The sequence below is a fragment of the Phodopus roborovskii genome, unplaced genomic scaffold (genome assembly GCF_943737965.1).
Source record: "Phodopus roborovskii unplaced genomic scaffold, PHOROB, whole genome shotgun sequence".
Lineage (NCBI taxonomy): Eukaryota > Metazoa > Chordata > Mammalia > Rodentia > Cricetidae > Phodopus > Phodopus roborovskii.
In genome coordinates this window covers 10143986-10268328 of record NW_026126599.1, presented here as the reverse complement: position 1 = coordinate 10268328, position 124343 = coordinate 10143986, and the positions used below count along the sequence as shown (strand labels likewise).

The 124343-nt window shown below is 45.6% G+C and overlaps 1 protein-coding gene across 3 annotated transcripts; it reads right to left on the bottom strand.

Moving 5' to 3' along the window:
• Positions 1-3751: 3751 nt before the first annotated feature.
• Positions 3752-70474, bottom strand: Slc7a1 (solute carrier family 7 member 1). 3 transcript variants are annotated; one of them, XM_051205166.1, is made up of 13 exons: positions 70347-70474; positions 36756-36845; positions 23876-24259; positions 20303-20461; positions 18142-18316; positions 15262-15380; positions 14490-14712; positions 13298-13437; positions 9741-9843; positions 7309-7526; positions 6934-7100; positions 6363-6471; positions 3752-4890 (listed from the first exon to the last, which is right to left on the bottom strand). In XM_051205166.1, the coding sequence occupies exons 3-13, from the start codon at positions 24243-24245 to the stop codon at positions 4796-4798; spliced, it is 1878 nt and encodes a 625-aa protein (XP_051061123.1). In that variant the 5' UTR covers positions 24246-24259; positions 36756-36845; positions 70347-70474; the 3' UTR covers positions 3752-4795. The 3 variants fall into 3 exon arrangements, with proteins under 3 accessions (XP_051061123.1, XP_051061125.1, XP_051061122.1); XM_051205168.1 differs by lacking the exons at positions 36756-36845; positions 70347-70474 and adding exons at positions 26068-26188; positions 30987-31072; XM_051205165.1 differs by lacking the exons at positions 36756-36845; positions 70347-70474 and adding an exon at positions 30987-31080.
• Between the last annotated feature and the right edge of the window lie 53869 nt (positions 70475-124343).

Genomic DNA, 124343 nt, shown 5'->3' with positions numbered 1-124343 from the left:
AATGTACCACAAAATAGCTTTGAGTTTACGACACAGGCGCATAGGAGGGGGGTTGCCAGTGTACAATGCATTTAGCAATGAGGGGAAACATAAGGTTCACATTTTTTAAAAAGGTGATGGATGAACCTGTGCTTGGCCTTAAAATAAACTATAATTAAACCACGGGAATCCAGTAGAGACCACCTTGATTTACAGTTAACATCAGTCTTAATCTAATGTCACCATTATAAGAAACTGCAAGAAGACTATTAGAAAAATAGAACCTCAAACAAGCAAAAAAATATATACAATTTACATAATGGAAAAAAACCACATAATTCTTTTAACAATGGCTCCATGTTCAGTAGAAGGAAAAAAATTGTCCCGGAGAAACCACGACTATTCAGGTTTGATAATAAACCAACCCTCATCAGTATCATGACCCTTTGTGATCCTTAATCCATCGAAGCTGCAAGGCACAAATGAAGCAGGAAATCTCTTAAATACATACACACATATATATTATAACTTCTCAAATGGGAAAATAAGTCCCAAACTCAAAAAGCTTGGCAAGGAACACAAAGGTAACCCTTGTCAATAAATTAGTCCATATATGTCTTCCTAAACCTTGCTTCCTGGCCCTGCTGGACATGCCAGCGCCCTGAGAATACGTCTGGATGTGGTCTTTCATCTCCCCTGGGCTTTTTAGCCAGCCATTCAGCACATGTAACAGAATGGTTCAGGAGGGCTCCTTGGTCACTGTGTCCCAAGACCCTTGGTCACACCATATTCCCCAGCTCAATGGATCAGTGGGGGGAAAGACCAGATTAAAATGAGGGAGGTGAGCAGTTGGTAAAAATTGTTTTGCCTTAAAAAAAAAAAAAAAAGTCCATCACCACCAAATTGGCCTAAGGAGTGTAGCAATTTGTACCTGAACCACTGTGTCACCGTGACCCAAAAACAAGCCTAACAAAATGCACAGCTTGCTCTCCACAAGGAGCCTCGCATACAATCTTCTCATTACGATAGCAAACATAACGTTTGAATTACATAAAATAACTGTACATAACATACATTCAGCTCTGAATTTGAATTCTGTAACAGTTCCATGTGTTGTGTATTATTCTGTCCCATGACTCCCTTTGCTTAGGAGCTCAGCCAGACATGGACTCAAACTTCCTTTGCCCACACCCCCCCCCAACACCCCAAGGGATGGGCACCCTGGCACTTAGATCCCCACTAAGATCTCTTAGTGCTCAGGTGCCAACAGAACAGTTAGCTCTTATTAGAAAGATGTGTCTGTGGGGACATGGGGCATTCAAGTCAGAGGATGGGCCCCGGTGAGAGCCAGGCATGTTTTCAGTGTAGGTAGGTACACAGGCCAGCAGTGCCTGCAACTTTGCCTACAGGTATGGGTGGGCCTGTGGGACATGTCCTCGTATCCCAGGAACCAGTTTCTCACACTGTTGTTTCCAAACTTCATCTATAGAGGGGACTGTAAACACTGACCAATTCAGAATGTCTGTCAGGGGGCAAGGAACAAGCATGCCCACTAGTTTTCTTAGCCCTATGCATGGAAAGTAGCAGGTGGTAGACAGGGTGGGGTGGGCTACATGTTCTCTTGGTGCGCACAAACTGGCTGAGCCATATGTGCAGGAGGAAGTGTATCCAACACTTGGCCACCACTAAGGGCAGGCGGAGAAGCCTAATGTCTCCCACAGTCCTGCAGTCACTTCTGGCCACCAAGCCTGAGTCACATGGATGGCTCCATGTGTCCAAACCACCTCGTCAGCACAGGGGACTGGATGGCTATCAGATGAAGGTATGAGATGATGGGGCGTTTGCCACTGTAAAAACCAAACTGTGAGCAATGAAGAACAGTATAAACCCAGTAATTTCCCAGAGAACTGTCTGGGACATGACTCTACTTTTTCTTTGTTTGCAAAGTAGACCCACAATGTGGGCAGAGATGGGGTATGGGCGTGGGAGTGTACGCATGCTTCCATGCATTACACGGTGGGTGAGGCAGTGTCTCTATAAACAGCACCCCCTCCCCACTAGGCAACCTTCTGGAAGGTGGAAACATCTTGTACCCCACTCCTAAGCAGAGTTCCCTGGGTATTGGCTTCTTCGTGGGCTTAGACCCAGAGACAGGAAGGGCACACACTCAATGTGAATACTCTAGCGGGAGATAAACAAGGCATGGGAATGTGTCTTTAGAACACCTGTGTCCCAACTAGGTAGGAGATACTACTAGCCAAGCTGGGCAATAGAATAAGACCCTTCTCTGGGTAGGAGGCTAAGAGATGGGACACTGCCTACTAGGTTCTGAGAGATTTTTGTTAGTGTCTTGGGTTTTGGCTCGTGTATTTTCCTTTCAGGAGAAGGAACTGCCAGTGTGAGAAAAAGCTATTAGAGGTTCACTCCAGGAAGGACTCCGTGTGTCCTCCCTCCCTGTTCTTGTGCCTCCCTCCCAAAAAACCTCTCCTGGCAACTGTCCACTTTAGCAAAAGCATGATGGCCAATCACCTTACTATGCAAGTCACCCTTGAGCATCTTTTCCTGACTAGGAAGTGGGTGCTTGGTGGGTTATAGGCTGTTAGCTGAAATGGCAACTGTAAACACACTGTTAGACTGCCTTAGACAGAAGGTCTCATCCAGAAAGCAATGAGTTAAGCAGGAGTGCTGGCTCATACCTATAATCTTAGCACTCAGGAGGCTGAGGCTATAATCAAGAGGCTAGCCTGGGCTACAATAACCCAAGTCCAGACCAGCTACAGAGTGAAATCTTATCTCATGAAAGAAACCAAAGGAAAAAAAAAAAAAACTAAAGTTTAAAAAAAGAGAGAGAGAGAGAGCTCCCAATACCTCACTGGGCACCCCCTCTTCCTCTCTGTCTACTTAGAAAAATTACAAGGAAAAAAAATAGACTACTATTTAACAGGCCCTAAGAAGACAACAGATAGTCAAGACCTGAACAAAATAAGTTAATATTTATCAAAATATTTTACAGCACCAATCTACATAAATTTAAATACCTTTCTTTGGAAACTCAACCTTTAGGGCCTTACAATACTTCCATTGAAATATTCTCAGCCTGTGAGGCAAAGCACCAGGAAGGTGGTCAGGGTCCCAGCACAAAGGTCTGGATTGGCCGCGCCCAGCTGCCCTCCACTAGCTGATCCAGCCTCCAGGCTGTTTCACCAATTCCCTAATTTTCTGTAGTCTGCAGCTGGAACCTGAGGCCCTTGCATATGCTAGGCAAGTGCCATGCCTACAGCATGTAGTAAGTAGGCTACACACTAGCTTGTATTTCCAAGAACCTTCTAGAGCAGAGAGGAAGACAGTACAATCAGGTTATCCCGCCTATTTCCATTAGACTTGTGTCAAAGGCCAGACAGAAAAAAAAAGCTAGGCCTTAACATCATTTACATTAGTCTAAGACACGGGCCTCCCTCACCCCAGTATGGGGACTGGAGGCTGGCTCTGAATGGCTCTAAAATGACACTCCACTAGCATGCTCATCACCCTTGCTTTGTCTACACAGAGTAAGTGAAACAGTGCAGGCCCCAATGCCCCACCCGGAGAGTTGAGGGGTGTGGGGGAGGGGAAATGCAGGCATACACAGGGATCATATGGTCCAGGCCAGGGTGGGAATTTCACCCGCAGCAGGCAAAGCCGCCACAGCACTTGAAAGACAGAGAACACAGGAGGAATAGCAATAGGACCCCAAGCCATGTCATGTGCAGACTGTACACCTTGAGCCACAAGCTGACGGCATTCGGCAATTATTTGGCCATTGTCCAAGGTAACATGAAGCCCCAACTTAATCTGGTGGAGTGATTCATGGCAAGCAATGGGAGGGCTTCATAGCACTCCTTAGATGTAAGAGGCCACATGGATCGTGTCAGTGGCCACAAAAGCATCACAACCCCACATTAAGCTACCACCTGTCTGAAGAACCTTAGAAGACCCAAAGAGCCTGACTTAATCCTGCTATTACGACCTCATGTTCCAGTGACTCAGGACAGTGAGAACAGATGCCAAGAGCAGCAGGAGCCGATCCAGGCCCTGCCAGGAATAGGACTAGAGAATGTCCCCCAGTCCATGTGAGCAGAGGTAGCCTTCCCACCTTGACACCACTGATCCCTCAAGGGACCTCCCACCCTCTGTGCCCATGATGAATGGCTCACACCACGCTGGGGTCTGTCATAGTGTCACCGAGGCTGGGAAAGGATATGTGGACCAAGGCCCCGACCTACCACCCCAGCCCAGAAGCAGTAAGATGGGAGTCAGTTCCTCCTCTTTAGGTCCTCTACAGTTGATTGGCAGCTGGACAGCACTGCTGGGGACATGCCATCTCATAGGACTAGTCTTGCATCTTGTGGCTGGGAGTCTGTCCTGACTGGGCTGACAGAGAGATGCCCACTAAGGGTCTGGAGTGGGCACATGAGCAATACCAGGGTGGTCCCAGGGAAGGAGGCCTGCTTCCCAAGGAAGAGGAGAAGGGGGCCTTCCTTTTGCTGGGGTTGCTGCAGCAAAGCGCCCAGCTGGCAAGGAGAAGGGCTGCTTTCTTGGTTCAGAGGGAAATAAGACCAAGGAGCTGTCCAGAAGTGACCAGGACCTCATGAGCTGGCTGCAGGGTTGTCTGGCCAGGCTATGTCAGTTACGGCAGAGGCTACAGTCCAGCTCACAGCACCTTTGGTGATGTTGGGGATGTGAGCGGATCCTGCGGTATGGGTGGAGAGAGTGTGAGGGTCCCAGGCCTCTATGGGCACCCCGCAACGGCTGCCACCTTGGTGGGTGGGACTTCACATCATTTGCACTGGTCCAAGTTGCTGTCAGGAGTCCTTGCCTGGCCAGCAGCCTCCTCACTGTGCCACAGCCCGTAACCGAAGTAGATGGTGAAGCCTGTGGGTAGAGGAGATCAGAGGTTAAAGAAAGTAGGCAGGACTGCCAGACCCAGACTGGCTTAGGAGCCACAAGGGGCTGCCCAGGCAGACTCCAACACCCTGAAACGCAACACAGGGCTCCAGATATGAAGTAGCCAAAGTCATTGTCCTGCTTCCACTGTGTCAAAGCTATGTGGAGTGGCCACATGCTGTCCTCCCTGAGCAGCAGGATGCCAGGCTGTTGTCTGCCACTAGGTGGCCTCAGAGTACCAGAGACGCTTCCTTCCCAGAGGGCAGGTAGGTACTCTGCCTACATTGGCCTACTGGTTTGGGGGGAGTTTGTTTTGTTTTGTTTTAGTTTAGTTTTGTTTTGTTTTGTTTTTTTCTTTTAGACATAAGAAACCTTTAGACTGAAGACAGTCAACACCAGGAAATGTAGTGAGCATAGGCTGCAGAGGACTGAGCTGGCATCCAGGGCTCCCACATCTGCAGTGGTATTTGTTTGGAGCCGCCCACAAGTCTCAGGGCCACCTGAGCAACCTACACAGGAATGCAGTCCCGAAGGACTCCACTGCCTGGAGTCCAGGAAATGACTTCACACTCTACCACACAGGCATCTCTGTAGGGATGTCGGGAATACGCATCCACACACCAAGCAATGGACCCTAGTGGGCTGTGGGCAGCTCTTAGATTTTAAAGCAAATGAGGAACTTTTCCTAGAATGACAAAGAAAAGGCAGAAGGTGCTACTCAGAGGTCCCAGTGTCCTAGGGTTGAAATGCTTGTCAAGGGCATGGCACCAATACACATCAAGGCTAGTCCCCCAGGCTGTCAGCATCACAACCCAGGAAATGAATGCAAAGGACTAAAACCAGCTCCTACAGCCCCAAGGTTAGATGCCTGGAGTGGGGGGATGGGGTGAGGCTCACATCATCAGCCCTAGTAAAGGCTGGCCAGCACCCAAGTAGGCAACCCCAGACTAAAATGTACCTAGACCCCCAAGTAGTGTCAAGCACTCATTTTCTGTCAGGAACAAGCATTCTGTCAGCCCATCAAAAGCCTCCCATCACATGATGCCCTGCTAGTAGAAGTACTCTGAAGAGCCCAGAGCCCACAAAGACCAGGTGCTGGCCAAGCAGATATAGCCTAGACTTTCTGTCTAGGTAACTGGTGCTTTATGAATAACTAGCCTTCATACCTCACACTTTCTAAACGTCAAGATCAAACCTGGTGAGATACTGTCTTGGGCAAGAGCCCATTGAAAGTTTCTAAAGAGGAAGGCGGTCTTACAACATACCAAGAGTTCAGTGCTGTTTTAGAACAAGCCACTGACTACTTGTGTTTCTTTATGTTAGCATAGGTGAAGGAGGCAGGTTCTGCACCATTAACTATCCAGCTAAGAAGCAGGAGGGAGAATTAGTGACCCTACATAAGAGATTCCAAGAGCAGATCCTGAGCGTGTGCCATTCAGCGAGACCCATGCCTCACATACCTATCAGCATCCACACTGCAAACCGGACCCATGTGCCCTGATCCAGCTGCATCATGAGATAGACGTTCACGAAGATGCTCAAGATAGGCAGTACGGGGACAAAGGGTACCTGCAGAGACACAAGGCAGTTTCAGATCTAATGAGGGTGGCAAACTCAACAGTCTTCTCCAAACAGAATTGCCCACACATCCTAGGATATTTGTCCTAGAAGACAAATATCCATTTTATTCCCAAGGTTAAACTGTGTTACTATTATTTGACAACTGCAAATGCCTTGGTCACCTTCAACACTAAGCAGTACCATGACATCAGGACATTTAATAAGAGGCCCTTGGAGACACACTAACTGAGGACCAGGGACACAGAGAGGCTCCTGTTTCTAGAGACAAGCCCTGACTTAGCAAGACATTCTGTGCTCCAAGGGTCCCTGAGCTTAGCTGGCAAGAGCTACCTCCAACCCCTGTCATTCCCAGGTCTGGCCCAGCAAAAAAAAAAAGACTCAGCTTCCCAGCAGAAAAGCAATGCCTGTGACCCATCAGTATATTCTCTACAGGTCTGCCAAGCTGCTCACCTTAAATGAGAGCTTGGTCTTGCTCTCAGGCTGCCTCCAGATGATGCCTGTCACCAGCATGCAAAGGAGGACTGACCCTGTCATCACAAAGACTGCCCACAGTGTCCCTTCAGCCAGAGCCTCTCTTGCGAGCACAGCCAAAATGCACACGATGATGATAAGAACAGCTAAAAGAGAGAAAAACAAGAGTGGGGTAGAATCCCCATATATATCACATATCTCCCCAAATCCCCTGTGCCTGAGTCATAAATTAAATGACAATGAAAAGCTGGTGTCACTCATCTACTCCCCCACCCCAACCCTGCTCTCATCCCTATGGACCAGAAACCACACAACATCAAGAAGCCAGACTCCAAGGAAAAAGGGACGTCTTACCTAGAAGGCTCGCTGAAACATTCACAATTAGCCCTGAGAATTTGGATGGCTCCATATTCTTGGGTAAGAGAATGGTTTTCAGAGAAAACTTCTCAGCAACTGGCAAAAAGCCTGTCTGGGAGTCACTGGCACTGACCAGCTCATTCTGGTCTACTTGATCTAACTCATCGGTGGTTCTGGCCATCTGGTATACCAGATTAGGTTGTTCTGGCTGGTACCTGTAAAGACATGCCCACAGCATGAGTGCTGTTATCTGCTCCTGTTTCCATTCCCATCCCCACATGAAGGTTTGCCACCTTCTCAAGCACCAGTACACACAGTGAATAGACATATATGCAGGCAAAATACTCATGCACATAAAATATAATAATAAACAATAAAATGAAATAATAAAAGCAAATCTAAATAAAATTGCAGGTGGGTATCAATGAGTTCAAGGCCAGCATGCTCTACAGAGCTAGTTCTAGGACAGCCAGGATTATACAGAGAAACCCTGCCTCAAAAACCCAAGAAAAAAGATAAAAAAAAGACATACACACACACCTTTAATCCTAGCACTTAGGAGGAAGAGGCAGGCAGATCTCTTATGAATTTGAGGCCAGCCTGGTCTACAAGTGAGTTTCAGACAGCCAAGGCTGTTACACAGATTAACACTGCCCATGCCCCACCCCAAAAAGAAAAATCAGTTTAAGTTCTCAATGAGCCTTCATTGAGGGGACATGGGACATAAATGAGTAGAATAGTGCAGTATCTACCAATACAAGAACAAAGGACAGATCAAGTTCTTCCTTCTCAGGGCCAATATTCAACCTTGGTGCCTTCACTTCGGGTAGAACAATAATAGGGAAACCATTGGAAAGTGGTCCAATGAAATGTTCCAGAGAGCTTCTCTTGATCAAGGAAGTAGCAGTGGCCCTTGAATGTGCCAATGTTAGGGCACTTCTCACCAAATAATTGTTGCCCATAGTTCAAAGTGAAGACAAAGACAAGAAGCAGTAACACTGGCATCCCACTTGCTGTAGGAAGCTGGAGAGTCATGGACTACAGGCTGATGGATGGGTGGGCTCTGTCTGCATGACCAAACTGGATGAAGTTATTCTAAAACTCTTAAGTGCCTTAGAGTAACTACAGAGCCAGTCATACCTGTGGCATGACTTCCAAGACACAAGCTACCCACAGATGAAGCACGCATTCACATGACGTGGTTTTTTTGCCTTCCCAACCAACCTTACTGGTTCTCACTAGCTTTTTAAAAGCAGAATATCTTTTAAATTGTTTTGCAGATGATCAGTTCCAAGCACAAGCAGAGTGTGCAATGAGATAGCTACCTGTTCTTCCCATATGCCCACAAATACATGGTGATTTGACCAATTAAGAAAGTAGGTGGAGCTCAAAGAACATGTTGATGTTGAGCCCCTAGAATTGAATAGGGGTCCATGAACTTGCTTGAACTGAGCCTGAAAAGTCACTAATAGGAACCAGTCCAAGTTTTATGGAAACTGGGTGCTGGGAAAATGAAGCTATTTGCCTTGTAAGGAGAAATACCTGAAAAGAAGGACACTCTGGCTGGGTGACTGTTGTAGAATATTATTTTGGGACATGTTACATTTGTCTTTATGCTGTGGAACAATTGTTTAGTGATGCAAAGATGTGTTGCATTCCTTTATGTTGCATTTGTTTGACTCTGTGAGCTTTACTTTGCCTGTCTGAAACACCTGATTGGTGGACAAACAACAGTCATTGTGAACACATGTTCTCATGACAAAGGCCACCTCATCCTTAGACCTCCCTGTTCCTCCACATCCAAGGAAAAATGAAGCCCAGGCATGTGCTCTGGGAGCTCTGGGTGGGTGAGACACCACAGGGCCAAGCTCCTGTAACTCTAAAGCCTTCAAAAGATACATAATTAGAACCCAGTGTTCCTGAAAACTACACCACACCATGTCATGAGGTTCACTCCCAAGCGACAGTACAAGCAGGCTACAGAAGCACCATACAGACCTGGTTTCATAGGCCTGAGATTCTTCTGATGTAATCTAGGGATAGCCCCCAGGATCAACAACTGGGTCATCTGAAGTCATTGCCCTAAGCCTTCTAAATTTCAGATCCCAGACTCAGATTGCTGTTGCGAACTTGTCTTTGACCTTCTGATATTTAGCCAGAGAAACAGAGGACATGATAGGAGGAAGTAGCTCATGAGCCAGGAGGGGGCCTGGCACATGGATGAGACAAGATGACAAAACAGGGGAGGAGGGTTGTACCATTGACCACATCCCACCTTCTACTCAGCAGCCTTCCAACTGAGCTAATACGACCTGAAAATTATACCTTATAAACTTATCAACCATTTGTCAGAACTGTTAAAAAAACAGCCATAATAGGACTGTTTAATATTTAACATTTGTCGTGAAACCCAGGAAAGCCATACATACCTTAAGACCAACACACAGGCAGCCACCAAAGAGTAAGCCAGGAGAGTGCCAATAGACATGAGGTCTACCAGGTCCTTCAGTTCAAAGAGGAAGGCCATCACAGCTGGGAAAAAGACAGACATTAGGGTTATAAGTGGTCCTCTGCCCACTCCTATAGTTAAAACCACCACACATCTGTAATTTGGGATACTCCCAGCCCCACCCCCACACAACCTGTCCAGGAGAAAGACATTGCTCAGTTGAAGACAGGCTCAAGGTTGAAAGCATTCTCAAGAAATAATAGAGATAGTTAACACTGAAATTTGCATAAAGGGCACTGGAGAGATGGCTCAGTGGTTAAGAACACTAACTGGCCTGCCAGAGGTCCTGAATTCAATTCCCAGCAACCACATGGTGGCTCACAACCATCTGTAATGAGATCTGGTGCCTTCTTCTGGCCTGCAGAGATACATGCAAACAGAACACTGTATACATAACAAATAAATATTTAAAATATTTAAAAAGAATACTTTTTTTAAAGATAATCTTTCAAGCCAACCCAGCACTACAGATGAATACTGTAAGTAGCAAGTTCAGCTAAGGTTATATAGCTAGGGGATGGAAGAACCAGGATCTGCATTCTTACAACTCTGACCCCACTGTGACTTCTTCCACATGTTGGTGACTCATAGACAGCCACATCCACATGTCCATCTGTACATCTATCTTCCACCCATTCATCTTCCTACATCTATAGCCATCCACCCACCCACCCATCCACCCAGCCTTCCTCCATCCATCTATCCATCTTCCATCTGCTCATGTCTTTCTTCCATCTCTGCAGCTTGCACCATCCATTCTTCCACCCACCATTTTTTTCTCCACCCACTCATCCTTCCTTCTTCCACCTATCTGTACTCTATTCACACATGCGTGTATGGCCATACCACCCCGAACGTGCCTGGTCTTGTCCATTCACACATGTGTCTATCCATCCTTGTTCCACACACACTCTAGTTATCCATCCAGGCAGCCATCCATCCTTCCTCCCCCATCCACCATTCATCCAGCCATTCATCCTCCTCCATCCTCCATCCAGCCATCTAGCACTGATGTGCCAATCACTAAAGTTCTAGGTACCCAGCCTTGAAGAGGACAGACCACAGTGTCTGCCCTCCTAAAGTATCATCTAAAGATACATGTCTCAGGAGATGATGGTGATGGGAGGCCTGCTCTAGGAAGACTCACAGGAGATCCTACTCTAGACAGGTAAGTAGAGAAAACAGTTAGAAGTTCAAAGTTATCCCTAAATGGTACTATCCCTGTCACCAAACAAACCTTGCCACCCTGCTACCCAACTTCAGCCTTTAGAAGAATGGAACATACATTCTTGAGGTCTGGGCCTGTGGTAGAGCACTGGTCTAGTATATACAAGATCTGGTGGTATGATAAACATGTGTTTATTTAAAAATCCCCTGTGTCTATTTATGTCAGTGGATAATGTCAATTTTCCCATTTAAAAAATAATGTGGCAAGCTCTACTTTGGGATATTTTTCAAATCACATGCAAATCAATACAAATTAAAGCAGGACTATGAAACTATCCATTTCCCACACACATCTTTTGAAGCCCCACCAGATCAATGCAAGCCAAGCAAATTTAAATTGATGATAAATGATTAGATTAGAGAAGCGGTGGAGGCCTTCCATATAATTGGAATACCTTCCAACAGCACATGCCACCCTCGTCTCCATTCTTGCGCACAGGAAAACCCAAACTGCTATTATGCCAGGTGATTCTAGAATACCAAATGTTAATCCCACCAAAGGGGGGAAATGACAAACCCTTGGTTTGGCAAGTGGTGTGTCCTTTACAGCCACCTGAAAGATCATAGTTTGACCTCCATTTGTGAGTACAGCAAGGAAACTACATCAAATTATGTGGGAATTGAACAAAGTCCTGGGGTCAGTCACTGGGGTCTATGGGTCACATTGTGACCTGGTGATTACACTACTATTGTGATTACACACAGAACTATTGGTAAACAATTTTAAATTTGTTTTCTTTTTTTTTAATACAATAATAGTCACAAAACTAAAACACTTTACTTAAGGTATAAATACTAATAAAACTAGTAACACTAGTTCATTTAAGATGGCCAGTTGTCAGCCGGGTGATGGTGCCTTTAATCTCAGCACTAGGGGGTGGGGGTGGGGCAGAAACAGGCAGATCTCTGTGAGTTGGAGGGCAGCCTGGTCTACATAGTGAGTTCCAGTGAGTCAAGGCTACACAGAGAAACCTTGTCTCAAAACAAAAAACAAAACAAAATAAAAACAACAACAGCAACAAAAAAAAAAAGGCAGACAGATAGATAACTAGATAGATAGATGGATAGATAGACAGACAGACAGATAGATATGGTTGATTGTCTTACTTGTAGTCATTTGACAAGACACTGAGATACCAATTGTATGGTATCCTGGGTCCTTCTGGATCAAAAACAGACCCAGTGCTAGTCGGATCCTGCAAGGAACTGCTGCTAGCATGAACACAAACAGAAATCAAGAGCAGCTCTGCCCTCCCGGGTAGGACCCTGGGCCTCTCCAGGCCACCACTTCTCTAGCTGGACAATAGACTCTAACTTCAGTCATGAAAGGAATAACAGACTGCAGGACACATGGCAGCATTCACGTGGTCTTCCTCCAGGTCCCCCACACAATCATATGGCTCAAAGGTCCTTTAGTTTACCTAGTTCATCTATCACAGCTGCACTCTCGAGGATGAACATGATGGCAGAAGAAAACTTCCTGGGTCTACCACTATTTGAGGGCAAAGAGCAAACCTCTACATGTGCCCCCTGGGAAAGAGAAGGTGAAGGTTGACAAAACGACTGTGAGGGACATTCATGCTCCAGGGAATCAATAAGCTAAGATGCATGGACACAAGACTTGCTGATGTTTACCCAAAAGTGCTTTTGGCTTGGATTATGCAAGAGGCCAGCCTCCCAAATTCTACATAAGGAAACACTAGCCAGGGACCATGGGTGGGTTTGAAGGAATGATTGTGTGTGTGTGTGAGCTCGACCACAGTAAGAGTTAAACTCTTAAGAATAATTCCACCCCATCCTCTATAAACCTGCCTTCTTTGTCTTTCATCAAATGTACAGCTATCTAGGACTGGAGAGACAGCTCAGCAGTTAAGAGAATTGGTTGCTATTTTAGAGGACACAAGTTCAGATCCCAGTACCCACATGTTGGCTCACAATCATCTGTAGCTCCAGTTCTGGGGGATCTGATGCCCTCTTCTGGCTTCCACGGGCACCAGTCACACACTGGGTGCACATATATACAAGCAAGACACCCATACGTGTACATTAAATTTAAAAAGAATTTTTAAAAATGCAGTTATCTTTCAATGAACCCAGTTCTGAGTGTAAAAAGCTACAGTTTCAAAAGCTCTAATGGATGAGTTGTGGCTTTTCACAATTTACACAGACAGGTAAACTTCAAGACGCCTCCCTAGGAATGCTGACTTAGTTGTTCAAACAGCAACACCAGAAGTAAATTCCAATCTTTACCAGCAATGGCGCCTGAGGTCAGTGTAGCAATTACTGGTGTTTTAGTCCTCTCATTGACTCTGGCCAAATATTTAAACAGTAGTCCGTCTTCGGCCATGGCGTAGATAACTCGGGGCATGGGAAACATGGAGCCTAGAAGACTGGGTAAGAAAAGGGCAAAACATATGAGTAGAAACATGTCACTGGCAAGCAAGGCCTCAGAAGACCCAGGCATGACCAAGGAGATGTGAGTGCCCTCAGCAAAATCTCCTCCCGCCACAATGCTTGGCATCCAGTGGCACCCAGGGCTCTATGACTCAGTGCCTCACAAAGCTCACAGTGTCGGTGTGAGACCAATGGACAGACGAGGGGCACCTAACAGAAAGGATCGTGCAATCCTAGGGCAACATCCATGCGGGAGCTCTTACATTTATGTCTTCAGTCATTTCTGGCTAAAGCCAAGCATTAGCAAACACTTCCTGTTTATACAGGCTAGTGGGGAAGCAGTGTGTGTGTGTGTGTGTGTGTGTGTGTGTGTGTGTGTGTATGCACACATATGTGTGTGCTTGTGTGTATGTGCATGCACAAGTGCCTGTATGTGCATATGCACATGTGTGCATATGCTCGAGGGTATGCCTATGTGCACATATTTGTATGCATGCATGTGTGTGCGTGTGTGTTGGGGTCTCATTAAAAAGGCACCCACTCCTTTACTCAAAGGAGCTTCTGCATTACAGCCAAATCCAAGGCCAACGCCACAGCCATCAAAAAGGGGACGTGGTTGAGAGGCAGAGTCAGGAGCAAGAAGCTAGTTCCTTGCCAAATATCACCTACAAAATTAGGTCCTGTTTCTTTTCAAAAGTACCTAGTTTCGCTTTCTGTAAATTGTTTACCTGTGTCAACTACAGTATGAAAATACTAATGGAAAGTTCCAGAAATATGCGATTGATAGTTTTATCTTTTTAAAATATCAGTACATAATGTATCCATTAAACCCTTACCTACTGGTGTCAAGCTTACTGTGAGAAATTTATATAGGGTTTGGAACGATCTATTGTTTCAGGAATCCAATGTAGGTCCCAGAATGTAGTACCCCATGGATAAAGGGGAACACCCGTATTAATAGCACAAATAACTGATAGCAACAAAATGTACAAGCCACACCATCGGTGTTGGAGTGCTGCGGTTGGAAGGACCAGGAAGCTGTTCTCACCTAGCAGAGAGTGCGCAGAGGGAGCCGACAGCCACTGCATACTTAGCTCCTTCCCAGCCACTGTACTTGAAGGCACCAGGCAGTGGGCTATCGGTGTCCAGGCAGGAGTAAGGCATCATGAGCGTGAGGGCTGCGGACACACCGAAGTAAGCTACGAAGCAAATGAGGAGGGACGCCACGATGCCCACGGGAATGGCCTTCTGGGGGTTCTTGACTTCTTCACCTGGAAGCAACAGGTGTCAGTCAGTGAGGGAAAGAGCAAGAGGCATCACATCCTCAACATAACCGCAGTGAAGCTCATGCCCCACAGGGCTCAGCCTGCAGGAACCGGGGTCTTCTGACCTTCCCATGACCCACCACACAACCGCAGCCTGGGCGGGTGTTCCTGACATTTCTATCACCGGTCAGCTAAGTAAGGGAGAGGCTTGTTTCCTTTGGCTGAGAAGCTGCGAGGCTCAAGGGAACACAATCTGCCAGGATGTTGTCATTACAATGTCCTGGATGTACAGATATGAAATCAGGCTGCAGCCACACTGTCATTGTCCCACTCTAATGACAGAGCCCTGCTTATGCTAATGATGTAATTTCCTGTCAGGGCATGCTCCTAGGGGATAAAGGAAGGCGACAGAGAGAGTGAGATCAGCAGGAAACAACAAATCTACAGTTACTCCCGTGGGACCAGCACAGCAAGTGGAACGTGCCAATAGGGAAGGAATCACTGGTAGTGTCTGCAAAGGGGCAGCCCCCCCCCCCCGGAGGAAAGCCCTCATACCTGTGGTGGCAATGCAGTCAAAGCCCACAAAGGCATAAAAGCAGGTCGCTGCCCCTGACAGGACGCCAGAGAATCCAAAGGGCATGAACCCTCCCTCGCCATGCTTCACATTTGTGTCACTACAGAAAAGAAAACGCAAAGATTAAAACACCTGCTGCACAGTTTCAGTTTGGGGACAGCGCTGCTCCCAAGAAAACACACAGCGGTAAAGTCTCTCTCTGGGTCCCAGGCCCCAGGCCTCCAGTGAGAGCACTCAGTGGGTAGCAGGCCTCTTCTCCCCCTCCCCTCCCCCCCCCCCCGCCCCCGTCAGGCTGGGAGCCCCAAGGGCACACACTATTAACCCTTCCAGAAGCATTTTCTATGTCTAGACTTTGACAGGGAGAGGCAGGAGTCTGATGGGACACAGACACGCTTTAACACTGTGTCTGCTGCCTTCCCATTCTCTTCCCCAGAAAGCTGTCAGCTGGGGACACCATCTGTGACCCAGGCCCTGTATGCACCAGGAGCTTAAGTCTAAAACCGGGTATTTCTTTTAATTAATTATTAAAAAACAATGATTTTTCATTTTACATACCAAGCCCAGTTCCCCCTACCTCTCCTTCTCCCATCCCCCCCACATCCACTCCTCAGAGGGGGTGAGGTCTTCCTTAGGGAGTCAACAAAGTCTGGCATACCAAGTTGAGGCAGGACCAAGCCCCTCCCCTCTTAAAACAGATATTTCTAAAGGAGTAAAAGTTTTACACAAGCAAACTGATTTTCATTCAACCGAAGCATTCCTGAAGCACTCATGTGTGTGTGTGTGGGGGGGGGGTGGTGGCTGCAGGTAAAGAGTGGGTGTCGCCACTAAAGGCTTGCTTTGAAAAAGAATCAGGCAGGAGCCCCTGGGGAGAGCCTGTACATAAGAAGAAGTGCCACATCCAACTATTAAATGAGAGGGGAGAAGACTGGACCCCAGAGAAGAGCAAAGGGGTACTCATGTGGACCGAGCAGATAAATAACCAAAAACAGAGGAAAGGGCTTGCTGAAGAGGAGACAAAGGGAAGCACTTGACAGGCCGTCCTGACGTGTAACAAGGGCTCACAGCCTTCCCCAACTGATGGAGTGAGCGCAAAACCATGGGTGAGGATAAACCACTCCACAGAGTCTGTGCCACACTTTTCCTTAGACCCCACCCAACACAGAAGTCAGGCCTCCAGGCTCCTGTTCTGACTTCCCTCATGGATGAACTGTGACCTGGAAGTGTAAACCAAACAAATCCTCTGCTGGAGGGCCTCTGTGTGGTGATGGGGTAGGGAGGGGGATGTAGGGCTGTCACCAAGGGACAAGCAAATTCACACATGACTACACAAGGCTAATGTGAGAAATGTAAACCTATAGCTGGCAAAAGGAAAATGAATAAGCACATTAAACAAGGCCATTTGGAGACTTCAATAAAATGGAAGAGCCAGCTAGGCTCCAGGCCTGTAGACCTCTGCTCCTAAAGTGGCGGGTTCCCTGTGGCCTGGCAGTCCCTCTGGTCTTCAAATGGACTTAAAGCCCCACCCAGACAACAAATGCTACCTTGTCTGGGAGGTCAGTGCTGCTGTATAAACCATCCCTAAGGTGGCCAATGCAAGAGTGACTGGGAAGTGCCATGACTGTTGATAGGCCATGCAATCTGCAAAAACAACCTTAAACCTCAGCTGGCCACCAGGAAACAAGGAAAGCCCTCTGTGTTTCACACCTGCCTGTAAATAGCAGCCAATGAAAAGTTCCAAAGTCTACTGTGGAACTTCAAAGTGTATTTTGAGTTGGCTTCTCTCCACCTTAAATTCATGCGGACCAATAAATTTGGAGTAAATATAACTAACTCCAGAATGTTTGGCAATGAGGGAGTAAAAGTCCTCATTGCTCCATAGTAGAATTTAGGATGGGAAAAGATACTTGTATTTGAATCGACAATTATAGGATGGTAGTACCAAGGAGTTTTGTGTATCTGATTCAACATTTTCCTGTTTCCCTTGTAGTAGTAACACAGGCTAGACACCTGGGCTGTAGCCAGTGACCAGTGTGGTATGTGACTGCTCAGATTCTTAGCATAGGCCAGCATTTCTCAGCCTCCCCTGTAGGTACACGTGGCTATTCCCTGGATTCTGGTAGAGGGAATGAAGATGGGAGTAGAGGGATGGGCTGGGGTGGGGATGTAGAAGAGGTGTTCCAGGCCAATCTTCAGATACCTTGGGCATACCCTGTTTGTATCTTATTCTATTTCCCCTTCTGGAAAATCTGAGGTATGCTCACACACCCAGTCCAGATAAGAGGCCAACAAAAGCTGTCATCAAGCAGGACAGAACAAATGAAGACATCTGAGGTTCCCAGATGGGTAGCCACTACCATAAAAAGTCACGGTGTCTCACAAAGGTCCCTTCATCATAGCAATTTGAGCATTAGCCTTAATGAAAATAGAATCACATACAACTTCTGTTATGTATCCTAAGACACCAAGAATCACCTGAAAATTTGACTAAGAAGATTAAAGTGGCCTAATGATTTGGCTTGTTTCCTAAATAATTAGAGTTTGTTGAAGACAGCATAGAAGTGTGGTGGCTTATACCTTTAGTCCCAGCACTTGGTAGGAAAAGCAGGTGGATTTCTATGAGTTGGAGGCCAGACAGATCTACCCAGTTAATAAATACATTAATCAATTAATTTTTAAAATAAAACTTCTTAACTACTTCACTGGAAAAAAAACAAAGCCCTTTTACAAAGTAAGTTAAAATCATGTCATATTTAAAGGTATGTGCTACCTTATGAAATGCATTGCCCAATACCTGTATAGGATCTGAAATACCAAAAACAGAGAACTGTCACATGCCAATGGGGCACACAAAATAAACTCACTTGTTCCCACAGAGAGGGCTTGATCTATTCAAGAAGTCTTCTTCCTTGAGCTGCCAGTTTTTAATGGACCCTTTCACGAATCCCGACACCATGATGAAGCATAACACCAGAACATTGATACAGGTGAAGATTTTGTTGACCATGGCTGATTCTTTCACACCAAGTGTTAACAATCCTAAGAAAAGGCACACACAGAGTATCATGTAGGTGTGTTAGCCAAACACCACACACCTGTTTTATTCATTCAGGGACAGGGAACAAGAAGATGGAGGGGAGGAAGAAGTCAATGGGCATGGGACATCCAAGGATCTCTGTGAGCCCCGGGGAACACGCTGAACTGTCTGGAGCTCTAGGACAATGGAGTGCTCACACTCAGGGGTCTGAGGATGCTACTTTGGTTCACTAAAGCCCTGCAGAAGTCTGGGCCATGGCACTCACCTTCCACAAAGAGCAAGCCCTTGGCCTTGATCCACACACCAAGCAGGGGAAAGATATTTCAAGGAAGTTAAAGGGACTTTATTCTTTCTGGGGAAATGTCACTTGGTTCAACTTCTTGGTAGAACGAGCATTTTCTGGATGAGGAATGCTGAAGATTGACTTGGCAACACTAGGCATGACAGTAGTGACAATTCCTTGTATTCTAGGAACTGGTAGCATATGTGGTCCTACTCATACTTAGTAGATATAAAAGAGTACACACTCGTGTGCGTGTGTGCACACACACACACACACACACAAAAGCGAGCTCATGTAATAAAATTTTATTTCACTAGGTGGTACTATTGGGAGGCAAAGAGCTTTCAGGAGGTAGGGAATGCTGTGAGACCTTTAGGTCATGGGGGCGTCCCTTGAAGGGAATTGTAGATTATAAGGCAGGATGGGGATGGATGGGATCCCTTCCTTTCTTTCTCTGTCCAGTCATGAATGAACAGTTTGGCTCAGCCTTATGCTCCCATCACAACATTCTGCCACAACACAGGCCTGAAAGGCCTGAAGCCACAAACACCATGAGCCTAAATAAACCTTTGTTCTTGATACGATGTGAACTCAGGCATTTGTTCCAGTCATAGAAAGACTGTTAACATATGGCTAAATCGTGATGGATCTGAAAGGGGGGTAGTGTCACCCAGGAACCAACCTTCCCATGGCCTTCCCATGGGCAACTTCCATGCCTCTCTAAGAAAAGCCACGGAACACATCAGATGACTTTTGATCTAGTAACTTCTCAGAGGGGAAGATGCCACTATGCTCCAATGTATCCTTTTCTTTAGTGTCCCTAACTCATGTGTTTATGAAAATAAAAAATCTAACTATAGTTGTACAAACATCTTTTCTGATACATGTTTCTGCCAGCTGAACCAAAAATACTGTCAAGGCCGGCCTGGGTGAGATGACTTCAATTATGCAGCATAGAAGGAGAGGTATGCTGCTGTCGCGATTCACCCAAGACCTTATAACTTCTACTGTGTGATGAGAACTGCCTATGTAGAAGCCCTGTGTGTGTCTAGGAAATGCTCAGTGGAGGAAGACATTCACCTGAACATCAGAGACACAGACCTAAGTGGCTAGCAGGGAACTGCCACTGGCTATGTCCTGCAGTATTCAGCAACCACACTTATGTATCCAGAGGGTGTTTTCGTGGTTGTGAAATGCAAGCAAAACCACCCAATACGCCTTAGAAAGTCCAGGCATACATCCCTCTTCCAGAGGGAGCTCACTGCCCCACATTTTCCTGGCAGAAAAACTACTAGTTTCTTACCCGAAAGGTCATCCCCCATTGAGTCAAAAGGACAAAGAGCCTTCAGTACTAACAAAACCTCACCACAGAACTCAGCAGCTATTACAACAGGCCAACCCTGGGATGAGCTGTAAGCAATTGTTGGAACAGGAGTAAACCAAGCTGTCCATATCTATTATAAAAGAAACCAAAGAAATGGGGAGGGGTAGTGCACCAGAGAGAAAAGGTAAGAAAGCGAGTGGGCTGGAGGTTTGCTTGCTAGAAAAAGCACTGGCCACGTATGGTGAGGCTATGGGTTCCATCCCCAGTACTGCCAGTAAATGAATGAACACCTAAGTAAACGGAAGGAAAAAAAAAGTAATCTTACAACAGGAGTTCTACCCATTGCCCCAACACAAGGTTTTTGTCAAAATCAGGTTTTACCTGTTAAGATGAGAATTATAATCACAGCTAATATGTCAGGGTTCTGGGCCAGTACCCCAGGGGCATTCAGGGACATGTGTTTCCGTGAGAACTCTCCAATGGGTTTGCCAATGAGCTCGTCAAAAGTCGCACTCCAGGCTCTCGCCACGCTCGAAGTACCTGGCCACAAAACACATGATGACGATTAGAGAATGGTGGTTAACGAAAGTTCCCTCATCAAATTTGATGTTATGGCACCCATGCAGGGTCATAGACAGACAGCATGTTACCATCTAGGGGCAGGAGCTGAGTCCCAACAGATGCTACATCAGAATGGGTGGCAGCAGGTATCCATGCCCTAAGAACTCATCTCAAAGGTGACTGACACCATTTCAGGGCCAAGCCCACCACTCAACCCTGGTCGTCCAGCCTGACACTTTGTACCTGAGCTCAGGGGCCAGGGTACACCCCAGAGTGCAGGACCATGGTGAAGGCGCCCATCATCCTACCTCCATGTGCTAGTCCCAAGTCCCCCAGCTACAGAGAACACTCAAAGGGGCTGTACCCCAACAGGTGGCAGGAATGGCTGCTCCCTCGCCCCCTTTCTCCTCTTATACCGAAGCCCCACCCCCACCCCCGCCTCTCCATCGCTGTTTGTCAAGGTCACTGGAAAGCCAGTGTCTGGCATTTTCCTTTCATTTCAGGGGGTCTTGCCCATGGCTATGGTCCAAATTACCCACAGAACACAGAGGAGTTCACACAAAGATTCAACTTCATTATTTGCTCTCGTGCTAAATGTTTTTCCAACAACTCAAAAATTTAACTTCATTTTCCATCCGGCTGTTAGGAATTCTGTCCATGAAGGCCACGAGACTAATGAAGAAAAATGGTCTGTCTGCCTTGCGTGCTCAAAGAAGCAGGCTTGCTGCAGTGACGGTCCAGACCCCACCCTGCTGGACACCCTAGTCTTTCTTCCCAGGCCACGCTGTTCGCATGTCAGAATCAGGGCTTTCAAATACATAACTATAAACACATTCTTAAAACTGCAAAGCCCTCCTCCCTCAGTAGCTAAGGCTGAGCACAGATTTCCAGACCCTTTCTGTGACTCTTCCACAGGCAAGTGGCACCACTCCAGGAAAGACTATTATTTTGTTGTTCTAACAGCAGCAAACACTTCAAGCTCACTGTTGTTTTATGCCCAGGTAAACCGCCTGGAAATGTACCAGCCCATTTACAAAAGCTTCATTCCCACCGAGAAGCGTAGGTATGTGAGAGTCATCTGTGGTTACAAGTCGGAAGGCTGCACAGGAAAAGAAATATTATGAATTTTATGAATTTTACATTAGAACCATTAGAGCAAGCTCCGCTGGCTCACAGACACTGTAGTGCTAGGAGAGAGAAGAACCACCCACCGGACACCTGAGCATTCTGTCTGATAACCTAAGGAGGTGGTTATGGCATCCCCCATGCTGACATGATCAGGGAGTCCCTGAAGGTGGCTCACCGGACCACTTCCAGGTTTCCTTGTGGAAATGGACTGAGATTTCACGGGTGGTTGTGTTTAATGCTAATACTCGGAGAAGTATATGAAGAAAGGCTGGGTGATGCAGGATGCCCCTCTGTATGCTGTGAATACGTTTTATTACTATTGGTTAATAAAGAAGTTGATTTGACCAATACCCTGGCAGAACAGAGCCAGCAGGGAAATTCAAACAGAGACATGGAGAGAAAGAAGGGGGAGTCAGGGAGTAACCAAGGAGTGCCAGGGAGGCAGGATCCCCAGGCATTACTGGTAAGTGAAAGTCATGTGGAGATATACAAATCAATAGAAATGGGGTAATAATTAAGAAAGATCTAGCCAGTAAGAAGCCTAAGCCAATGGCCAAACAATTATAAATAGATGTTAAGTCTCAGAGTGGTTATTTCATAATGGCTATGGGGACCCAACTGGGTGGAGAAAAACTGGTCCAGTGGGACTAAGACTAGATGGAGAAAATCTCAATAGCTAGGTAGGATGGAGGACCAGAGTGAACAAAGGTTTTAAAGTAGGCAGAAATTTTGCTCTAGATGTTCTGCCCCTTAAATATTTCAAGGGAAAGGAATTGTGGCTATGTCTATAATTGCACAAAGTAATTATTTATGAAAAACAACAGATATGATCTAAATAGTGCAGAAGGACATTGGGTAAAGTTATTCTAGACTTATAAACCTATATACACCATGATACACAGTCAGTAGGAATATTGCCATGAAGAAACCATCATGACATTTGACTTATAAAGGGATTAAATATATATATGTGTGTGTATATACACACACATATATATTTAGGGGTTGGGATTATAACTTACTGGAAGGACATATGTCTAGCATACGAAAGGTTCTGAGTTAGATCCCTCTGCATCTCTATTCAATGTTAACTTGTTAACAATGGGATGCCCCTAACTGTTCAGACAGTATCACACACCTCCAGTGAAATGGCCAGAATGAAGCAATACCCAGTAAATATCAGGCTGGTGTTTCTCTGTTTCTGTTCTTTGTGTTTTTCTCTGCTTCCCTAAGCATTGTCTACCATGATATATTCACTGTAATAATTGGGGGACGGGTGCTAACAAAAACAAAACTACATTTTAAAATTACAATTATCCCATCAGCCATATATTCATTGAATTAACAGGGATTGTCACAGTTGGCCTGGCTTGGTCCCTGCTTATGGGTGCTGAGCTGGTTAGCTTTTTGTCAACTTCATGCAAGTTGGGGTCATCTGGGAAGAAATAGCCTTAACTGAAGGGTCACTTCCACCAGAATGACCCATAGGTGAGGCTTCAGGCCTTTTTCATGATTAATGATTGATGTGGGAGGGATGAGCTGACTATGGGTGCCAGCCACGGGTTGCAGAAGAGAGTGAGCTGAGTAACCATGAGAGAAAGCCAGTAAGCAGCACTCTTTCATGGTCCTGCCTCCTGGTTCCTACTCTGACTTCCCTTGCTGTAGAATAATCCTTCTGTACACTGTAGAGATGTGTTGCTCTCACTTTGTTAATAAAACTCTCATTGGCCAATAGATAGCTAGGCAGGATTTTCAGGGCAGAGAGAATGCTGGGAGAAGGAAGACCTAGTCAGAGGAGATGGAGGAGTTGGGAGCCAGACTCGAAGAAGCAACATGAGGTAAATGAGCCTTGAGCAGCATATAGATTAATAGAAATGGGTTAATTTAAGTTGTAAGAGCTGACTGGAAACAAGCCTAAGCTATTGGCTGATCATTTACAATTAATAAGTCTCTGCGTGGTTATTTGGGAATGTAATCTGTAAGCTGAGATAAACTCTTTCATCCCCAAATTGCTTTTGGTGTTGTGTTTATCACAGCAAGAGAAAGCAAACTCATCGAACAGATGCAAAATGAGAGAAGTCACAACAGTGACTCCTAAAGACACCTTAGTCCCTGCTGAAAGTCAGAGGCACACAAACAGTAGTCAGGCTGGAGGGTCCCTGGAAACATACCAAGTCAGTCTCTGAGGAGAGGAGAGCAGAGCATCCCTAACAAATAGAGGTCAGAAGACAAATGCTGCAGGCTGGAGGGGACCAGAACACGTACCAATGATGTAGGAGAGAATCAGGTTCCAACCGGTGATGAAGGCCCAGAGCTCCCCCACTGTCACGTAGCTGTAGAGGTAGGCTGAACCCGTCTTGGGGACACGAGCACCAAACTCTCCGTAGCACAGGCCAGCCAACACTGAAGCCAGGGCAGCAATCAGGAAGGAGATGACGATGGCGGGACCAGCATCCTCACGGGCCACTGCACCAGCCAAAACGTAGACACCTGCACCCAAGGTGCTGCCCACCCCAAGAGCTACCAGGTCAAAGGTGTTGAGGCAGCGGGACAGCCGGCTCTCCTCCCTGCTGCAGTCCACCACCTTCCGACGCAGCATCTGCTGGCCCAGGCCAAGCAGGTTTTTGCAACCCATTGTGCTGAGCAAACCTGTCAGAAAAGAGAAAGAAATGGTGTTTGGTTCAGTCACCACCACGTGTTATACCAGCAAACCTCACTTTGTTGCAGGATGGAACACAGGGATGAAACCCTTTTTAAAGCTATTACTACTAAGATGTTTTCAGGTTCTCATTCCACCAACAGTCAGATTCCATGAGGACAGTCTTGGGACTTTCCAAGACGGACAGAAACCCATGGTTGCTCTGCCCCAGGTGTGACAGCTAACTGGGAACACAGACAGTGAGTGGCACTGTTCCCAACCTCAGCTGTGATGCAGCAGGACAAACAAGATGTAATTTCAAGTACACTGTATTATAATGAAATGCAAACCCAACTGTAGTGTAATTGCTAAAACACCTAAGTCTTGAGCAATACAATACTCTCTAGCTCAGCGGTTCTTAACCTGTGGGTCAAGACATCCTGCATATCAGATATACATTACAATTCATAAATATAGTGAAAATATAGTTATAAAGTAGCAATGCAACATGAGGAACTGTATTAAAGCGTGACAGCCTTAGGACTGCTCTAGGCCATGGGATCTACCCCTACAATGAATCAATAATCACAAATAACAGAAGAAACTGGGCATAGGATTCATGAGAAGTCTGAACTATCTTCACCATTTTTCTCTAAATAGAAAGCTGTTTTCAGGTGAAGAGTTTAAGTTAACAATAGTCGGTGTGTACAGAGAAGCCACCAGAACAACTTTGGGTTCAAAACAACTACAGTTATTTTTTTTTTTCACCATTCATTTTTCTTCTTTATCATCAGTCTTCTGTTGATCTAATTTAGGTCCACAATGAAGTCACTGATAAACAAAATAGTCCCAGGTCTGGAAAAGTCTACCTCTAGCCATCCACAGCACTGTATCACCTGCCTGTCTCTGTGCCACCCCTGACACACACACACACACACACACACACACACACACACACACACACACACACACACACACACACCCCACTACAGGCTCCAGGCCACTAAGTGACTGTGGCTGCTTCTTCCTGGTATTTTACCTGCCAGCTCCATAGAATAATCAAAACCCATAAAATGTCCATTTAGACCTGGGAATTCCCCTGTTATATAGATGAGGAAAAGTAAATTGTAACTAAGGTCAAACAAGGTTGCAAGGCATCTGGAATCCTGGCAACCCTACAGGGTGGGAAGGAAGTGACAGCCCCTGACACCTAGGTGGGGGCAGAGTCTCAAGGAAATGATAGACAGGTCACCGAGAGAGAAAAATCCCATAACCCCAGAGTTTGTAACCCATGTAAGAGAGTTCTATGGCTTTCCAGTGTTTACACAAGGAAGGGACTATTTTTGGACATATCCACACCAGGTGCAGATGCTGGGGGCGTTTCTGTTAAGTGGGCAGCGTGCCTGGGAAGTAGGGAGCTTCCTGAACATCACGACAAGGCTGTGGGTGCCAAGAGAAGCAGGAAGTACTGAGCCCTGATACTGCTGGATACCGGGGGCACATGCATGAAATCAACCAGTGAACAGGTACTTGGGATGGATGTTGACAGGGAAGGTTCAGCTTTGATAAGCCACTGAAAAGAGCATTGCAGCCCTAGGGGTGGAACTCAGTGCTGGAATGCTTGCCTAGGATGCATGTTGCCTCGCACTCCAGCCCTGGTAAAAATTACAGCAACTTCTCCATATTGTCTCTTGAGAACCATACTCCAGTAATAGACTTCTGAACCTCAAGGTAGAAAGTGAACTCAGAGACCTCAGACTAGGACAAAATGGCACTTTTGGACATGCCTGGGTGTGAAATAAGTTAGGTACAGACATACCTGTGTCTCCACCAGCACGGACAGGACACCAGTGAACACCCACTCTGAGAACCAACTCACTGATGTTGAAGGGACTTCCAAACCACCTTCAGACTGAAGACCATTAACCAGATACACAAATCTTGGTTTCCAGGCATCACATGAAGAGGGCGAGACAGTGTAACCACAGGGCTGCAGCTCACATTCCGCCAAACACACGTGTGCGTGCACGCACACACACACACACGCACACACACACACACACACACAGGCTCTCTGCCATTGGTACAGCCCTTGGTGACAGGGAAGTGAGAGGGGGCACAGCTGGGAACCAAGGCTGTGCCAGGTGCTGTGAGCTGCTGCTGAGGACAGTTAGGTGTCCATTTCTGCCTCGTGGGATGAGAGGAAACGTGACACTAAATCACTACGCCCAGGGTTTATTTTAAGAAGTTCCCTTTGTGTCTCTTCAGAGATATTTAAAAACTCTCAAAAAAAACATGTCATCGGTAGTTTCTATACATTGGTCTACCTCTTCCACTCACGCCAAAGCCTCCAAAGTGGGTCTTACAAAGCAGCAGTTAGGAAAGAGATGAGGTTTCTCTGTACAAAACAAATCTATTCATTGCAATCCCAGCTGGCAAGTGAAGGCCGACTTCCTGCTGCTGGGACTCACACAGGAAGCTGCCAGGTGAGGAAAATGGGATCTAGATGAGGTTACCTGTTTCCTGTGGGAGGGATGATGTGTACACTATCCCGAATGATTTTTATTACAGGTATTGGTAAGACACGGAACAACATGAAATCTCTGCCCATCATATTCCACAGTGATTATTACAGAGCCCTTGCCTTAGGATAGTAATCTGTTCCATTCTCACAGAAATGCTAACTCTGAATTGTATCCTAACTATCACAAATAAAAACAGAAGTGAAATAGGACTGGAGAGAAGGCTCAGTGGTTAAGAGCATGTATCCCTCTTTCAGAAGACCTGAATTCAGTTCCCACCGCTCTCATCAGACAGCTCACAAATGCCTATAACTCCATCCCCTCTGGCCTTTGTGGGCACGTGTGTGTGTGTGTGTGTGTGTGTGTGTGTGTGTGTGAGAGAGAGAGAGAGAGAGAGAGAGAGAGAGAATTAAAAACAATAAAGATAATGATAAATCTTCAAAAAGCCAGGCAGTGGTGGTGCACACCTTTAATCCCAGCACTAGGGAGGCAGAGGCAGGCAGATCTCAGTGAGTGAGTTTGAAGACAGCCTGGTCTATAGAGCTAGTCCCAGGACAGGATCCAAAGCAATACAGAGAAACCCTGTCTCGGAAATTAATAACAACAATAATTAGAAGTAAAATGATCCAGTAGCTCAGGGCCTCAGGAAGACTTCCTTGGCTATTTTTTAAATCTCTAAGTGGGGGAGTTATGAGCTATGTGACCTTTTCAGTCACAACTTTAATCACCGATTTCTTCCAGTCTGATGGTTGGTGAGAGAGAAGGGCCAGAAAGGCAGTTAGTCCCCAAACACCATCCTTTAAGAACTTAACACGCTGGAATCTTCCCTGGATTTTCAGAACGGCCTGTTCCCTACCAGCTTCCACCTGCTGTCTGGTGTGGAGCACTAACCTGTCATTCCAGTGGGGGGGACAGAAGACAGCCTGCAAATGTGCAGGGTTCAAGAAACCACACCACACAGTTGCTAGAGACACAGAGAGCTGGTCAACCCCTGCACCCGGCAGGCTATGGCAGGAGGGGGCGTGGAGCGTTGATAAGGAAGGGCAGGGGGCTCCCAGTGCGGGACTGGCACCAGAAAAAAACACAGTGGAGGATGCTAGCCATTGTGGAGTAGTGACACGATGGGGGAGAAGGCTGTGGAGGAGGAAGTGATTTCAAAGCAGGACTCACTTCCCCTGCAGATGGTAGAAGGTCCAGGTGTAAGAACTTGAATTAGGAAAAAGATAAACTAAGACCAGGGTACAGACAAGGCCAGTTCAACTAAGGGTGGAGACATGTAATGGGAAACCATGGAGCTGTGGAAGGAGCAACCCAGACAGAAGCAAACAAGGGCCAAGTAAGCAGCAACCTAGGATGCACAGTGGGCAGAAAGGAAAAGGAAGACAGTTGTCATGACTATGGTGGTCTGGATGAAAATGGCCCCATAGGCCCATAGAGAGTGGCACTATTAGGAGGTGTGACCTTGTTGGAGTAGGTGTGGCCTTGTGAGTAGGTGTGGTCTTGTTGGAGTAGGTGTGGCCTTATTGGAGTAGGTGTAGTTTGCTGGAGGAAATGTGCCTCAGTCTCTTCCTGCTGCCTGCACTTGGGGCCCAGAGAGATGGGTCCTCAGTTAAGAGCTCTGGCTGCTTTTCCTAAGGTCCTGAATTCAATTCCCAGCAACCACATGATGGCTCAAAACCCTCTGTAATAAGATCTGGAGACATGCATACAACACACAGGCAGGACACTGACTGTATCCATTATAAATAAATAAACCTTAAAACAAACAAACCACACAGGGGCTAGAGAGATGGCTCAGCAGATAAGAGCAATGCTACTCTTCCATAAGACTGGGGTTCTGTTCCCAGCAACCATATGGTGCCTCAAAAACTGTCTGTAACTCCAGTTCCAGGGGAACTGATACTTCTCTGGGCCTTCATGGACATTGCATACACACAATCACACACACATATATAATATATATACATATATATTATATATATATGATGAATCTTTAAAAATTACATAATTCCAGGAACTAGTATACAGCATAAGGGGGACCGAGAGAGGAGAGCTGGTCCAGAAGATGGCTGCACTGTTCCTTGAGTCACTGTTTTCCTGAAGAACCAAAACTGTGCTAGCCCCACATGATGCCCTCTCCTGATGCCCACAAGGCACACAGAATGGATCTCTCAAGCCTGTCACAGCAAGGCACAGGGCTAGTATGACAGCCAAACTTAGTGCCCACCAGTTATCCAGGTCTTGGTAACTTTAGCCTCAACCTCCTTTTACACTATCAGAAAACTCAAGGGCCTCATTATCTTTCTGTTGGGGTCAAAGGCAGAACTCCCAGAGACTGAAGATCCATCCTAAAACAAAATCCATGTGGGGAAGCTGCCTGGCATGGCTTGAGACAACTTCCAAAACCCAGTGACAAATACACAAGAGAAACAACTGGAGGGGAGTAAGACTTCTTTTGGCTTCACTGGTTCCTGGCCTGAGGATGAATGTCACAGCATCTCATACATGTGCTACAGCAAAAAGGCTCATCTCATGACCAAAGAATGGGTCCAGGCTGAGATGTAGCCAAGAGCATGCCCCCAGTCACATGCTTTCCCCACGTAGGTCCTTCTGTGGTTATGGAATAACCTTTTTGAACACTGTGAAAATGTGTCTTTGCTAAGGCACCTGCTGATTGGTTTAATAAAGAGTTGAATGGTTAATAGCTACGCAGGAAGAGGTTAGGCGGGACTTCCAGGCACAGGAGAAGGAGAGGAGATGACTCTAAGCACCGGGGAAACACCAGAGGACAAGGAGAGGAAACAGGAGGTGCAAGATGGAAGAGAGGTAAAAAGCCACAAAGCAAAACATAGATTAATATAAACAGATTAATTTAAGTTGTAAGTGTTAGTAGGACAAGCCGAAGCTATAAGCCAAGCTTTCATAATTAATAATAAGTCTCTGTATCATTTTTTTGTAAGCTGCAGCCCAAAGAAAAATCCATCTATACACTATGGTCAGCCAAGAATGCCACCAAATTATGAAACATCAGTGGATTGGTCCATTGGCTAAGTAGAAGCTTTGTGATCCAATAACCTGTCAATGATGAGACCCACCCAACACACAGACCTTTGAAAACCCATGATAACAAACTGTTCTCCAAGGGACTAGGAGAAGCCACATAGCCTCAGCCCTCAGCTATGTAAGAAGCTAAGGATGAGTTTCTCATAGCTCCAAGATGCCTGAACAGGGGCCACATACAAACCTTGCAGAGGACCAAACCAATAAGCCTGAGTGTGACAAATGCTGGCTGTGACAAACTTGAGAAAGTACCAGGCCTGCCCCCCAGAGGACCCAGTGCCATACAGACACTCACACACACACACACACACACACACACACACACACACACACACACACCACATACATCACACATATGACACACACATAGACGACACATACATGGCACATGCACACGTGCGCGCGCACACACACACACACACACACACACACACACACACACGATGGAGATAACAATCCCTGTCTCACCACTGCAGGTCTTGTGAGACCCCGGTGGGATAAAGCATTAGGGGAAGATGAAAAACCAACCATGCTTTTCTGAAAAGCCACCTTTGTATCTATCATCACACTACTAATCATTCTTTCCCTTTTAAATCTTAATCGCAAGGTAGGCCATGAGGCTGGCTCTGGCTTCTCCAAGCAGTGGGGTTTCAACCTGCTTTGTCACAGACCCTGTTGGCTCTCCATCTGCTTCACCATACACAGCTTTCTCAACGCCATTTACCCAAATCAGAAACGACCCACCCTGAGTCTGGGAAGGCATCAAAAACAATGACATAGATCCTCCCAGGGACACACATGTATGAGCTAAGTGCTCTGGGTACAGGGACAGTGGAGCAGGATTAACTGGGGTCTGGGTCCAAGGAGCAGAAATGTCCGTAAGACAGGCTTCATTCATGTTCCCCTAGATGGAATGCTGGTGTTTTTCCTTCCTGAGAGGTAAACTGCAATTTTCTTTGGAGCCTTCTAGAAACATCCTCTTTGAAAGAGGACCAGGAACAAGAATAAGGCAGAGGACCCCATGCAAAAACCAATTTCACTTTTGATAAACTAACCAGCCACTACTTTCCCAGACCATTCATTTACTCAGGCAACATACCTTCAATGAACCTGGGCTGGTCAACAGTATACCCACAAGCCAGGGAGCACATCTTACCTCCCAGACTTCTAGAAACTTCACTCACTCCTCCTCAAGTCTTCCCGCCATCATGAACAACTTTGTTTAAAAAAAATGTAATTCCTACAAAATCCAATGGCCCAAAATAAGACAAAGAAAAACTGCAGAAAACAAATAGACAAGGGAACTGAACTAGAGAAGGAAAACAAAACAAAACAAAACAAAAACAAAAACAAAAAAACTTGGTGAGCCGGCCTGCTAGGAAGAAGCAAGACACAACATCAGAGCCAGGCCAGGCCCATGCAGTGTCTTTTTAAAGTCAGTGGTTGCAACTGTCCATCCTCTTATAAGGAGAGAAGGGTGGAGTTTTGATGGTACATTGTGCAATTCACATAATTCAAATGTAGCTGGGCCAGGACCTGAACTCACATCACCTACTTTCAAAAGCTGTGTTCTCTGCCAGGGTGAAACTGACTCAATTTTGGTTTGATACTACTGTTTGTTCTTTTGTGCTGGGGATCAAACCCAGAGCCTCAGGCATGCTAGTCACACCACCAACCACTTACTTGTCTCGTATCAGAGTACGGCCATGTACCCAAATGACCCTGAACCTATTTCAGAATCCCAAGCAGCCAGGGCAATCACGTGAGACCTTTTTTCATTCCTGGCTCGCTGGACATGAATTTGTCCAAACATGCCTCCTGCTGCCCGTCAACGCTCACTGTGTCATCCCATCTGAAATCTATAGACACAAAATGATTGACACACATTTGGTGACAACTAGTTCCTGAATGCAAACGTTTTTTCTTTTTCTTTTTCAAGACTAGGTTTCTCTGTGTAATAGTCCTGTCTGTCCTGGTACTCACTCTGTAGACAAGGCTGGCCTCGAACTCACAGAGATCAGCCTGCCTCTGCCTGCCAAGTTCTGCGATTATATTCTGTCTCCCTGAATGCAAACTTTAATTGATCACTCCAAGCACAACGGAATGACTCCTATGAGATCACTCACTCCCCTCTTGCTGCTGGCATTGAAGTGTAGGAAGACGGGAGTAAAAGTGGAGAATTTCAGCTGCATGACACGACCAGGGCTGTGGTAAGAACATTCTAGAAATCATACAGACAGCAGGGGCTTGGAAAAGGTACGTAGAGGAAACTCCAGACAAGTCAAGCAAGATTAAATATGCTAGAAATATTATATGTCTGAAATGTAGGGGGAAACATAAAAAAAAAAGTATATAAAGAATTTCCAGGGCAGGAAAATTGAGACCATTGCCTCTCTGGAGGATTCAAAGCCCCTTTTATTTCCTGATTTTTTACTATTTTCCCCCTATAATGAGTGTGCAATGATTCTGAATTAAATGGAGAAAATCTCTCTAATGAAATCAACAAACAGGAGGAAAAAGGGAAAACTCTAGGGTCCCTGGCAAGGTCAACCTGTCTCATGTCTACATAGGAGATGCTGGTAATTAGGTCCCTGTGATTTTGTTATGTTTTTCTGTCTCTCCGTGTGTCTGGAAATTTCCAAACTTAAATGCAAAAAGAAACAAATCCACCTACAAGTGACCCAGAAGTGCTTGTGCTTCCTACGTCAGAACCCACTCCATACCTCAGGGCCTGGACAGCTTCAAATGCTATTAGCCACTGTCATGCACTTAGTGAAATAGTCTTTTGTACAGAATCAGGTTGACCCATACGTGTTGTGGAATATTCCTTTACACTGTGTGAACATGTATCACTGTGATTGGCAGGAGGTATGGGCGGGACTATGGACAGAAAGAGTTCTGGAAAGAGGCAGAGTCGCCAGGCAGACAAGAGGAAACAGGAGGTGTAAGTTGGAAGAGATACCACAAGGCAAAACCAAGATTAATATAGGTATGGGTTAATTTAAGTTATAAGAGCTAGTTAGAAGTAACCTAAGCTACCAGCCAAACTTTCATGATTAGTAATAAGTCTCCATGTCATTATTGGGGAGTATACAGTCCCGGTGAAAATGTCTGATCACACGTGTGAAATTGAAACATTTTTTTATTGGTTTTATAAAAATAGCCAAGAGTCAAAAAGACCAGGCTGCTCTCTCAGGCTGTGCTTTTTAGGTGTTTCTTTGAGTTTCAGAATTAAGACAGAAAAACTAGCCATCTCACTCCAGCCTGTGCTAGAGGAACCAACACGAATTCTAAAGATTCGACTTGGGAAAAAAAAAAGAAGAACTCATAGGTTGCTGGCTCATGGCTGCTGGGCTAGAGGTGGGGAGGGAGGTGGGGCATTTCCCAGTACAGTTTTGAGATACAGACTGTGAGGACCACAGAATTCCCAGCCGGGACTGGGGAGAAGCAGCACACGCCTGCAGCTGCAGGTAATACATGAGACAACAGACAAGAGAGAGAAACTGCACTGGGGGTCAGAAGCCAGGGACAGGCAGGAGGGCTGGGCAGAACCACCCCAGGAGTCTAGCCTGGTCACACTAGATTCACACCACGAGAGTCATTCCTCTACTTAGAGGACGATTAATCCAGATTTGTTGTTAAAAAAAAAAAAAAAAAATACCAGAGTTGGGGGTGGGGGGATCCAAGTCCAAGGACTTCCGGTTGCTGGGGTACAGCCTCCTGTTTGGCATCGTATTACACAGTATCTTAATCTGATTGGTGAACGTATCTTTGCATAAACAAATGTTATAACCTGTTGTACTTACTTGTCATTTGTTCCTGACCCTGTTTTCTCAAAGAGCCTTCAGGTACAGAACACAGGCCCCTGGTTGCCATGGGTACTATCTAGGCAGAAGTCAAGCACAAATGATCCCTACACAGGAAATGCCGCATTTTGTGGTAGGTCTTCCTGTCTTATTCCAAGTCACAATTCACTGGTGGCCAAAATTTCAGAGGCTCGCTCCAAAAGGAAGGTATTTATAACCTGAAATATTCATTCAGGCCAAACCTGTCCTTACTCTTGAAAAATCTCCCAGTTGTATTGTCCCTGCCATGAGGTTCCCCCTGTGAAATGTGCATACAATAGACAGCCGCCCTGGGAGGCAGGAACAGAATAGACTCAAGTAGAGAAGGTTTGATTTGCCTATGATTCCTGCAGAGGGCAGGAAGAAAATGTCCAGTTACACAAAGGACTTCGAAGATCGGAATGCTTATCTGAAGGATCAGAGACAAGCACCAAGGCCAGGTGGAGGTGGAGACAGGCACCCAGAATGCTGGAGGAATTCTGAAGGAATGGAGCCAACTGCCCCCTGGGAGAGTGTTGTGGCCACCAAGAATGAATTTTATCATAGGTCAGTGGCTAAGTCAACTGCTTGCTTTAATCATTCTAATGTAGCCACACATCACTCCAGGACCTGAATTTCACTGTCCCAAATACCAACAACGTTCTAGACCCAACTAAGTGAAACATACCCGTCTTTCTGACAATCTATTCTACATCTGAGAAGAAAGCCTAGGTCTAGTCTACTATTTTTAAAGGCATATATGTGTGTGGGAGCGGGGTGTTTGGCGCTGGGGATGGAATGTACTAGACACACACCCACTGCTGAGTTACACTCCCAGCCCTTTAAAACTCCCAAAAATGGAATCCAGACATTTCAACATATGTCTTAAGTAAGACCCACCATTGTCCCCCACTGTCATCTGACAACCTACTCACAGGACTCTCGATTGCTACAGCAATCGTTCCAGATTCCAGAACATGTTTTCCTGCACAACCTAAGAAAATAACGAAGTCCTCAAGAGTAACTGATGCCAGCACGCTCCCCCATAGGTTGTGAATCTTCAACAAGCCACCAGCCAGCACACTCACAGGCCCAGAGACCCTAGCAAAGCCAGATGTGCTCTCCCACACTCCCACCTGGATGGCTGGAAGCAGCCTTAGAACCCAGAGACCCTTTAGAACCCCACGGTAACACTGTCACTCCCACAGTGGGGTCAGTTATACAGGTCTCTGTCTTCTTTGCAGCCCTCCATACTGGTTTGTTGGAGCAAGTCACCACACTCCATAACAAGCTACGGGAGATCTGCAAACTAAGCTGCCTCACCCTGCCTGGCCGGCAGCTCTACCCAGGCCGACACCTGGAAATGGGTCACAATACATTACGTGTGTGTGTGTGTGTGTGTGTGTGTGTGTGTATGACACTGACAAAAAAAATTAAAATAAAATAAAACACTACCTATGGTAACTGGCATATTGTGGCACACACCTTTAATCCCAGCTCTTGAGAGGCAGAGATGAGTGGATCTTTGAGTCTGAGGCCCACCTGGTCTACATATGGAGCTCCAAGCCATCCAGGGCTATATAAAGAAAGCCCTGCCTCCAAAAAAAAAGTGTTCACCCTGGGCTATCATCACCCTAGATTGCAGAACCTACAAAAGATAAACCACACACACACACACACACACACACACACACACACACACACACGGGCGCGCGCACCAACTTCATACTGCACTTATCTGCATGGGGAAAAGAAAGCAAGTAGCTGTTTAGACCCAACTGTCTGCACAACAAATATTGAGTACCTACTGTATACTACACTAGGATGATGAGTCAGCTTCGTGAGCTCCCTGTTCTCATTACAACAGAAGTGCAAACATGCCTGGCCAGGACAGGAACGCCTTATTATAACAGAATTATTGTTACCAGAATTAATGACAGGAAGGCATTATTAATGGGGTTACAGCAGCTTCATCAACAGGTACTGCTTGTAGCCTAATCCCCACTACAGAGCCACACTCCGGGCCCCTTCCCTCCTCCCTTCTTAATCCTCCCTGCGAGGCTCACATGTGACACAGGTCACCAGCTGTGTCTCTCACAAATACCTTCTGATTAAGGACTTGGGTGGTCTGCTGAACCTGATTATGTGGGCATTCTTAATACAGGCAAAGACAGAATGAAGGCTGTGAGAAGCCATAATTGACCGTAAGACCATGTGAGGGTGAGGTTCACTGTACACACACACACTCCCCTCCTTACCCCGTGTGCTCTCTAGTCACATTGAAAGCTTTACCCTTCCATGTTTGCTGATAACACAGCAAGTATAAGAATGAAATCACACCCAGGGAACATTTGCATTTAATAGAAAGTAAATAGAGCAGTAGATTTTATCCCACAACTATTTGTATTTTATTTATTTAATTAATTAATTATTGGGGGGATCAAGATCTCCCTATGTAGCCCTGGCTGTCCTAGAACTCACCCTGTAGAACAGGCTGCCCTTGAACTCACAAAGATCCACTTGCCTCCACCTGAGCATTGGATTAAAGGTATGCACCATCACCCATGCATGACTAGAACAGTGGGTTACACGCACACACACACACACTCAAACATGGTTTTTCAAGACAGAGTTTCTCTGTATTGCTTTAGAACCTATCCTGGAACTCGCTCTGTAGAACAGGCAGAGATCTGCCTTCCTCTCTCCACCTCCCAAGTGCTGGGACTAAAAGCGCATAACACTAACACCTGGCTTAAAGTACATTTTCAGGTGAGTTGCTTCTATTTAAAAAGAAAAGCAAGGCAGTGTCTCTGGCCAACCAGAGATACCCTTCCCCAACCCCGAATTCCCTGCCCCCCACCCCCCAACCCCACTCAAAACTCTTAAGTCTGAAAAGGTGTTGGGAATTTAAAAAATAAGACGAGGCTGGGTGTTGCAAGGTTCAGAGAGTGACTCTCCAGCACAGGCAAGGTCCTAGGTTCCATGTACAAATCCACACACAAAGATGACAGGGCTAGTTATCAGTTAGGTTGGGTTGGAATGAATGATACATTATAGTGAAAAAATGTTCATGTTCCAGGGTGCCAAGGGCCAACTAGTACCTGGAGTAAGATTCGTGGACCTTCTCACTGAGGATGACCAGAGTCTGGGAGACAAGATGTCACAGTAGAGTCTGCGGTAGCTTCAGGCTCCTGCAAAGCAGAGAACAAAGGGTTGTTACAGAGCTCAGTTTGGGCACCAGAGCCTCCAAATCCGGGCTGTCAGGGAAGCAATGATTCCTCTTAGCCCTGCTGTGGTAAGCAGGGGCTCCGCAATTGAAGGAGTCCACAGGTGGACAATGACTAGGGCCGAGGCATGGGAGATGTCATGGATGACCATGAGTCACCCCATGTCCTCTGCAATAGCAGCCAGTGCTTTTAACCACCGAACCATCTCTCCAGCCTCACGATTTGTTTTTTAAATGCCATACTGTAATATGCCAACATCAGGAAGGATCTGCATGTGTCAGTAAAACAGTAAATACAGGAGCAGAGATCCAGCCAAAATGCAAACACCCACATTTCAGGATTTAAAAGTCCTCACAATATGATTTCAGAGCCCACCAACTACTGCACATGGAGTTTGGTGTCCTATCCAAACTGAACATAATGCAGCAACCTAAGGAAGGTGACGATGGCCTGTGAGTGTAGATCTTGGAGATGGCACATGTCTAGCATGCAAAATAGAAATGTTTTCCAGTTCTCAGGACTGGAAAACAAAGGGAGAGGGGTAGAGGAGGAGTCTTACATAGCTGTTTAGGTTTGCCCCAGTCACACTTTCCTGCTGTAATATTAAAAAAAAAAAAATGCTAAATTGAAATGAAAGAAAAATGCATGCCATGCATTATTAATTCAAGAGGAACCTATTGGGATCAGTGGCCTGGAATGCCTGGTGAATAAATTTATTAGGACTGCTTTTCCTAATCCAAGAAATGTTCTGACCAACTCATTCTAATTTTCCGGACTTGCAAATTCCTTGTTTGTTAAAAGCAGAACAATAAAAATTCCATGCACCTAATACACAAAGAATTCAACACCAATTACCTCATAGTAAAGCAGGCAACATTTAAACACCACCCTCTGCGGCCTCCAGGGGCGAAGAGGCTTGTGAACTTGGGTTCAAGCACATGAAGCTATATTCTACCAAGAGTGGTCCACCCAGAGGAAATATGTCCTGAAAGCATTAGCAAGCATCTCACCCTGCTCAATGTATAAGTTACATCTTCCCAGTGAGTATAGACAGGGCTCAACGAATGCATCTGGAGCCTATAGCACAGGCACTGGGGGGCTAGGGACCACTGGCCATCTTAAGACTATGTTGACAGGCATGCTAAGGGTCCATTATTTTGCTTGTAAAATTCTTAACTCCTCCCAGGTCCACCCCCAACCCTCCAACCTAGAGCAGTGGTTCTCAACCTGCAGGTCCCCACCCCTTTGAGGTTGAACAGCCCTTTACAGAGGTCACCTAAGTCATCGGAAAACACAGATATTTTACATTACAACTTACAACAGTAGCAAAATTACAGTTGTGAAGTAGCAACAAAAACAATTTTATGGTTGGGGTCAACACAACATGAGGAACTGTAATGAGGGTTGCAGCTTTAGGAAGGTTGAAAACCCCTGCTCTAGAGTGTGGCTGACCTAGGAGGAGCCACACCCTTAATGAAAATGGACTGTCCCTCCCCCAGAAGTCATCAATTGTCCATAGCTCTCCAGTGAGGGGTGAGGGCTCACAAATCCTTCCCCTCTCCATACTGACATTTTGGACTAGCTGGACCTCGTGCACACAGCACAGCTTCTCGAAGTTCATGAGTACAGGAGTCCTGCCATGTCTCACTCTGGTCCACTCTGACCACTGGCCCTTTCAAGCTTCCTGCCCAGAAGTAGCCATTCTGAAAGGATTTTCTGGGTCATAGCATCTAGGAAAATCCCCTCCATCCTTCAACCTGCTAGTCTTGAAACACCATGCTATAGTCTCCATCTTAAATATTCCCCAATGGTCCATATGCCAAAGATTTGTTCCTCAACCTATAGGCTATTTGGAGATGGTGGAGTAGTTAAGAGGCGGGACCTACTGGGAGGAAGTCAGGCCACTGAGGGTGTGTCCTTGAAGGGGCAGTGGGACACAGGCCCTTCTTTCTTTTGCTGTCTAGCCAGGAATGGAGAATTTTGACTCTCAAATGTCTCTGCTTTGATTAGCTACTTCTCCACAAGCAGGGGTGCCTAGACTATGGAATAAGGCTAGCTGACCAAGCCAGGGAAGCCAGCTAGTCAAATTTACAAAGTCAAAAGGAAGCATGGTCAACAAAGAATGGCTAGATATATATCCTAGCCTCAGCCCTTCAAATAATTCAATTATCCCAGCCCATTCTGTACCAAGATCAATTGGCTCAAAATTTGGTGATTCATTCTTCAAGACACAAAAACCTTAAGATAGGGGCTCCATTGCCCTTCACTGCTGAACACTGTAGAAGGCTGGGTACCTATGGTTCCTATGTCATCAAGGTCAGCCTACACTACACAGTAAGATCATGTCACAACAGATGATTGATTGATTAATAGATGATAGACAAATAGGCAGAAGCCAGCCTGAGCTACACAGTGTGACTATAATAGTCTAGATTGGTTGACTGACAGATGATAGACAGAAAGATGGCATATAAATCTATTAAGTAATTTTTTTAATTTAATAAATGCATTCTTGAGGCATTTCTTGGAATAAATGCCACAAGTCCACAAACACTTTCTCTGCACCTCATTCTGTCCTTTAGGCCTGGGTGCTCACTCCCAGCATCCATGGGTGTATCTGCCCCATAGCTAATGAGCTACCCAGAAGAATGCAGTGAGAGCAAGTGGCTATTTAAAAGGATCCTCCAGTTTGAGTGAAGAACTGTTTGATGGGTGAATAATCAGCTCTTAATTACACAGCTTCTCTTTTAAAATAAAGAATTGTCTCATTAATGAGGTGCTCGAGGGGACAGTGGCACCCGTCCTGAATTTGGACATGCAACATGCCTGCCTGCCTGCCAGTCTATAAAATACAGCCCCGGCAGTGAGGATGTGAGGGTATAATGAGAGCTACTGTGTTGTTGCTGCTGTTGTGGGTTTTTCTTTGTTTTATTTTTGTTTTGTTGTTTTTAAGTCCCATGTGTACGATGCTTGCCTCTCTCTCTCTCTCTCTCTCTCTGTGTGTGTGTGTGTGTGTGTGTGTGTGTGTGTGTGTGTGTATGTGCACCATATGCAAGCAGTAACCACAAAGGCCAGAAGAGGGCGCTGGATCCCATAGATCTGGAGTTACAGATGGCTGTGAGCTGCCTGCCTTTGGGTGCTGAGAATCAAAGTCCTTTGAAAGAGCAGCCAGTGCTCTTACCCTGGGGCATCAAAAGGGCTACTCCTGTACACACAAACACAAACTCCCGTACACACAAACACAAAAGACATCCTGCAGGGCACACAAATATAAAACACACACTAGACATCATCAACAAAATGAGCATGAAAAAGAAAGGAGGCCTGGAAAAGCAGGCTTTGTAACTCACTCTGATAATCCCAGCACCCAGGAGTCTGAGACAGGAGGATGGAGAGTTTGAGGACAGTCTGGGCCACAGTGCAAGACCCCATCTCAAAAGAGCCCAGATCAGCAAAGAAAGAGACATAGGCGGAATTAACCAGAGATCCAACCCAGTGGTCAGGGAGGACACCCCTGGCTGGAAGCAGGCAGAAGAGCATGTGTCTCCCAGCAGGGCATGCTGAGGGCAGGGCCCCGCCCTGGAGAGTCTACACTACTCTTAATGATGTCTTCAAGCTTTATGGGGCTTCCCCTAAAAACAAAGACACACTTTGACCTCTGCATCGCATGTTCTCCCACAGCTCAGTAATCACTTTCCATAGCCCTTTGTCCCCAAGATCTGCTTACATCAACTGCCAGGGCCCAAGCAGATCAATAGAAAACTAACCAGGTGAAAACATGGCTTTTTTGCACATACAGGGGCCCTGGAGTGGGGCCTGGGAAGGACAGTGGTATCCCAGGGACATGCTCAGTGAATCTTTCCCCCCAGGACGCCAGCAGATGCTGTGCTACCTCCCTTCCCAGAACCACCCCCTTGAAGAGCCTAGCACCTTGCCTAGAGTATCCTCCCAGGCCTTGCCACGCCCCTTCCTGCACCTTTCAGTGGACACGGGCGTACCATTCCCTCACCTTCACCTTGCTCGGCACCTTACCATGCCTTGGTGCATCTTCCCTGGCCTTGGGAAACAGGCAAAGCCCTGAGTTGCAGTCCAACTACTAATAATAAACAATAACAGATAATGATAACCATTATTATTTTAAAGTAAAAATAAAAACCAAAGAGGATTGTGGTGTTGAATGTGTTGGGTGTGACGGTGCCTGTCTTTAATCCCAGCACTCTGAAGGTAGAGGCAGTATGATCTCTGTGAGTACAAGGTCAGCTTGTTCCACATAGTGAGCTCCAGGCCAGCCAGGGCTCTGTAGAGAGACCCTGTCTCAAACAAACACATTATGAACATACTTAATGCTACTGACTTAAAAATGGTTAAATTGTTTTATACTTTGAGTGTCCCACTGTAATGTAAAAGTACTGATAATTCAAAAATAAACAACAACAACAACAAAAATACCTCCCACATGTAGGAGGCACAGCTTAGAGAAAGCACAGGAGGAACCAGAACAGTAAAATGCACAGGCCTATCCTCTTCAAGGGAAGGAACGAAAACCTGGTCACCTGGAAGTCTAGGATGAATGGTGTCTACCAACCCGGTGATCTTTTGCTATTCTGTGTGGAGCCAGCCTTCCTGAGCACCATTTAGGCCCTTACCTTGAGCTTTATCTCTTGGTGACTAGAACCCATCCTTACGAAAGAGGTCCCAGGTACTTTGCATTCTCCACCAATAGAATCCATCTTTGTGCTTATTACGAATCTTCCTCCCTAGGCCCTTACTCTGTGCTCTGTTTACGAGCCCATAGAACTCATTCTTATTGTAAAGGGTCACAGGTGCTTACTTTGCTAGGGAGTTTCCATATAGATGTCCCAGTAGCTCTGCTGTGATGACTGTCACATGGAGATTTCCCCCCAAATTTTACTGTGCTTAAACGTGTAAGAAGCATAAACCCAGGAGGGAGACTCTGGAAGCTTTTGACCCAGTGCCCCCTAATGTGATGCTGACCATTTACCTCACATGGGTCATTTCCCTGCAGGCTGTGAGGCTTGCAGGGACCCCAACACACATCTAAAAGGACTGAAACTGCTAAACAGAAGTTTAACAGGTTTGGCTCATGACTCAGCAACTCCAGTCACAACTATACACCCCAAAATTTATAGTAGCCAAAAAGTTGGAACAACCCAAATGCCCTGTGTTATGAACTACCGTTCATCCATAAAAAGTAATGAAGTACTGACCCATGCAACAACGTAGACAGACTTGGACAATACCATGCCAAGTGAAAGAAGCCAATTATAAATACCTTGGGTTGGTCCGTTTGAACAAAATGTCTGGAATCCCGACAGAAAGGACTTAGTGCTTGCCAGGAACGGGGAGTTGAGGAGGAAGGAATGAGGACCAAATGAACAGGTTATGAAGGGGTGAGGAGTGGAAACTCTAGAATTATGGTGATGGCTGGATGCAGCAGGCATGTAATGACATTTTAAAATGCTGATGGGAAAAAAAAAATGACAGGATAGCTAAGAGAGGTCCATCCCACCACTGGGGACAGCATAACGCTCGTGCCAGCAGCCACCCCTCCACATACTTCAGATGGCTTTGAGTCTAAACTCTCATCTCTGCCCCTCCAGATCAAAATGTGGACCCCAGCTGCAGCCGGGAAGCACTGGCCACCATACACGGGGGCCATTTATTACACAGAATGGGCATTCTGCCCTGAAGGTGTCAGGAACATGAAATGAACTTAATAAACACACCCAGGCTTCTCACAGCAGCGAGGGCCGCTCCGTTACGGAGGGAATACAAAACCCAGTCTCATCTGGAAGCTTGGACAGAGCATTGTCAGGTCACTGAGTAAGACGAAGGAAGGTTATGCCATTTGCCAAATGAAGACATATACACAGTTTCTAGGCTTTCAGCTCCCATCTGAGGGCAGGGTAATAGCTGCCTACTTAGGGTGTGTGTGTGTGTGTGTGTGTGTGTGTGTGTGTGTGTACCAGGGCCTCAGACAATGGCATGACTTTAAAAAGCAATTGGAAGATTTTTTTTTTTCAAGCCTAAGAGCAAAGCCTTTTTGCAGGTATGCTCGGCTCAGGAAGGCAGAGGCAAACTGGCAAACACATCCCCAACAGCGTGTGCGGGATGCTCAAGTATGGTACCCACATTGCCTTTTTGCTGCCACAGCATACCTGCCAGGTGACACGCCTGACAGGTGACTTCCCATGTTACTATGGGATGTGTGGAGATAATAGGAGCAAATCTTTGCAAGTGGTGTCAGCCACCTCTTCCTTCCCACAGATGTGTCTGGAACCGCCCCTAAAGGCAAGTGAGTCTGGGATGGAGCCGGAGCCCACAGGTTAAAAGAAAAAGAAAAAATAAGCCCTCAAGAAGGCTGTCCATGCTAGCCCTGCAATTACCACAGGGAATTAGGCAAGCACTGACAAGCTTCAGCCTCGGAATTGCTGTACTTTATAGACCCATGAGTAATTTGTTCCCCTGGGGCTAAATTGCTAGCTGGCTGCTTCAAATCCTAGGTGCACAGAAAGGATGTTGGATGGGATAAGCATACAGTGCAGATCCACGTGCCTTGGTGCTCCCTCGACACAGGACAGTCCTCCTCCCTGGAGTGGACAGGCAGCCGGACATTCTGCATGCCTGCCCGTTGAAGATTGAGAGAAGGAATCCCAACAAGCTGCACAAGAAATAAAGGATGTGGTGCCTGGAGGGAACAGAAAACAAGCTAATCCATCCCAAAGTAGTCTGTGTGCCACATACATACTCACCAGTGTGCCACGTACACACCAGTGTGCCACATACATACTCACCGTATCGCATGTACTTGCTCACCATTGTGCCATGTGAACATTCACCAGTGTCCCAGGAAAACACCAGTGTGCCACGAGAGCACTCACCAGTGTCCCACGTACACATTCACCAGTGTTCCCTTGAAGGAATCGGGCCTTTGCTGTCATCTAAACATTCTCAGACCTATGGATATCGCTAAAGAGATTCACATCCAAACTCCTGGAAGTCAGACCCTGAACTCACCAGCTGTAAGAGCCGGCTGACTCTTTCCTATGGGGACACTGAAAGCTGGGTCTATAGGCAGGGTGCTGGATATTCCAATGCCTGCTTTCTGGTTTACTTTGGAATTTAATACCCTAGTACAACAAAAATGTTCCCTTAAAGGCACCTTGAGGACAGAAGAACTCTCAGAATGCTTAAAGAAATCACACTATGATCTGCTCTAGAAGTTGACAGAGAAGAGCACCCTGGGGGCTGGAGGGATGGCTCAGTGGTTAAGAGCATGTGTTGCTCTTCCAGAGTGCCCAAGTTCAGTTCCCAGAACACACATCAAGTGGCTCACAACCCTTGTAACTCCAGCTTTGGAGAATCTCACACCCTCACCTGGCCTCTGTGGGCACACCTACACGCATGGCATACATGCACACAGATATACACACACAAATAAAAGTCAGTCTTAAAGAATAGCACCTAGCCCATCCTCTGTGGAGCCTGAGTTAGGAATGGTTTTGTTTTTTTAATCAACATGAAAGAATAAATAAGAAAGGAAGAAGAGAGAGAGGAAGGAGAGACACAGACCATGGTGGCCCACCAGGGCCAAGTTGTTAACAGTAGAGCCCTGGCCCCTTCAGAAGCCATCTGCTCAAGCCTGGGCTAGCTTCTCCCCTTCTGCCTGGGCAGCTCAAGACATGGTTGTAACCTGTAAGCTGACATAAACCCTTTCCTTCCCAAGTCAGTATTTTATCACAGGAACAGAAAGCCGACTAAGACAGTCACCATACCTCTTGTCATCTGAGTGATACTGGCTATTGCCCTAGGAGCAGTGCCACCCAAGGCTGTTGATGCCAAAGCCCAGAGTACAGGCTCTAGGAACACACCAAGGAGCTGGACAACACCAACAACCTTCCTCCTGCCACAGCAGGCTGCTTCCAAATTCCAGTAGACTCATATGCAATAATGCAGTCCCCAAATACCCAGGCTGGCAAGTGATTACAACAAAGTGCTAAGTTAGAAAGACAAATTAAGTATGTGTATGTGGCATGTGAGTGCAGGTGCCCTTGGGGAGAGACCAGAGGTGCTGGTTCGATCTCCGGCAAAGCTAGAGTTACAGGCTGTTGTATGCCACGAGATGTGGGTGCTGGGAACCAAACATGGGTCCTCCCTGGAAGAACAATGCTCTTAACCACTGAGCCATCTCTCCAGAACCCCAAAAGTTGTTTTGAAAGATGTGTGTATGGGGCAGGGAGCTTCAGGTCCAGAAGACCGGATGCCACTTCCAGTCTCCTCCGGTAAGTCTCTAGCACACACATAAAAAAAGTAAACTTTACATTACTTCTGTGGTATAAAAGCATTTTGTAATTGAGAAATCACTATACAAATAGTTTAATAACTAACGTTCTGGGACTGGAGAAATAGCTCAAGTGGTTAAGAGAACCAGCTGCTCTTGCTGAGGACCTGGGTTCAGTCCCCGGCACTCACATGATGGCTCAAAACCATCTGTAATTCCGGTGCCAGGGAATCTGGCACCTTCTTCTGGCCTCCAGGAACACTGCAAACATATGGCACATAGGCATACATGCAGGCAAAACACCCATACACATAAAATATGTTTTTCTTAATTTTAACAAAATTTCACTAAACATGGTATGGCCCAAGCACTTTATAGACAGAGGCAGAAGGACCTCGATAAATAAGGCCAGCCTAGTTCAAGTTTTCACTTCAGTACATTTAAACATTGGAATGTCCAGTCTCTACAGAGCAAATCAAAAGCTTTGTGCTCAAAGAGGCCATTGTGACTCTCAGCTTGTCACGCAAGTATGTGAAACTGAGTCAGATGGAGGCAGAGACAGGAGGGTCCCTGGAACTCACTGGGCAGGCAGACTACCTGGATTAATGAGCCCCAAGCTCCGTGAAAAATCTTTATCTTAACACCTGGGTAGAGCCAGTCATGACGGTGCACACCTTTAGTCCCAGCACTGGGGAAGCAGAGGCAGGCAGATCTCTGAGTTTGAGGGCAGCCTGGTCTACATTAGAGTTCCAGGCCAGAGAGGGCTACATAGTGAAGCCCTGTCTTCCAAAACAAAAGATAGAGAGTAGCTGAGGATGACAGCCAACATTTACCTTTGGCCCCCATGCTTGTGCGCGCACGCGTGCACATACACACTATATTCACACAAAACTACAAACTGCCTAGGCCCCACCTACTCCCCCATGAGGCCATTCTTCTGGTCTGAACTTGGCGGGGAGGGGGGTGGGGGGTTGGGGACGACCCAACCAACCAAAAGGTTGCCTTCCTCTGTCCAGGAGGTCTAGATGCTCACAAAGCCCCAGTGTTTGTTTTGCCAAAGTGTGTATACATTGAAAAATGTTTGTTTTCACATCCTGCTTTATGACTCTAAGGAAAAATGACTAAAGAATTAAAGAATAATTTCAAGGACCCATTTTTTTTAAGCCATCCTCTCCAACCTAGTTGTATTCAGCCATCTCACTTCCTGCCTTTTAACTTACATTTCTATCAACGTATGGTCCATTTTTTTTTTTTTTTTTTTTTTTTTTTTGACCTTTACATGGGACAATCTCGCTCCAGAAACCTCTTCAAAGGGAAAAGTCAAAGTGAAATGTCACAGGGAAAGATGCCAGCTGGCCAACAGCCAGGAAGGCACCCAGGGCTCAGCCCTGAGGCTGTGACACTTTGGGACCCAGGCACAGCATGGCATCTGCCTACAGACTCCTGGACATGGCTAAGCACAGAATGCCGTCTGGCACCAGATCTATCCCCATCACACCTGTCCCAGTGGGCCACCAACAGAGAGAGAAGCCAGACAAAGAGGTACAAGCCCCATGAGTGGAAGAGTATCTATCACATGATAGATTATTTCATGTGAGGTGCAGGAAAAAGGGATAAGTCAAAAGTTATATCACGTCAAAACTCTAGTTTGGTTGGCTGATAGAAATTCTCAATTAGGATTTGGAAATAACTAAGCTTCCAGGACTCGATAGCACATACCAAGGAGGCAGAGGCAGGCAGATCTCTATGAGCTCAAGGCCAGCCTGGTCTACATTGCAAGTTCCAGGCCAGCAAAGGAAGTAATGGATTTTGAGCTGAGGCAATACCTAAGTAAGACATGTGTGGACTCTGCCATCTGGACTCCTACCAGGACACTCTCTGTGTTACGTTATGATCTAGAGAATGATGGAAAAGAATAAAAGCCACTGATAGCAAGCAACATGAGCCCTTAGCACACACAGACCAGCAAGTGTGAGCCACCACTCAGAAAACAAAGGCCTGCTCCACATGGGACACTACATGAAAAAGTTTTCACAGAACTCTGAAGGAACAAAATGGGACAAAAGACAATATTGGGCAAGTTTAAGTCCATCATAGGCATTTGCTGTCGAAATTACTAAGGCAATGTCACCCTGTACCCATGCTATTTTGTGCCTGCCTGGTCACTTCTCAGCCTTCCACCCCAAACAGTGATATTCACCTTGGCAACACTTCTAGGATGGCCCATGACCTTGACCATGGTCCACACATGTTATGTAGTGTCTGGAGTATGCTACTGAGTCTTGCCAGGAAAGCAGATGTTACTAGGCAACTATAACTCCCTCACTAATTTTTGTTTTAAAACACTGTACATACACCCCAAAAAAGAAACACTATACCCCTGAGCTATACCAAGAGACTTTCCGGAGGTGTGAATCCATTCTTGGTGTGGCCATTAATTAATTGAGCTGGGCAGTGGTGACCTATACCTTTAATTTCAGTCTTCAAGAGGCAGAGGCAGAGTTCAAGGCCAGGCTGGTCCACAGAGTGAGTTGCAGGAGAAACCCTGTCTTGAAAAAAAACAAAACCAACACCAAACCAAACCCAAAAAAAAAAAAAAAAACCCTTTTACTTGGCGTAGTCATCGTGGTTGGTTGTCAATAACCTTCTAATAGGGATCATCTCACTATGGACAGCTGGCAGACAAGGACTTATCCATGCTCTAAACACTTGAAAGACTTCAGCTGAGGTTCACTTGGAAAAATGTCTTCCTTAAGAACTCATTAGTGACGACCTATTTCTCGTAAAAATATTATATCCTAAATTGAAATCAAAATAGCACTAGATCAAAAGAGTGCTGGCAAGCTAGGCCTCTAAGCCCAGCACTCAGGATGCCGAAGCAAAAAGACAATGAGTTTGAGGATAGCCTGGGCTACTTAATGAGACTGTTAAATGAAACAAAATGTGCTGTTTCGATGCAGGGTGTTCAGCAGGGAGGGCACATGGAAACACCTAGCACCCAGTGTTTATAGCGTGAGACTCTGCATTGAAAACCAGAGGTTTGGGCTCACCAAGAGCCAAGTGTTGCCAGGCAGGCCTCTCCAGGAGGCAAATCCCTGCCAACAGAAGGGCATGGGCCCACATTTCAGGATCCAGTGGAGGATGGAGTACGGCACTAACTAAGGGGGACAGAGACATTTTTAAAGAGTCCAAAGGCAGACAGCATCCCTCCCACCTGTCAGTCCCACACCCTCCCTCACCTTTCTCAGTAAGTTTGGAGCCAAGCACAGCCCTTCTTGATGTCAACTGAGCATGAAGCTGCCAAATCAAACAGGAGATCAATTTCATGTGAACAGTAAGTAACAGTTTAATCTAAGTATGCCCCAAATACATCATCATTATGTTTCAAGTATTGCCCTCAAAACCATCATTTTGTAAGTTATTAAAGTTACACTGCATACTGAGTGGCGGAACACTTAACTAAACCTTGTCGGCAAAGCCCTGAATTGCATCAGAGAGAGAGGGGGAGAAGGAGGAATACCAAAAGCATACCCACTGCAAATTTAACTTGGCATCCAGTACTTTAATGTATGTTGTCGAGCTCGCTGGCTCCACCCCACCTTGCAAAGGGACTTCCCCAGACCAAGCCAGCAATCATGACTTCCTTATGTGACAAGAGACCCCATCTGGTGCCTGCAGGAGCCAACTTCAGCTGCCCCAGAGGAGGGAAATATCTGTAGAGAACAGGAATGACCAACCACAAGGTATCTGAGAAACACGATGGAGGGCGAGGGCGAAGGCAAGAGTGTGGACTAGAGAGCGGACTTGGGCAGACAGAGATCTTACCAAGCAGCGGCTTCGTTTTTAAAGGGATGAAAGGCAGTGCCAGGACTAAGAACTTGACCTGTGGGGCACTGCATCACTTTGTTTTTTCATCGCTGTGACAAAAGACCTGGCAAAACCAATTTAAGAATGAAGGGCCAGCGCACACCTTTAATCCCGCACCCAGGAAGCAGAGGTGGGCGGATCTCTGAGTTTGAGGCCAGCCTGGTGTAGAGTGAGTTCCAGGACTGTTAGAGCTGTTACACAGAGAAACCCTGTCTCAAACACTCCCCCCCCCCACACACACACACAAACACACACATGAATGAAGGGCTTATTGGCACGTGATTTTGGGGGTACAGTCCATCACAATGGGGAAGACATGGTGGCATGAATGGAAGGAGGGGTCACAGAGTTTGCAGTCAAGAAGTGAAGAGCGATGGGTGCTGGTGCCACCCTGCTTTCTCTCCTCTCCTTTAAAAAAAACTGTTTAAGATTTTTAAATTTTGTAAGCTTTGCCTGCTTACATGCACGGTGTACGGTGTCCATGCAGTGCTTGTGGAGGCCAGGAGAGGACACTGGAGCACCTAGCACTGGAGTCACAGATGCTTAGGCATCTCTGAGCCATCTCTCCAACACCCCTCTCCTTTCCTTATTATTCAGCCAGGACCCGGTGCCACAGAATGATGCAATCCACATCTATCTAGGCTGTGTCTAGAAATGAGCTACACAGACAGGCGTGTCTCATAGGCGACTCTAGGTCCACTCAAGTTAATGGTGGAGATGAGAATCACAGATAATTGTTTTTTGAGATAGGGTTTCTCTGTGTTACAGCCCTGGCTGTCCTGGAACTAGCTTTGTAGACCAGGCTGGCCTTGAACTGACAGAGATCCACCTGTTCTACCTCCCAAGTGCTGGGATTAAAGGTGTATGAACAATCAGATTCTTAACGGAAATCTGCTTCTGTCACAGATGCAGTACTCCTTAAGAGGCGGGCCTTGCAATCGGACACCTGATATAACTGCAGGCGCCAATAAGTGAAAGTAAACCTTACTGCTTCCCAGGACTCCTGCAAGAATTAGTAGTCTTCACTGTTACCCAGTGACTGCAAAGGTTTGTTTGCAGTACAGATCGCAAAAGCCTGTGGGAAGCCCAGACCGAATGAACAGAACCCTGGCCCGCCCCACGCAATGGAACCTGGGTAAGCACCTCCTAGACATAGGAAGAGAAGCTGGCCACCGCCTCCCGCAGCAGAGCTGGGCACGGTTCCTTTTCCTCTTCATGGAAACCCTGCAACTGTTCTTAAGAATGGGGGAGCAGGCGTGGCCAACCAAATAAACATCAAAGAACACCTCGGTTTTCTTCTGCTTTTAATTCAACCCACAGCCAAGATCGCTTGATCTTTGCTGGCAGGATTCCCGGAGATGCCTTGTCAAGACAATGATGAGAAGAAAGGGGCTGAGGCACAAGGAAAAGGGAGGAAAGTAGGAGAGAAGGGAGGGAAGAGAGGAAGAAAAGGAGGGATTTTTTTTATATTCCATTTGTCGTTGTTGTTTTGCTTTTTATTTTCTTCTGTTGAGGCAGAGTCTCAGGGGGTGGACCTGGACTTCATTCTGTAGACAAGACTGACCTGAAACCCACAGAGATACCTCTGCCTCTCTTCCCAAAGTGCTGGGATCAAAGGTATGTCCTACCACACCCACCTCTCAGTTTAAAAAGAGAAAAGAGACAGCTTCGGCTCACAGCACTATGAAAGCAGAGGCAGGTGGATTTCTGTGAGTTCGAGGACAGCCTGGTCTACATACACCCATGGCTACATGACAGAGAGACCCCAGTCTCGTAAAACAAAACAAAACAAAAGACAACTTTGTTTGCTTCGCTGCTGTGAGCTATGCAGTCTCTCAAAGAACTTGGAATCTAGGAGCAAACAAAGCCCAAGACAATGGAGCATATATCTGGCATTGAAGACTCTGCTTACTAAACAGCACCTGGCACAAAGCAAACAAACCATATCTGTCCCCTACACTGTCCCATGTTTGTGACAGTTGAATTGGGATAAAGAAGTTAGTTTATGTGTAAATTAATGGGTAGGGTTTTCAAACCGAGCCTGGAAAGCTGACATTCCAAAGGAATGTATGTCCTCACTTGGACACTGGCAGCCACATAGTCACATGCTGCCACTACCTACACCCTATCAGCATGCATCTATGCTTCAAGGCTGAAGGATCCAGTTTTTATTAATTTTCACCAGATATTAAAGCTTAGCCTATTTTATAGGCTAAGTGTACTTGCACTTGTAGGACACAGCTTCCTGAGATGGGAAGGTCCACAGAACTCTCAGATGAATACGAGATGTTTTCCTTTAAAATGTATATTATTTATTTATTTATTATGTGGTGTTCTGCCTGCGACAGAAGAGGGCACCAGATCTCATTACAGATGGTTGTGAGCCACCATGTGGTTGCTGGGAATTGAACTCAGGACCTCTGCAAGAGCAGCCAGGGCTCCTAACCTCCAGCCCCAAGAGACATTTTCTAATAGTGGGAAACTAGCATGCTCTTGAAATTAGAGAGTCTCATTTGCCTTGCATCACTGCTTCTGATACCAGTAAACCCAGTTGCAAATCAACTATAGACAAAGGAGAAAGGAAGTGGATGTTCTGAAGGTCCAACTGCTGTTTAAATAGCTGGCCCTACCTCTGCCCTACCAGAGGACCCTTGATGGGAAGGTCGCCTGGCTGACTTTCAGAACAACTGAGCACTATCTCCAGCACCACTAAAAATGAATCGAGCAGGGTGGTAGTGATGCACGCCTTCAAGCCCAGCACTTGGGAGGCAGCAGGCGGATCTCCGTGAGTTTGAGGTCAGCCTACAGAGTGAGTTCCGGGATAGCCAGGGCTACACAGGAAAACCTTGTGTTAAAAAAAAAAAAAAAAAAAAAAAAAAAAACTTAAAGAGAAAAAGAAATGGCTCAGTGGTTAAGAGCACTGGCTGCTTTTCTAGAGGACCCAAGTTCAATTCCCAGAACCACATAGTATTCATAACCATTTGAAACTCCAGTTCCAGAGGAGCTATGCCCTCTTATGACCTCTGATAGCACCAAGTATGCACGTGGTTCACACACATCCATGTGGACAAAACATTCATAGATAAAATGAACTTTAAAAAAAAGTTTTAAAAACTTTAAAAGAATGAAAAAGTACACTGGGTAGGCTGATGCAGGTTGAATGACAAGTTCAAGGCCAGCTGGGGCTGCATAGTGAGACCCTGTCCAAAAAAAAAAAAAAAAGGAGGTACAGAGAAGGCCATGAGCAACAATACAGAGAGGATTGGAAATGTCCTGTCCAGTTGCTACACAACTCTGTGCTAAGACCCAGAAAGCAATCCCCATGTTCTTAAAGATGCTAGACAAGGTTGAGAAGCAAATGCCTGTGTTCGGTCCATGTCATGGTCAGAGCCCCAACCCTGCTTCACTGACACAAAAAAACCCTGACCTCTTCTGACCAGGTATCGCCAAGTCAAAGGTGACCTCACAGCTTCCTGTTGGCCAGTCAAATCACTGCTGTGTTTTCTTTGAATTACATAGATTTAAGCATCAGTATGAAAGGTCACGAGTCACCATATCCAACCAGAGTACAATAGAGGTCAACTGTAAAATCCAAATAAAAGGCTCTCTAGGTGGTGTGACATGGCATACTGTGGGTTGAGGGTCCCTGGTCCTACAGCTCAAAGGTCACCTTCCCTCCAGCAGACTTGGCTCTGGGCTGAGCCTCAGGCTTTTTTCTGCAACACCATCTGGTGGCCTGGCTAGAATCCTGCCACCAGCAGGGTCTTATAAAGGGCTTCCTATAAGGGCTTCCATTGTGGGAACCAAAGCATTTTGCTAGGGGTACCTAGGGGAACAGTGACACTACCCTCCACATAGAGATGTCCCAAGGGAAGGATACATAGGGGAGAAGGGAATACCCTAGAGAGGGCAGGGATCCTCCTAGGGGACATTCTAAATCAGACAACAGCTGAGACCCAAGCTTGCCCTGTTCCTCCCTGCCAACACCCACCATCCAGCCTGTGTCTGGGGAGCCAAGAACATCAGAAATACTACCTCAGGGAAATGAAGTCTACTCCAGCCAAGTGTGCTGCTTTGGGAGAGGCTCACAAAGCAACCTTTGTGACAGGCGTGTCCCATGATAGCATTGTCCAAAGACTCGTGACAAACTCCAAAATCCCTTGGCCCTTGTATAAGCAGAGAGCTACCAGTACCCAGGGCCACTTCCGCTTTCCCTCCCTTGTGATCAGCCATGCAAATTTTATAGTTTTTCTTTTAATTTATTCCAAAACACTGTCTGACCTGATAGGAAAGAACCCTGACGTCTGGAGCTGTTTGGAGAGTCCGGGACTCACCTCACCCTGGCCTGTGACTCTCTGAAATACTAATCGCATCTCTGAACTCTTGGTCCAGTCAGCCTTCTTAGGCATGCACTTTGTTGTTCCCAAACAAAAGAAAAAGGCTTCTTTGGAGCCTGCAGCCTAGAACTTTTGCCCTTCTGTAATGCAACCTTTATCAGATTTTTGTCCGGAGAGCAGATATTGAACAGACTGCACTGAAGTCAGATTCCTGCACATCTGACTGACTCCTTGTCATCCCCCTGTCCTCCTGTGAACTTTCTGTGAACTTGGGGCACTCCTTGGGGCCCCATTGGGGGTAATGATGCCCATCTTAGCCAGATCACACCTGTTCAGGCAGTGTAAAGGTTCGTGAGCAAACCCTGGAGTCGCTTCCTAGGTACCCACACTGCTTCCCAGCTGACCCAGAGTCCAGGGGAAGCAAGGGGCAGGTGCAGTGATGAACTGGGAACTACAGATTTCATCTTGCAAAGCATCCAGTCAGTCAACAGTAGGTATCGTAGACAGGCTCTCATCCTGCACATTTTTTGTTTTGTTTTTGTTTTTCAAGACAGGATATCTCTGTATAGACCTGACTGTCCTGGAATTTGGTCTGTAGACCAGACTGGCCTCAAACTCATAGAGATCTGCCTGCCTCTGCCTCCCGAGTGCTGGAATGAGCCACCATCACCCGGCTTTCATCCCGCAGTTTTAACTGGGTAGTGTTCTTTGTTTCCTGAGGACCCACCAATGCTGAACAGTGGCCCTTCCCTGCCCTGTCCAGAGTCATCTTCCAGAATTCTGTCCAGATCCTAGCCCATTTCTCTGCATGCAGTCTTGTAGCAGGCAAGAACATCCCGTCAACTCTTCTCGTCGCCATTTGTGTTAATCTGCTAAAGCAAGCCTGTAACTTGGGAGGGCAGGGAACATGCAGAACACCATGGAGGGATTACCCAAACCTCTGTTCCTACAGATAGCTATTCCAGATCTCTCCTAGAGCATCACCTGGGCTTGGCTACAGTTCATTGCCCAAATGTTTCCCCCATAACTCAAACTGGCCAAAAAAAAAAAAAATTAAAACTTAAAATCCTGTATTTCCCTTTGCTGGGAGCTATGTGTATTTGATGTACATGGTTAGCTAACAACCTTTGAAAAGTAACCTTAGGCTTCCTCCCTGGTGAGATAGCTGGGGACCCAGACTTCTCATGGCCTATCCCGACATTCCAACCTTCCCCCAGAGACACTCGTCACAACAGGACATGGCTGCTGCTGACCTGACACCAGGAAATGCCTGGCCCTGCCATGACTGGATAAGCATCCAATGGTGTTTTGTTGGACACGGAATGGCGGGCCTGAGGTTGCTCACTCTTTCCACTATTGGGATAAAGAGCTTATTGGCAGAAGTTCTTCTGGAATATTCCTTTGAGTGGCACAGATCTGGTGGACCATGTGAATATGGACACTGGGACCCATTCTCCTCCCTGCTGGTCATTTCTGAACTAAAACAGGCAAGGAAGGGCTTCTAAATGACCACCTTTGTCATCATCTTAACCCCAAACTTCTTGTCTCTCTCTCCACACATGGCCACCACTGTTCCTGTCTGACACATACTTCCCAGCCTCACTGCACAGCGCTCTTTGGTGGCTCCACTGTCTCGAAGAAATGTTACAATTTCCTGATTAAGGCTGGAAATCCCAAGGTAATTAGCCCCCAACAGCAATCCCTTCCAAATCCCAAAGCAGACTCCAGCCCAGAATCCGAACCCCTTGCCCAGTCTATGGCCAGTGGAAAGGCAGCCAAATCTTGGTTACACTGAGTCTACCTCACCTGCAGGGGAGAGTGAGATGAGTACCCAGCAGGCATTGCTTCTGTGTAGACAGCAGGGAACAGTGGCGACCGTCCCGGATCTTCTGGCTCAAAGGCTGTTTCAGGGCCACTTGAGAGCCCAGGATTCCCACATTGCTTGAGATCCACTCCCTATCAGCCTTTTTGCACTCAGAGTGCAACACTGCTGAGTAGGGCATCATGACAGGTGGTATGCACCATCCCTCACAGCATCGCCCTCTCGGCATCCTCTTACACCTTGGTCCTGCCAAATTTTCTGTCAACATGACACAAACTAGGGTGTTCTGGAAAGAAGAACCTCAATGAGAGAATGCCTCCATCAGATCAGCTTGTGGACAAGTCAATGGAGCATCTTCTTGATTAACAATGACTCTGGGAGGACCCACCCCATTGTGGGTGATGTCACTCCTGTGCAAGTGGTCCTGGATTGTCAGAGAAAGCAAACTGAGCAGGCCAGTACCCAGTGTTCCTCCTCCATGGTCTCTGCTTCCATTCCTGCCTACAGATTCCTGCTGTGAGGCCCTGTCCAGGCTTCTCCTCCTGATGGACTATCACTCTAAGTTGATATGAACCTCGCCTCCCTAAGTTGCTCTTTTGGTCACAGTCTTTATCAGAGCAGTAGGAACCAAACTAAGATAACCTCCAAGTACTTATGAATTCTCTCACTGGGCGGTGACCCATGAGGACACAGCCCCACCCCGTCCCTCCTCTTAAAGGGGTGAGTGCTATTAGCACAGCTGCAGACTCCCTGTCGTGTGTGTTGTTAGTCCTAAATGCCCAGCGAGGCAGATGAAAACTGTGCATACTTCCAGTGATTATAAGATGATTATAAACCCAGGCTCCTGACAGAGGGACCATAAACCAACCTGGCTTTCTCTCAAATCAGTGATTAGATCTCCCCAAAGCCAACATATGGATAGGGCGCAATTGTCAAACTATGGAGGAAACAGCAAACCCTAAGCCTCAAACCCCTGTCCAACAAAACCACTGCCACCATCCAGGGCCGTCCCTGGACAGTCCCAACTCAGCCTCATCTTACAGAAGTGACCACACGTCCCAGATTATGAGGAGGGAAATATAAATAACATTTGCTTCACTGTTGATTTTTGTTTTTATAAGTGGCATTTTTCTATATACTTTAACAGACGCCTTGTGACAAGCATATGAATCAATGAATCAATACAATAGAAATTTATGAGACACAGCCAGGCATGATGACAGACACCTTTAATCCTAGCACGCAAGAGGCTGAGGCAGGTGGATCTCTGAGTTCAAGGTCAGCCTGGTCTACAGAGTGAGTTCAAGACAGCCAAGGCTATGCAGAAGAGAAGAGAAGAGAAGAGAAGAGAAGAGAAGAGAAGAGAAGAGAAGAGAAGAGAAGAGAAAGGAAGGAAGGAAACAAAAACCTGTCTCTTGGAAAAACAAAAAGAAAAGAAATTTGTGAGACAGCCACTGTGGTACACAACTTTCATCTTAGCAAATGAGAGGCAGAGACAGGTAGATCTCTGTGAGTTCAAGGTCAGCCTGGTCTACATAGTAAGACCCTGTTTTTCAAAAAAAAAACAAAAACCATGGAGTGCTGGAGAGATGGCTCACTCATTAAGAACACACACTGCTCTTGAAGAGGATCAGAATTCAGTTCCCAGAACCCATATTAGACGATCACAATCACATGTAACCCAGCCCCAGAGGAATCTGACGCCCTCTTGTGGCTGCTGAGGGCACTATATTCACACCCCACATTCCCACACACATACACACGTAAATAAAAATAAAATTAAAACTAAAAAAGAAAAATAATATAACACCTACTATTTCATAGTACCCTGTTCCTATTGCAATCCCTTCATTTTTTTTTTTTTTCTATAAGGAGGTAAAACCATTTTAATTAGGGAATCCTGTCTACTCAGTGGACATTGTCACCGAGTGGCATTGAGGGGAGACCCTCGGGGAGGCACAGGACCCTGACATGGATCTTCGTGGATCAACTTAACATCCTCTCTTCTCACTTCAAATTTCCATCTGCCACATCCGGCATCAGGCAGACAGCTTTGAACTCTATGACAGGCAAACACAGCCAAGGTTTAGTCTTCTGGGCCAAATCCTTCCTCTTGGCAGGGTTCAGCTTCCCTGGGGAGGTAGTGGTGGGTGGGACCCTTTCTCTGGCCACCCTTCCTGAGACCTTGAGTGAATTACCAGGAGACTTAATCACCCTAGTATAACCAGATAGTATTCGAAGAGGCACCCTGGTTTAAGGCCTTCTAAGCAGGGGACCTTGGAACCTGGTGCCTTATGCCAGCTCTGACAGCGCCAAGTCTACCCCTCTAATCCCTCTCCAAGCTGGGTTCATCTCCCCCGTGCCTGCTCTTAATGAGAAAGCTCCTGGCATCCACATCTTTGGTGAAGAATTTCCTGAGGAAGAAGGAACAAGCCTTGACCCATCTCACATCCACTCAGCCCTTCTGGAAACTTCTCTATGCATGTCAACTGGCACCTATTCTTTTACCTGCAAAGCAAGGACACATATATGTGCATCCCGGGCAATGGGATCCCTGGAGAAGCCCCTGTAGGCTGAAGATTAACCCTGTACACACTCAGCCTGAGGACAGTTTGTCTTTATTGTGCCTCCCACAGACCCTAGGCTTTGATCTTCCCAGTGAGACCTGTGACTTCAAATGCAGGAACCGAGGCAGAGCTGCGGCTGCTCATGCCACACAGACCTCCTGTGAGGGGGAGGGCCTCTTGCCTCTCAGCTCAATCAGCCCCCTTTGGTGACTACATTCTTGCATCTTCTTCTATCTATTTCTGTCCCCTTCTGCCCGCCAGGCCCTCGGCTATCATTTTCACTGCACTGCCCGAGCCCCACCTCTGCAGAACTTTCTGTGCAATCTGCAGACCGGCTGAGAAGAGATAACCAGCCCAGCTAGAAATGAACACACAGACCAGGCAAGGGCCTCCAGGCAAGGAATGTGGAGAGCGTAACCCTATATTTCAGTTGAAAGGTCACTTTTGAAGCCTCTGCTCTGTGCCAAGAAGGTTTTCAATCCAAACCTCCTGCAGTCATCCAGGTTGCAGCACTTCCTAGGAGCTTGCTCCTCCAAATGGTCCTAAAAACTGCTTACATACATGCAGTCTCACAGACCCACTCAGGACCTCCAGAAAGACATGTGATTTTCACACGTTCCCCAGGGAAGGGCTTTTGTGGGCACATGGATGCCTACATGCTTACAAGTACTCAAAGCTGGGCTTCCCAGATATGATCAAGCGCAGTATGCATAATTCTTAGCTGTGTCTGAAGACTTTTCCTTCCTTCTATCTTTACTGTCTGCCCCTGTTGGCATGGCCATCCAGTTGCTTTGTATGTTCCTGTTTGTACTCTTTCTAGATAAATGAAAAAGCAACAGAAACACTGAAAAATTCAATCAAGTGTCCTTGCAAGTGGAAATGCTTCTAGTGTCCCTCACACTTCGAGTCAGTCTTATCCCTGGGTGTTCGTATTTCCTAATACATGGCTGTGTCTGCAGGCACAGGCCCTTCCTGGGGTCTCAGTCTAGAAGGAATGATGTTCTCCTCAAGCCACTTGGCATAAGCAAAAGTCAACATGGCGCATCCACCATAAAGTCAAACAGACTTCGAAGTTCTGCTAGAAGGGACAGCTAAAATGCCTGGGTCCATACTCTCCCAGTGCAGCTGTGCAGAGGGTCTGTCCGCCACTGCTTCAGTTCCCAGGGCTACTCAGAATAAAATGCCAGGTTCCTCCGCACATCTGGACATCTGGCTGGAAAAAGGAAGCAGCTGTCTTGAAGACCCTGAGGCTCTCACTAACTCCAAGGCTGTTTAGTGGCTCTACAAAACTCCCCCACAGACACTCACTATGGGATAGCAAGGAACAAGAGAGCACTAAAAGAAACTTGAATTGGGGGGACGCTACTCTCACTAACACTGCTTCCCTACTTATGTCAACCCAAGAAAGGCCAGCCAGGCAACTACACCCTGGCCTTCACTGGCTAGAACAAACTCAGAGGAGGTTAGCAGTTAAGCATGAAACCACAGACAAATGAGACAATGATTTTCTAAAATTCTGACATCAAGCTCACACCAGTGAGGCATTGCTCCCACAAAGAACTCATGAGGGCTTTTGCTTCATACCTGCCCCCAAGATGGCCCTGTAGGAAGAAAGCTAACCCAAAAAAGAAGTGTCTTCCAGCAGAAGCCTTTTCACCAAAACCAAACACAATGCTAAAACTTCCAGGTCACAGCTGTCAAGATGGCTCAAGGGATAAAGATGCTTGCAGCCAAGCTTGCACACACACACATACACACATACACACACACACACACACACACACACACACACACACAACCACACACACACATATTCAGGGACTTTCTTTTCAGAAGCTCACAATGCTGGCAATACTTACAACTTTTACATGCTTCTCTTAGCACATTGTAAACTAACTATTCTGAACTTCTACAGAAAGTCATTTTGAGAAGCAGTTTCTTTGTTTCAAGCCTCCAGTGAACAAGGACAGATATGTGTACATTGTTTCAATAAGCTGGGCTGTCAGTTCGGTTAGTTGCTGTGCCTGGTTGGAGACAATTGATTCTGTTGGTTAGGGTTATTTTAAGAATGGTGTGAGCAGACAAGGTATTTATTTGCTAAGCCACAAGGAAAACTTTCAACCCCGAAGTAAAAACCCCAACCTTTGCAAGAACTACTTCATGGTGTGGCTATCACTGCTAATGTTAGCATTTTGGGGATTCTGTTTGATTTTCAAGCCATCAGACTGCACAACCTCAAATTTCTCTTTCTGTGAGCACCCTTCCCCAGTTCCTCCCACAGTCCTTAACGCCGAAAGACAAGGTTACTAGCCTTCTGGGCTCTTCTTCAAATCTCACAAAATGAAATGAACCAAGGAAATTCAAAGCACTGAAATTAACAGATGCACAAGCCATGTCTAGGGCTTGCACACACATGTGGTGTGTACCATGGACAGAGATGAAGAAGAGTCCAACATTAGTCAATCTATTTCTCAGTCAGTGTGTCCCTGTGTGGACTTGGTCACAAGTAAATTTCATTCTTACTGTAGTTTGTAATCAAATAGTTAAAGAAATCTGTAGACACTGGGGGTGGGGGGAGGGCAGAGCACACGGGGAAAACAGCAGTGTGAGTACCACTAGACCAGAGAAAGTTTCTCTGAGACCAGCCTTCTAGGACCTCACACCCATCACACACCTGCACCATCAAGCAAAGGGACAGAGCAGGCAAGAAGATGGAGGGGACAGCACTAGTCACCATCCCTGACTGAGGAACATCTCAGAGCCAGCATCAGCATATGCTGCAGGTAGGAAAAGATCCATCCCAGAAACATCTCAGAAAATGATGCATTTCAAAAAGAAGGAGGGAGGGGGGCACGTGGCCAAAGCAGACAAAGCTCTCAACCACGGTGGGCAGCTACTAGGGACAATCAGGCCATGATTTGACCCTCACTGACACACTGAACCAATCTAACAAAAACTCAATATCCTATAACACTGACTGGGATGCTAAAGCTGCCCACACCCTGTGTGGTTGACACCAAAGGACCAAACATAGGATGTATGTGTAGCACAGAACTCTGAGGAGCTGGGATAGGGTCACAACACAAATGGAAAATAATTGATAGCCCCATCCACCTGTCAAAGCATTGCAATTCACCTCAAAGACGTGTTTCCTTTAAATATGTTTACTAATTATATATTCAATAAGTGTTTGTTGAATAGTATTTAGGATCTATAAGCAATGCACAAAACTGGTTTTTGTTTTTTTCTTTTTGGTTTTTGCATTGCTAGAGAGAGATCTTCTTAGGCCTCTCAAAAAGTTAGGGAACACACTAACCACTGAGATACACTCCCAGGCCCTAAAATCTAACTTTAGCAATTTTTTCCTTTATTTTTTTCTGTGCACTATATCCAGATTTTTTAAACGTTTGATGTTTCTCTGAAGATCAAATATCCTTGGAAAATGCCATTTTTGGGGACTAAATAATATTCTAACTTGAAGATATCATAATTTATCAGTAGACATTTTCGAGAATATGCTAGAGACACAGCTAGTACACTATATTAGACCTAGACAAGGATCCTAAGGTAAAGGGAAAATGAAGTCTTACCAGTCTTAGAGGCCCACAATGCTCCCTTCCATGGTGACAGTCACCACACAGGATGGCGCCCAGGTTTAATTTGTGAATCTACCTTTATAAGCCCCGCTCCCTCTTTGATCGAAGGGGGCATTGTCTGCACAGAACAATAAGTTTTCATTGCAATTTCCCTTCTTTTCAGGAAAGGAAATGTTTGCTCTTCAAAGAGCCTCTTTGAAGAGTGGCCCTTTGGTGCTGGCCCGGCCAGGTTAGAGTTACTGAGCACAGCAGGGTACCCCGACTCTGGGTGGCTGCCCACTAGAGCCACTGTCAAGGCCAGCTCCTTCAAGGAGAGGGTCTAGGGCCAGAGAAGAATAAACAAACACATGGAAAATTACTACAGGCTTTTGATCATGATCTTCAGAGGTCTCTTCACACACAGCTGCAGACTTACATCTGGGGGAAACTGAGGTACAAACAAATTTCAGACAATGAAAAAAAATTCCAGAGTCCTCACACTAGGCTAGGACACAGGGGCACTCACAGTGACTGGTGGTGACAGAGGGGAGATGCAAACTTCAAGATGCACAAGGGTTTGAAACTGTTTGCGGTTCAGGCTTGAGTTTGAGTAGCAGTCACTAGACATGCAAACTTCAGTTTAGACATCTAAAAGACCCGGGGGTGGGGGTGGGGGGTACCCGAAGGCAAGTCTAACTGCTGTATGATATAGTAAAGATGTAACCAGCAAAAGGCCAAGGTCATGGCAAGTGTCCAAGTGTCATATAGCACCCTTAATCTCTGGCAGGTCTAGAAAGCAAGGGCTTCCATGCAGAAGGGAGAGAGGACTTGCAACACTGTGGGTCTCAAATGTGCTCTAGATATTTATTAGCGTTCTCCAGCCTCCTCCACCCTGTGGATACACATATAAGACACACACCATCAAAGGTGGTTAAGGCAGCCCACACAGGTGGGCAGCCACCCAAGGGGTGGGTGAAGGCATAAAAGATGGCCTGAAGACTAGGCCACACTCGGCTTCTGACTGGAGTGTGGGGGTGCTGGCAAACAGGTTTGTGTGGTCGGGTAAACTGGAACTAAAGAATCCCCCAATCTCCTTTCTTACAAGCCCCATCTCCAGGTGTCAGTGCCAGGCCTTTGTGTGGGAACTGCTACCTGCTCCATCCCCTGATTTACTGTAGTACCCAGGTATTAGGAGAACATTGTTACTTAGAGAGACACGTGTTTGGTTTTTTGTTTTGTTTTGGTTTGTTTGCTTTTGTTTTTGTTTTGAGACAGTTTCTCAGTAGCTTTGGAACTTGTCCTGGAACTCAATCTGTAGACCAGCCTGGCCTCGAACTCACAGAGACATGTTTTAAAGAGACTTAGCGGTAGAAAGATTAGATGGGAGCTTCTTGGAAAGTCCACCCTGAGCTCTCTGAAAGGCTTTTTACACAACTCTAGGAGATGCAGTGTGAGCAATTCAAAGCCGAAGGTGGCTCGGTGCTAGATAACAGGTCTGAAGTAACACCTTTCTGATTTGGGTATTTTACCATATCAGACTGGGGTGTGACTCTGTGGCAGAGCACTGGTCTAGCATACATGAGACCCTGGCCTCAAGTCCAACACACACACACACACACACACACACACACAGTAAATAGAGTCAAAAACAAACAAATAAATAAAACAAAACAAAGAGCAGATCAAGGCTGCATGAGAATCTTTTTTGTGGGAAGTATATTTTGAATTATAAGGGGTCTTGTGGGGGGCACATATGGAAAGGAGGAAGCAGAGAAACTCAAACAGCCGCTGGACCACAGTAAAGGGAGCCAAGGAGTCCCCTGAACTCTTCCAACATTGATTCTGAAGCGGTATTCTAAAATAGCTGAAGGAGAAAAGAAGAAAAGGGAAGGCATGTTTCTGACTGTCCTCATCAGTCCCGATCCCCAGAGGCCCCAAGGGCACTCAGGGAACCAACCCATCCAAGTCTGCAATGTCCCTGGGTCTCATTCATCTAGGGAGGATGCAGGTGATCCTGCCACCTGGACATGCTGTGACCCCAAGAGTTGCTCTGAGGGGCTACAACAAGGCTACCAGCTCTTGTTCCAGGCTTTCTGGGGGCATCAAAGGCCTAGAAGGAAAGAGACACTTCCCATATCACTACATGTTAGAAAGCAGCAAAGGAAGGCCAGGAGTGCGGGTGAGGTCAGAATTGTAGCTATTGCTGGTCTCATGACCAGAGGCTAGCCTCTGTTCCCACAGGACCCCCTGCAAAGACACAATGTGCAGCCATTGTGAAGCATAGCCACATGCACCCCCGGTCTGGAGCAAGTGTCCAACCAGACACTGGTGAAGTAAATGAATGCCCAAGTACTGACCCAGGAAGAACGTTGTCACTCATGTAGGCTTCTGTCCCCTACACAGCTACCCCAGGAACCCAGTCCCAGCTGTCCTCGGGGAAGACCTACAGTCCTAGGCTAGCAGGGAAAATAAGAGCAGATGAGGGCAGGCATTGCTGCTCAGTGGTGGGGTGGCCCTCTGGGTACTACTGCACGTACTTAAAGACTGAGGACCCTGGTTGATGGCCAGGGCAATGTGTGACACTCTCCATATGCACCCAGCATGCCCAACACATTCTGAGGCTGGAGCCTGGCAAGGCTAACACCCAGAAACGTCCTGCACTTGGATGTCACTTTGAAGTCAGATGGCCTGTATTCAGATCTCCCTTCTGCCACTTATAGCTTCCTAGAGTTCCCAAGGGCAACCGGTCCCCCCCCCCCCACTTCTTTCAGTCAGAATCTCACAGACCTAACAGACAGGAAGGTATTCTAAAGAAACATTTTTGTCTCTCTATCAGACTGTCCTGACTGTTAAAACAATGGGCCCGAAAGAAAAAGGAATTTCACACTGAGAAGGAAAAGGACTAGCTAGAGGGGACCTTGTCTATGAAGAGATTTCACAGGGTTGTAACAGCTAGTCAGACTACCTTATAGCACGAGACTGAAGCCCAGACAAGAACGATGGGTCAGTGGTGGACGGGACCACACCTTGCCCAGGACTGCTTAGATGTGCATATCCTTGACTTTCTATATAAATTCTGATCTCACTTTTAAGATCCTGAAGATGAACGTGAGGGGCTCTCTGGATCTTTATTCCTCTTCCCAGGATGGCCACATTGAATAAATGTTTCTACTTTTACTTGGGCTCTTCTAATTGGCTTATTGAAGTGGCAGGACCTGCTTTGGGGTTTTGAGCCCCAAATGTTTGTAAGCCATACAAACATTTCCTTCTATCAGCTGACTCAGTCACAGTGTTTTGTCATAGCAGCAGAAAAGTAATTAATACACTAGACAACTTACTGAGGTCCCGTCTCAAAAAACAAACAAGTTACCTACAGCCAATTATCTTTTTTAAGATTTATTTATTATATATACAGTGGTCTGCCTGCATGTACGTCTGCATGCCAGATGAGGGCACCAGATCTCATTATAGATGGTTGCGAGGTACCAGGTGGTTGCTGGCAATTGAACTCAGGACCTCTGGAAGAGCAGCCAGTGCTCTTAACCTGTGATCCATCTCTCCAGCCCCAGCCAATTATTATTAATGAACTACAGGAAGGCATTTGTACACAGGCCTACAGGAAGTACCTTAGAAGAGACATCAGTCTGACATAAGCCCACTCTGGGATTCAGTCCTTTCTTTGGGGGTGGGAGGTGTCTCCTTTGACCCTGTAGTTCAGAAACTGGGTCTTAATCTCAGATCAGCCATATCACAAAGAAGCATTGTGGGACTGGAGAGAAGGCTCAGCAGTTAAGAGCACTAGCTGCTCTTCCAGAGAACCCAGGTTTGACTCTCAACACCCACACGGTGGTTCACAATCATCTGCAATGAGTTTCAGGGGATCTGATGCCTTCTTTGGACCTCCATGGAATTCTGTCATACATGTCACATAGTCATACATGCAGGCAAAAGCATCCACACACTTAAAATAAAATTAATTTAATAAAACCAAGAGGCCATGGCCTTTATGATGCAGAACTTGGGCCGGTTCCTAAACAGAGGGAAACATCTGCTTCTTACAATCAAGAATCTTATCAAGCTTTGAAGGGTAATTTAGCTAGTCAATGACTAGGAAGAGGAACTGCCTCCATCAGAATGACCTTTTATTGTTTGTTAATTGATATGGAAGGACCTAGCCCACTGTGGGCGGTGCCATTCCTAGGTGAGCCTGAGTTGTGTAAGAAAGATAACTAGCACCGGAAAGCAATTCCTCCTAAGGTTTCTACCTCAACCTACTGCATTGATTCCCTACCTTGACCTTCCTCAAAGAGAGACTGTAACCCAAAACAGACCCTCTCCTGCCCAAGTTGCTATTAGTCATGGTATTTTTCTCACAGCAGCAGAGAAGTCAACTAAAACAAAAGCACTGTAAGGAAAATAGGAAAAGGTAAGGAAATTAATCCACCCCTGCCCAAGGGAAAAAAGGGGGAAGTTATAAGGAAAAAGAGATAGTGTCCAAAGATACAACCTAAGAGACAGGACATTCACTCATCTCAAGATAGCAAGTTGCCTCCTATGAAGGTGTCCCTTCTCAGAGTTTGGTTCCTGTTTGCTATTATTACTATAAAAGGAAGAAAGATGTTTGGGAAGACATGGAATGTCCTGTGTTTGGCTGAAGAAACACTATGGGACTTGAGCTCCTCCATCTAAACGTAATGCTTAGAGTGAAAGCCTAGGGGTAATGGGAGTTACAATGAGATCATGGTGGGACCACACAATGAACCATCTATAGGCCCACTGTGCATGGCAATTGCATGAGGAAGAAGCCCAAAGCAACCTCTGGCAGAAGAGACGACCCTTCCGAAGTCTTTCTGGGACTGCTCCTAGGATGGTGGAAGGCGTACCCACAGAGCCAGAAGCAGCAGTATCTCTCTTAGCCATTGCCCCAAGGATGGCGCAAGGAGACATACTGCAGTGAGCAGTCCACAAACTGTTTCGCCCAGGGTGTGTATCCTGACAGATTGCAGGGGCAAATGTCCTAAACTGCCTTTGATAAATTATGGCTCAAGGAACAGGGAGAAAGCCACTGAAATTTACAAGACTGGAAACCTGCCACGGAAGATGCTTCTACTCCACGCTTCCACAGATGGAAGCCTGCACCTTGACGAGGGATCTGATGCTACTGGCTCAAGGTCCAGAGAACCCTAAGGCATTAGAATTCTAAGTCCAGGCATGGAGAAATGCCTCAATGGTTAAGAGCACTGGCTGCTCTTCTAGAGGTTTTGAGTTCAATTCCCAGTAACCACATGATGGCTCACAACCATCTATAATGGGGATCTGATACCCTCTTCTGGCCTGCAGGCATAGACAGACAGAGCACTCACACCTAAACAAACAAAACACTACACACAAAGAATTCTAAGTTGGAAGGGTTCCCACCCCACAGGGCACCCCAACACCACACTAACAACTGGGGAAGCAAGTGTGCCAAAGGAGGTGATGTGCAGCAGACAAAGCAGTTTTCGGGGCTATCCCCAGAGGCTCCATTAGTGCAAGCCTATCCCTTGGTGGCGAGGGTATCCGAAAAGTTATTTGGAAAGATGGCTCAGTGGTTAAGAGCACCCACCACTCTTATGGAGGACCCAAGTTTGGTTCCCAGCATCCACATGGGCACACATAGCCACCTGTAACTCCAGCTCCAAGAAATCAGACACCCTCTTCTGGCCTCTGAGAGCAATGAATATTTGTGGTATACATACAAAGAAATAGGCATACATATATAGCTGTAAATTTTAAAGGCAAACATGGTGGTGCATACCTTGAATCCCAGTACCTAGGAGGCAGAGACAGGTAGATCTCTGTGAATCCCAGGGAAGTATGGCTTAGACAGTGAGTTCCAGGCCGGCTAGAACAAAACAGTAAGACCTTGTCTCTAAATAAATGAGTAATTTATTTTAAGGTTATTTGCAGTGACAGGCACGGTAGTGCATTCTGGAGGCCAAACTAGCAGGACCTCATGCTTGAAGTCAACTTGGTCTCTATACAGCAAGACTTTGAATGAATGAATCAATCAATCAATCAGCCAAAATAAAATAGCCAATTTATTTTGTGACTTTTCTAAAGTCCTAATTTCCAGTCCCAGGGAGATGGCTCAGTGTTTACAGGAGCTTGCCACTCTAGGGGCCCAGGTTCACGGCCAGGACTCATATCAGACATCTGACATCTGACAATAGCCTGTAACTTCAACTCCAAGGGATCCAATACTCCCTCTGACTTCTAGGGGCACCCACAAACACATGGTATATACTCACACAGACACACATACACAACAGTAATAATAAATCTTTAGAATAAGTGTAAACTGTGTAAATGTCTATCTCCCACCCAGCCTTTGACCCACGCCCTCAGGGCAGCACTTGCCCTCTCCCCACACATAAGTGCTGCGCCACTCTTACCTTATCTACGGCTAAGATTCATCCAGGCAATAGGCCAGGGGTGCAACTAGGTGCCAGGGTAGCTAGCATCTGTTTAGCACGTTAGAGGCCCTAGTATCATTCCAAACGAATACCGCCACTCCCCACCTCCCCAGCCTCACACCCAGTTCAAAAGACCAATTATGAAAAAGAAAAGAAAGCAAACAAACAAACAAACAAAAAAAAAATGAGGGCACTGGTTCTCAACTGTGGGTCACAACCCCTCGGGGGTCAAAGGACCCTGCCACGTGTCAAGTGTCATATATACAATTCATAGCAGTGGCAAAATGACAGTTAGGAAGTAGCAACAAGAACCATTTCATGGTTGGGGTCACCGCACGTGAGGAACTGTATTAAAGGCTTGCAGCAGCTTTAGGGAGGTTGAGAACCACTGCACTAAGGTCTTAACTACCAGGTTCTGCCTGGAGTGGTGACTAAGAACTAGGTGAAATGACATTACAGGTGATGCCTGTGGGTGAGACGGCACAGATGTCTAGATATCCCCCAGGGCCACCGGACATTTCTTTCCCTAACAAGGACTTCCTTCTTCATACTTCTCCATATTATTAACAGACAACTCTACATACCTGGTTAGTGAGGAGGAAGGTTTTGGTTCATTAGGCATCACGCAAACATTCAGTTACCTGTTTTTACTGGACTTAGTTTTTTAAAAAAAAAGTTAACAACATCAGAAAATATGATCTGGGGCCTACAAAATAACCCAGCTTGCCATGTGTCTGCTATGCAGGCCTGCAACCTGAGTTCGATCCCCACACCCCACATAAAGGTAGAAGAGAATGGGCTCCACATGTGCAATGGCACACACGCCCCTACATGTATCATACACACACACACAATTAATAAATCAACACTTTTAAATTTTTAAATAATATCTGAGCTGGGAGTTACCTCGGTTGGTGAAGTACCTGCCTGGTATGCAGTAGACCCTAGATTGGATCTGGGGGTGCACACCTGCAATCCCAGCATTTGGGAGGTAGAGGGATGCAAGAGGATCAGAAGTCCAAGGTCATCCTTTGCTAAGTAGCAAGTTTAAAGCCAGTAAAGCCACATGGGGGGGGGGGGCAGTGAGGTACAGGGTGAGGTGGGTGTGGAGAGAAACTAGATCTACCCAATATAATTACCATGTACCTTAGAAGATAAATCCCTAATGGAACCATCTTGTCTTCACGCCTTTAATTAAAAAATAGATATATCTAAAACCAGCCACTGAGGTGTCTCTGTTCTCTACTCTTGTTCTGTTTATTCAAACCCCCCTCATATGCCCTCTAAATTTCAGCTTTAGATAAAACACGATTTCAAAATGCTAACTTTTCAAGGCTATTTCAATCCACGTGTTGGCTTTCCCCTAAATTTCTATTTGGGTCACGTGACTTAATTCCTTTGTTTTTAGTGACAAAAGGCCGTGCTCGCATAAAAATAATAATTTCCATTGAGACCAACTAAAATACCAGGGGGATGACTGTATCGTGGTTTCCTGTTATCTTAACCACACATGAATGGCAAGAAATGTTAAGAAAATCCCAAGTAAATTACAAGACTCCATCACTGCTAGCATATTCAACCGGAGATAATGTTCCAGGTTCTAGTGAAACTTTACTCACCTTTAGGAAATAAACCTATGGTTGAAATCCCAACCCTGTCCTCCAGCACGTGAGAGTATAACCGTGGGTGCTGGGAAATGTAGTTTTTTGGTTTGTTTTGTTTTCCTGACGGCACATGTCTGGCTATCCCAACACATGTCTGGCTATCTCAACACGCCAGGACGTGGACTGGAGCGAATGACACTGGCACCAAGCTGCTCTGCAGACAAGCGTGGCTGGTGACCTACCAGTGCCCAGGAAGTCTTCCACTACGCAGAGAGGAACACGCTGAGCACAGGTTGTCTATGGAGCCGGAAGAACTTCCTCCCACTCCACACCATCTGGAAGAACAGTCTGTGGAGGCCGAATCAGGTCACAAGGAAAACCCACCCGAGAAGGAGTCCCTCCAAAGTCACCTCTGGGGACTGTGGAAGCGACCCGGAGAACGGGAATCCTAGGTCTCCGTTCACAGGGGACCGGCCTGATGACCTGATGGAGTCCACCCTGCTCGCGGCTCGGCTGACGACACTGCCCGGGACCGCGTGGCGGGGTGGGGTGCCGCGTACCGCGCCATGTAAGGGAAGATCACCCAGGCAGCGGCGGCTCCGGATGCCACCCGGGACGGCCAGCGTAGACGAGTCCCCGCGCCCACGTGGAGCCCTTCACGGCCACGCGTGGCAAGAGTACCCTGGTCGCCCGTGCTCACACCCCCTCGCTGTTGCATCATGCACCACGCCGCGCCTGCAAAGTACCAAGATGGACTCGGAAGAGGTCACCGGAACACGGGTGCGCGCCCCACGCACGCATCCCAGAAGATGGGGAAGTAAAGAAGAACCCTCGCCCTGCTTGAGCGGCCACGCGAGGCCCTGTGTTCCCATACACAGAGAGAGGTGACCTAGGATTTTAGAGATTTCTGGACATTCACCGGGCTCGCGTACTCACCGAGAAGGCAACGGGATGCTGAGCTGGGTGGGGACCGCGAGTAAAGAACCGCTCACACCTGCTGGCGGAGGGGATGGCGCGCGCGGGCGGGATCCGAGCCGGTTTCATCAGCCGCGCGCCGCCCTCCGCGGGCCCCGCGGCCACGGCCAGTGATGCGCGTCACCTTCCCGGGCACCAATGACAGCGCCGCGCGGCCGCGCCCCTGTGGGCGGGGACACTCGAAACCGGGCTTTCCCTGGCGCTTGCCCTTGGTCCCCAGAAGCTCCAAGCCTGTCTGTTTGGGTCAGAGCTGGTGGGTAACACAGGCTGAGCTGTGCCAGCTCCGACTTGGGGAGCCATTGACAGCTAACCTTGCCAGGTTTCGTGCTCCAAAGTGGATGCGAGACACATTTTAAAGAAATTTTAGGACTTGTTTATAAATCTTCTTTTGTCGTTGGACTTCTTTACAGCAGTGCCCTAGCTAACGCCTTAGCCTCACCCTTGTCAGGAAAGGCCCCAAAGCCCCTCCCTTTGGTATGGTACTTCCTTGCTAAAGCTAGTGGTGGCAGCTCACCCCAAGTTCAGTACCCAAATCCCTTTTTCACCTCTCAGACTCCTTCTGATCTCTGCTTCAAAATCAAGAACTACAATCTATGGGACTGAAGAGACAGCTCAATGGTTAAGACCACTGACTACTTCCCCAGTTCAATTCCCAGCACCCACATGGTGGCTCACAACTGTCTGTAACTCATGAATACCAAGCACAGACATATGCAGACGAAACACCAATACCCAAAAAATAAAGTTTTTAAAAAAGAGATACATATACATAAAGCCCCAATAATCACAAGACATGGGAGAAGTAAACAGATCATATAAACAACCACCTTAGCCCTTCAGTCTTCGTATTAAAAAAAAAAAAATGATGATATGTGTTTCTTAAGTGTCTTTTATCAGTGGTGGGGGTCATTGTCAGCCACAGATGTGATGTCCCTGTGGAATTAACTAACGATTTATTAATTTATACTGCCCAGCAGAAAGTTTAACGAACACATAGAAGGAGGTCGATTGCATAAAAACGGTGTTTGGAATTATAATAAGGCACCAAACACACACTGTTTTAAAACAGCCAATGGAAGTGTTAATCACGCAGTGATGAAATGATACTACCAGTATGCTGATCTTGTAAAGAGGCCTCCTGAACCTTTGGAAGCCTTTACCAGCCGAACTCACTGTAAAGGGTGTCCCAGTCCTCAGAGGGAGAGCATCTAATCAGAGGCAGCCAGTGTTGCCTTCAGCATCCACCTGACAGCTTTGCCTTCAGCATCCAATGAGAATTTGACCATTTCCTTTCCTGTGTGTCCTCCATGAATTATTTCATTGCCACTTACAAAAAGAAAAAAAATATATGTTCTCTTAAAAATTTATAGGCTATTCTTGTTTGGGATTAAGTTAGTGCACTAGGCTGCCACCGAGCAAGCTGAAAAGTCAAAATTATAAAATCCCACACCATCAAGCTGAAACTAAAGCAACTTTTCAAGAAACGAGGCTAGCCAGTTTGAGCTGACCCTTAAACAACACAGCATCCTGAAACAATGCTAACCAATTATTTTTCTGCTTAGCTCTTTCTCCCACCTCTAGTATGCAGGGAAAGTAACTTTCACCTGTTTTCTTCAACTCTTTTTTTGTGTGTAAAACCAACTTCTCCGAGTGACCATGGAGGTCACAAGATGGCACCGGTTCCCCTGGAGTTGGCATTACAGAGGATTGTGAGCCTCCTTGTGGGGGCTAAGAGGAGAACCTGGGATGAGCAGCCAATGCTGCTCTTGGGCAATGAGTCATCTCTTCAGCCCCTGATTTTTTTTTTTTTAAACTGACTTTTGGCTTGAAAACCTTAAAGATATTCCACATTTAAAAAAAAAAACCTATATTTATTTCATCCTCCTAGGAGGTTTATGCACAATGTTCAGTTTAGTTATCCCATTAAGTAGCTGGCCTTCAGACCAACAAGACCCTCAATGTCAGGGCCCATGAAAGTGTGACACAGTGTCACTCTCTCTTCTTACTGGATGCGAAACTCTCAGCTCCTTCTCCAGTACCATGTACAGTACCTGTACACATCCCTGTTTCCCCCTATGACAACAGTAGACTAAACCTGTGAACTGTAAGGCAGCCCCAATTTAAAGTTTTCCTTATATGAGTTGCTGTGGCCATGGTGTCTCTCACAGCAATAGGAGAGTGGCTAAGGCAAAGTGACAAGGATCAATATGAAGCAGGAAACTCAATTGTGGTCCAGAGCACACAGAGGATGCTGTTAATCCTGCCTCAATACTGTACCCAATGGCAAAGGTCAAAAGGAACTCTGAGTGAGAGGTCTCCATCACAGCTGGCTGAGCCGAGATTCCAAAAACCCAGAAAGAGAAAGGTCACTGGAATTTAGCCCTTGGTGAACACCTTGTTGGGCCAGTGTGTTAAAAGTCACATCCTAGTCTAGCACCATTAGACAGCATGAAGCACTAAAGTACCTAGAATTGGTAAGACAGGTGCAGGCTGGAACTCTGACCCACTCCCTAACAGCCCCTGGCCTGAGAAGAATGTCCTTGTTAACCATCACCCTCAGTTTCCACACTTTCCAGTAGGAATACTGTTAATTGCATCCAGATTCAAATTGCATGCTGAATATGGAAAACATATATAAAGATATACATAGACTTACACACATAATCAACAAATCTATAAAGGTACAAATATGACTGGAGAGATGGCTGAGCAATTAAGATCACTAGCTGCTCTTCCAGAGGACCTGGGTTCAGTCCCAGCACCCACATGGTGGCTCCCAAACATCTGTAACTCTATGGGATCTGATGCCCTCTTCTACCTCTTCAGGTGCCAGGCATGTACTTAGTACACAGACACACATGCAGCCTGAACACCCATACACATAATTTTGTTGTTGTTGTTTGTTTGTTTGTTTTGTTTTGTTTTGTTTTTTGTGTCAGATTTCTTTGTGCAGCAGCCCTGGCTATCCTGGAACTCACTCAGTAGACCAGGCTGGCCTCGAACACACAGAGATCCACCTGCCTCTGCCTCCCGAGTGCTGGGATTAAAGCATAGATCACCACTGCTCTGCTCACATAAACATTTTAAGATTAATTTTTAATCATCTATAGGTCTATTTGAGTGTGTACCATGTGTGTGGGTGTCCCTGGAGTCCAGAGATGTTAGGTCCCCTGAATTGTAGTAAGAGACAATTCAGCACCCAGCATGGATGTTGGGAATTGAACTTGGGTCCTCTGGAAAAGCAATCCATGCTCTTAACTGCTAAGTCATCTCTCCAGCTCAAAGTAAAATAATGTTTTAAGTGCAAAGTCTCCTCAATAAATCCTGTAAGAATAATGGGTCTCCACATGGCAAAAAATAAATAAATAAAATAAGATAAAGGTACAGAACACATGTCACCATAATCAAAAATTAACTTCAAATGAACTGTAGTGGTTTGAAGATGACTGTCTCATGTGAGCACAGATATTTGAATATTTGGTCCCCAGATGGTTTCACTATTTGGGTAGATTTTTGAGCTGTGGCCTTGATGGAGGAAGAATGTCAGTGAGGACTAGCTTTCTATAATTTCTATAAATTGCTCTGGTCACAGTGCTTGTTACAGCAATAGAAAAGTAGCTAATATACTCATCATAGAACACAAAATTCTAAAATTCAAGAGATATGAGCTAAAGTCTAGGTGACTTTGGGTTTGGTGGGATCTTTTCCTTTCTTGTGTTGCTAGGTGTCAAACCTAGGGCCTAATGCATAGAAGGGCCTAATGCATAGAAGGGCCTAATGCATTACTCTGTCACTGAGCCACAACCCCAGACATAGTGAAAACTTTTTAGACACACCAAAATCATAGCCTGTGGAAGAATTAATTGATAAGTTTTTTTTTATATGCTCTGCAAAACATTTTTTCTATGAGATTGGAAAAGACAATCCACAGACTAGCAGGAAATCCTCTGCAAAACACAGGCATGATAAAGGGTTAGTGTTCAAAATTTACAAAGAGCCTTTAACACTCAACAATATCAAACCCTAAGGGTGTGTGTGTGTGTGTGTGTGTGTGTGCGCGCGCGCACGCGCGTGTGCAAACCTAGCACCTTCTGTATTGTCCCTCAACCGTGAACACAGACAACCAAAGTCTCTGGAGGAGTTTGGTGGAACTATATTGTCTAAGTTGGCTTTCTGCTGTTGAGTTGAACACCGTGACCAAAAGCAATTTGCAGGGAGAGGATGTATTTCATCCTACAGCTTATTGTTCATCCTAAAGGGAAGCTTAGGTGGGAATTCGGGCAGGAACTGAAATAGAGGACATGGAGGAATGCTGCTTACTGGCTTACTCGCCATGGCTTGTTCAGCCTTCTTTACTATCCAGAACCACCTGCCCAGTAGTAACATCACCCACAGTAAGCTAGGCCCTCCCACATCATTCATCAATCAAGAAGATGCCTCACAAATTTGCCTACAGGCCAGTCTGACGGAGGCATTTTCTCCATTGAGGTTCCCTCTCCCCAGGCATCTCCAGCTCCAGCTTGGATCCAGTTGATAAACAGCACATAGGTGTTATTCTCTGTTACTTGAATTGAATTGTAGTTACATCCTTTAACCTATCTGTGAGTTTTTCCTTTTTCTTTTTTATATGCACTGGTGTTTTGCCTACATGTATGTCTGTATGTGGGTGTCAGGTATCCTGGAACTAGAGTTACAGACAGTTGTGAGCTGCTATGTGGGTACTGGAAATTGAACCTGGCTCCTCTGAAAGAATAGCCAGTGCTCTTCACCACTGAGCCACCTCTTCTGCCCCCTGAGTGGTTTTCCAATCCGAGCATCCATCAGATACTTCCTGCTGCCTTTCTTTTGGGGCAAAGGGATCACTTAGTCCTTGGCTGGGAAAGTGCACCCATTGAGTCACAGTGGTTGTGTTCATTGTTGTTTTTGTGAGCTGGCAGCCCAGAGAAAAATCTGTCTATACAGACAAGAGGGATGGTTCAGCTGTTAAAAGCAAGCAGTTGTGAAGAGCCCAGTTCATTCTTAGCTCCCTAAATGCCTGGAACTCCAGCTCCAGTGGGTCCAACACTCATGTGGGCATACCCACACGCAAACACAAACACATATGCAAATTTGAAAATGGAGGGGAAAAAATCTTTCCGAAACATAGATCTTTCTGGACTATTTAGTAAAATAAGGGCAGCCATTATGGCAAGCCCTAACCAATCTTACTGATGTCCTTAGGAAAGTACCTAGGGTGGGTACTTCCTTTCTATATAAGAGAACAGAGGGTAGCTGCCTCTGAGTCAATGAGAGACGGCTGGCTCCAAAGAAACCAACCCCACAGGCCCTTCAATCTTGAACTCTCAGACTCTAGAACCCTGAGACCATCGATGACATCTGTATGTTCCCCACTGGTCTGTGAATTTTGTCATGGTAGCCCAAGGAAGCTAACGTGGTGCAAGCCAAGTTTAAGAAGACAGTTAACAGTCAAAGCTGAAGTAGATTTGGAGAGCACCTACTAGTGCTTAACTGACTTTACAGTCTAGTCTGGCTGAGCCCACACAGTCAAGGTCACAGACACAGAGCCAAGCCCTCAGACTGAATGCCAGTCTAACAGATTACTTTTTCCCTTTTCTTTTTTTTGGGGGGGGGGTTGGTTTTGGCTTTTGGAGACAGGGTCTCACTGGATAGCCTTGGCCATCCTGGAATTCACTCTGTAGACCTAGCTGGCCTTGAACTCACAGAGATCTGCCTGCCTCTGCCTCCCAAGTGCTGGGATTAAAGTCCTGAGCCACCATCACCTGGCTCCATTCACTTTTGTTTTAAATCAGTTTGTGCCTTTTCGGACATTTCCTACAATCATTCTTCCTCTTCTTGGCCCACATATTCAACAGGAAAGATGGAGAAGCTCTCCACCACCCTGGCCTGTATCATTTGTCACTGGGTAGATGCGCTGCCAAGCCAAGCACTGCTCTTGCTCTGGACAGACAGGAGGACAATGCTATCAGCCCAGAGTCTGTTGCCTCCCGTGAACTACAGAATAGGGGGAATGGAATTTTTGGCATCAGGCAGGCGTGGGTGTGAAAACTGGACGTCATTACTAATCAAATGGCAAACCTTGGTCAAGTTACTTGGTTAAGTCATAAAGGAAGACAACAGTTTCCCCATTTGACCTTTCTGATGATAGTGTGTCCTAGGCAGGGTCAACACCATGAGCTCTAACCTACCCTCTTTCCGGTATCCTTCCTTTCTCCTTGACAAAAGGCAGGGTAGCAGGACCTGGGCCTCCATCTCTGTCTCCACTAAAATATACCTGCCTCATTGAGCCAGGGAAGGGTGCCTATGGCCCTTACTAGCCTTCTGTCTGGCACCTGGGGGTGACTTCACTGGCTCATATTTTTTTGGGGAGGGGACTTAATTTCTGCAGGTGGTTAGCTTGAAAGAAGCCATTCCCTTCTTTGGCTCTCTAGAAAGTGTGCTAGCTGGGGCTACACCCAGCAATGTTGCATGAAGACAGACAAAGCATTGAAGACTTCAGCTCTCAGCCAGAGACCTGACATGAGACAGCCCCATGACCTGAGTTTGATTGCTATTCCTCATATCTCACAACAGGAGAACACACTCCCGAAAGTCGTCCTCTGACCTCCACATTCGTGCCCTCACATCACACACACTTATCACAGGCACACACCACACACACACTCATCGGGACAAAATGTAAATTCTTCTTACATTATAGTGCAAAATAAAATAAATACATATTTCAGTTCTTTTTAAAATTCCAGAAAGTTCTACTAGGTGAAACAAATCTCCCCTCCCTCCCCGCCCCCGACAGGCTTTTGCTAAACACCTCAGGCTGACTTTGAACTCAGAGTTCTCCGGTCTCCACTCCCAGGTCTGGGATTATGGGGGTGTGTGTATCACACGTGGTTCAGCTGCATAATCTTTATGCAAAAACATTGCAGGTTTCTACACTGTTTGTGCCCAATCCTAAACAGCCTGTTCCTGCTTTAAGTTGGTCCCACGTCTCAGCATTGGAATGAGATCCCTACCTTTGTATCTGACATCAAACACCCTTGCTGCAAGTGTAGACAAGCAGAACACAGTGCCGTGCAGTAGCTGAGAGCACAGATGGCAGAGACAGCCAAGTATGCGTGGCTTTAGGGAAGTAACCAGCCCCTCTCAGCCTTAGTTGCCTCATCTAAAATATGCATGCGACTTCTAATGAGCTGCTGGCGGGATGGAGGTAAAGGCTGCTGGCGCCGTGCATTGCCTGGACAGAATAATAATGAGTCCATAAAAGTTACCGTTTATTATTATCACTGTCATAAAAAAAAACTTTCTCCTAACGTATACTTTCCTGATATAAGGAAATATCAGTTAACTGCCAGTAATTATTTTATCCTTTAGTTGCTAGTCTGTAGTGTGGAGACAACTATGGAGTGGTGGCCTTTGTAACTAGCTTTTCTTTGTAAACAAATAGCTAGTCCCACCCTGACGAACAAACCATTGCAACCATCTACAAATGGCCACTTATAACTCAGAGCATGGGCACTGTACTAGGGTTCTCTAGAGTAACAGAACTTATAGATGGAATCTGTGTGTGTGTGTGTGTGTGTGTGTGTGTGTGTGTGTGTGTGTGTGTGTAAAGGGGATTTATTATAATGATTTACAAGCTGCTAATCCAATAATGGCTGGCTATGAACAGAAAGTGCAACAATCCAGTAGTTGTTCAGTCCATAAGACTGGATGTCTCAGCTGATCTTCAGTAGATGCTGGAATCCTGAAGAAGTAGGTTCCAATGCCAGTAAAGAAATGGACTTGGTAGCAAGGTGAGGAGCAAGCAGGCAAAAAACAAAAGCTTCCTCTTGCCCTTATATAGATTTCCAGCAGAAGGCATGGCCCAGATTAGATCTGAATTAAAGGTCTGGGTTAAAGATGTGTCTTCCTACCTCAAAGATCCAGATTAGAAGTGGGCTTTCCTGCTTCAAGTTAAGCAAGAATCTCTCATAGGTGTGCCCTCCATTTTTGAGTGTTTGTTCCAGATGTAATCAAGTGGACAACAAGAATGGCCGTCACAGCCACTGGTTCAGACCAGAGTGTTATCGATAGCAGGATTCCTCAGCCTGGCCGCCATGCACATTTGGGCCATATTGGAGATAGTTCCCTGTGCTTCATAGGATCTTTTGCAGACTTGAAGCCCCTGTTCACAGACACCAACCATTTCCATTCATCTCAGCTAAAAGCAGGATGTTGCTAAACCCCCACATGCTGTTAGTGTTTGCCAGTATGACACATGTCTAGATGCTTCTGAGAAGACAGAATCTCAACTGAAGAATTGCCTCCCTCAGATTGGCCTATGGGAACGTCTCTGAGGTATTTTCTTGATTTCTGTTGATGGAAAAGAGCCCAACCCACTGGACAGTGCCACCTTTGCACGGTTGGGATCTGGGCTGTATAAGGATGGTAGCTGAGTAAGCCATGAGAAACAAGCCAGTGAGCAGCTCCCCTCCATGGTCTCTGCTTCAGTTCCTGCCTTCAGGATCCTGCCTTGAGTTTCTTGGCTTTACCCAATGATGGACTGTAACTTGTAAGTCAAAGAAACCTTCTCCTCCCTCAAGTTGCTTTTGATCACAGTGCTTGTCATAGCAGTAGAGAAACCAACTAGGACACTTCCTAATGGAGAGCTACTGGACTAGAAAAATATCTGGTCACCTTGTCATTGACATTGGCTATTAGCTATAAATGAAGAAAGAAAGTATAAGCTCACCCAGGAGGCAGAGCTGAGTCAGTGGGTTGCCATCAGGTTAGTAGAAGCATTGTCTACAGACCAGACACGTCTTTGCATTAGCTGGCGCCTAGGCCATGTCAAGTAGGGTTGTGGGGAGCTTTTGGGTAAAGCATCTTTGAAGACATGCAGATGAAAAGTTATGCCTAAACAGTAAACGGTGGCAGCTGGAAGCAGTCAGGTGGTGGTGTGGTACTTTGAATGCCATTGGCCCCCATCAGCTCATATGGAGTGGCACTATTAGGAGGTATAGCTTTGTTGGAGGAAGTGTGTCACTGTTGGGGCAGGCTTTGGGCTCTTTTGCTCAAGCTTTGCTCTGTGCCAGAGTCTACTTCCTGTTGTCTTCTCATCAAGATGTAGCCTGCTCTGTGTCTGCCTGGGTGCTGCCATGTCCCACCATGATGATGGACTGAACCACTGAACTGTAGGTGAGCCACCCTGATTAAATGTTTTCCTTTATAATCATCGCTGTGGTCGTGGTGTCTTGTCACAGCATTAGAAACCCTGACTGGGACAGGTGGTTTTCCCTCAAGGTGGCTGTTCTGACACTGCTGCCTCTGTTGTGTTGGTCAGTGGGTGATGTGTTTTACCTGCCAGCAGCTTTGGAGAGTCTGCCACCTTTACACACATTACTGTCTTCTCCCCTATCTCCCCAGGAACAGTAGGAAATCATATTTCAGAAGACTCCACTCTATTGGAGATGAAAATATAGTCCTTGGCTTTTGCAAAGTGGGTTTTCAGGACATCTTTCCATCCCCTCAAACATCTCTGGAATAGAAACACCCCATTCTTAGGGCTGGGGAGATGGCTGATTTGATGACACCCTTGCTGGGGAAGAATGAAGACTTGAGGTCCCCATCACTCACATAAAGAAACCTGGGTGCAGTGCTGGGGGAGGGGCAGAGGTGGGAGGATTCCTGGGCTTTGTGGTCAAAAGCAGGAGTTACTATTCCTCTTTAGTAGGAATCACTCCATCACAGCTCATCCACAATATTCACACATAGTGGATCTGTCTTGAATTTTTATTTTATTTAATTTATTTAGGGTTTTTGAGACCGAATTTCTCTGTGGCTTTGGAGGCTGTCCTGGAGCTAGCTCTTGCAGAACAGGCTGGTTTCGAACTCACAGAGATCTGCCTGCCTCTATCTCCCCAGTGCTGGGATTAAAAGTGTGCACCACCACTGCCCGGCCCAGTCTTGAAATTTTTGAATTTCACTGTTACGTACTTGGACAGTTTAGAATTTGGGGCAGGACATGTTGCTGAAGCCATGTCCTCAGAATCTGCCTCACAGTTCTCATGTGTTTCTTGCACATCATCTCTCTCCATTTAGTAGAAGTGATTGGTTTTGCAGATTACAAGAGAGGACCATTGTCAGCCACGATTTCAACCCTGCAAAGGTCTCAGACTGGCTCTGCTTCATTCTAGTGGCCAAGCATCCATGCCTCTTGCTGATTCCACAGAATGGTGTTCTCTACTCAACTCCAAAGAGTCTGCGGCCCAGGGAGAGGAGAGAATTGGCAGGTGCATCACAGAGGCAGAGGCAGTTCCCAGAAGAAGGGCATTGTATGAGCAGACATGTAACAACTGTGTATCATCCTCCACCTCCCTCAGTGTCTAGTCTGCTCCCACAGGGCCCTTGGGGTCTGTGCTACAACACCTTCTGTGTTCTCTCTAGCTATTTCTTGTCCTGAGCAGTGTTGCTCATATACAGCCAATAAGCTTAATACCTGTCACTCAACCTTACACTCTGCTGCCTTGGGCTCTTACCACTCTAGACAGTTGTCACATTCTCTCCTCCCTTCTTCTTGCCTTTTGTGTGTTGAGTTCCTTCTCAGAAAATTCCCTCGTCTTTAATGCCACCACACCCTAGGCAAGGCCAATTGAATACTCTCTACTACCAGGTTAGGCAAGACAACTCATCAACACACGTGGCTCCATTTCCTGGGTAAGTTTTCTCTGGACATGGTTATCAGTTAGTTGTTCCAAATAGCTTGTTGACCCTAAGGGTCTGCCCAGCTTGATGGGTAAAATTAGCATTTTTATTGCCTCATAGTCATCTGAACAAACTACACAAGGATGGCACTGGCATAAGGACCCACCCAGTCCTGTCCTCACTCTGGCAGACAAGCCACTATTCTGTATCCTTGTTGGAGTGTGAGCCTTTAGAAGCCTGGGATAAAGCTGCAGTCAGAGCCATAGCCCCAGCCTTGCTTTGGCCTGGGCCTTAGCCTCTGGCTAGTTTCAGAGACCTTGGCAATGTGGGGAAAGTATATGTCCCACGCTTATTTTGTGCAGTGGAGAGAAGTCAACTGAACTTGTGTTGGGTGTCTTCTTGGACTTCATTGGGGATCAGATAGTCTCAGTGCATACGTTCAAAATGTCACTGTTGGTGGCTGCATCGTCTTCAGGCAAAACACATGCTGCTTCCCTTTAAGAGCATCTGGAAGAGTCCAGAGCAGAGAGAAAAAGAAAGCAGACTGGACATGGCCAGCACTATAAGCAAGGGGAGGGAGGATAGCGAAAGAAAAGAATAATGAGTAACAAGAGAGAAGATGGTGAGGAGGGGGCAGGGGAAAAATGGGTATCTAGGAGGAGCGAAGCCTAGAGAGGCCAACATGAACTTTGGAATATATGACATGGGCCTGTGAGTAGGGACTGAGGGAGCCTAGAGGCCGGCATGGGCTTTGATGTTCGACCACAGGCATATGTCAATGGAGCCATTTGTCCCCTCCTGCCAGAGTTGAGGGAAATGATTCCTTGTGGCAGATGAGGACCGGTTTCACCAGTTCCTGAAGAATGCTAGCTTTCAACCTCATTTCTGGATATTTGGACTGCCTGAGACCTAATACATACCAACAAATATTTAGAAAAAGGAAGAGAAGAAGGAGAGGAAGTAGAAATCTTAGGTTTTCTTTTTAAAGCTTATAAATGATATATCAGCATTACATTGGGTGTAGCCCAATTAACATGCCAATTGACTATTGGTAGAATTTTAAGAGTTGAGAGACAGAGAACTTAGCTTAGTCTACTGTTACCTCAAGTGTGTTTGTGGTGTTGCCTAAATATACAAAAAAATTCTTTCCATATTTGGGGTGCATCACCAATCAAAAGCAACAATCTGTTGGCTCTTAACTGTGGGCAGCTTCTCAACACCAGCATGGCCTTGTTCACCTGTGGGGAACATGTAGGCTCTTGTCTTTCCTCCCCGCTGACCTGCAGTCTGCCTTACCAAAGCACACAGATGTCAACACTACCCCTTATCTGAATATCTTCCTCCATCTTGCTCATGCCCGGTACTTACTTCCAAGATCGCTAGGGCAGCCACGGAGGAGACTCACCTGAAGCCAGCATCTCCTTGAGTAAACACCAGTGTCCTAAACAGAGGTCATTTGTCATCCTTGTTTATCTGTCCTGAGTGGTTTGATCTCAGCACTATTTCTGTAAACTCAACACTGAGAGGGCAGAGGCCAGAGAATATGAGCTCAAGGCAAGCCTGAACCACACAGGGAGACCTTGTTTTCAACTTTTAAAGGGGGCTGAGGATGTAGCTGGGCAAGTGAATGGTTGCCTAGCTTCAATTCAATCTCCATTCGTCTAAAGGTGAGTGAGTGTGTGTGTGTGTGTGTGTGTGTGTGTGTGTGTGTGTGTGTGTTTGTAACTAACTACACAGAAGAGCACCATCAGATTAGAGCCATGAGTGGCAGTGACGGAGCATACCACTGGCAGGCATGGGTTCTGACAATGAGTCCTTTGGGATGGCTACAGTGGAGTATCTATAAGGTTGACACTACTAACTCTGCCTTCTATTGTGTATGGTGCACATTAGAAAATAGGACAAATACTGTGTCTACCTGCTGGAAAAGGCATGTGGCTGACCAATACTGGCTAGCAAACTTGTATTGCCATTTTGTTTTCCACCTGTAACCCATTTGAAGGACTTTGTCTCATTTCCCCCCTTCACTTCTAAGTACAACAGGAACAAAACTACCATCCATCCACCCATCCATCCCCGTACCCATCCATTATCTTTTGGGACTTTGCTATTAGCCCTATAACAAGATAAATGAGTCTTTGGGGCTCTCAATGGGGAATCAGTGGTACATTTTAGCAGAAACTTCCTGGGGAAATGCATTAAATAAAATAATAGTCGCCGAGTCTCATAGGACAGGCACTATTATTTCCCTTCTTGTAGAAATGCAAACAGAAAGTGTGACCACTTAAAGGATTTGTGGCCTCATTGACCCATAGAAGGTGTCACAGTCCAGGTCCTCCAGAGCATTGTGCTGCTGGAAGGTAGACTCGCTGCTGTCCAAAAGTCACACGCTCTGCAGAAAAGACATCTGCAGAAGTAATGGCCACATTTTTCTGAGGTTGATTTGAGACACTCAGCAAACTGGGAGCAAGACAAACAGGAAGAGAAACACCCAAATCACACAATAGTCAAACTGAAGGGAATCAAAAGAAAAGAATCTGAAAGCAACCAATGGAAAAGCAACAGACTGGGGGTGGGGGTGGAGGTGGGGGGCAAGGGGATGCACTACATTAAGAAGACTTGGTAAGGGCTGGAGAGATGGCTCAGCAGTTAAGAGCACTGAATGCTCTTGCAGGACTGGGGTTTAATTCTCAGCATCCACATGGTGGTTCACAACCAACTGTAACTCCAGCTGTAACTCTAGTTCTAGCACCTCAGACTCCCTCTTCTGGCCTCAATAGACATTGCATGTACATAGTGCACATTTGTGCATGCAGGTAAACATTCATACACTTAAGTAGCTCCATCCAAATCTGAGCTGTGCATCTTCCTGATACGGAGGACTTACCAACCTGTTGCCATGGAGAACAGCAAGCTCAGAATACAGCCACTGCTGCCTACTGCTGTCTGCAACCAAAAAGGGACAGACCTTCCCAGAGGAACAGAATTGCCCTCTTGGTTCAAAGTTTTGCCTGGGAAATTGATTGAATATTGAAATCATAGGAACAATGGAAATGTTCCATTTATGCTCTCTTCTTGTCATCCTCATATACATTTCAACCTGAAGAGTTTTGACAGAAGATTATGCAAGAAAAGTATTTTGGACAAGCCATGGCAAAAGCGCACTGAATCATTACAAGAATTAATCATAGCTGGCCAGGAAAAAATGTCTGATATTAACTCCCAGGAAGTAGGTATTAAACCAAGGGCATTGGATTCTGCCAGTACATCTTTCTGTTTCTGGCTGGTCTCCATCTGGCTTGAAATGCTAACACTAATGTTGAGAAACTGATAGCACATCTCTAACACTTCAGGTTCCCCGGGCTTCTTCAAAGCAGGTATTTGCTGTGTCAATCCTTAAATCTTAATAAAACTTTCCCAAGAACATGGTTTTATACATATATGAAGTCAGAGGTGAGCCTATAAAGGGAATGTCTTCTCTTGATACTTCCTGGTTTAGTGCTGAGATCCTCTTGATGTACTGGGTCATCAGCATTACCTTAATTAGAAGCTATCCTTCTACAAAAGACAGGTATGCTCTATAAGACAAGAGTGGTGCCTGGAAAAGATCTCAGAATTCCAGCTCTCACTTAACAGGTTCCCAGGCATGTTCTAGCATCTCTGGCCTTAGTTTTTTTTTCAATATATAAAATGATAGCAAAGGCATTGTGGATTATATATGACCTGATTTGTTAAGACACATGTCATGACTACATCAGAATAAAATGTAATTGAAGTTGTGACTGAGAAATAGATCAAAGACACACTTAATAAGGACGATGAAAGAGGAGTATAGTTACAGTTGGGTGGGACCATTATTCCTACCCATCCATGGTGGTTGGAGCTGGAACCAAAGAGAGCCATTTTGAAAACGTAACTGTTGCTTGAAACTTAAAGCATATTTGGTTATAGCTACATTGAATTTTGGCAAGTTACATAATTATTATGTGATATATATGTATGATCCTATATCTCAATATTATGATTTTATAAATGTATTTTTTTATTTTATGTGTGGATGTTTTGCCTACACAGAGGAGGGCATCAGATCTCCCAGAAATGGAGTTACAGATTGTATGAATCACTACTTCATGGGTGCTGGGAATTGAACCAGGGTCCTCCAGAAAAGCAGCAAGTGCTTTGTTAACTCCTGAGCTACCTCTCCGGCCCCCTTCGACTCTCTTATCTTCCAAGGTAAACTCCCTGCCACTGAATGGCATTAAGGAGGAAGAACTTTTCTAGTGGGATTCCCTTCTAATGTTTCCACCAGCAGACTATCTTGTGCCCCATTAGATGGGTAGAAAATACTCAGTGAGCACCACTCTCTTTAGTGAGGACCAAGAAGGAGCATCTTCTCCAGTACATTTTTTTTTCAGATTTACCACTAATTGGCAGATGACTGTGTCCTGGAGACATTCCTGGTACAACTGTAAAACTGAGGGGGCACATGTGTGCCATGGCATACATGTTGAGATCAAAGGATAATTTGATGGAATCAGTTTTCTCTTTCTACCATTTGGGACTGGGGACTGAGGACATCAAACTCAGCTGATCAGGCTTAGTGGCACTTGCCTTAACCTGATGAGCCACATTAGAAACCCTGTGTATGGCTCTTACTTATATCTGTGACACTTTGTGAAGTTTCCTTCCCTTATTTACATAAAAACAACTTTGGATTCTCCAACTCTGTTGAGAGGAAAGAAGAAGATGATGATGGTTGTGGTGGTGATAATGAAGATGCTGCTTCTGCTGTTGAAGATGATGATGATGATGATGAAGGTGATGCTACAGCTGCTGCTGCTGAAGATGATAATGATGGAAATTAAGATGCTGCTGCTGCTGCTGATGATGATGCTAGTGATGATGAACATGCTGCTGCTACTGCTAAACATGATGGTGATGATAAAGATGATGATGAAGATGGTGATGATGTTTGAGATGATGATGATAAAGATGAAGATGCTGCTGCTGATGAAGATGGTGATGCTGGTGGTGCTGATGATGATGAATATGATGATGATGGTGATGAAAATGATGATGATGATGATGAAGATGATGCCAATGCTGCTGCTGATGTTGTTGATGATGAAGATGCTACTGATGATGATGGAGATGATGGTTATGATGATGCTGGTGCTGATGAAGACGATGATGCTGGTGCTGATGAGGATGATGATAAAGAAGAAGATGATGTTTTTGATGATGTTGATGAGATGATGCTAATAATGAAGTTGGTGATGATAATGATAATGAAGATGATGATGATGAAGAGGAGGAGGATGGTGCTGCTTCTAAAATGATGTTGATGATGATGATTATACTCATGAATGAACAGTTCATTGTACTTGGTCATGCAGAACATGAAAATGCATGGAAGAAAATATAATTTCAAGTATAATCAGGCAGACACAAAAAAGATTTGGTTCAACAGCAATTTCCGTTTTCTTTAGTCTGCAGCTTGAAGGACACCATTGCATCTTCTTCATCTGCAAGCTCGAAGGGCTGCTGTGTGGGAGGCACAGATTAGGTGACCTGCTTTGAGGACTGTCCTTAGGAAAAAGAGTGCTTGATAGCAGAGTCTTTCTCACTTGGTCTCCGTGGAAACTGTGGCCATGCAACATGTGTTCCCAGGAAGCAGGTCTAGCCCTGAGCAGTTCCTGGCTGGTCAATACCCTCTTACCAGAGACTAAAGAGAATGCAAAATGGCCAACCATTTTGGAGTGCAAGGTTTTCCTCAGACTCCTACTCCCTGATAGGCATTTCTGGAATTCACAACTAGAGAGATTTAGAGAATTCCATCCATGACTATGGACCACAGGAGAAGGGGCAATCACAGATTCTCTGGCAATTATTGAGTAGAATCAACCAACAAGAGGTCAGCTGGGAGGTATGAATCAGTAACTTTCACTATGGCCAATTTTTTTTAATTAAAAATATGGATTTTTAAATTTTATGTGTATGGATGTTTTGCTGGTATATATCTGTGCATCATGTGTATGTAGTACCTGCAGAGGTCAAATGAGGGCATTGAATCCTCTGGAACTGAAGTTACAGACAGTCATTAGCTACCACATGGGTTCTGAAAACTGAACACTAGTCCTCTGTAAGAGCAGCAAGTTTAACCACTGAGATATCTATCTGGCCCCATTATGATCATTTATGTGTTTGTTTGTTTGTTTGTTTGTGACAGGGCCTCACTGTATAGGTCTGGCTGGCTTGGAACTCACTATGTAGACCAGGCTTGCCTTCAACTCACAGAGCTCTCTCTGCTTCCTACATGGTTGGATTAAAGGGCTACACCATGATGATAGTGATATTTTAAGGGAGGTGACTGGGGTGGAAGTGTGATGGTGCCATTGTATTTTCTTTATTCCTCCTGTCCAAAAAAAAATTGTAACTATTGCACAACCTATTGTTTTTGAGAAAAGTAGAGTCAGATATGAAAGCTATGCAAACCCCCTAAACACCTGGGTACCCTTTTTAAACAAGAATTTCCATGCTAGAATCATTGCATGCAATTAAAATTTCTTCCACTTAGCAAGTATCTCTTGATAGTTAAAAATTTGTGAAGGTATACATTAAAAACCAGTAAGGTGCAAACATTATTTCCTTGTGGGTGCCCTCTTCCAGCTTCACCTTTGCAGAATGTTCCATGTCCAGATGCTCATCTGTTCACCTTGTACTGTCTTTATTTATTTGTCCTGGAGGGGGCCAAACCAAGAACTCACACATCATAGTAGGGTCAACCTCTGCCACTGAGCTGCCCACAGCCCATCGGCTCCCACACTCAGAAAGTATATTTCAGCATTGTGGTATGATACAGGATGTGGCAGGAGCTAACTCATGCATCCTCTATTGATTTCTGATATCTTCTATCTTCCCCTTATTCCTCTGGAGAGACAGGTACAAAACTAACGAATAGTCCTTGAAGCCTAGCTGAATGTTTGGATTTATTGCATTCTTAAAAATAGAAGAGAAGGGTTTAAAAAAAAATGGGGCTTCAGAAAATATCAGAGAAAAGCAAATTATGCTCCCGTCTGCTAGGGAAGCATCAGTCGATCCAGGCCTCTGGAGTATGGCACATGCTGATACCGAGAAAGGATCTTTTCTGATGCTAAGAAGATAAGTATCTTTTTTTCCCCTAAGATTAACTGACAGTTCAGGAAAAAAGGAAAGCTGGTGATTTTCTGATTTCCTACTTAGTATGGTAATTGAATGGAGGGAGGAAAAAGAAAAAGAAAAAAGAAAAACTCTACATGGATGCCCACAGGATGAGAAAAAATTCCAAATTTATAAAGTATTAAGAAGGAATAGCGACTCATTTTCCAAGGCAGCTGTGCATTTTCTATATTGCTGAAATGTCCTGTTGCGTGGAGCTCATGAGAAATATACCAGAAAAAGCAGAAGCTTCCAGGCTATGAATTTTTGTTTCTTAAGGACAAATACCTCTGTTGTGTGGGGCAAGATGTGCCCGACCTGAAGGCATCCTGGACCAGTAAATTGACATTGCTGAAAACATCACCTTAACAGCCGAAGAAAACTATCTCCAGGAATCCCCGTACAGTCGAGAGGTTAAGACAGACGCTAAATTGATTTTCTAATACCAGACATCTACATGTCTCCTTACAGAAAGTGAAAACCCACCAAACAGGAAAACATTCTTCATACAACTCCATGGAGGACAGCATCGGTGCGAATCGGCGCTTCCGGGGAGCTTATGGAAAACGGAGAGGGCAGATCCTGCCCACCAGCTCTTGAGATGGGTAGAGAGAACTCTGAAAGTTTACTAATTTCCAAGGAGTCAGCAGCGAGTCTTCTAGCCTGTAATGGTGAAAACCCTGGGTGTTCTGACATTGCACTGAAGGTCTCCAAGTCAAAAGTTTGGTTTTGTGTAACCTTGACTGTGTTGGTTCTATGAACTTGAGTTCCTGAAACTGGCTTACATGGGATGTGGGCACACTGTAGAATGGGCTAGTGACTCGTGTTATCCCTGGGGCTTGCCACCTGTTGAGAGAAGAATACACATGACTTCCTGTATGCATCTAACAGGACTGTTGTAAGGAAGTTCCACAGAAAGTGGTAGTTTTACCTTCTTCATCTCAGAAGCTGGGAGTCAAAGCTCCTGGCCAGGCAGGTTTGCATCTGGGGGCTCTATCCTTGGCTGCTTAATGGCTGTCTTCAGGTGACTGTTCCTTCGCTGACCATCACTCTGCCTCCACTGGATTAGAACCTCACCCTGTGATGCCATTTAACTTTAATTATCCCATCAGCAACCATGTTTCCCTTACTATTTTATAACTTAGCTAGCCAGCTACATAGATGATAGATATTCACATATTTATGTAAAGAACTTAATTGGAATTACAGGGGCTCACCTTCATCCCAGAAGCCATAGGTTGCCAAATAAAAATCCCAGTGCCAGGTGTTGGTCAGAGGTGTCCCAGAGACCACCAAAACAATACAGGCTGTTGCCACTGCTCATGGTTGCCCACCAGAACTTGTTTGTAAAGTCCTATTGCTTAAGACACTACACATCGGGGGTCTCAAGTCATGGGGAAATCAAATTGGTACTGGCCAGGATGCTTCCTCCCTACTGGCTCGCTCTAGTAGCACTGTAGGGTGCTATGCAGGCCACTGGGAAAGCGTCTCACAGAACTGTGAACCCTGAGAGCTACAATAATAAACAGCGTGAAGAGATAAGCCCATGGGTGTGATAGTGGCAAAATGTTATGGGGTAACCAATCACTTTCTGATTGGATTTAATGTTCACTATACAGGAGGAAATACATGCCCCCGGTACCATAAATTTGATCAAGAACCCATGGGTAAAGCTGCTTGCTGTTAGAAACCCCTACGATGGAAGGGGAGAATTGACATCGGCAAGTTGTCCTCTGATCTCCACACATGTGCTGCGGTGCCCCTTTATAGAAAATAAATACATAAAAGCCAAATATCAAAGGCTTAAAGTGGTAGTTCAAAAAGACCCCACCATAAGTGCCCCAGGGTTGTAGGCATGTAGTCTACCCCAGTTCCAGAAAAGCTTCTCAATCTCCCATCCCTGGGATAAACACCCCATGCTCCTGGTCTAGGCTGGCTCAGTCTCAGGCCACACGATGGAAGCAGGGTTAGAGAAGAGGTCATGCTCCAGGAAGCAGTTCCCTGAGGAAGGCCCTGCCATGTGTCCCAGACCCAGCACTTCTAAGTTTGTATCATCAGCCAGACTACAAGGGAAGCTGGGATAGGCTGAGCTCCTCATCAGAGCAATACTAAGGAAAGGACTGTGAAGTGTCCTGAGTTCAGTTACAGGACAGAAAATAGAAGCCAAAAGAAGCTCCTTTAACTGGCGGCGTTGGGCTAAATCAAGTGAGAGAAAAGGAAACTGCCACACATCCTTTCCTGTGGGTGGGAACTAGCTATTAGGCTTCCGCTGCACTGACCTTGCAAAATCAACCATCCGATAGACAACAAGAACTTCACACTCTCCCACCCTTCTTATCTGTCAGTTCAGTTTCCATATAAGCCACTCCCCCTAGCCTTTCATTATAAACTACTCTAGATTGTCAGCTCCCAGTGTTTGGATTGGTTGCCACCTAGTTCTACTCCTGGTGGCTTAGAGAATTTGTCTCAGGGCCAGTCTTCTATTTCTGGCTAGCAGCTGTAACGGCACAACAGAACTCCCCCACCCTCCAGCCCACCCCCAAGACCTCTTGGTTAGTATGTTGATTGTGACAGTAGCAATGTGTTCAGCAAATACTCTATTACTCTGTGTTCTGTTTTCTTTCTATTGCTGTGATAAACACCATGACCAAAAGCAACTTGGGGAAGGACAGGGTATATCTGGTTCACGTGTCCAGATTACAGCCCATCACAGAGGAAAGCCAGGACAGGAACTCAGTGTAGGTGCAGGAACCTGGAGGCAGGAGCTGAAGCAGAGGCCATGAAGGGGTGCTGCTTACTGGCTTGCTCCCCATGGCTCACTCAGTCTGCTTTCTTATAGCACCCAGGACCACCTGCCCCAAGGTGGCTCTGCAGAGTCTGGGCCCTCCCACATCAACCATCAATCAAGAGAATGTCCCCCAGACTTGCCCACAAGCCAGTCTCACTGAGGCATTCTCTCAACTAAGGTTCCTGCTTCGTAAATGACCCTAGCTGTGTCAGGTTGACAAAAAAACTAGCTAGCACATTAAGGAAGAAGGGGAAAACATCACACCATCCTTAGAAATGACAGAATATTAAATAGATGAAAGACACACGTATTTGTGGAAACAGCAAGGAGTCTGGACTACACTAAGAATAGGGTTATTCTGGGTAATAGTGACACAAGCCTTTAATCCCAGCACTCAGGAGGCAGAGACAGGCAGATCTCTATGAGTTTGAGGACAGCCTGGTCTACAGAGCGAGTTCCAGGACAGCCAGGGCCACACAGAGAAACCCTGTCTTGAAAAACAAAACAAAACAAACAAACAAACAAAAAAAACCATACACACACACAAAGGACAGGGTCACGCAGAGGCTCAGCCAGAAAAATCTGGAGGAAGGATGTTGAAGCAATGTAAACGTGATTCCTCCCACCCCAGGCACAACTGACAGTAAGAAATAGATTCTATATTTATATTGGAGACCAGTAGTTATATCCATGCATGTAGAGGAATTCCAAGCCTAGAAGTAACAGTGCCCTTTCCAGATGAAATAATACAGCCTTACCAGAAGCAAAATGCTTGATTTTATTCTAAAATGCTTGTACCAAATCAGTGATGTTGATTCACTGAATTGCAGGTTCTGGTTGAAAACAAAAACAAACAAACGAAACTCACAAAATCTGGTCTCCATTTGTAGGTTCCCAAATGGCTTTTTAGAAGGTCTTCAGTATTGGTTGTCCATTCCTATTCTCCCTCCCACCCCATTTAACCCTCCCTGTTCCATTATTCCATATCCTCCCTCCATGCCACCTGCATTCCATCCCCCTTTCCTTGGTTACTTATGACTTTCCTGCCTTCTGTGGCATGACCATTTAAACACCTACCTAAAGTGTCACAGCTAGCACCCACATACGAAAGAGAATGTGCAGTGTTTATCTTTCCAGGACAGGGTTACCTGACTCAGAATTGTTGTGGACAATTCATCTGCAAATCTCAGTTTTCTTTAGAACCACATAATATTCCATTGTGTGTACGAACACATTCATTTATCCATTCATCAGCCAATGGGCATCTAGGCTGCTTCCAATGACTGTTTATTGTGAATGAATATGAATGAGCAAGTATCTCTGTAGTAGGATACAGAGTCCTTTGGGAGTCCGCTGGGAAGTAAAGGAGCTGGATCATGTGGTATATCTATTTCTAGCATTTGGAGGAATCTCTTTGCTGATTTCCATAGCAGCTGCACAGCTTGCACTCCTATCAACAGTGAATAAATAGTGTCTCTACATCCATGATGACATTTTAATCCTAACCATTCTGACTGAGGTCAGATAAAATCACAGAGTCATTTGAATTTACTAAGGGTGTTTCTCATTCTCTTTTCAGTAGATGGGGATGAACACAGAGCCCCACGAGACTGAGATGTGTTTGGCTCTAAGAGGGACATTTGCACCCCATCCCTCCCCTCAAGATTCAAGGGTCACCCTGGAAAAGGAGTGGCGGGGGGATCCTCCACCAAAAAGGATTTGCTAGGTATGACAAGACCATCACACACATGAATTAGAAGCAGCTATGACTGCATGCACAAGGCCTGGACAAGATCAAGCCAACCAAAATCCCAGCATGGCTGGGGAGGGGCTTGTGAAGTACCAGCCTGTAGCTGAGGAGCCATTAGCAAGTGATGGCTTCTGGGGAGGGAGGGTCAGTTTTCTGCAGGGATGTGGTCTGTGAGAAGCCACCCACGCTCCCATAGATGGCCCTACAGTCTGGCACACCCAAGCAGCAGTAAGAGGACACAGTTGATTTGAAAACAGATTACATGAAATTGGGAGGGGAAAGTGGGGGGCAGTAGGGGGAAACAGAAGGGAAAGAAGCCAGAGGAGAGTGGGTTTATCAAAGCACATTATATACATCCATGAATTTCTCTAGTAGCATACGCCTTAATCCCAGCACTCAAGGGGCAAAGGCAGGCGAATCTCTGTGAGTTTGAGGCCAGCCTGGTCTACATACTGAGTTCCAGGACAGCTAAGGCTATATTGTGAGACCGTATCTCAAAACAGAACAAACTTTGGTCTAAGTGGTACAATAGGGTAGACGGAGTGGTGCCATCCTGTCCCTCTGCATGTTCTGGTACTGACCTGGGACTACATGATCCCACACACCAAGCTGAGCTGGTTATGTTGTGGTTGGGAGTGGGGGTGGTCTCTTGGATTATCTGAGTGGGTCCTGTGTAATCAGGGGAGGAGTCCCAGATGTGAAGGAGGAAGCAGGAGAATCAGGTGTGATAGAGAAAGCCGAGTCGAAGTGGTGGGGTTACTACCGCTTGATTGCAGGGAAAGGGCAGGCTATAGCTGAGGGTAGTGGTCCACTTCTAGATGGCGTGGAGCTCAGGAAATAGATTCTGTCTTAAGTGATCCAAAAGGAACAGTTTTGTCCACATTTCAGTTTTACCCTGTGACGCATACGACTTCTGACCCCTAGAATACAGAGATAGCTAGTGAATGCTGTTAAGCCACCTACTTTGCTGTTGCATTTGGATTTCTGGTTAGCACAGCGTGCTTTATTAGTGCAACATTCCATTTGTTAAATCTGGCATCCTGGGTCCCAGCATGCTCTCTGCCTTAGAAACATGTTCCCCAACCACCCACCCCACCCCTGCCCGGACTCTTGAGATTTTTCCAGGCAAAGCTGATGAAGCAGATGTGCGTGGCCCCATGATCACCCCGCTTCCCGGACACTTCCGGCTCTGCACTCTGCATCGCTTCCACTGCATTCCCTCTGCAAAGCATCCACGCCATCGTTGTGGGTCTATTTTTCAATGCTTGTTTTTTAAAGGCAGCTCTTCGAGGGTGGTAGTCTCCCGCCCCGAGGCGGCAGTCCTGCTCCATCGCTCACTGTGTTGGCAAACCCACATTCTTTTGCTGAGCATCTGAATCACCGTTTGCTTGCACGTTGAAAGCACAGTTGTGTTTAGCACCTCGGGCGAAGCCTTATGAAATCTGCTCAAATGGTTCTGTTTCGGTGGAGTTTTATATTCCAGGCCAGTAGCAACAGGCAGGCGAAGCGCCGACAGACACTATCATCTGTGCACCACACAACCTGAATAAGTTCCTAATTACAGTGTCCCATTGGACTGGGCAGGTGGGAGGCTGGAAACTGTTCCAAAGGTTCTGACCCCTTAGGGCAGAGCGAGCTTCACAGTTGAGAGGATTTCACTCACTGAGTTACGGGGTATGGAATTTGCTTTGAGTGTTAAAGCTGCACAAAGGACGCTGGCAGGCCTGTTTTAAGTGTGCCTCAGACGGCCTGCAGATGGAAAGGGTAGATGAAGGCTCCCCGAGCTATACTGGGATGGTCCTTCCCACTGCAAGTCCTCTCTGATGGCTGACATCCTGCTCATACCTGAATCAGTGGCAAAGCCCAGGCAGAGATGAGCTCCATGTTGATGCTGCCTCTGTCTCTGACCCTTAAACAACCTACATTCCACTTCGGGGCCTAGGGATGCCACATTAAACAAATGAAACCTCACTCGGAGTGTACACTAAAAAAGCACACTGTCTTTATAGAAATTTGAGCATAATTGGGCATCACACGCTTCATCTGGTGGTTTCTAGTCTAGCATGTGGAGCCTACTTCTGCTGCTGTGCCCAGAAAGGCTCCCTTCCTGCTCATTCTTGGCTAGGCTGCCGGGTACAGTGAGTCCTAGCTGGTCATCCTGATTCCAGCGCCCTCTCCTGTAGTGAGATACTCTCCCTCTCACTTTTCCTCTGTAGGGTTCCCAGAAATTCTTGAAAACATCAAGCTGACCCTGCACTTTGAATGCCTCTTGAAATCTCTCATGAGACAACCCCATTCCTCAGACTGCAATGACCTTCAAGACAGACATCTTATCCCTTTCCACCCAGCATCTCCGGCACCAGGGCCCCTCAGACCTTATGTGTCTATGAGCAAACCTCCAGGCCTCTGCCTTTTTCTGCTGTCTCCTTGGCCATCCCTGGCTTTTAGGGTTGCTTCTCTATGCTGTGTTTGAGGGAGGGTCTGAGAGGAGAGTCTGAGGCTTCACCCAAATCACAGAGCAGGCTTTTTTCCAGTTTGTTGATGCCTGTGGCAGATGAACAGTAAGTGCCCCCTTCTCCCTCCTTCTTCCCCTCCTGTCCTGTCTCTTTACTTACTTTTTATTTTGCCAGTGCTAATAGTGGAAACCCAGGCCTCACACACTTGCCAGGCAAGCCCTCTGATGAGCCACCACCTCTCTCTCATTTCACTGCACTGACTGCTAAGAAGCAGTTTGGGCAGGAGGTGACTGAGCACTTTGAAGTCCTCCCCCCCCCAAGTCATCAGAACATTACCCTTCAACAAAAACAATTTGGCAGTCATAAAGCCAAACTATTTTAGATCATACAAAGCCCTTTGCCACTCCAGTTAAGGGCTCCCTGTGTATCCTCGGTGACTTTAGCCCCTGGCTCTGCTTGGAGCCAGCAGAGGATGCTCAGCTAAGGAAGAAAGCCTCTTCCTCCTCTGAGGCAGCCTTAACATGTCGAGGGCAAACTCAGACAAACATCTGATTGAAATGTATGATCAGGCTGACATCTGAAGTTCACCCTAACCCTGAGAAAGCATGAAGAAAAGCCAAACCAAGGGGAGTTTTCCAAGATACCTGACCAGCGGCTGTCAAGACTCAAGGGAAGACAGAGCAGCAGCCAGATGGGAGTGGGTGCCTGATGGGACTTGATGTCTAGATGCAGTGTAAACACAGACAGGATCCTGGGGCAGGAGAAGGGCATGGATGGGCATGCAGAATGTCTGAGCTTTAGCTTTTTGTTGTTGTTGTTGTTGTTTGCTTTTTGTTTTTTTGTTTTTTTTGTTTTTTTTTTGACAAGGGTAATGCAATCTAGAAAGATGTGCGGCATATGGAACTATACATTATATTGCAATCCCACTCCTAATTGAAAACTATCTCAAAATGAATCATTCATTTAAAGAAGAAATGTATTTATGCATTCACTTTGCTGGGACACCAACCCAGTGCCTGGAGCATACTAGACAAGTACTCTACCAAGGAGGCAGGCCCCAGCCCAAGAAATACATTTTAAAATAAGGGTAAGTGGACAGGGAGATGGCTCAATGGATAAAGTGTTAACTGTGCAAGCATGAGGATCTGAGTTCAGATCCACAGAGCCCACGTAAAAGCTGGGCAGGTATTGTGACCACCTGTAACTCTAGAGGCAGAGACAGGAGATCTCTGTAGTGAGCTGGCTAGCTAGACTACCTGGGAAGTGCAAGGTGCTGGTATAGTGAGAGACCCTGCTGCAATAAATAAAATGGTAAGTAATCTAGAAAAATGCCAGATGTCAACTTCAGGTCTCTCCGTTCATGTGTGCCTATGTACACATGCACATAACACACACACACACTCACATTCCAACTCTCTCTCTCTCTCTCTCTCTCTCTCTCTCTCTCTCTCTCTCTCTCTCTCTCTCACACACACACACACACACACACATACACACACACAAAACCACACACATACAAAATAAATAACATTGGATAAATATAAATGTTTAAATAGATTTATTTTAGAAGTAAGAATTCTTGTTTGTAATAAGAATGAACTAGAAAACTAAATGTTGAGTTGCACAGATGCAGAAACACCTCGATCTGGTGTTTCTGACCACCCTGACCACCATGGGGCTGCTTCCTCTTGAACCGAGGTCTGGCTTTGCTCGCTGGGGGGCAGTGATTATAAAGTCAGCTTTTGGGGAAGTGGAGCAAGCTCTTCAGGGCAGAGTGTGAAGGACTGAAGGTCACAGATACCACAGTCTCAAGCCCTCTTCTGGCAAATGTTAAAACAAATACCACTTCATATCACCCTGAACGGCCTTCCACAATACTTGGCATGCCATGGGGAGCCAGCCATAGTTACTGACATGTGCACCACAGGCATTTCAGTATGGAACTGCCTGCACTGTCCCCAGTGGAAAAATAATCCACCAAACTGGGTATTTTCCTGTCCTGGAGCTTTATTTTTTTTTCCTATCTCAGTGTATTTTCTGATTTTCTTGGAACCATTGGTTATTTAAGACTATATTATTTAGTTCATGCACATTTAAAAATTACCCAAACATCTTCCGTGACTATTATTCCTGAGTTCACTCCATTATGGTTGAATAGCACATTGTTGAAACTTGTTTTGTGCACTAATCTAGTTTATTCTAACATCAAAAATAATGTTGATTCTATGTCTAGTTCTACTCATTATTAGCAATTAATACTATGCTTTATAATTGTTGTAAATGGTTTTTCTAAGTCTTGAACCAATATTTCTTAATATTATTTTTTTTCAAGACAGGGTTTCTTTGTTTAGCCCTGTTGTCCTGGAACTGGTGCCATAGACCAGGCTGGCTTCTGATGCACAGAGATCCCCCTGCCTCTGCATCCCATCTGGTTTACACCCGCTGTCATTTAGCTGACTATCTCTCCATTCAATTTTGCCAATTTTTAGTGCCCATATCCTGAGGTTCTTGTTCATTATTGCATAGAGATTTAGGATTATATAGTGTTGTTGTTGTTGTTGTTGTTGTTGTTGGGCTACAGATTGGATTAGTCCCATTTTCTATTCTTCTGTCCATTTTGCTACTTAGTATTTTTGGAAGAATTTGTCCAGTTCATTATATAAAGTGTGAAATGATTGGTGTAAGGTTCTTCCTAGCCTTTTCTTGTTGTCTTCTTCCTGATATGGAACTGGTGATGGTGCTCACTGATCCCTGATGTCACTATGTGCCAGCGTCTCCTTTCTGTGTTAAATAAAGCAGCCAGAAGAGACCTGTCAATCTTACTATTTTCAAAGAGTGTGTTGAATTTCAGCTTTTGTTTCTGCTTTGCCATTCATTTGATTCCTACTGCCCTAGTTTGCTTTCTGTGAGTTACAGGACAGCCGGGGATACATAGAGAGGCTCTCTCTTAAAAAGAAAAAGGGAAGACAGAGAAAACTAAAGTAAGAGAAAAGAAGAAAGAAAAAGAAAAGAAATGCAAGCCTTAAGTTCTGATAATGTATTCTAGCTATTTTTTGATTGGATGCCATTATTATTTAAATATTTTCTTTTGTGATTTTTCTTTGGCTCATGAGTTGTTTGTAAGAATGTCACTAGTGCAGTCCTCCCCAGTCAACGATCTGGTAACTGACTCAGCTTGCTTAACTGCTGCCACCCCCTGGATTCTGTTCCCCCAAGACCCACTCCATGGCCCAACCCCACCTACCTCATCATCCTCACTATCTTCATCCTCCCCCAGGCTTTCCTCACAACTCCAGCAGACTCCACAGTCAGAACAGGTGAGTGAAGCCCCTCCCAGCTGAGCTTCCTCATTCTCCAGCCCCTGGTCCCCAGGGCACATCTGTAGTCTTTCCCCTCACCTATAGCCCCACAGCTTCACCAGAGGCCAGGCTGGCCCTAGGGACCCCAGGTAAGACACTGTTGCCTAACACCCCTTAAAGCCTGCCAAATAATCCCCAGACTGCACCCCCTTTTCTGGGTTCCCTATTCCTACCTGCAGCTTCAGAAGAAGACTCGGGCTTATCTGAGGCCAGACCAGATCTGTGGATCAAGGCCCCAAAAATCCCAGAGGAGACACTCTACTGGACCTGATGACTGGCCAGTCACCAGAACCCCTGGGCACTTAGGCCAGAAGACCAGAGAAGAAACAGGCACCAGGGAACAAAACACCCATCCAACAAAGGCAAACACAGGAATCAACACCTAGGCCTATAACCATCCCAAATCCAGATGCCTAAAGCCCAGTGTAAGAACACAAGTAATAACGGAAAGGACATTATGGTACCACCAGAACCCAGCTATCCTATGACAGCAAGACCTGACATTTCAACAACCTTTTAAAAAACTTCATGATGATGATAGAATGAAAAAAAAATCCCTTAAAGAAATTGAGGAAGAGACAAACAAAACTTGGAGGAAATAAATAAACCTTTAAAGAATGCCAAGAAAAAACAAATAGGTGAATGAAATTACTCATGACCTGAAAATAGAAATAGAAGAAGAAAACACAAACTGAGGATTTCTAGGAAAGGAAAATCTGGGGTAAGCAAACAGGAACTACAGATGCAAGCATCCCCAACAGAATACAAGAGATGAAAGAAAGAATCTCAGGTGTTGAAGATATGATAGAAGAAATAGATCCATTGGTCAAAGAAAATTCTTAACCTAAAAAAAAATTCTTAATACAAACCATCCAGGAAATCTGGGATACCATGAAAAGACTGAATTTAAGAATAATAGGAATAGAAAGAGAAGAATCCCTGCTCAAAGACCCAGAAAATATATTCAACAAAATCATAGAAGAAAATTTTCCCAACCTAAAGAAGGACATGCCTATAAAAGTTCAAGAAGCTTCCAGAATACCAAACTGATGAACAAACCAACAACAAAAACAAAACCAAACAAACAAAAAACTCCCATCACCACATAATAATCAAAACACTGAACACACAGAATCAAGAAAGAATATTAAAAGCTGCAAGGGAAAAAGGCCAAGTAACATATAAAGGCAGACCTATCAGAATTACACCCAACTTTTTAATGGAGACTCTAAAAGTCAAAAAGGCCTGAACAGATGTTTTACAGACTTTAAGGGACCATGGATACCAGCCCAGACTACTGTACCACCAAAACTTTCAATCACCATACATGGAGAAAACAAGACATTTCATGACAAGGTCAAGTTTAAACAGTATCTATCCACAAATCAAGCCCTACAGAAGGTACTAGAAGGAAAACTGCAACCCAATGAAGTTAGCACAAAAACACAAACAATAGTTAATCTCACATCAGCAAAACCAAAGAAGAGAAACACACACACACACCACCACCACCAACAACAACAACAACAAAAACAAACAAACAAACAAAAACCAGGAATTAACACCCACTTGCCATTAATATCTCTTAATATCAATGGACCCAACTTGCCAGTAACAAAACACAGGCTTACAGAATGGATACAATACAGGATCCATCCTTCTGCTGCATACAAGAAACACACCTCAACATCAAATACAGACATTATTTTAGAATAAAGGGTTGAAAAAAGGTTTCCATTCAAACAGACCTACGAAGCAAACTGGTGTACCTATCCTAATATCTAACAAAATAGACTTCTAGCCAAACATTAGTCAAAAGAGATGGGGAAGGGCATTTCATATTGATCAAAGGAAAACTCCACCAAGTTGAATTTTTCTCAATTATGAATATCTATGCTTCGAATGCAATGGTGCCCATATTTGTAAAAGAAACATCATTGAAGCTTAAATCACATATTGAAACCCACACATTAATAGTGGGAGACTTCAATACTTTACTCTCACCAATGGACAGGTTGTCCAGACAGAAACTAAATGGAGAAATAATGGAACTAATAGATGGTATAACTCAAATGGACCTAATAGACATCTACAGAACATTTATTCACCCAAACACAAAAGAATATACCTTCTTGTCAGCATCTCATGGAACCTTCTCCAAAACGAACCACATACTTTGTCACAAAGCAAGTCTCAACAGATAGAAAAAAAATTGGAATAACCCCCATATCTTAAAAGATCACCATGAATTTAAGTTGGAGTTCAACAACAACACCAAAGACAGAAAGTCTACAAACTCATGGAAACTGAACACTCTCACCTGAATTATCACTGGGTTAAGGAAGAAATAAAGAAAGAAATTAAAGACTTCCTAGAAGTCAATGAAAATGAAACACAACGTAACCAAACTTTTGGGATACAATGAAAGTAGTACTAAGAGAAAAGTTCATAGCACAAGTGTCTACATAGTAAACATGGAGAAATCTCAATCAACTTAACAGCACACCTGAAAGCTCTAAAACAAACTCACCCAGGAGGAGTAGATGGCAGGAAATAAATTGAGGGTAAAAATCAATAAAACAGAAACAATCAGAACAATACAAAGGATCAATAAGACATAGAGTTGGTTCTTTGAGAAAATCAACAAAATAGACAAACTCTTATCCAAACTAACTACAAAGCAGAGAAAGAATATCCAAACTAACACAATCAGAAACAAAAAAGGGGACAGCAACAGACACTGAGGAAATTCACAGAATTATTAGGTCATACTTCAAAAACCTGTACTCCACAAAATTGGAAATTTTAAAAGAAACGGACAAATTTCTTGATAGGTATACATACCAAAATTAAATCTGTGGGCTGCCATTTGGTCTTGTTGACTGTGTCCTTTGCTTACAGAAGCTTCTCAGTTTGAGGAGGTCCCATTTATTAATTGTCAATCTCAGTGTCTGTGCTACTGGTGTTATGTTCAGAAAGCGGTCTCCTGAACCAATTTGTTCAAGGGGTACCTCCCACTTTCTCTTCTAAGAGGTTTAGTGTGGCTGGATTTATGTTGAGGTCTTTGATCCATTTGGATTTGAGTTTTGTGCGTGGCAATAGACATGGTTCTATCTGCAGTCTTCTACACACCATCATCCAGTTGTGCCAGCACCATTTGTTGAAGATAGTTTCCTCCTTCCATTGTATACTTTTAGCTGTTTTGTCAAAAATCAGGTGTTCCTAGGTATGTGGGTTAACAGCAGGATTTTTAATTCAGTTCCATTGATCTACCTGTCTATTTTTGTGCCAATATCAAGCTGTTTTCAGGACTACAGACTGGGATAATATCTTCACCAACCCCATATCTGACAGAGGGCTGGTCTCCAAAATACACAAAGAACTCAAGAAACTAGTCACCAAAAACACCAAATAACCCTATTAAAAAGTGGGATACAGAACTGAATAGAGAATTCTCAATAAAGGGATCCAAAATGGCTGAAGACACTTAAGAAAGTGCTTAACATCCTTAGCCATCAGGGAAATGTAAATCAAAACAACTCTGAGGTCCCATCTTACTCCTGCCAGAATGGCAGGTAGATCTCTGTGAATTCAAGGCCAGTCTGGGCTAATAGTGAGTTCCAGGACAGGCTCCAAAGCTACACAGAGAAACACCAATGACAACTTATGCTGAAGAGAATGTGGAGAAAGGGGAATACCCCTCCATTGGTGGTGGGAGTGCAAACTTGTACAGCCATTTTGGAGATCAGTATGGCCCTTCCTCAGGAAAACAGGAATCAGTCTACCACAGGACCCGGCAATTCCCCTCTTAGGCATATACCCAAATGATGTACAACCATGCAACAAGGACATCTATTCAACTATGTTCATAGCAGCATTATTTGTAATAGCAAGAACCTGGAAGCAATCTAGATGCCCCTCAACTGAAGAATGGATAAAGAAGATGTGGCACATTTACACAATGGAATGCTACTCAGCAGGAAAAAAGAACAATGGAATCTTGAAATTCACCGGCAAATGGATGGAACTTGAAGAAACCATCCTGAGTGAGGTAACCCAGTCACAAAAAGAGGAACATGGTATGTACTAGCTCATATATGGATTTTAGACATAGAGCAAAGGATCACCAGCCTATAATTCACACCACCAGGAAAAACTAGAATATAAGGAGGAACCCAAGAGATTCATACAAGGTCCCTCACAGAAGAGGAAAGGAACAAGATCTCCTGAGCATATTGGGAGTGGGTCAGTGAGTGGAGGAGGAGAGGAGAACATGTGGGACTAGGATGATTGAGTCAGGGAAGAAATAGATGAAAGAGAGAGAGAGAGAGAGAGAGAGAGAGAGAGAGAGAGAGAGAGAGAAATACCATAATAGAGGGAGTCATTACAGGTTTGAAGAAAAAGCTGACTCTATAAAAATGTCCATAGACCTACAAGGATGAACCCAACTAACAATCTGAGCAACAGTGGAAAGGCTACCTTAAATGCCCTTCCCTGATAATGAGATTGATGACTAACTTATCTGCCATCATAGAGCCCTCATCTAGTAGCTGAGGGAAATAGAAGCAGACACCCACAGCTAAACACTGAACTGAACTCCTGGAATTCAGTTGCAGAGAGGGAGGAGTGATAAGAAAATGGGGGCAAGACCAGGCTACAGAAAACCACAGAGACAGCTGACCTAAACAAGGGGGAGATAATGGACCCCCAGACTGAGAGCTGGGAAACCAGCATTAGATGGACTTAGACATGGGTCTCAGTTAGAAGGCCTAGGCAGTCTAAGGGACTTCTGACAGTGGAACCAGGATGTATCCCTGGTACATGAAAGGACTTTGGGAGCACATTCCCCATGGAGGAATACTCCCTTAGCCTAGAGGCAGGAGGGAGGGCCTAGACACTACTCCAAATGACTTGACAGATTTTGTTGATCCCTCCTGGAAGGCACCACCCTCCCTGTGGAGTGGGGAGGGGGGGAGTGGAATGGAAGGGTGGTCAGGGGCATAGGAGGGAGAAACGAAGGAGGAAAGGAGGGCGGGAGAGGGAACTGGGATCGATATGTAAAATAAGAAAAAAATAATAATAAAAGAAAGAATAGTAAAGACAAGGCTATAAATAAATGACATTAAAAACAAACAAACAAACAAAACAAAATTAAATCAAGACCAGATAAGCAATTTAAATAGACCCACAACACTCAAAGAAATAGAAGCACTCATTAAAAGTTTCCCAACCAAAAGAGGCCCAGGGCCAGATGGTTTCAGCACAGAATACTACCATGCTTTCAAAGAAGAGCTAATATCAATACTCCTCAAATTATTCCACATAATAGAAACAGAAGGAACTTTGCCAAATTCTTTTTATGAGGCTACAGTAACCCTGGTATCCAAAGTACAAAAAAGACTCAACAAAGGAAGAATTACAGGACAATTTCCCTCATGAACATGGATGCAAAAATACTCGATAAAATACAGGCAAACAGAATCTAAGAAGATATCAAAATATCATCCACCATGATCAAGGGGCTTCATCCCAGAGATGCAAGGATGATTCAACATACAAAAGTTTATCTATGTAATCCACCATATAAATAAATTGAAAGAGAGAAAAAAAAAAAAAACATGATCATCTCACTATTGACAAAATCCAATACCACTTGATGATAAAAGCCTTGAAGAGATCAGGAATACAAGGGATATACCTCAACATAATAAAGCCAATATGCAACAAGTTGACAGTCAACATCAAGTTAAACAGAGAGAAACTTGGAGAAATTACATTAAAATCAGGAACAAGAAAGACAAGGCTGCCTACTCTCTCCATATCTATTCAATGTGGTACTTGAAGTTCTAACTAGAGCAATAAGACAACAAAAGAAGATCAAAGGGGTACAAGTTGGAAAGGAAAAAGTCAAAGTATCAGTATTTGCAGATGATATGGTAGTATACATTAGTGAGCCCGAAAATTCTCCCAGGGAACTCCTACAGCTGAGAAACACCATTAATGAAGTGGCTGGTAATATACTATTTATGATTTATTAAAGCTTGCCCAGGGTGCAGAAAGCAAAGCTAGCCACAATCCACAGATCCAGGCAGTGGTGGGACACATTTTTAATTCCAGGACTCAGGAGACAGATCTGTGTTAGTTTAAGGCCACACTGAACTACACTAAATTGATCCAATCTTAAAGAGAAACAGTTCACACAGAGGTGATCTCAGCACTTGGGATCATAGGCCTTTCATCCCAGGATTCGAGAAGTACAAAAAGAAGAAGCAAAGCCAGTCTTAAAGAGTAGTCTCCAGGCACATAGAGGAGAGCTAACAGTCTGGATTGCAGTCTGAGGATTTGTGGAGACAGGATCATCCATTTCAGTCTGAGGCAGAGGGAAAAGTTAATGGCTTGGCTGCTTTGCTTATCTGGCCATCAGCTTGAACATCAATATCTGTCTCTGAGTTTTTATTAATTCATGTTATAGGCTGGATACAAGATTAACAAAAAAAAAAAAGTAGCTCTCTTATATACAACCAATAAATGGGCTGAGAAAGAAAGCAGGGAAATAACACCCTTCACCCCTTCACAATAGTCACAAATAATATAAAATATCTTAGGGTAACTCTAATCGAGCAAATGAAAGACCTATATGACAAGAACTTCAAGTCTTTGAGAAAAGAAACTAGAGAAAGTATCAGAATATGGAAAGATCTCTCATGCTCTTAGATCCCCATGATTAACATAGTAAAAATGGCCATCTTGTCAAAAGCAATTTACAGATTCAATGCAATCTCCATCAAAGTTTCAATAAAATTCTTTACAGACCTGAAAGAACAATACTCAGCCTCATATGAAAACAAAACAACAAAACAAACAAAAACCCCAGGATAGCTAAAACAACCCTGTATAATAAAAGACCTTCTGGAGGTCTCACCATCCCTGATTTCAAGCTCTACTATGGATCTATAGTAATAACAACAGCATAGTATGGGCATAAAAACAAACAGGTCCATCACTGGAATCCAGGTAAAGACACATACATAAATCTACACACCTATGGACACCTGATTTTTGACAAAGAAGCCAAAATTATACAATGGAAAAAAGAAAACATCTTTAACAAATAGTGCTGGCATAACTGGATATCGGCATGTAGAAGAATGTAAATAGATCCAAATTTAGCATCCTGCACAAAACACAAGTCCAAGTGGATCAAAGACCTCAGAATAAATTCAGTTACACGAAACCTGACAGAATAATAAAGTGGGGAATGGCCTTGAACGTGTGCACAGGAGAGTACTACCTAAACAGAATGGTTGCACAGGCATCAAGATCAATAATTAATAAGTGGGACCTCAAGAAACGAAAAAGCTTCTGTAAGGCAAAGGACAAACAGACAAAGGACAATAAGACAAAACTGCAGAATAGGAAAAGACCTAGGTAATCAAGGCCTTGTGTGTGCAGAGCTAAGCCTGCTACTGAGTCACACCCTCAGGGCACTGGGTGCTTGACATTAAGTAAAGGAGATGGTCTGGAAATTCCGGACTGTGCCTTGGTTCCTCTGAAGTATTCCACGTATGCACACATAGAAGCTTCTGTCTTGCTTAAAGGTTCCACCTGCTTTCCCGAGGCCTACTTTCTAAGCTGCCTTTCCAGCCCTCCCCCCAGTCAGAAAGCTCCAGGTGGTCATTTTTCTCTAATTCAAACCCGGTTGGAATATACTATTACCAAAATAAGATTATGATGTTACTGGAAAATTAGTCAAATGACAGACCTATAGCCATTATAAACATGGATACAAAACTCATGGCAAAATATTAGGAAAGAGAATTGAGCCATCTATAAAAGGAAAACAGCTGTGGCTTGTCCCTCCCAGGAATGATGGGAAAGAAATCACTATAACCACATCATTAACAAAAGAGAAATCGGCCATCATTTGGATAGATTCTACTCAAGTTCAAATACTGACAAAATTTGAGCTGGGTAATGACAGCACACTCCTTTAATCCCAACACTCAAAAGGCACAGGCAGATGGATCTCTGTGTGTACGAGGCCAGCCTGGTCTATAAAGTGAATTCCAGGACAGCCAGCTGTTACACAGAGAAACTCTGCCTCAAGAAAATAAAAACAAAAACAAAAACAAAAAAATAAATGACCCTATGACAAAGAATTAAGAAGCACTAAGCAAGTTTAACTAGATTCAAAATTCAAAATGTATAAATCAACTATAAAGTAATAATGATTTTCAGGGCTACCATTAAGATAATTAAGAAAGGATGATATCAGTTGGGCATTGTGGCACAGACTTTTAATACCAGAATTTTGGGAGGCCAAGGATCTGTATGAGTTTGAAGCCAGCTTGGTCTATATAGTGAATTTCAGGCTGGCCAGGGCTACATATTCAGAGAAACATAAGAAAAGAAACATGATATTGTTACAAGGCAAGAAACCCTTGTAAATGAGCAGAGTGAGATTCTAAGTCCAGACTCAGATCACAATTATATGCTCAGTTTATGTCCAGTAAATCCTCCAAAGCTATTCAATCAGAGGAAACAAAACCATCTGAATGAGTATTAGATCAACTGGATGTCTATATAGAAAGTCCTGAATCTTTATTCCTTACCTCATACTGTACCCTAAAATTAATCTTATGTGGGTTATAAATGTAAACATAAAAGCTAAAACTACAAAGCCTCTAAAGGTGTGCATAATAGAAGGTCTTTTTATACAGGAAAACCATCACCTGGAGAAGACACAAAGACTACTAACCACAATAAAGAGCATCAGTAGGTCCATGGCAGAGCGTTGCCAAGCATTCAGATGACCCTGGATTTGAGCTCCAGCACTAGCAAGTGAAACAAAATAAAACCAGTGATAAATTGAACCTTAAAAGTTCTGTTTGTCAAAGACGAGAACAGTCATAAGATGAATAAGTTATAGGCTGAGAAATAATTATATAGGCGCACCAAATACCTACTATCTATCTATCTATCCATCTATCTATCATCATCATCACCTATCTTTAGAATACATCAAGAACCCTACAGTTCAACTAAAAAGATTAACAGCCCATAAGTGAATGTTATCAATGAATGAAAAGAAATGAAAAAGAAAGGACATGACTGCTCCTAGGTATGGTGAAGGAGAAAGATTATTGTAGATAAAATGGAGAACATAGTCAGAAGCAGGGACATCTGGGTGAGTCCAGAGTAGACATAACCCTGAGCCATGTGGGAGGGGTAGGGAAGAGAGAGGAGCAGCTACCGACCAAGAGAGGCAGCTTGGACCAAGAAACTGGCCAAGTGAGCAGATGCAAGGACTAGGTAACCCAAATGGCTGGATTATATAGAAAGGGCAGCCCAGCCTCTGGACTGGAGAAGTTTAAGATAGGGGGTGGGGTATGCCATCCAAGAGCACCCCTTAACAGGTAGGGACTGAGGGATGCAAGGAGAACCTGGCAGCCAATGTTCACTTTGGTGTGTTAAATAGGCATCTCAGCCATTTTTCCCGGGTCTGAGACCTAACAACCAAGATTCTGTCTCACCCCTTGTGTTTGGAGGATAGTTAACAACACAACCCCTACACTCCAGCTCAGGGAACATTGTGGAAGAGGGGGCCAGGAAGATTGTAAGAACCAGAGACCAGAAAGAACCAGGGACCAGACAGAAGGTCTGATAGAACATACCCATGAAATATCAACAGTATTCAACAGTATGGTTGCACAGTGACCACGTCGGTTGATTGTCTGTGTGGATGGGGGAAATCTTATAAGCCCCATCCCTAGATAAGGAGCTACAGACTATCAATGGCCACTGAGGGAGGGACAATCAGTCCTCTTCAGAGATAAGAATTCTGATCAGTTAGCCAAGCCCAAGTGGTCAGCCCTGAACGTGTGTACATAAACAATGTTAAGTGGACTCAGTAGGTGTGTGTGTGTGTGTGTGTGCAAGCCTGCATGCAAGTATGTATACATGCATGTGTGCATGTGTGTTGGGAGAGGGGGGAATAGAAACAATATAAACAACATCTCCATGCATGAAATTCTCAAAATAAATAAATAAATAAACTTTAAGTTGAAAAAAAAAAAAAAAGTTGTTCTGTATTGTAGAATATCCGTTCCATCTTCAGTGCTGTTCATGAAGAGTTTTGAAGGAGCATCGTCATGTAAATACAAAGTTCTGTACGGATGGCCCAGCAACTCAGGCTGAACAGATAACCCTTGCAGCTTCCTGACGAAAGGAAGGGCTATGCGCTGAGCTGCAGTAGAAAGTGAGTAGGAACCATAGGCCCTGGGCTCCTGGCAGATGGACCAGCAAAGTTAGTGAGCTGGGCCTCAGGGCAACAGCTCACATCCTTCCGTGCCTTCAAACTGACTCACCAGCCTGTCCATGAGCAGTTATTAAGTGCTGCCTCCCTGTCTGAAAGTTGGGGCTTGCAGCTTTGCCACAGGCACTCCATTCAGAGGCTGTCCCACCTGCCTACCACCCCTGGGCCCCTCCACTGATTCACTTCCTGCTCCTGGGTTTGTGTTGGGACACGCAGCTGTGATCCCAGGGTCTCTATTCCTTCCAGGTGCTGGCCTCTCCCAGGTTTGCAGAGAGCATTCCTCACCTTTGCTACAATTGCCCCTTGGCAGACAGTGCTGGAAGGAAGGTTCTGGAGCCAAGGAGCAGGTTTCATTTGCTAAACCCTGATAAGGCCCTCAGTACCTACAGTACTGTTGGCCGCCTCTTCTGAATACTCTTTCCAGCCTGGGCTATTGGCCAAGCACTGCCCATCATCCAACAAGACAGCATCCCTCAAACCTTCCCTCACCTCTCCCACCTCCATCTCCCACCTCTGCAGTCAGGGGACTTAGCCATTAACACTTCATACTCTTGCTGTCTGTGGAGAAGACAAAGGGGAACCAGCCTTTAAGACGTGAAGGAGAATTTGTCAGATAGGACACATGGCATGTTCAGGGGTTGGAGTGGGGACAGCCTGGCATTTGAAGGAAAAGAAAGAAAGGTGGTGTGAGGTGGCAGGTGGCAAGAAAAAGGCCTAGAACCCAGGTCAAATCACAGGTCAGTATGGGAAGTGAATTAATGGCTTCCTTTTGAGAGTGAGGCTGGGAGCAGATGCCTTGTGTGCCGGGCTATCCTGCTGATGTCACTGGGAAGCCACCTGAAAGAGCCATGTGGTTTCTCTTCCACAGCCTTAAAGCTGTTGAATGTTCCATGGCCTTACTGGAAAGCTTGGTTGCAAGGAAATTAGTTCCTGTTCATAGGACACAGTGTGAGAGTTGTGGGTTGTTAGACACCATGTGGAAATCCTTCTACAGCCCAGAAGGTTGTCTAGAGACAAAGGCAGGGTGCCTGGCTCCTGATATTGAGAAACCTAACCTTGCATTTTACATAAATTAGATCATCGGGATAATATATTCCCTGGCATTGAAAAGCCTTTGCAAGACAACATAGGCTAGAAAATGGAAGAGTTGACCCAGTAAAGGTGAATAGTTCAGCCTTGGTACTGACCCATTAGTGCTGAGTTTTGTGGAGTCATAACATGGCTGTAAGAAGCCAATATCTTCTTTTTCTTTCTAATTTTATCTGTTTGGGTGTTTTGTTGTATGCATGTCTGTGCATCATGTGTGTACAATACCTCCGGAGGCCAGAAGAGAGCATGAGATCACTTGGAACTGAAGTTACAGATGTTGTAAACTGCCATGTGGGTGCTGGGAATCAAACCCAGGTCCTCTGGAAGAATAGTCAGTGCTCTTAACTGCCGAGCTGTCTCCAGTATCCTCTTTTTTCTCTCTCTCTCTCTTTTCCCCCCTTTTGGCTTTTCCAAGGCAGGGTTTCTCTGTGTAGCTTTGGAGCCTGTCCTGGAACTCACTCTGTAGCCCAAACTGGCCTCGAACTCACAGAGATCTGCCTGCCTCTGCCTCCCAAGGGCTGGGACTAAAGGTATGAGCCACCACTGCTCAGCTCCAGGTTTCTTCTTAATGAGTTTCCTTGACACGAATGCCTATGCAGCATACGCTGTGAGCCAGGCTCAGAATGCTGCGCTTCACTTGAGTACTTGTTCAGTCCTCTGTACCTATTTTTTCCTTTTATTTTATTTTATTTGTTTCTTTCTTTCCTTTTTTTCTTTTTATCTGAGATGGTTTCTCTGTATAGCCATGGCTGTCTTGGAACTCTATCTGTAAGGCTGGCCTTGAACTCATAGAGACCCGACAGTCTATGCCTCCTGAGTGCTGGGATTAAAGGCATGTGCTACCACTGCTGGCCTCTGTATCTATTTCTGTTTATTTTCTTACAGTGCTGGAGAACAAAGCCAGGCATTGATGGATGCTATGGGAGTCTTTCTTGGGGGTGGGGGTTAGAGGGAGTTTTTCTGTATAACAGTCCTGGCTATCCTGGAACTCACTCTGTAGACCAGGCTGATCTCAAATTCACAGAAATCCACCTGCCTCTGCCTCGTGAGTGCTAGGATTAAAGTTAAGTGCCACCACCACCCGGCTGGGGGTGGGGAGGGTGCTCTTTCAAATAAAGTCGGAGTAGGTAACCGACAAACGGATCTAGTTACCTTTTCTGTGAGGAGACACCATGACCAAGACAACTTATAAAAGAAAGCATTTAATTTAAAGTTTCCAGAGATAACAGAACCCATGATCAGCAAGGCAAGGAGGATGGCAGCAGGCAGGAGGGCATGGTGCTGGAGCAGCAGGCAAGAGCTTACATCTGATCCACAAGAACAAGGCCAAGAGAGCTAACAGGGAATGGTGGGGGCTTTTGAAATCTCAAAGCCCACCTTAGTGGCACACCTGTTCCAACAAGGTCATACCCCTAATTCTTCCCAAACACTTCCACCAACTGGGACCCAAGCATTCAGATATATGAGCTGATAGGGCCATGCTCTCTCCAACCACATTGATACTGTTAATATCAATGACCAGTGGAAGATCTCGGGTTTAGATCTTATCTGACTCTAGCATTTCAGGTCATACCCTTGAGTAGCTTCTCTTTCTTTGTCCACCCGCAAGTTTCCAGGTGCCCTGGCGTTGGCTGCTCCTTTTGCAAGCTTCTCCCAGCCTGGCAGGTAGCTAGGCTGCCCTAGACTGTGGTCTGTTCAAGCAAGAGCCCCAATCTGCTTTGAGTGAAATGAGGGTTGCACATGCCTTTAATCTCAGTGCTTGGTAGGCAAAGGCAGAAGGATCTCTGTGAGTTCAAGGCCAGCATGGTCTATGTACTGAGTTGTAGGGCTGCACAATGAGACCTGCTCTCACCCAGAACAAAACAATAACCCAGAATGAAAGCCAAGCTAATGGCAGATGCAAGATGAACAGGTTCCACTTGGAGGGAAAAGATGAGGAAACTGTGTACTAGAGGTGCAATGAGTTTAGCCTAGCCTGCTTTTGACTCATTCTTTCTAGGTTGGTATGAGATAACAGCTCCAGAAGGGGAACTTCCCACACTTATCTTAAGTCATCCCTGGCTGCCAGGTGATGTGCTCAAGGCTGAGGGCTCGGCTTGCAAACAGGACCTGGTAGAGCCAGGCAGACTCAGTCAGCAAGGGAACAAAGTGATCAGCTACTTTTCTTCAGAGAAGAGAAAGCTGTGACAGCAAGGAACATGCACAGCAGTTTATCCCCAGATGATCCGTGGTTCTACTGTCCCTGGCGAAGCTTGTCCTGCTTCCAGAGGCTGGCCTACCACGACAGTCCTTTAGAATTCTGAAGTGGGTCGGTGAAATGGTTGAACCAGGACCCCTAAAAGATGTTTCTTAGCTTCTAGAACCTCTAAATATGGCTGTAACTAGGCAACATACCTTTGTAAATGTAACTAAACATCTTGCGATAAAAAACCATTGTAGTCAGCTGGGCAGTGATGGCACATATCCTTAATCCGAGCACTCAGGAGCAGGGGCAGGTGGATCTCTAAGATCAAGGTCAGCCTGGTCTACAGAGTGAATTCCAGGACAACCAGGAATACACAGAGAAACCCTGTCTCAAAAGAAACCAAGCAAAACAAATTCTTAGGGCAGGCACTGCATCCAACGGTGAGGGTCCTTATCAGGGAACAGGGAAGGTTTAGTTTCAGACCCCAAGACCTTAGCACAACTGATACCATGATGGAAGTGTTGGGTCAGGCTATGGGACCCAGTATGTATTCAGCACCACTTGCCAAAATGGAAACAAAGACCCAATCCATCAAAATCCATAGTTCTGGGAAGTCCCTAGCTGTATTAACCTTGCTTTTTGGCTTCTGTAGTTTTGATCCTGGCTAACTGTTCTTGCTAACTGAGGTATGTCAACCAACGGTGTGTGTGGTTTTTTTTTTTTTTTTTTTGTGCTTAAAACTCAACCCAAGAAAAGCTCAGGGCTACATTGCTGGGGGGGGGGGGGGGATGCTCCCAAATACCCAGTGTTGTCACCAACCGGCTAATAAAGACTTACTATTGGCTTGAACCTGTGTCCAAGCAGTCTTCTCTGGTGGATACCCCCAACATGTCAAGGGAAGCATGTGGATGGCAACCACAGAAAGACAAAACTAGAACATTAGTACAGTTACAAGCCGAGGACACAAGAGACGCCTGAAGATGGAAGAGGCAAATGGGCTTATGCTCTCTAAAACCTTCTGAGGGGGAATGAGTGTGCCTGCTGACATGTTGATTTCTGACTTGTGACCCCCCCAGAACTGTAGAAAAATAGTAAGTTCTGTCACTTGAAGCCACCAGTGTGTTGTCATTCAGAACAGTGGTCCCGGTGGTAGCAGAGGGAGAACAACTACTCTCAGTCTATTGTAGCAACTTCTCCTTATCAGGCCTAGCATAGGGGCCCCTGGGTGTCAATAATGGGTCACAGAGGCTCTCTTTGCAAGCATCAAGGTAGAGATAATGAGACTGTCTGACTTGGGGAGTGAGATGGATTCCTGCCGACCCTGGAGATAGTTGGGACAGGACAAAGTCTGAAGTTTGCCCAGTTCCCCCATCCTTGCCAGTATGCCTTGCCCAATCCCTCTCTTCTTGTTGCATCTTGGGCCCACAGGGTGCCTTTCTGTAAACAGGACTTGATCAAGAGCCCACATGCTACATTTTCCCCACAGGCCTCTTTACCTCAAGTCCCCTTCAGTTTGTTTGGGTGATTCTCATTTGTTTGGCCATCTGATTGCCAACCACTCCAAACAGTTCCCACAAATGCCTTATCCCAACTTTATAGGTCGGTTTCCCTAGTTTTTCTCTAAGAAGAATGCTCAGGTTTTCAACCGGTGGCATAGGCATCTATGGTTACGGTTGGGATTCTACACTCTCGAGTTAGGATGGTTGACAGGGCCCCAGTGACGTTGTAACCGGCTTGGCAGAAATGAAAATATCCTAAAGAGACACTGTTGACACAGTGGACACCCCATGGAAAATTTCCCCCAGAAATCTCATACCGGGAGAAGGAAAAGACACCAGCCAGAAGGGAAGCGTAACTCTGGAGAGAGATGTCACACGGTTTTAACGACTGGTCAGGTCACCTTACAACATGAGCCTGAAGTCCAGACAAGGACAGGCCAGCAATAGGTGGGACCAGATAACTCAGGGATGCTTAGATGTGCGTGTCTTTGGCTCTCTGTCTGAACTCTGATCTCACTCCAAGACCCTGAAGTCGAAGACAGGTTAGGGGGATCTCTTTGTCCCTTTTCCCAGTGTGGCCACGTTGAGTAAATTTCCTTTTTCTGCTTTCCACTTTTAATTTGGCTTTTAAAATTGGCTTATTGGGGGCAGATAGCTAGACCTGGTCACAGGCTGTGACCTCTAAGTTCAATAACAATGCGTCACCAGACCTGGTTCTCCTGAAGAAAGCCATGCCACCACTACGTGTGATGCCCTTGGTCTTCAACATATGGCAAGGGCTTTGTGTCCCTCTTTCCTCCCACAAGAGGGGCAGGCTGAGGGTATTGGGGGAGAAATTGAGACAGGAACCAACCACTGGCCACTAAAGTTTTTGGTCTTCATTGTAAGAGCACAATGTTTTTAAGGTCTTCTTTCCAGATGGTGATCAACACAGGAAATAAACTTTTCTGGCCTTCCTGCTCATCAATCCACAGGCTCCCTCCCCTGACCCTTTCCACCGAGAGCTGCCCTGAGCAACTCATCTGACGCCATCATTTCTTAATTTGTCCTTGAGCAACCTTCCTGGTGACTGCACACAGAGGACATGCCTGAGGGTGAGCCCAGGACAAGCACTTCTTCGAGGGGCTCTGAAGGTCAAACTTCCCTCATCCCACCCTCCATTCCCATCAATGCCTGCCTGTCATCTTCTTGGTGCAGAGTTTCTCATCACAATCCCAAGGACCAATCAAAGAAGAAACAGACATGTGGTTGGGACAAAATTCAGAGAAGCAGGTCAGCACAGGTGTGGCCAGCACAGCTTCATTCAGCCTTTTGCTTCTGAACCCATCTGCCTGGCTTGAGACTCCCAGGGTATCAATACAAGCTCACACCTGCAGGAAGTGCAGCCCAGTGGGCAGGGCAGCTCTGCTCTCATTTGGTACACTTATTTCTGTGGACTTGGCTTAACAGGCAGGGTGAGGTTTGGTTTGCCAGAAATACTGTTCTTTGCAAGGCTAATCGCTGAGAGTACTCGCTCAGCTCTGTCCAGTTGGGGGACAGTGCCAGTAGACACTCTACTGGGTAGTTTATAGGGATTTCTGTGTAATCCTGGCTTCTGACACACCAGGCGAAAGCCAGAGATGCACCTTTAGGTCGAACTCACAGTGAGGTTTCCTTGATTCATTCCTTCTCTTGGACATCTTCCCTGTGAACAAACCTCATCCCTTTACGCTTTCCTTCCTGAAGCTTAGGGGACAGCCACACAAGGAGGATGTCCGACTCATCCCAGCCGCTTGCATGTGGTGTTGGGATTCTTCACTGCTGTTTGATGATGCAACCTCTGCCTCTGTTGCAAGCAGAGAACTGACTCTGTGTCTTCAGACTGGCTCTGCACTGGGAGCGTGCCTTGCTCCTCTAGGTATATAGCGCCCTCTGTTGGCCACCTGGACTACATGCCCTGGATCTGTGACTAGAAATCCCAGTGCATATTGTTATCTGAACTCAGTATTCATTATCCTTTCATTCACCCAAGTGTCCATTGCTGAGTGCCATGTTCTGTCTGGAAGTTAAGATACAAAAATACACACAGTAAATGACTTTTTAAATTTTTGAATGTATTTCACTGTTGAAGCTTTTATTTTTTGATTTTGGTTTTGGTTTTTGGTTTTTCAAGACAGGGTTTCTTTGTATAGCCTTGGCTGTCCTGAAACTCGCTCTGTAGACCAGACTGGCGTAGAACTCAGATCCTCCAGCCACTGCTTCTTGAGTGCTGGGATTAAAGGCATGAATCACCCCACCACCTAGCTCAACGCTAAGTATTTTTAAAAGATTTATTTTATTTTTGATTATGTGTACTGATGTGTGTCTGTGTGTGGTTATGTGCATGTGACTGCGGGTCCCCAGGAACTGGAGTTACAGATGGGTGTGAGCCATCTACTGTGACTGCTGGGAACCAAATTCCTAGCCTCTAAGAGCAGTAAATGCTCTTAACTGCTGAGCCACCTCTCCAGCCCAAGGGAAAGTTTTTGCTTTCTCAGCGTTTCAAGCTCAACGCCTCTTTTTTTTCTTTTTAAAAATTAATTTTTAAATTTATTTTACATACCAACCACAGTTTCCCCTCCCACCTCTCCTCCAGTTCCCTCCCTCCACCTCCTTTCTATCCGTCCCCCTCCCCCAATCCACTCCTCAGAAAGGGTGAGGCGTCCCATGGGAGTCAACAAAGCCTGACACATCAAGTTGAGGGAGGACAAAGCCCCTCCAGCTTGCCTCAAGGTTGAGCCAGGCATCCCACCATAGGGAAGGGGCTCCAAAAAGCCTGCTCAGGCACCAGGGACAGATCCTGGTCCCACTGTTAGGGGCCCAACAGGCTGAGGACCTGGGCGCGGTCCCTTGCAGGCTCCCTAGCTGTCCATCTGCAGTCTGTGAGCTCCTTTGAGCTCCCATAAGCTTGGGTCAGCTGTCTCTGTGGGTACACACACACACACACACACACACACACACACACACACACACACACACTCATATAATCCCTCCTTTCTCTTCAACTGGACTTCCTGGGGATCCGCCCAATGATCCCAATGCTGGCATCTAGATTGGAGTGAGGCTCATTTTAAGTAATTCTGGAAGACTGAGGCTGAGGGGTCCTAGTGTCCCTCAGGAGTCATTCTTTACCTTCTAGTGGCAGCCTCTACTGCTTTGCTACTCAATAGGGTTCGCTTCTCCCTTCCCCTCCCTAAGTAGGAACCCACTGGCAATGGGCAAGCGACACCCAGAGCCGCCTTCCTTCTAGCCGTTGCAGGGCCCTTGGGCTTTTCCTATACTTATTGCGCCCACCTTCAAACTAATTCAAGGCTGGCTGGCCACACATTCCAGCAACAACCATAGAGAAGCGTTACTTTTTCTTACCCCAACACAGTTCATAAAAGACGGATTGTGTTCCGGGGGCCCTCCAGAGGCCAACAAGTGTCATTACATCCCCTCCACCAAGGGACGAAGGGTATGGGAAGCAATTGCTCACTGGGAGAAAGGTAAAGAGCAAACTCTTCGGGTTTTCCCTTAAGGGGAATTCTGTGCCTTGTTTCTAAACTTCTGTTTTAGCAGACCAGTTTCATTGAACCACAATTTATCCACTCAAAGTGCACAGTGTGGTTATTAGCAGTCACAGTAAGGAAGGCCATTTCCTTCTTCCCTAAGGAAAGCCCACCTCTCAAAAAGAAATATCACCCCATTAATAGTTATTCACTGCGTTCCCTATTCCCAGGCTTTTGTAACCATCAATACACCCTCTCTCCCTATGGCTTTGTCTGTTCTGGACATTTTGTATAGTAGTTGGCCTCTTGGGTCTGGCTTCTTTTACAAAAACAAGCTTTTGTCCCTATCTTATTTACAATCTAATTAGAATTACCGTGTACTTTATCACCCAAAGTGCAGCACTTCCAGAAAGATGCTGTTTGCAATGGTTGTGCCACAACAATCGGCAGGACCTAGGCTACCCATGGCCAGCCAGGGAGGCCACCCCACTTGCAGAGGATTGAGTTGAGCCATTCACACCTCTCCCCAACGCCCCCAACTGCTGTCTGCCCCCTTCCTCAACCAGAATTACCAAACCTCGCTCAGCAGCGCCCCCCCCATCTCTCGGGGGAACTGCAGTTAATTTACTTTCAGTCACTAATGCTGTTTATAGCTGAAGCGTGCTTGTGATTAATGGGAAGAAATAAGACTAATTTCCCCCAAAGAAATGAGAACTGGCGGTTTTGTTTTTCATGAATTTGACTGCGTGGGGAGCAGACTGGGAAAGAAAGCAGAGGCAGAAGCAATGCCAATATGACAAATGGGGATGGGATGTCAGGGACAACGGGGCCATCAGGGGGAGACTCTGGGAGCCTTAATTGGGTGGGTCATGCATGGAAGCCCCTGAAAATGGCAGCGTAATTATTTATTGTTCTGCTGCTAAATGCACCTGGCTTGATGTCATGTCTCCCCACTCTTTTTGGATAAGGAGATTGCCACCGTCTATAAGCAAATGCAAATTTTATTTATTCTTTAATTGTTAAGTGTGCATTGAGCCAACGTGGAGGTTCAAGTGTCACCTACGTGGTGACAGTCTGTCCATCTGCTGCTGACAAGGAAGCTAAAGTACAACTGAGCAGATGCTCTTGACCACCGTTCTTCCTTGCTGCCAGAAGGCTCAAACAGCAAACTTTATCAACAGACCTGGCACAGTAGGGTCACATGTGTCATGTACTCTACCACATGAAAGGTGAGGTCTGTCATCCCCTGTCACACTGCAAAGCAAACATAGGCTCCCTTGGAATGCAGCTATGGAAAAGAAAAAAGTGTGTATTGTAACCAAAACATCACACACACACACACACACACACACACACACACATGCACCACACACACACACCCTGGACTCTAATCAGACCTGTGTCATCCTGGAGCCTTAAATTTTTTTAAGGAATTGAGTGTTCTGAATTCACTAATGAAGCCAATTTGGACCACTGTGATTGCCCACTGTGGAACTTGACTCTGCATGGTCCCAGGAGCAGACCTGGTGTCTGTCTGCCTCTATGCCAAGGAGTTGGTTCTGGTCCCCACATGCAAATGAGCCCTCCCCTATCCCTAGCAGCCTTTGTTTGTGTGTGTTTTGTGTCTGGGCTCATCCATCTGGCTCCCCTTCTGCCACCTTTCCTTCTGTTTACACCCACCATCCTCAATTTGTCTTCCAGCTCTTTCTGCACCAATTACACTATAGACAGATTTAGTCCATTTCTGGGCCAGCTGCTCAAATACATCCTTTTCTGCATTGAAGATACTCAGAGTAGACCCCCAGGCAGTCACAGGGATTCCCAGACTTGGAGTCTAGAAGAAACTCACCAGAACTTTTCCGATTCTGGTGCCATCCCTCAAATTCATTCATCAGGGACAAAGAAAAGGCATCAATTTTGCAACAGTACAGAGAAGAGTCAAATGTCCATTAGAGGCCCCAGTGGTTTGTGCGGTGAAAAGATGAGGGCTAGACCCACTTGGAGTGTGTCTTTCCTGATACTGTGTTCCTTAGGAGATTGGCCATGCTTTCTGGGGATGAGAAGCCACTGTCCAGGGCCTTCCAGGAAGGAGCTGGGCCCAGCTCTCAAGCTCGTGAGCACTTTGGTTTATGGGAGGTGCTGTTTGTACAGATGCCTTTGTGTTTTCAAGCATGTTTAAGACAAGACCATCATCTTCAAGGTCTAGGAAAGGGGCTCCCTGAAATGGGTGTGATCTTCCAAGGAGGGAAAGCTGTTCCATCAGAAGGAAATCAGCCCAGAGATGAATTCTGAAGAGTTCTTCCAGAGTAGACACACCACGCTCCAGGACAGCTTGTTCCCAGGAGAGCTGCACATCCCTTTCAGAGCCATCTGTGTTCCCAAAGACCCCCTGGTTCCCCACGGAGGAGCACTCCTTAAAATCCACTGAGCAAAAGGATTCCGGTAGGTCCCAGGAATCTGTGCCTGGCTGAATTCTGTGCAAGGGATGACCACAGTACAATGGCCTATGAAGGAGCAGGGTGGATGCAATGTCACTGACAGTTGTCCCACCTCCATAGGCCAAACCCAAAGATCAAGACTTCTAAACTTCAAATAGCCCCCATGTATCCTGAACAGCACTTCAAAAAATACATTATAAAGATAGGTAGATAGACAGATGGTAGATGATTGATAGATAGATGATAGACAGATAGATAATTGATAGATAGGTAGATGATTGATAGATGATAGATAGATAGATAGATAGATAGATAGATAGATAGATAGATAGATGAAAGACAGACAGACAGGGTATTATTTACTGAACCTTTATTCTGAGCCACAAGGTGCTTCCTGTAACAGGGAGCAGCATCTATGAGGACCCCGAACAGGACAGAACGCTGCTCATCAGCTTCTCAAAGTGAGATGTGAGTACCTGTGACATCAATGGTCCCTGGAACTGTTAGATCTGTGTGCTGCAAGCAGCAAAGCTGGGGAAAGGGGCTTCCCAAGTGAGCCTATTGGAACCTAGATGATTCTATCACGAATTCCAAATGCTCAACAGTTGAGCTGCAAGATTTGGTATTTTCTCTGCTGAGGTTTTGGTCTTACTTCGTATGTGCCAAGTTCTCATTTTTTTTTTTTTTTTTTTTTTGCTGTGTTTTATTTTTATTTTTTTCTTTTCCGCATTTATATGAGAAGAAACAAGAAATATATCCTTTAATCTTTATATGTACATATATGTTTTCATTAAAATAAAATTAATAAAATTGTGTCACCTTTCCTTTTCTTCCCTCTGACCCCTTTCGTGTCATCCACCTCTCCCCCTCTAAATTCATGACCTTTTCCCCTTAATTGTTGTAATTACACACAAAAAATGCATAAATATATAAATACAACCTGTTGAATCCAACTTGCTATTGCTTGTATGAATATGATTTTAGGTATAGCCATTTGGATATGGATAACCAGTTAGGGACTTCATCCCTAACTTGCCCTCTCTCACTAGTTGTTAGTTGTCTGTAGTTCTTTTTCCTGGGCTTGGGCTCTGTGAGACTTCTTCCATCCATGAAAGCATGTGTGGTGGTTTGAAAGAAAATGGCCCCCAAAGAGAATGGCACTATTAGGAGGTGTGACTTAGAGTGGGTGAGGTCTTGTTGGAGGAAGTGTGTCACTGTGGAGGCCAGCTTTGAGGTCTCAGATATGTTCAAGCCACACCCACTGAGTCAGACCTCTTCCTATTGCCTGCTGATCAATGTGTAGGACACTCGGCTACTTCTCCAGCACCACCGTAATGGACTAAACCTCTGAAAATGTAAGCTGCATTTAACAATTAAATTAATTAAACAATTAAATATGTTTCCTTTATAAAAGTTGCAGAGATCATGGTGTCTCTTCACAGCAATTGAAACCCTCTGACAGAAGTTAGTACCAGGGACAGGGGTATTGCTTTGATAGGCCCAACAATGCTTTTGGTTGAAGGGATATGGACCTTGGGACTGCAGATTATAAAAGTGTGTTAAGCACTGCTTAATGGGCCATCCTAGTAGGAGCATGGAAGACAGACAGTGGTGCTGAGTGTGATTCGATGAAGACAGTGGTGCCAAGTGTGTTTTGATGAACAGGTCCTCAGGTCCCCCCCACCCCTTGAATGCAGTCTGCCCTCTAATGAGATGCTTGTGTGATTTATGTATATTCAAAGTCTAGAGCAGTGGTTCTCAACCAGCCTAATGCTGCGACCCATCCTCATGCTGTGGTGACACACCCCCAGCCATGAAATTATTTCGTTGCTACTTCATAATTTTGCTACTGTTATGAATTGTAATGTAAATATTGGATATGCAGGATATCTGACATGGGACCCTATGAAAGGCTCATTCAACCCCAAAGGGGTCTCAATCCACAGGCTGAGAACCACTGATTTAAAGGTTCTGCTGTGCGCTCAGCAAAACCCACTGGCTAAAATTCCCTAGGTTTCAAATGAGTTTTCAGAGAACTTGCTTGTGTCCTCTGCATGAGTGAACCTAGGAATGTTTTCTTAATCAACGCTCTTTCTAGTGTCTGTGAACCTCAGCCTGTATCTTTCACCTTAAAGCCCCAAAACAGATTTTGATTAACAAATACAGCTTTGTAAAAAGTAGGCTGGACCAGGCAGTGGTGGTGCATGCCTTTAATCCCACCACTTGGGAGGCAGAGGTAGGCAGATCTCGGTATGTTTGAGGCCAGCTTGTCTACAGAGTGAGTTCCAGGACAGCCAGGGCTACACAGAGAAAGCCTGTCTTGAAAAACAAATAAACAAAGTGACTTGGAGGTTCAGAGCACTGGCTGCTCTTCCAGGAGACCTGGGTTCAATTCTCCACACCCACAGAGCCGCTCACAACCATCTGCAACTCCAGGATAGGGGGTTCTGTTGCTCTTTCCTGGGCTTCATGGACACTACATTCACATGGTGAACAGACACCCACATGCATAAAATACAAATAAATAAATCTTATTTTGAAGATAAATTGATTTTAAAGAGTTTTGATGCTCTAGTGGAGAAGTGGGCAGGGACTGCAGGCAAATTCCAGCTCCTTGGCAATCAGAAAGGCATCAAACAGTGTCCTATCAGCAAACACTCTGGTTTCTCAAAGGAGTCTTTGTAAATCTTAAGCACACTGCTCAACTCCTCAAATCCCAGGATCCACCAGGGCCTGGGGCAATGAAGTAGCTTTGAAAACTCACCCGTTCATTGGCTGGTGTTAAAGCCTGGACAAGGGGTGGTGACAGGAACATGTGGGTAAAAGTGCTTGTGGTCAAACATGGAAACGAGTTCTAGCTCAAAATCTCACATAACGGAACTGATTCCCACAAGAAGTTCCCTGACCTCTGCATGTGTGCCGTAGTGCACATTCATGCCTAGACAAAGTTAAGAAGACAGACATTCATGCCTAGACAAAGTTAAGAAGACAGACAGTCTGAGGAGGAGGAACTGTCATGGTCAATGTTTGGGATTGCAGCCTGGGGGCCCAAGCATCAGATCTCTCTAATGTCCCTCCCTCATGAGAATATATACTTGGGGAACACATTCCTCTATTAACAAGGGAACCTCACTCAATAGCAAGACCTACCAGAGAGTATCCACCACATGTGCAGGCTCTGACCACAGTGGAGAAGGCAAAAGACAAAAGATGGTTCTGGCCCCAGGCTGTAGCCTGAACTAGGCTGAAGTGAGTTGGGGGGTGGGGGTGGGGGATGCTCAGGCTGCCCAATGGGAGGGAATTGGTGGGACTCTCTACACACACTGAGGATCCTGCCCACTCCCCCTACCTGCCCAGACTGAAGCAGCCTCCCCTATGCCCTTGTGCCAGATTTCCGTTCCCTCTTTCAGGATTGATCCCATGGTCTTGTACATGCTAGATGAACACTCTAACCACTGAGCCACATGCCAGCCAGGGATTTCTTTGCATTTATTTATTTATTTATTTATTTATTTATTTATTTTATTCTTTTAGATTTATTTGTTCTTATGCATATGGATGTTTTGCCTGTGAGCATGTATGTGCACCATATACATGCCTGGAGCCCACAGAAGCCAAAAGAGGGCATCAGACTCCCCTGGAACTATGATTACAGATTGTTGGGAACTAAGCTGGACCCTCTGCAAGAACAATAAAAACTCCCCAAACCATTTCTCCATCCCCAGGAACTGCTCCACGCTTTCTTCCTTGCACCCCAGAATTTACCTTAGAAAATCTGAGCAATTGTTCTTGCTGTCTGCCCTCTGCCTAGTGAGCCCACTGAGCAGGGATATGCTCCTCTCACCACTCCCCCACATGCAGACTCCAGTGTGGTCCACAGCCGTAGGCATGTGCTTTCTAGGCAGCCAAGGTTTCCCTTTGTTACCCTGCTGCCGCCGAAATGCTCAGCAGCCAGAAGTTGTGTGTCTGCCCACCCGCCAGCCTGTGGGAAGAGTGTGGAGACAGCATGCCCACTCCAGGCTGGAGGGCTATGTGGGAATGGTGGTGTGAAATAGCGCTTCAGTGAAATAGGGATAGAGCCATCTCCCACCCAGTACTACTGAATCCCAAGGGTCACAGGGTGAAGAGCTGCAGGTGTGTGAGGCCTCACTTGGAGCTGGGAGCTGAGTGGTCAGGGTGGAGGAAGGTAGTGGCTGTGTAGTTCTGGAAGAGAGGTTACAGGAATATGCCGATGGTGCCAAAGACACAGACAAAGACAAAAATCTAGAGGAACAGGCGGTCGATCACCATGGCAACATATTTCCAGTCCTCCCTCACCTGGATGGAGGAAATGTAAGCAGTCCTGATATCAGTCTCATGGTGTGGGATAGAATAGGAAAGTCCCTACCACACATGCACACACCCCACCTCAGCAAACCTAGAACAACCTTTCACAGCCCCGATCTTGCCTGCTCTAAAGCATCTAGTGCCCCCACTGCCCCCACGGCCCATCCAAATCTACCCACAACAAACAGAAACCTATTTCTTATTGGCTCTCACACTCCAAACTTCAGACTTAGGAAAAACTCCATCATGTCTTCTTAGTTCTCTTACTTCCTTAAAAACAAACAAACAAACAAAACTGGCAAACTCCTACACATTTTTCAAAGTCCTAATCAAATATCATCTTTAT

Bases quoted from the DNA above. Each gene is read 5' to 3' on its own strand.
- Slc7a1 (XM_051205166.1), bottom strand. From the start codon at position 24,245: ATGGGTTGCAAAAACCTGCTTGGCCTGGGCCAGCAGATGCTGCGTCGG. The intron at 18,317-20,302 runs GTAAAACCTGAT...GCCTTTTCTTAG, and splicing joins TATAATTCTCATCTTAACAG to GATTGTTAACACTTGGTGTG. The intron at 13,438-14,489 runs GTGAGAACAGCT...TTTCTTACCCAG, and splicing joins CTCTGCGCACTCTCTGCTAG to TCTTCTAGGCTCCATGTTTC.